This window comes from Myxocyprinus asiaticus, chromosome 35, assembly GCF_019703515.2.
Source record: "Myxocyprinus asiaticus isolate MX2 ecotype Aquarium Trade chromosome 35, UBuf_Myxa_2, whole genome shotgun sequence".
In the NCBI taxonomy this organism is placed as follows: domain Eukaryota; kingdom Metazoa; phylum Chordata; class Actinopteri; order Cypriniformes; family Catostomidae; genus Myxocyprinus; species Myxocyprinus asiaticus.
Window position 1 is genome coordinate 19,145,322 of NC_059378.1, and position 144,179 is coordinate 19,289,500.

General features: G+C 39.5%; 3 protein-coding genes across 8 annotated transcripts; all 3 read left to right on the forward strand.

Moving 5' to 3' along the window:
• The first annotated feature begins 1,684 nt into the window (after nt 1-1,684).
• On the forward strand, nt 1,685-77,042 carry LOC127426562 (paralemmin-1-like). 3 transcript variants are annotated; one of them, XM_051673452.1, is made up of 9 exons: nt 1,685-2,036; nt 38,424-38,469; nt 40,452-40,532; nt 61,963-62,090; nt 63,151-63,256; nt 64,109-64,130; nt 64,786-64,851; nt 69,164-69,295; nt 73,144-77,042. In XM_051673452.1, exons 1-9 carry the CDS (start codon nt 2,032-2,034, stop codon nt 73,725-73,727), a joined length of 1,170 nt encoding a protein of 389 aa, XP_051529412.1. In that variant the 5' UTR covers nt 1,685-2,031; the 3' UTR covers nt 73,728-77,042. The 3 variants fall into 3 exon arrangements, with proteins under 3 accessions (XP_051529412.1, XP_051529413.1, XP_051529414.1); XM_051673453.1 differs by lacking the exon at nt 69,164-69,295 and having other exon boundaries at nt 1,686-2,036; XM_051673454.1 differs by lacking the exons at nt 64,786-64,851; nt 69,164-69,295 and having other exon boundaries at nt 1,689-2,036.
• A 10,378-nt stretch (nt 77,043-87,420) lies between these two features.
• LOC127426554 (mitotic interactor and substrate of PLK1-like) lies at nt 87,421-108,460 on the forward strand. 2 transcript variants are annotated; one of them, XM_051673433.1, is made up of 6 exons: nt 87,421-87,572; nt 87,784-87,945; nt 95,461-97,810; nt 98,523-98,764; nt 107,306-107,344; nt 107,439-108,460. In XM_051673433.1, the coding sequence occupies exons 2-6, from the start codon at nt 87,886-87,888 to the stop codon at nt 107,526-107,528; spliced, it is 2,781 nt and encodes a 926-aa protein (XP_051529393.1). In that variant the 5' UTR covers nt 87,421-87,572; nt 87,784-87,885; the 3' UTR covers nt 107,529-108,460. The 2 variants fall into 2 exon arrangements, with proteins under 2 accessions (XP_051529393.1, XP_051529394.1); XM_051673434.1 differs by lacking the exons at nt 87,421-87,572; nt 87,784-87,945 and adding an exon at nt 93,138-93,299.
• A 14,352-nt stretch (nt 108,461-122,812) lies between these two features.
• On the forward strand, nt 122,813-140,928 carry LOC127426560 (polypyrimidine tract-binding protein 1-like). Of its 3 annotated transcripts, XM_051673446.1 has the most exons (16): nt 122,813-122,896; nt 123,474-123,524; nt 125,343-125,373; nt 130,826-130,886; nt 130,974-131,146; nt 131,683-131,829; nt 132,435-132,590; nt 132,698-132,808; nt 132,938-133,112; nt 133,198-133,278; nt 133,387-133,532; nt 136,328-136,361; nt 137,229-137,321; nt 138,357-138,573; nt 138,666-138,743; nt 138,854-140,928. In XM_051673446.1, exons 1-16 carry the CDS (start codon nt 122,889-122,891, stop codon nt 138,984-138,986), a joined length of 1,695 nt encoding a protein of 564 aa, XP_051529406.1. In that variant the 5' UTR covers nt 122,813-122,888; the 3' UTR covers nt 138,987-140,928. The 3 variants fall into 3 exon arrangements, with proteins under 3 accessions (XP_051529406.1, XP_051529407.1, XP_051529408.1); XM_051673447.1 differs by lacking the exon at nt 123,474-123,524 and having other exon boundaries at nt 122,832-122,896; XM_051673448.1 differs by lacking the exons at nt 123,474-123,524; nt 125,343-125,373 and having other exon boundaries at nt 122,861-122,896.
• Nucleotides 140,929-144,179: the final 3,251 nt, after the last annotated feature.

Here is a 144,179-nt window from a genome sequence, read left to right on the forward strand (position 1 = left end):
CTCTGTGCCATGTCACAGCCACGTCCTGGCCCACCTCTGCTCCACGGTCCAGGTCTGCCTCTGCTCCACGGTCCAGTGCCAAGTCGAGTATGGCCAAGTCAGAATCCTGCCGTACCATGTTACCATGTCATGCCATGTAACCATGTCAAGTCACCACGCCCCCCCCCCACCCCCCAGCTCCCTCTTGAACTCTGTGTTTTTGTTTTGGGGCATCGGGAGCCGCCCATAGTGGGGGGAATATATCACGTCTAGATGTGTTTTTGTTCATGTTTTGTGTTAATGTCTTTTATTTTGAAAAGTAGTTCCATGTCATGTTATTTCCTGTTTCCCTGCCATGTTATGTGATTCTCTGTTTCCATGGCAAGTCATGTGATCATCCTGTTTCCCTCATGTTCATTGTGTCTGTTTCCCATTGGTTCATAGTCTTTTTATTGGTTCTATCATGTCATTGGTTTATGCTTATTGTCTTGTTATCTTGTTTAGAGTTCTGTTTGTTCATTGGTTTATGTTTCCCATGTCCATGTATTTATACCCTCATGTTTGCCATGGTCCTTTGTCAGGTATTGTGTTTATGTAATGTTATTTGGAATTCAAGTCAAGTTATGTCAAGTCTAGTTTTGGGTTTTCACGCTTCATGTAAATAAACTGCACCTGTCATTGCCAGCATCACAATAATCCAATATTAGTATATTAGTTTTTACTCGCAGCACAAATGTTAAAATTGTTTTTTTTTTTTTTTTATTCATAATATTTTAAGTTATGAAAAGGGGCCATGACCCATAAATTAATGGATACATTCTGTAAAAATCGGATGACATATGGGACAAGTTTACCCTCGGGGGCTTCTTGCCCCAGGTGTCATATGATTTTTACAGAATGTATACATTTATTTATTCGTACGTTTTTTTTTTGTTTTTTTTTATGTATGTAATGTAAAATAATAAATCAAATATTCTATGTAGCCTAATTATGTATTTTTTCACAATTTAGTTGAATACCTGAATAATGACCGACAAATCAAATAACAAAAAATTAGTCAAAGAGATTTATCTGAAAGGTAAACTTATTATATTAATTTTATACTGTACAGGCCTATGAATATATGCATATTTAGATGCCCATATTTTTAATTGAAGGGATGTCATAATAGTAATACTATTAATTCAGATTGAATTCAACACAATCAGCCTATAGGTTATAATTAATAGTGAAGATGTTTGAAATTTACATCTAATGCATGAAATTATTTAACAATAATAATAATAATACAAAAAAAAAAAAAAAAAAAGCAGTCTGAAAATATAAAAATTAAAATATTCTCTGCTATTCTTACTTTTTACAATACATTCTCCTCCCTGCTCAGTAGGTGGCAATATGCACATGGATTGCCAAAAACAAAAGAAGAAGAATGTGAAATTAAAAGTGGAGATTTATAGTAAAAAGGACGTGCGCTACCCAGGCCGCTTTCGTGGCTGCGCGCTGTCTCTGTGTTTATATCTGCGCCTCCTGCTGAACGCATTTAGATGCACTCTACAATATGGAATCGCCTTTCTGTGGACTCGTTGTATCCTGTACATACATGAGATGGCGACAAATCACCCCTTTCATCATCAGACTTGGCCCAATCGCGTATAAACACAAAACAGCATCATTCTGCGCGCATATGCAAAACTGTGCAAGCTCAAAAACGGAGTATAAATTGTGGTGTATCTTTCGAGCTTTTTGACGCCGACCTGGACTGTATTTAACGCCTAAGGTCTGCGGTTGTCTCATAATAAGGCAGAGAGAGAGAGAGAGAGAGAGAGAGAGAGAGAGAGAGAGAGAGAGAGAGAGAGAGAGAGAGAGAGAGCGCTTTCCCGCACAGCAGAATCAGGGGAGGGACGCCAACAGCAGCAGCTCCCGGTCTCACTGAACACACACAGGGAGAGGACATAGGACTGAAACTGGTGGCGCTGCGCATTTGTTAAAAATAAATAAAAACTCATCAAGGACAATAAACTCGAAATTTGAGGGAAACAGCATTTGGGCACTATGGAGTAAGTATTTAAACTATTTGTCATTTAACGCCAGCGCAGGCTAGTGTACAGCTGGCCCTTATAATGAGTGAACGGAGCCACACCTGCAAACGGATCCCAAGCTCTGCTCTTCTGTTATTGCAGTTACATAGACCTTTGCTTTGGTTGCGCTGTTTACAATATGGCATATTTTTAAGGGTTCGTTTGAAAAAGGTTGCATTTTTTATGAAAAATAATAATAAGAAGAAGAATATGAAAAGAGTTTGTGTAGGCTGTTTAAATGTGTTGGGATATAGAGAGTTAAGTGTATAGATCACTATAATCAGACTATTGATGGGCAGTCGGAAACGCGCTTGGCCTATAAATGAGCAACATATAAAAGTTTTCTTTCCGTTTGTCCACCAGAGCTTGGGCCGATTTGATCATCTCATTACGAAGCTAGCCTATTATTTATCATCCAATGATTTCTCTTAATTTTGCAAATCTTGATCATTATACACATTGCTGTTGGTCTATAGCTATATTTTAGGCCTTATTTTGGTGTATTTTTGCGGGGGTGCGTGTAATTTCTAAGGTACAGCAAATAACGGTATCATCCAGCGGTGAGCAGCATCCACCTCACATGCGCTCAATACCCCCCATGCTGACAGAAATAGGTTTCTCCTTTGTGGCTTTGACTCTAAGTGCAGTTGTTTGCAAGTCTAAATATAAAGAAGCCTTTCCCATTATTAATCTTTGAGCTGAGGTTTGATGTTCAGTAAACGCAAATTGCACGTGTTGTAGTAGGCTATATTTTCACAGTACTTGCAATGCAATACTCTACTGATATTCCTCAAACTTTATTTTTTTGTCTTCTATTTTCTCGTATTCTACTTTACAATCGGTGCACAATTTCATTTACGCAGAATCAAAGGCGTAACCCTTACCTAAATCTTTAAAACTCTTCTTTTGCTGCCTTGCAAGCTCTTGAATTTCCTTCTGGAAATCTAGTTTATAACAACATTTAAATGCATTGTGTATTAATTTGAAATTTGCAAAATTTGGACCAGGTAACACTTTACAATAATGTTCTATTTGTTAACATTAGTTAACAACATTAGTTAACATAACAATGCACAATAATTTTACTGCATTTATTAATCTGGGTTAATGTTAATTTTAACATATAGTAATACGTTTTGAAAATCAAAAGATGTATATGTTAATGCACTATGAACTAACATGAACTAACAATGAACAATTGTATTTTTATTAACCAACATTAACAAAGATAAATAAATGGTGTAAAAATATATTGTTTATGGTTGGGTTATGATTCTTAATGTATTAACTAATGTTAACAAATGGAACCTTATTGTAAATTGTTACCGTAGACCCTTTTGAAACTACATACTGTATTTGTTGCACTTACATGTAAGAAATTATGAGATAGTTGGATGAGAACTTTGGCTGTGACAAGGAGGAGAGATGCATCATGGGTAGGGCCTTAGTTAGAAGAGCAGAGACAACTGTTGGCAGACTTAATTACTATAATGTACTACATCTCAAAGACAGACAGACAGAGAGAGAGAGAGAGAGAGAGAGAGAGATGAGGGATGGACTGAGAGTTGCTCCTGGAATCTGAATGAAAGGCCCTGCCCATATCAGATGACACATGCCTCTCCATTAGTGACTCACAGGGGTCTGTCTGAAATCCCATAAATGACCACTCCATTCAGGGGAGGATGAAATTAGCCACTGTTTTATTTGCACAATGAAAATAACCTCCCTGGAACATGATTTGGGCAGCTTTAAGCTCTAAAATATGTGGTTATACTTTTATGGATAAACCAATTGTTTTGGGTTTCTTTTTTGAGTTTTAAGGGTGAAATGTATAATTTTATTTGTGTTAAAATATCTTGTCCTATCCCAGGTAATATGCAGAGACAAATATAATTAAGCCATTCATAGACTGATTTCCCCAAAAGTTAAAAAACATGATGGCTCTGTGGCACTATTAAAACAATACTCTGTTTGTTTGAGCATCCCAACCAGCCTGACACAGCAACACTTACTCAACCAATGGCATGAGTTTGAGGCAGGACTATCTATTTTTTGACCAATTGCAGACAGAGGAAGTAATTAAGGAACGCAACAGTGCCTGCCCACTTTTTCAGCCGTCTTACTTCCGGAAGTATTTTTTCCATTCATTTTTTTCCAAAGGGTTTACATTAAATCCTTCATTAAAGGGTTCTTAGCCATTAACCAAACCAACCATCTCCGAAGTTAATCACAACATTACAAACATATTTAAAACAAAAAAAATATTTAAGAAATCAAACAAAAAGACAAAAAACTGATGGGTTCAGCAGAAGCATATACCATCCATCAGCAACCTCGGAGCTCACGGTATAATTGTCTAAATGAATGGGATTTTTACTTCTGGAACCAGACTGTTGTGCTTTATTGTTGTATTTCATTTGGTGACACTAGTGATGCAGAAATTACATAATTTACCTTTAACTAACCAGTTTTTATTTTTAATGAGTATGATAAAGCTGTGCATTTGTGTACATTTTCACTTTCATTTTACTGTTAATGTGAGCCAAGTTGGAGTATTATTGTCACCATCCTTCCATGAGAATGCTGGAATAGCAACCTAGGGTTGATGGGTACATCACTTCCTGAGGATGTTGCTTTGAAACTCAGCATGTGTACTGTTTCCCCTCTGTCGCCCTTTCTTCTTGCTTATGAAGTACTGATTTATGCCACATGTGCTTAGGAATGCAGGTAAGCTTTAAAGGATTCGTCAGACTGAGTGTCTGAGCTCTAATGAAGAGCCTGAAACAGCTTGGTCAGGGTTCCTCAAAGACAGAAGACAAAAGAAAGTGGAGAGAACTAATGCAAATCAAAAAGCAAAGCTAGGACCCTTCCCACCTAAAGATCCATACATTAAAATGAATGTATCCTCTACTCTTCACTTCCTGTCGTTTAGTTATTTGCAAACAGTGTGAAAGGAGTTTGGCTGCATCATGTGGCAAGGAACACAAAACTCCATAAGATGTTGGTTAATGGAGAAATCAGGCTCACTGTGGGGGCCAGTTCCCCTCTGGCTAAACAACATGAATATAATGCCAATATTAGTTATTTGTGTGCAGTGCAAGTCATGGTTTTAAATTTGTAAATTAAGTAAGAGTTAAGATCCAGTGTTTTTTTTTAAATAAAAGAAAATATTTTTTTATGAACTTTAAGATTGATGACTAATATCTTTGAAGTCCATCCTGGATTAACTGCAGAAGTTCACATAGATGCATTGTCCTTTGTTAGTTGGCTGATGAAGGCTTTTGTTGGCAAATAAATGATAGTCTATGTATTCCATTTCAAGAGTGTAGTCCATCAATAGACAAAGGTGATGCAGGCAGAGATAAATGATGAGGTGCATCGCAGTTCAACCTGCAGAGCATTTCGGTGAGGTTTGGTGGGGTCCATCCTAAGTCCAAGATTCAGACAGTGGCATATGAAGTATCCGATGTCTTACAGTTGGAGTTGGCATCAGTTCATCCTCTGAAGTCAAAAGACTGAAGTGATGTCTGGCTAGCACCGGCTGTAGTTTGTTGTCATTTCTCAGCGACACGTAGCAGTGGAGTCCCACAACAAGCTGGAACGGAGCTGGATCTGGCAGGCTCTGGTAACCTCGGGATATGAAACAAATAGAATAATATTAGCGTATATGCCATGACATTTTATACAGAGTTATAGATCATGATGGATGTTTCTGGTTCTGGCAGACCTAACTAAAGCAGCCTAATTGTAGTTGATGGATAAATTAGGTGTATGCCTGGCTAAATAGATGAGTCTTTAGTCTAGACTTAAACTGAGTGAGTGTGTAGGCATCCCGAACAGCGCTAGGGAGACTATTTCTGTAGTTTAGGAGCCAAATATGAAAAGGATCTACCTCCTTTTGTGGATTTTGATATTCTTGGAATTATTAACAAGCCAGAATTTTATGATCACAATGAACGTGACGGAATAGAGCGTTTCAGAAGGTCACTTAAGTACTGTGGAGCTAGACCATTCAAAGCTTTATATATAGTTAACAGAATTTTAAAATGTATACAAAATTTAACAGGTAGTCAATGTAATGATGATAAAACTGGGCTATATGATCATATTTCTTGGTTCTAGTCAGCACTCTGGCAGCTGTATTTTGAACCAATTGAAGTTTATTTATTGAACTTGCTAGATATCCTTTCAGTAATGCATTACAATAATCTAGTCTTGAGGTCATGAACAAATGAATAAATTTTTCGGCATCAGCAACAGAGAGCATGTGTCGTAATTTAGCAATGTTACTCAGGTGGAAGAATGCTGTTGTACAAACATTGGAATTTTGATTTTCAAAGGACAGATTGGTATCAAATATAACACCTAAGTTCTTTGCAGAAGAAGACGACGTAACAGTACATTCATCGAGAGTCAAATTATATTTTAGCGTCATATTTTTAGAGGTTTTTGGTCCAATCATTAGTACCTCTGTTTTTTTTTTTTTTTTTGTATGTATAAGGAGAAAAGCAGGAGCCCTAAAACTGATCCCTGTGGCACTCCATACTTAACTTTTGTTTGATTTGACAATTCCTCGTTTACACTTACAAAGTGGTAGCAGTCTGATAAACAGGACCTAAACCATGCTAATGCAAGTCCACTTATGCCAACATAATTCTCCAGCCTATTCAAGAGAATGTTGCGATCTATCGTGTTAAAGTCAGCACTAAGATCTAAAAGCACTAGAAGAGAAATGCAGCCGCAATCAGATGAGAAGAGCAAGTCATTTGTAACTGATAAGTGCAGTCTCTGTACTGTGATGGGGCCTAAATCCTGACTGAAATTGTTCATATATTCCATTTCTCTGCAGAAATGAACATAGTTGGGAGGACACTACCTTTTCTAGTATTTTCGACATAAATGGTAGATTTGAAATCGTCTGTAATTAGCCAATTCTCTAGCATCAAGCTGTGGCTTCTTAATAAGCGGTTTGATAACTGCCATTTTAAAGTTTCTTGAGACATGTCCTAAGGATAGCGAGGAGTTAATAATATTAAGAAGAGGTTCTGAAATTACTGGGAATAACTCTTTTAAGAGATTAGTTGTATTGGATATAACATACATGCTGTGGCTTTTAATTTTTTGATAAGTCTTGTTATAGGTCTCTTCATGACCTATGACAGTGAAGGACTGAAGTTGCTCATGTGCAAAATTATGAGACACCGTTTTCTGAGGTGCTGTGACAGTTGATTGCATAGTTCCAATTTTATTTCTGATTATTTCAATTTTATCAGTAAAGAAATTCATGAAGTCATTACTATTGTGCTGCGACGGAATATCTGGTTCAGTCGATGCTTTATTCCTAACCAATTTAGCCACAGTACTGAATAAACACCTAGGATTGTTGTGGTTATTTTCTATGAGTTTGCTAAAATATGCTGACCTATATGCTGTAGCTACAGACACTATCTTTCCATGCACCGCGAAATACATCTAATTTTGTATTGTTCCACTTGCGCTCCATTTTCCAAGCTGCTCTCTTGAGAGCATGAGTATGATCATTGTCCCATGGTGCGAGGCTTTTTTCTTTAATTTTCTTTAATCGAAGGGTCAACACTTTCAAGGGTGCTAGAGAAGACTGTATTTATATTTTCTGTTATTTCATCAAGTTCTTCTAGGCTTTTTGGCTTACTGAGTATGTGAGACAATTCTGGAAGATTATTTGTGAAGCTATCTTTAGTGGTTGAAAGAATAGTTCTACCTGAACGATAGCATGGTGTAGATTGAGTGACATTAGCTGATCGCAACAAACAAGAGACAAGGTAATGATCTGAGATGTCATCGCTCTGCGGTAGAATTTCTATAGTATCAACATCAACTCCATATGACAGAATTAAATCTAGCGTATGATTATGGCGATGAGTTGGTCCTGTCACATTTTGTCTGACTCCAAGGGAGTTGAAAATATCAATAAATGCTAATCCCAGTGTGTCATTTTCATTATCTCTGTGAATGTTGAAGTCACCAACAATTAAAGCTCTATCTACATTAACTACTAGATCAGATAGAAAATCTGCAAATTCACCAAGAAAACCAGAGTAAGGCCCAGGCGTTTGGATTAACCAGTGTGTCTGCTTCCTGACCTGGGCCCCAGTTAGTCAAATACTATGTCATTATTAAGACTATGAGCCAAATTACTAGAGAGGGGAGTTCGGCTCTCTTTAGCAGGTCAGGTCTACCCCAAAAACTCTTCCATTTGTCTGTAAATCCTGTGCTATTCTCCAGACACCACTCAGACAACCAGCCATTCAGTGACACAAATCTACTATAAACGAGCAGGGAGGGGGCCCGAGCATATTTGCAAGTTCACACACCTCTTTAACATAATCTCCAGTGATCTCCGACTGGCGAAGCCAGACAACATTAGTGCCGACATGAATAATAATTTTAGAAAATCTACGTTTAGCATTAGCCAGCACTTGTAAATTTGATTTGATGTCAGATGCTCTGGCACCCGAAATGCATTTAACAATAGTGGCTGGAGTCTCTATTTCCACGTTCTTTACAACAGAATCACCAATTATTAGGGCTCTTTAAACATGATTCTCAGTGGATGCATCACTGAATGGGAGAATTGATTGGAAACCCTAACAGGAACAGGAGAGTGGTGTTGCTTTGCTGAGCGAGTATGCCACCGAGAAGTCACCCAATCACCCTGCTGCGGGGGTTCTAGAGCTGGAACCAAAGTGTGTGTGTTGGTTTCTGTACTTCCCGTATCCGAAACAGTATCTACCGGCTTTTCTTTCTCACTGACCTCCACTAGAGTTTGGATGCGTGTCTCTAGCTCATTAACCTTCTCCATCAGCCTGACTAATTCCTTACATTTATCACATGCGAATCCCTCACTGCTGATGGAAGAAGCTATAGTAAACATGTGGCATGTGATGCAGGAAGAAATAACATGAGTAGATGCCATGACTTACCGCAATTGTTTGTTGTTGTTGTTATGGTTGTTCTTGAGCGGCGAGGATTTGAGATCGATGTGGTTCCTAATCAGCAGATGATTGAGGTTGATGCAATAATCCATGTAAAACACAGTGAAGAAAATGAATGCACGCAGTCGAGATGTGAGATGTAGCAAGTGAAAAAAAATGGAAAAAAGAAAAGAAAAAACGAGGGAAATGGGTGCATGCGGTATAACACACACAGATGAAACAGTAGAAAAGCATAAAAACCTGAAGCACGTGGTAAAATGGCATAGGATAAAACTATGAATGTATAAGAATAAGAATAAGAATAAGCAATGCTAAGCAGGCTAGCAAGCTACAAACACTCGTGCAGCATGCCATCAGCAAAAGAAAAAAGCAGTGAGAAGTTCAGGTGTAAATCCAAGGGGACATGTGCGTTTCCTTGGGCAGAAAAGTGTCTAGTCTGGATATCAGACTGAACGTAAACCATACATAATCACCACGGAAATATTTAATTTCCAGATTTGTAGGATTTTAAACAAAGCTAATATGATAACATGAAGCTAAATTTCCCACTGCCACAATGTGGGTGTAAAAACATAAGACTGCAATAAAAATAATACTGCAAGATATTAACAATGAACTAACACTGTTTTTAATATATTCATTTTTATTTTATTTTTTTAAGAAAGAAAACTCTAGAAAGAACTAATTCAAATAATCCAGTCATAGTATGTTGGGGATTTCCCCGCTTTAGCTGAACATCTGTACAATTAATTTACTAAAGTGTTAATTACCTCACTGAAGGAGTCGCGTGGCACCATGCGAGGTTTGGACGTGTGAACGGCGAGCTCTGCACACTTTGCTAGTTTTTAAAACTTTTTGTGTCATAAACCAGTGAGATTCGAAACAACCTGTTCCTTATCTGTTCTAGGAAGACAATATGTCAAAGAATTCAAAATCCTCGGGCTCTGGAGACATTAAAAGACACTTTTATGTGCTCAAGCTGAAGCCCCTGAGCAACAAGCTGCAAGCCTGGGACTCAATTTGGTCAGTGAGGTGAAAGAGATTCAGCTTCAACTGTTGAACATGACGTCGATGCTGACGAAGGTCGTTGCTGACTTGGAGGATCTTGCTGTGATACGTCGACCGATCACTGCCATGGAGACAAAATTCACTGAGTTGGTTAAAAGAGTGACAGATGTTGAGAAACTAATCGATTATCTGGAGTCATCAGAGAGGGAATTAGTTGCTAACCCTCTAGTGACCAAGGTAGACATGGAGTGTGTCTGGGAAAAGTTGGAAGACCTTGAGAATCGTAACCAGCGAAACAACGTCAGAATTGTTGGAATTCCTGAGGACGAAGAAGGCCGAGATATGGTGAAATTCCTAGACAAGCTGTTCCCGAGTCTGCTCGACATAACAGGCCATAAGGAAAATCGAGCAAGCTCACAGAGTTCCGGCTCGGAGATCCGCGGGGGGAGACAGGCCTGATCAATTCTGGCCAAATTTCTGAGATCATCCGATAAAGATCTCGTGTTACACAAGGCGAGGAGTAAAGGAAGGCTTTCTTGGAAGAACCACAGCATTTTCTTGTTCCCAGACTTTGTGAATTCGACAAGAGAGAAACGTGATTGATTCAAGGAATGCAAGAAACTCTTACATCAATGGAAGGTCGCTTTTGCACTGATGTTCCCAGCCAAATTGAGAATAGATACTAAGGATGGCCGCAAAATATTTAAATGCTCACAGCAAGCGATGACCTTCATAAAGTCAATGGAATGAGTAAGTCTTTGTGTGATACTCTCGATGCAGCCGAGTGGGCCTGACTCACTGAACATTCACTTGACCGTCCAAGGAAACTGGGTGCCTTTTTTTGTTTCTTTTTGTGTTGGTTCCGCCTAGCAGCTGGACTTTGTTTTGTGGAGTAACACTCCTTCGGGACAGTATGTGGATGAATCTGTACATTCCTTGTGCTTATGACTCCTATTGGATGGAGTTTGTTTTGTGGAATATTTCTTGCAAAACATTGGAGTAATTAGGTCATCTGCTGCACTCATGTAACAACAGGCTCACTGAACATTCGTTTGACTGCCCGAGGAAACTGAACGGCTTTTTTTTTTTGTGCTGGTTCCGCTAGTGGCTGGAGCTTGTTTTGTGGAGGAACACACCTTCAGGACAGTTATATGGATGAATCTACACGTTCTTTGTGTTTATTCCGCCTATTGGCTGGAGTTTGTTTTATAGATTATTTTCTGTTGTGTAATTCTATCTCACAAAATTTGTATAGAAGCACCAGACTTGAGCAATCCGACGGCAAAGTTGTGGAAGGGGCTCTCATAGGCACACATGGACTGTTTGAGTTTAGAGGGATGGACGTCAGTTGGCACTGTTGTGCACGGTGTTAATGCGCATGTTTTTTTTTTGTTTTTTTTTCTGGGGGATGTTCGGGGGTTGATTGTTGCACCAATGATGAAATGTGGTCTTTAGAATTTAATTTTTGACATACAATCTATTTTTTCTAATATGTCAAAATGTCTGATGTTTTTATGAGTGGATTGTCTCTCTCCACATCGAATGTGAATGGGCTGGGGCACCCCATAAAAAGAAGGAAGGTTATGTTGGGCCTCATGTATTCAGATAGAAGACAAAAGCAGGCCTAACACAGTCGTAAAAACCTAACTCAAGCCCCCACATTCCAAGTCGTAAATTATACTGATAAAAATCGCGCCAAAATCAAACAAAGGGAGTCCAAAACCGACTACAAATCCCATGAAGCCTTGCTCACCAAAGGATCGAACTCTCAACTCCTATTGGATGAGATACACAACAGAACGTCCCTCAAACATGACATCATCAGGAGTTGAAATACCTCTGAAATGCTTCCGGGATTTGCTTCCAGCAACTTTGTTCATCCTGTTTAGACGCAGTTCATCGCTGCTCTTAGGTGCAACCTCGTGGCACAAGGAAGTAACGTCCGACTTGAAACTGTGGCCATACAATCTCCATCTCGCTGGACGAGTTGAGATTACTCTGTGTTCAACCAAACACTCTAACGGATCCGAAGGAGACCGCTGAGCAATTCGCATCTTCATCCGTTTGCCTACAGAAGTGAAGAGATTAAAGATTTCTCTTCCATCTTCAATCAAGTCGACATTTCTGAGTTCTCCGCCAGCCCACCAAGAATCACAGCCGTACCGCCTGCCGACAGAGCGAGGAAACGGCCTCCCGTCATCACCCGAGTCTCAAGGAACCGGGTCAGAGATAAAGGATGGATGAAAACATATTCTACCTGTGTCCTCATGCGATTCAAGTAAGAGGTTTACGTCTGGGCAGAGATAGAATATTATAGTGTGTTATTCTTGTGTTTCAAGGTTTTTGCTTGTACAGTTTACGGACCGCCATGTCCGCTCATTATTAATACTCAGGGTATTAATTATCACAAATTTGTTTTGCTGTATTGTGGTCCAACCAAATTGGACTGTTGTGCAATTTCACCATCACGGGTGAGACAGGTAAACTGAGTTCATCCATTAAAGAGTCAAAGAACACGGGACTGTTTACGAGCCATCCACCGCGTCTCTGAGCGATGAACTAACAGCTACTTTCTTTCCCAGGATCGCGAAATCGGCTTTAGGGCCATCCCTTCTCTCTTGCTCGTACTAACCACACACACACACGCACGCGACCCCTCACAAACATTCTGGCACACATTTTTGGCTCCTAGATAGCTTAATGCTAAAGCCCAGCTTTGTCCCTAAGCTATCGTACAAGCGAATACACGCGGTAACTGGTAGACGCCACTGACTGGTTTCTCTCCGCCCCCATTCGCGGTCATATTCCCTGGCCGGAAGTCTCGCGTGACATACTCTCCACGAGAGTCACGTCCGCCATTTTGTGCGCGTCCCTCCTTACACACACACACACACACACACTGTCACACACACACCTTATGTGTTATAGGATTATTTTTATTTCCATATCTAATCATATCACTGTTTAGTTTGTAGTTGTAAGTCGGAAGTTTATTGACTGCATTGTATCAATTATTAATTGATATTACTGCATAAATAAACTTTGTTTATATTACAAAGAGAAGTGTTTTGGTTTGTTTTGCATACACCTGTGTCATGCTGACGGGATGTCAGTGCTCGGATTGAAACCTTCATTCATTGTTTTTTTCCCGAAAATCGATACTCTTCGGATTTCGATTTTCCTAAGAAAACAATCTAATATTGAGACTGTTTTACTATCTGGCTATTAGTCCCTGATTCCAGGGTGGTGCCCCGTCAATGTTAATCCTTATTAATATTCTACTGATTTTTGATAATTGATAATTATCTTTGATGATTGTTGAATTTGAATGATCAATAAGCTAGTGTTAATTTTAATTAATGTTTCATTGATGTTAACAATTAACGATTATCTTTGATAATTGTTGATTTAAAGGATTAAAAAAGCTAACATTGATTCTCATCAATGTTCTATTGATTTTAATAATTAATAATTATCTTTGATAATTATTAATTATTGCTAATAACCAAACCTGCTCCTAAACGTAGCACACTACATTTACTGGAGCCCCATATGAGGTTTAATGAGTTAGATTCAATTAATTAATTTAAATATTAATTAATAACTAAAGAAATAATTATTAATTATTTCTTATAGTAACACTGATCTAAACAACCAATAAAGCCCTACAGTTATTTCTTTTCTTAAACATAAGAAATATGATATAGTGTTTCTTCAAGAAACGCATCTTTCCCAGAAGGAAGTTGAAAAATTTGGGAAGATATGGGGTGGACATGTTTTCTTTAGTTCCTGCTCAAGTAAGAGCAGGGGAGTCATTACACTGATAAAGAAGCATCTACAATTCAAATGTCTCAAACAGATTAAAGATAAATTAGGAAGAGTCATTATTGTTTTAGCAGAAATTCAGGGGCAAAGTTGATTTTGGCTAATATTTACGCACCTAATGCTGATGATCAGGGCATTTTCGTTGATCTTGGAGGGATGTTGCAAGCTGCGGGCACCCCTCACGATATAATATTGGGAGGAGACTTTAATCTATTGATGGACACAGTCCTTGATCATAGTGAAGCAAAAGTGTGTAAGCCCCCTAGAGCAACAGTGACGCTTCACAAGATGTGTAAAAATCTTGGTCTTACAGATATTTGGAGACTTTTGAACCCATCTGGTAGGGACTATACATTTTTTCATCAGTCCATAAGATTTATTCTAGAATATAATTATATATATATATATATATATATATCTAAGTCCCTCATTTCATCTGTTGTTGATTGCTCAGTTGGAAACATCTTAGTCTCAGATCACACCCTGGTGAGTTTAGAGGTATTGCCACATACGGAGAAAAAGAAATCATATAGTTGGCGCTTTCATGTGTCCCTTTTGCAAAAAATCATCAATTTCAACAAATGTTAATCAGAATCAGAATCAGAATGAGCTTTATTACCAAGTATGCTTACACATACAAGGAATTTGTCTTGGTGACAGGAGCTTCCTGTACAAAACAATATAAAAACAGCAACAAGACTTTTAAAAAATAATTAAAATTGAATAAAAAATAGATAAATATTGAAAATAAAAAAGTATATATTGAATACACAATAGACTTTATATATATATATATATATATATATACACACACACACACATACATACACATATACATACGTATACATACACACACACACACACACACACACACACACATATATATATATATATATATATATATATACATATACATACATACATACACACACATACACATATGTAGTGCAAATCTAAATACAAATCGGTTATGTACAGTGCAAGGGAATGTAATGGCAGAAGAGGTAGGATGTGTTGGATAATATAAAAAGACTAAGCTGTGTATTGCACATTAATTATTGCTCAAAGGGGCAGTTTTAACTGTTCATGAGATGGATAGCCTGGGGGAAAAAACTGTTCCTGTTCCTGACGGTTCTGGTGCTCAGAGCTCTGAAGCATTGGCCAGAAGGCAACAGTTCAAAAAGGTAGTGGGCAGGGTGAGTGGGGTCCAGAGTGATTTTTCCAGCCTTTTTCCTCATTCTGGAAGTGTATAGTTCTTGAAGGGGGGGGGCAACCAATAATCCTCCAAACTGTCCTTTGTAGTCTTCTGATGTCTGATTTCATAGCTGAACCAAACCAGACAGTTATTGAAGTGCAGAGGACAGACTCAATGACCGCTGAGTAGAACTGTATCAGCAGCGCTTGTGGCAGGTTGAACTTCCTCAAATTGCGAAGGAAGTACAACCTCTGCTGGGCCTTTTTCACAAAGTCAATGTGGTTCTCCCACTTCAGGTCCTGTGAGATGGTAGTGTCCAGGAACCTGAATGACTCCACTGCTGCCACAGTGCTGTTTAGAATGGTGAGGGGGGACAGTGTTGGGGTGTTCCTCCTAAAGTCCACTATCATCTCCACTGTTTTGAGCGTGTTCAGCTCCAGGTTATTTTGACTGCACCAGACAGCCAGCTGTATAACCTCCCTTCTGTATGCAGACTCATCATCATCTCGGATGAGGCCGATGACCGTGGTGTCATCTGCAAACTTCAGGAGCTTGACAGAGTGGTCCTTGGCGATGCAGTCGTTGGTGTAGAGGGAGAAGAGTAGTGGGGAGAGCACACATCCCTGGGGGGCACCAGTGCTGATTTTACAGGTGCTGGAAGTGAATTTCCCCTGTCTCACAAGCTGCTGCCTGTCTGTCAGAAAGCTGGTAATCCACTGACAGATAGATGTGGGAACAGAGAGTTGGTGTAATTTAGTCCGGAGAATAGCTGGGATAATGGTGTTGAAAGCCGAACTGAAGTCCAGAAAAAGGATCCTTGCATATGTTCCTGGTCTGTCCAGATGTTGCAGGATATGATGCAATCCCATGTTGACTGCATCATCCACAGACCTGTTTGCTCGATAAGCAAATTGAAGGGGATCTAGAAAGGGTCCAGTGATGTCCTTCAGATGAGTCTCTCAAATGACTTCATGACCACAGACGTCAGGGCGACATGTCTGTAGTCATTAAGTCCTGTGATTTTTGGTTTCTTTGGGATGGGGATAATAGTAGAACATTTGAAGCAGCATGGGACTTCACACTGCTCCAGTGATCTATTGAAGATCTGTGTGAAGATGGGGGCCAGCTGGTTAGCACAGGATCTAAGACATGCAGGTGAAACGCCATCTGGACCCTGTGCTTTCCTTATCCATTGTTTTTGAAAGACACGGCTCACATCATCTTCACAGATCTTAAGTGCAGGTTGAGTAGCAGGAGGGGGAGGAGGGGGGTTGTAGGAGGTGTTGGTGTTTGTGTGAAGTGAAGGTCGGAGTGGGTGTGGGGTGAGAGATTGGGCCTTTCAAATCTGCAATAGAACACATTCAGGTCATCAGCCAGTTGTTGGTTCCCTACAGGGTTGGGGTAGGAGTCCTGTAATTCGTAAGTTGTTTCATACCACTCCACACTGATGCAGGTTCGTTAGTTGAAAACTTGTTTTTCAGCTTCTCAGAGTATCTTCTTTTAGCAACTCAGATTCCCTTATTCAGTGTGTTCCTGGCCTGATTGTACAAGACTTTATCCCCAACTCTGTAAGCATCCTCTTTGGCCTGACAAAGCTGCCTGAGTTCCGCTGTAAACCATGGTTTGTCATTGTTAAATGTTAAATAAGTCCTAGTAGGAATGCACATATCCTCACAGAAACTGATATATGATGTAACAGTATCTGTGAGCTCATCCAGGTCTGTGGCTGCAGCCTCAAAAACACTCCAATCAGTGCAGTCAAAGCAGGCTTGTAGTTCCAGCTCTGCTTCGTTAGTCCATCTCTTTACAGTCCTTAATACAGGTTTAGCAGATTTTAATTTCTGTCTGTAGGTTGGAAGAAGATGAACCAGACAGTGATCAGAGAGTCCCAAAGCTGCTCTAGGGACAGAGCGATATGCATCCTTTATTGTTGTGCAGCAGTGATCCAGTATATTTCTGTATCTGGTTAGGCATGTAATGTGCTGTTTGTATTTGGGCACGTGTGAGGTTTGCTTTGTTAAAATCCCCAAGAATAATAATAACTGAGTCCGGGTATTGTTGTTCTGTGTCTGTGATTTGATCAGCCAGCTGTTGCAGCGCGGCATTCAAACACGTGTTTGCCGCGATATATACACTCACCAGAATAAACGAGGAAAACTCCCGCGGTGAGTAGAAAGGCTTACAGTTAATAAAGAGCACTTCCAAATTAGGACAGCACATCTTCTTTAACATTGTTACATCTGTACACCAACTTTCATTGATGTAAAAGCATGTTCCACCGCCTCTCGTTTTCCCCGTTAACTCCGCGATGCGATCTGCTCTGAACAGCTGAAAGCCCGGCAGATGTAATGCACTGTCCGGAATGGCTTCACTCAGCCAGGTTTCTGTGAAGCACAAGACAGCAGAGGTTGAATATTCCTTATTTGTGCGGGTGAGGAGATGTAGTTCTCTGTAGTAAAACTAACTGGAAAAAGATTACTTAACACAGGACAAACAAACAAAAACAACAAAACAATAGAAGCTCTCCACACCGAGGCGGGTATCAGTGTCGCCATCATGATGTATCATGATGGCCAAAATCAATGTTTACATGGAGATCAACTGGTCCTCAGTGTCCTCTGTGGGCATGGCTTGGGAAGCACTTAAGGCAGTTCTTAGGGGTCGGATCATACAGTATGCCTCATTCATCAAAAAATCCAAAGCACGAGAACTCGTGGAGTCGGAAGGGAATATTAAAAGTCCCGAGGCAGAGCTGAAGCGCCAAATGTTGTCTGATGGCCTCAGAGAGTTGACTCGATTGAAATACAGATATAACACTATTTTGTCACTGAAGGTGGAGTTTTGGCTATTCAGGGCAAGACAGTCATACTTCGGGGGACAAAGCAGGAAAACATCTGGCTAGATATATAAAGCAGAGAGAGTTTTTTTCTACCATTCCCTCAGTGAAATCTGCTGGTGGTGAAATTTCTACCTCGGCCATTGATATTAGTAATGCTTTTAAAGAATTCTATCTTGGTCTCCATAGTTCCACATCTTCGTCTACTGATGAAGATATTAGAAACTTTGTGGAACTATTAGAACTCCCTAAACTGACAACAGAGCAAAAAAATGTTCTTGATTCTGAGATAACATTGGAGGAGCTTGGTAAGGTAATTAAGGCCTTGCCCACAGGCAAGGCTCCGGGGCCAGATGGCTTTACCGCTGAGTTTTTTAGATCTTATGCTACAGAATTGGCTCCACTTTTGCTAGAAGTTTATATGGATTCATTAAAGAATGGAAAGCTTCCACCATCCATGACACAAGCCCAAAAGGACAAAGATCAAAGCAAGTGTAAGAGTTACCGTTCAATTTCCCTGATCCAGCTAGACATAAAAATATTGTCAAAAAATCTGGCTAACCGATTAAGTAAAGTTGTGACACCTCTTATACATATAGATCAGGTAGGGTTTATTTGGGGCTGCAGCTCTTCTGATAACATTAGGCATTTCATCAATATCATGTGGTCGGTGGCGAATGATCTGACTCCGGTCACTGCCATCTCACTTGATGCCGAAAAGGCTTTTGATATGGTAGAATGGGATTATCTTTTTAAGACTTTGGAAATATACAGGTTTGGGAATACTTTTATTGGATGGATTAAGTTACTTTATAGACACCTGGTTGTGGCGGTATAAACAAATGGATTATTTTACTCTGGATAGGGGCACCCGGCAGGGTTGCCCTCTTTCCCCATTATTGTTCTGTCTTGCCCTGGAACCATTAGCAGCCACGATAAGAAGGGAAGATGATTTTCCAGGGGTGGTGGAAGGAGGTGTGGTGCTTGCTTTACACAGATGATATTTTATTATTCATCTCTGACCTCATTAGGTCTATGCCTTGCCTCCACAGAATTATTAATTCCTTTTCTAAGTTTTCAAGATACAGAGTCAATTGGTCTAAATCCGAAGCTTTGGCTCTGACAGCGTACTGCCCAGTAATGGCTTTCCAGCCGGGTGCCTTCCAGTAGCCCAAACAAAGCATTAAGTATTTGGGCATTTTATTCCCAGCAAATTTGTCTGATTTAGTTAGAGTTAATTTTGATCCCTTAATAAAAAGGTTTTTGAGTGATGTGGGCAGGTGGGCTTCATTACATTTATCTATGATTGGGAAGGTTAATGTTATTAAAATGAATTGTATTCCAAAATTTAACTACCTGCTACAATCTCTCCATGTAGATGTCCCCCTCTCTTATTTCAAGCAATTTGATAGCATAGCGAAGTCCTTCATTTGGAATTATAAGCATCCTAGATTACATTTTAATAAGTTACATAAGACGATTGACAAAGGTGGGCTAGGCCTACCCAATATATTGTTTTATTATTATGCATTCGGTCTCAGACATTTGGCTTATTGGTAGCTTCCACCTGAGAGAGCCCCTCCCTGGTTTTGTATTGAACAGGAAGTTCTTGCCCCTATTTTGCCATTGCAAAGCCTTTCTATCAAACTAATCGGAGAAGTTAAGTTACACCCCGTTGTCTCGCATTTGCACTCGGTATGGACAAAGGTGTCCAGAGTGTTTAATTCGGACATTTATTTAAATGTTGGCTTAAGCATATGGCTGAACCCTAAATTATGTATTAATAAGTCCCCTTTCTGCTGGTCAGAGTGGATTGTGAGGGGGATTACTACACTTGGTAACCTATATGAGAGTGGAGTGTTGAGATCTTTTGAAAATTTGGTTCAACATTTTGGGATTCCCAGATCTCAGTTCCATAGTTATTTACAGCTGCGCCACCTGCTCTCTATTGTTTTTGAGAGTAGCATACACCCCCCTAAAGCGGCAGATACCCTGGGAGATACCTTTTGGAAAAGGTCATGAGGCATCAGTGTATTACTTCCTGCTAATTCAGAGTCTGGGGGACAGAGCTTTAACTTCTATCAAGAGATTATGGGAGTTAGATTTAAACTTGGTATTGGAGGAAGGAGTGTGGGCTAGGATTCTAAAAAATGTCAAGTCTGTATCTAGAGATGCAAGGGTTCGCCTTATGCAATTCAAGATTTTACATCGATTCTTTTAGACCCCCTCTAGATTGTATAAGCTTGGTCTTAAAGACACACCCACCTGCTGGCGATGCCAATCAGAAGATGGAGACACAACCCATGTTTTTTTGGGGGTGTGTTAAGATCCAAGAATTTTGATTGAAGGTTGAGAGTTTTATATGTGACGTTTTGGGCATTCAAAGTTCATTTTGCCCCAGACTCTGAATTTCAGGCGATGGGGTGGTCATCAATATAGGGAATAAATATAAAAAAATTGTGTCCTAACCAGTTTTATGATCACCAGACAAGTGATTTTAAGGGGTTGGAAGTCGGCTGGAGCACCCCAATTTCAGGAGTGGTGTTCGAAGATGGGGAGGCTGGCGGCTTTCGAAGAAGGGTCATATAGAAGACTGGGGAATTTGGATATGTTTGTTGGGAAATGGGGCAGATATTTGGCGTTCTTGGAGGGTTCTCGGGGTGGAACAGTGGAGAGACAGGGATATTTATTAATGTGTGTGATTATTATGTTTTTTTTTTCTTTTTCTTTTTCTTTTGTATGTACTTATGTGTGACCACAGGGGTGTTTGTTGAGGGTCAGTGTGGGGTTGGGGATGGAGAGTGGGAGGGGTGGTTGTGGGAGTTAAATGTTGATTCTGTGTATTTATGTTATGCTTTTCTGTGTTCGATGTAGGAATCAATAAAAATGTTTTCAAATCAAATCACTTTATTGTCACACAGCCATATACACAAGTGCAATGGTGTGTGAAATTCTTGGGTGCAGTTCCGATCAACATAGCAGTCGTGACAGTGATGAGACAGTACCAATTTACAATAACATCAAATTAACACAGCACAATTTAAACATCTGATATACACATAATTACACTCAACAATATACAAATAATAACATACACTGTACAGTATACAATACGCACTATATAGATACACATTATTCAATAAAAATAAAAAATAAAAATATATAAAAAAGTATATATAGTATATATAGAATGTACAGTATTGTACTGTATTGACATTCAGGCTGTCGGTTGATAGTCAGTTGTTAAGAGAGAATATAATATAATAATAATATAATTTATGACAGTCCGGTGTGAGATATAAGAGTAAGGGTAATAAAGTGCAGTGCTGATGTATTTGATCGTGGGAGATCAAGAGTTGATTCTGATTGAGTCTGATTGCTTGGGGAAAGAAGCTATCATGGAGTCAGCTGGTGCGGGTCCTGATGCTGCGATGTGATGGTAGCAGTGAGAACAGCCCATGGCTCGGGTGGCTGGAGTCTCTGATGATCCTCCGAGCTTTTTTCACACACCACCTTGTATATATTTCCTGGAGGGAGGGAAGCTCACCTCCGATGATGTGTCTGGCAGTTCACACCACCCTTTGCAGTGCTTTGCGGTTGTGGGCGGTGCTATTGCCGTACCAGGCGGAGATGCAGCCAGTCAGGATGCTCTCTACAGTGCAGGTGTAGAACCGTGTGAGGATGTGGCGGTTCATTCCAAACTTCCTCAGCCATCTTAGGAAGAAGAGGCGCTGATGAGCCTTCTTCACAACGACTTCAGTGTGGATGGACCATGTGAGTTCCTCAGTGATGTGGACACCCAGGAACTTGAAGCTGCTGACTCGCTCCACTGGTGCTCCATTGATGGTGATGGGACTGTGTTCTCTGTCTTTTCTTCTGAAGTCCACCACAAGCTCCTTTGTCTTACTGACGTTGAGGGAGAGGTTGTGCTCCTGACACCAGTGTGTCAGAGTGTGCACCTCCTTTCTGTAGGCTGTTTCATCATTGTCAGTGATCAGACCTACCACCGTCGTGTCATCAGCAAACTTAATGATGGCATTGGAGCTATGTGTTGCCACACAGTCATGTGTGTACAGGGAATAAAGGAGTGGGCTGAGAACACAGCCCTGTGGGGCTCCAGTGTTGAGGGTCAGTGATGAGGAGATGTTGCTGCCTATTCTAACCACCTGGCGTCTGTTTGACAGGAAGTCCAGGATCCAGCTGCACAGCGAGCTGTTTAAGCCCAGAGCCTGGAGTTTCTTTTTGTCATTTTGCACTTTATGGTCAACTAAAATATGTTATTTTTGTCAACTAAAATTATATGCCATTTTAATCCAAGTACAATTGACCAAATTTAATGAATGACATAATAAAATACTGTCAAAATTTACAGGACAATTTCATTAAAAGATAAAAATGATGACTAAAACAAAAGATAATATAACTATACATTTTTTTTTAATTTAAAATAAATTACATCCTGGTCCCTATATATGGCTTTGGTCCCTTCTCTAATGTAAGCTTCTCTTTTGGATATTTTTGCTGGTTTAATCGTCCGCCAGATGAAAATTGTAAGTATGATTAGAAAAGCAATAGCACATCTCTCCACAACAATCTACATGATTTGAGGTATCAATCATTTACATTTATGCATTTGGCAGACACTTTTATCCAAAGCAACTTACAGTGCACTTATTACAGGGATAATCCCCCTGGATCAACCTGGAGTTAAGTGTCTTGCTCAAGAACACAATGGTGGTGGCTGTGGGGATCGAACCAGCAACCTTCCGATTACCAGTTACGTGCTTTAGCCCACTATGCCACCACCATAATCATGTCCATAGCACAAATGTTGTGGGACAGGTAACACGCCAAAGTTTAATATTTAGGGTTAGAGGTTTTAAAAAGGTAAATGCTATTTGCACCCCGGTGCGGATAGTCCCAGATACTATTTGCACAACCAATTAAATACTAACAGTAAAGGGACATCACTGCAGTGTGTTTATTGTGTTTATATAAAGTCCTACAGACACACTACACCAACCCCTAACCCTTAACCTGACCCTAACCTTCTTTACAAAAATTAACCATGGGTTAACTACAGTAACCATAGTATCACCATGGTATTTTGTAGTAAAATCATAGTAACCACAAAATTAAACATGGTTACTGTATTAACACAATATTACTGTAGTAACGCCATTGTTAAGTGCATCAAATCTATGGTTTACGAAAAAAAACAAAAAACAAATAACATGGCTACTACAATATTACTTTAGTAAAACTACATTTATATTAATTTTTATGTATGTGGCGGGGTGAGCTTGGAACAGACACAGTGGGTGTGGCGTTAAGCCTCATAGAGGCGTTTATTAGAAATAATAATAAACATAAAATGTAAAAAATGTGAATATAGTGTCCAAGGAGGAAAGTGTCCAAAAGACTGTGGCGAGCAGGGCGGGGCCAAGCGGCGTCTGGGCAGAGCGAGGCCGGGAATATGAGTAATGAATGAGTGCCACCTGTGTGCCACAATGGTCTCGTGTTCCAGTGAGGGGCGGCGGGAGTATTTGAGGAGAGGAGACAGCGGCAGACGAGAGAGAGAGAGACACACGAAGCTGTCTGTCTGTGTGTCAGTGTCGTTAGTGTAATGCTAAAAAGCAATATGTGTTGGAGCTGCTGAAAAGCAGCTGTGTTGTAGTGTTTAATGTCCACTGAAAAGTGTCACATTAAAGTGTCTTATGTGTTTGTCAAGCCAGTCCCAGCTTCCTCCTTGCCCATCTTGTGAACTTTATTACAAAGACCAAAGAGGAATCTGGCATCCTCATGGTGAAAGGGGGTGTCATTGTAGTATGAGGAGTGTGAGGATCCAGGGCATGGACGGGGTACGGCGGCTGCACGTGCTCCCCTCCATGGTCCGTGGCATGAGGGGCGGCAGCTCTGTTGGTGGCCTGTCTTCCCTGGCGCCACAGGTAGAGTGAGGGCAAGGCGGCCTGGCATCCATCCCCGTTGGATGCTACACATGCTCCAACTTGAATTAGATGTGACGCCGGGGGTGCGGGTCTGGCGCGCATTTAACTCGTCGCATCTAACTCCATCCAGTTCAGGTGTGCCTCATCATCCACTGCCCCAATGAGGCTTATTAATTACGTGCATGTTCTCCTGCCCAACTCCTGTCATGGGCCTGGCTGAAGGATGGCCCTAAGAGGCGGAGCGACAATGACGACAGGGAGGGGCGGGTCGTTCCACCACAATGAATGATTATAAGTAGTATAAAAAATATTAAGAGAGAAGACAGGAAACGCACAATGTCGAAAAGGCACAGTCTCACCGATGTTACGCCACTGAAGCGACACGTACAACACAGTTTGTCGTAAATTTCTATGTTTCCAGTAGACTATTGGGGTGCAGCGGAGCAGGTGTGCTGTGAAGCAGGTGTTATTTACACCTAGGTGCAAATAGTCACTCCATTCTAAAAAATAGCAATAGTAATAGGGGTGCTTGTTAAGGCAATATAATTACATATTTCATATAATGTTAAGTTCTTCAAGTCTATGTGACTCATAGACTTGAGAACACATTGAAGCTTAGGTTAATTGCATAAAGAACTTTCATGGCAGAATCTGTCCTCCCATTGCTCAGCTGTGTCTGTGACCCTCTATCCAGACATGATTAATCTGCTGTGACGATTCTATTTGTTAGACTGTTGGACGCCACGATCTATAGTGTTGAGCCCAAAGGTATGAACAGATTTACACTATAAATCAGAGTCTATATAATCTGGGCCCATGCCTCAGGCCAAGCATGTAATTTCCTTAGCAGCAAGACCTGCTAGTCCACTGACTTGGCTCAAAATACATCACTACTCACCTGCGGCAGCCTGGGACAGATGATTCTAAGAAAGGTCTTCTCTTCTCCTCTCCTCCCACAAGCAGCAGAAGAAAGGTTTAAACCAATAATCTCTGTGTACTGAACTACTCAGCCTTGACATTTACGTGTGCTTTACTAAGTTATGGTTATTAGTTTTGTAATTTCATTATAGGAGTATGGGTCATTAGACTGATTTGAGTATTTCTGCTATGGATGTATACCAGGAAGAAAGAAAGACAGAAAGAGAGATAAGATTTCTTGTTAAGGCATTTGAACACCATTTGTGCTACAGATATGAGTGATACCTCAAATCATGCAAATAAGGCCAATCGTCCAGGTCATACCTAGGGACTAGGAATTAATAAAGACTTGGGCATGGGTTCTAGCAACCACCTAGAACAATCTAGCAACCTCTCAACAAACTCTCAGGTTCCTTATTCATTTCTGGGTGTCATTTGAAGCTTACTTTTGAGACTCTTTTTTAATGTCGATCAGATTTAGAAGTGAGTACCGACAGGAAGTAGGTGACACTTTTCTCCAAGTAGAAAACACCTTAGTCTAAATTTGATATGGATAGTACTCTTAATGTGTCTCTGTTTGGGGGACACTCCTGATGTCATGGGTCTTAAAGCTGCTGTCTGTGGCTTATGTTTTTTCACTGCAGGAGGAACATTTTCCTGACTTGATCTAACCACTTAAACTGTTAGAAAACTGTGTTCAAACTGTGTTAGCCGAGATGAAGCGTGAAGCATATTGAGTGGAAAAACATCTGTTTTAGTTCTCTAGCATGGCTGATGTGATTTCTGTAGGATGAAGGAGATGCTTGGAATTCCTTCTTTTCCCTAGGCTGTTTTTAAACAAGTGGTGAATGTCAAATTTGCAAAAGACGTGATTAACCACAAAAAGAACCTGAAATAGCAGAGGAAACAATAAAGTACTTCACTGTAAAAATGTCCATAATTTAAACAGTAAAACACTGTAAAAATGCTACAGTAAAAAAACTTTAATTGGTTAAGGTGTAGCTACCTTAAAATATATGGTAAAAAATGATAATATATTTAAACGGACAATACAAATAAAAAATGCAGTAAAAATGACCTTTTTTAGATGTAAAAAGTATGATTTTACCATATAATTAACAATAAAAATGTATATTATGTTAACAAGAAAGAACATGTACTTTTTAACGGTAATTTATTGTTAAAATTATGGTAAAAAACAATAATTGGGCGTTCCCAGAATTCCCTGCGTGACAGGGCTCCAGACTAAAAAGATTACTGAAAACTGAAACATTAAGGAGCCAAATGGCTGTTATTAGTCACCAAATCACAGAATTGCTTGATTTAGATTGCTGTTCAGAAACAAGATAGAAAGCATAATACAGCTGATAACACATTAATCGGAGGTTTAATAAATGGTATACAGTATATAGTTGAGAAGATAAGTTTGCATATCCTTTTGTCTTATAAATGTTCACACCCCTTTCATAATTGATACAAATATAAGAGATAAAAGATTTTTTTATTTAGTACTGCTCTTCAGAATCTACATTACAGATAATTACATAAAATATAGTATGCATATAGTAGTTTGTTGTCTTCTTGAGCATCAATGAATGTTTGCACCTTGTGTAATAGTTGTGAACAAGTCCCTCAATTGCCCTTAGTGTCAAAAGCTTGATCTCATATATATATATATATATATATATATATATATATATATATGATACAAGACTTTTAATTATAAAGGAGGCCGAAATACACATGGGACTCTTATTTTGAAATGTTAGCACTCTCAGTTGTGAGCTCACTGACAGCTGATTCGCTGAGAAAGCTCCTTGAGCTAACCTGAGCTCCTGAGTTCAAACCCTCAGTTCTATTCAGGTGATTCATGAAAAAGATCCGGTTCAAAAGAGTCATTTGGTCACGACTTTCTAGTGCTGGGTTTGTTGTGCGTGCGGTGCAGCGAGCTCGTCAAAAACAGAATGGGTGAAAAGAAGCTCGAGACACACAGGTTGTGCGCGCTCTATAGATGTATTCAATAACTCACAAGATGATATCTGATGAAACCGCATATGAACGCACACAACCCGACTGTTGCCAATGGAGACTAGATTTTAAATTATAGTTGCAATAAATTATTTTTGATCGCATTTGCGACCATTTTAGTCGCAGTCTGGAGCCCTGTGTGACCCATCACATTTCATTATATTTGATGGGAATAGTTATGTTTCTTCTTATTTTTAATATCTCTTATTTACATTGGGGTCTTCTGTTATATTTGATGTTTAGTTACTGTTTATTGCATTATTTTAATTTCACTTGTGTTACTCTGATGGTGTTTAGAGTTTGTGTCTCTATATGTTTATTGGTCATTGCTCTTGGAAAAGCTTCTGTTGATGTACTTCATGTCATCATGTGCCTTTCTGTAATTATTACGGTGAGTAACAATATATTATAGAGTGAAAAGCAGATTTTTACAGTTTGAGAAGGTTACAGTATTAAGTTTATATCATTTAATATTATAAACGGTAATGCACCATAAAATACACAGGCATCAAAATTACATTCCGTAAAGCCCGAAGCGTGGTTACCGAATTTTTTATGGTGAATTTCTGTCAACTACAGCTACCAGCTTTTTTACCTTTTACTGTAAATTTTTTTACAAAGTTGTATGGTGCAGAATCTATCAGAATAGTCAGAAGCTTCATATTGTTGCCGGCCAAGAGTACCAAACTCAGATGTTATGGTGTAGGACTAGAACGATCTGACCCGATTTAACAATCGGAACACAATCTGAAGGATTTTTTATATTTACATTTATGTATTTGGTAGACACTTTTATCTGAAGCGACTTACAGTGCATTCAAGGTATACATGTTTTTAGTACTGTATGTGTGTTTCCTGAAAATTGAACCCATGAACTTGGCATCGCTAGCTTCATGCTTTATTATTTGAGCTACAGGAATGAGAGAAATTGTTTCCTGGAGACAGATTAGACCTGATCAAGCACATTCAATGGTGAGTCACTATTGACAGAATAATTTTAGACCAAGACTTTGGAAAAAATTTACCAAACTGCCCTTTTTTTCTCCTACATTTGCAAGAGCACTGTACACTATTCATTTGAAGGATCTTACAAGGCTCAGTACTTTCTGGCATAAGATCAAATGAATTTTCTTTAGGCATACAATTATTAAACCTCTTTGCAAAACTTTTAAAGCAATTACAGCCTATAGTGGCCTCAAAAATTATTTTAGCACTTAAGCCACACGTAATAATGTTGCATTAGATTACAAAATATCAAAACTAAGTGCCAGTTGTTTAAAGAAAGATAGCACAAGCACTCTTTTCAAACAAAACATTTCACAAAAAGAAGTTTTCAGGTCGTAAGTGATAAAACAGTAGAAGTCAAAATGATGACAAAAAGTACTGTATCAGGACAAGCAGCATAGCTAGAAACCTTTGGGAGGCTGGGCCAAGAGAACTTATCGATTTGCTATCTGTACATTTTTTACTTATTTACATTTTTTTTTATTTTTTTTTTTACATTTTTTAATGTTTAGCTAATCATTTCCAGGGGTGTATTTGGGACATTTAGCTACTAAGGGTTTAAGTATATTCAGACATTTCTTTATTTTGCATGCATAAAATATGGAATGATATGAGGCCTTGAGGCTGAGAACAGATATTTATTATTATATGAGGATTCGGGGGATTTACCCTAACAGAATGGACATTTTAACCATAGAATGGACCAATTTTGGTATTATTCCCAGCACAATTTGCTGCCGTGTATTTGGGCGGATGAAAATGATGGATAAAAATGACGGAAATGGGTATTGTTTGGATTGTATTGGGATCTGACTTCATACATCCAATAAAATGACCTTGAGACCAGTTGGTTAAAAGTTCGTTCTGAAAAAAGGTCTAGTTTCATTTGTCTCCAGGTGCCACTTGGTTTTATTTTTGTTATCTTCTGCCTCTAATATTATAAAATGTATATATTATCAAGTGTGGCTTATGTACCACACACACACACACACACACACACACACACACACACCACTACATGTCATCACATTCAAAATTTGAAACACTTTTTCCACTGAGCAATGTCTCTGTATCAATCATTGATTCACTTTATGCTGCAGAACATATTTGACAAATCTGTGTCATGCATTGATATGCTCTTACATTATAATACATGACAACTTGGACATGCTGTTGACAGCTTAAAGCGTTAGGCTAGTAAAAGGAAATCTAATGGGCTGACGTATGAGTTCTGCTGACTGGATCCGCTCTGAGATACTGCTGTTGTTTGTGCTAGCAGTGGCTGATAAGCATGTGATGGAGAGAAAAATTTGCCAGACATATGACCCTCATTTTGCAGATGACTGAGCCTTAACCACACAGCATCTGCAGCTGTATAAAGCCTTTAAAAAGAGAGAATGAAATCATCATTGTGAGGTGCTGACTGTCCTGTGAGCATTGCAATATTATGTAATTTTATGCTTGATAATGCTGACCCAATAACCTTGAATCTAGAGCTGCAACAGAAGAAATTATGCACTTAAACGATGACAAATGAGATGTAGACAAAATTGCTAAAATCAAGCAAACATTTATTTTATGCAAAAAAAAAATATCGCTGCCCCCTTCCGCATATCGCGGAGCTGTTTTGTGGTGCTTTCTGCATAACATGGCGGCCCATGTGGCCCCATTTCATGGCCGGCTCACTGGGAAAAGTCCCGGTTCTCCCATTGGCCAGTTCCTTTGAATAACTTAAAAAAACAAAACAAGTGGACTTTTTATCTGACCTTTTACTCATCTGAGGCATCGCCACTTCGATGTTCGAGGGCGAAATCCAAACTGCATTTTTGCTCTCTTAAGGGCACTGCTGCGGGATGGGGAGGCCCTGTTTTAAACGAAAGTGAGAAAATAAATATTTTCCCCAAGGGCCCATACACAAGACTGTTAGCGAATTGTACATTCATACAGTAATGCAATGTTCCTTTCAGAGTTCCCACTTAAAGGGTTCAGCACTTCGGACTAAGTGGGGCATAGGGAAGATCACTTTCAATTGGAATTGGCCCCAATCTGCTGTAGCACGCACTGTTAAAGGCACCTATGCCTAATTTTCTTTCATTCTTCCACAATTTACAAAGAAATCTTATAATAACACATTATTACGGTTATTGTGTGATTATTAAGAGATTTTAATTTAGTTTTATCTAATGATTTTATTTTTATTATTAAAAATTCTCCCCTTTTTCTGGATGACCAGAAAGGCACATTTACATTTAGCCGACGCTTTTATCCAATGCGACTTAAAAATGAGGGACATAGCAAGAAATTTGTCATACAGAAGTAAAAAATATCTTCAGTATCGCACTGTCAAGTTCTAGACAGAGGGGCCATCAGGCTGAGCTACATATCATCTGCGTATCACTCTGTCTTAATTATCGGTCAGAGTGATATAGTGTAGAACAAGAAGAGGAGAGGTCCAAGCACTGATCCCTGAGGAACACCAATGGTCAGCTGGTGTGACTTAGACACCTCTCCTCTCCAGGTGATCTTGAAGGATCTGCCTGTGAGGTATGACTCAAACCATTCAAGCGCAGTTCTTGTGATACACAGATCAGAGAGTGTGGACAGGAGAATCTTGTGGTTCATTGTGTCAAAAGCAGCAGACAAGTCAAGGAGGATGAGGACAGATGATTTGGAGTTAGCTCCTGACAAGATGGCAGTCTCCATCGATTGTCCTTGTCTTAGGCCAGACGTCTGTCAAGTAGGTTGTTCTGTAAAAGAAAAGCAGGTGGTTAAATACAACCCTCTCAAGAGTTTTAGCTAGGAAAGGTAGGAGAGAGACCTGTCTGTAGCTATTGACTACTTTGAGTTTACTCAAGCCTGCTTGAATGTGTTGGGAAACATTCCAGTTGTAAGTGATGAGTTGATGATGTGTGTGCGTGATACTTGCTCTGGTCAGCAGGGTCTTTTGACTTACGCCACTACCTCTCTGCAGCCCTGATCTCAGTGCAGTGTTCACAAAGTTTCTCTGACAGCCAGGGGCTAGAGGATGTGGCATGTGCTGGCCTGGAGGTGAGAGGACAGAAACTTTTAAGACAAGAAGCTAATGTTGAGAAAGGAGAATTTGTAGTTTCATTTACATCAAGTGAAGAAAAGTGTTAGTGGAGTGAAGTGATGCAGAGACCATAGAAGAGAAGAGAATGGGGGATAGACAGCAGAGGTTAAGGTGGAAGGAAACCATAGGTGGAGTGAGAGGTAAGGAAGAAGGGAGAGTGACAGAGAACTGGATTAAGTGGTCAGAGATAGTAGAGGAGTGACAAGAGGATTACTGGAGATACAATTACGGGTAAGGATAAGATCAAGCTGTTTTCCTGCTCAGTGTGTTGCAGGAGTATGCAATATTGTGAGGTCAAAAAAGCTAGAAAGTCAGCCACTTGAGGTTTGTCAAGATCCCCAAGGACCACCAGTGGAGTGCCATCCTAATGGAATGAGGACAGAAATACATCTAACTCGTCAATGAAGTTGCCTAGTTGACCTGGAGGAAAATAGATGACCAAAAAGTGAATGTTATCAGGATTAGTGGCAGTAATGACATGATATTTGAAAGAAGTATTATTGTGAGAGTGAATTTTCATGATTTGAAAATCAGTTCCCCCAGCCCGCCTAGACAGACAAGTGTGGGTGAAAGTGAAGTCGGTAGAGAGAGCTTAGGGAGTTGCAGTGTTGTCTGTGCCGATCCATGTCTCAGTCAGAGCCCCCTTTAGATTTGTGAATGAAAGGGGCAGTGGCTCAGTGGCCCTGCTGCCCCCCTTCTGTGCATGCCACTGAGCATGATCACAGAGGAAGTCGACATGTTGCTACCGAACGTTCAAGTACCCTGACATCAACCCCATTCTGCCGAGTTACTGAACAGCACCATCTCCCATCAGACATACTGTATTTGCATCAATTCAAATGTGTTTACCTTTTCCTGATACGCTACTGATTGTATCAAAAGCCTCAGAGACACAGGAGAAACTTGGGTTCTGGTTCCGTGTGAGAACCAGGAAGGAATCTTATTCACATAATTAAAGATGACCGCAATTCAGAGGTTGCATTATCCCTCTATTGCATTTTTACTCCACTGACGTTTAAGCCCAAAGTATACTTCGATTTTGATGCAAACGCTTAGCGCCAGCATACAGTCGAATGCAAGCATGTCAAAGTATACTTAATTTGACTGTGCGAGCATACATAGTCAATTGGTGCATGTGCTCTACAACTGCTATGAAATACTGGTGTATTTCTCCTGAGTAGTTTAGACACATAAAGATATCTTTACAGTCCTTTAGACTCGTTATACAAATACAGGTATCTCCTGACCTCCTCACGCATGCGTTCTTGACGTGCACATTCAATGTTGTTATTTGTTCTAAAGTTTGATGGCGATTACATCTTCTTCTAGCGCTTCTTCGTGACAGCAACTTTAGGTGCAGTAATGGCTTCAGGTTTAGGTTTGGGCTAGGGTGTATGGTTAATACAATATTAGTAAAATATGCATTCCACTATATTTTGTTTGAATTGAGTCAGAGCTCTTACACCAAAATTCACAGAATAATTCCATATCTTGATTAAAATGAGTCATTTTCATATTTTATTGAGTTGTAAGACAACAGTTGATTAGGCTCAATAATAGACTATAATTTTTAGAATTTAAATAGTGGACACCGTGGCTGAGATGCATAGTGTATAGTAGAGCTATAAATAAGATGCAGCTTACACACGTGGACTATCATGTGCTTTAATTATTTGTTTTCTCTGTTATTACTATCGTTTATCAGCATGGCTTGCGTATTTAAAGATATTTAGGGAGGGCCGCTCGTAATAGGCACAGCATAATACAGTAAATGGACAAATATATTTCTTCACATAGCATCTATGTAATAATATTACAATGGTTTGATAGTGAGCTAACATGTAGTTTTAGATAAATACCGGCAAAACTATGTGCACATTAACTGCATGCATTTTAATTAACCTCTAGCGACAGTTTTGTTTTAAGATAAAATATCATTTAATGTTAGAAATTTAGGTGTACCAACAATCATAACTCATATAAGAATTAAATCTTACTATTATTGTGAGGTGAAAATAAGGAACCCCCGCTGACAGTGTCACTCAGTAGCTGTCTGTAAATTCCTTTAGAAAACAGGGTGCATTGGCCGTGTTTTGAATTTTCTGACATAAAAAATCTAATTTGGATTATTTATAAAAACTGGGACACATAATGGACAATGTTGCGTTGTGTAACCGCAATTAAAATAAATAAATAAATAAATAAAAACATCTATTTTTATGTTTCTAGTATTCTAGTTTTAATGAGACACCAGGGGACCCCAGGTTGAATTTTTTTGGCCTTTAGGGTACAGGACCCCCCCCAGCCCCCCCTTAATTTGAACACTGACTAATTATATAGAGTAGGATGATTTACATCAAAGTGTTTGTAATTTCGTGATTTAAAAATGCACGAATATTAAATATTTTTATGTGCAAATAAATCTGTTCATTTGTTTTGCTTAATGCTGGAGTGGGTTATGGGGTTGCTGGAGGACTGCAGTGTTTGTGCTGTGTCAGTCTGTCTGGATGTGGAGGTGAATTCTGCTGAGAAAGCAGGTCTGATTTGTGCAAAAGGCATGCGCTTTTGCATCTAAAAACACATGCAACTGCTGTATAAATGATGCAATGTGTCCACATCAAGACCTTGTGCAATACTAATTCATTTTATTCAACTAGATTTTTTTTTTAATTTCTGAAGAAAATTTTAGAGATGCTTGCCCTTGCAAAACTTTCCACCACAATTCAAGGGTGCTGTGGGTGGTTACCAGGACATTGCTATGCGGTTACTAAAGTGTTAAACACAAAGCTACGCAATTTCCAGGGTATTCTGTGTTGTTTCAATAGGTGGTTGGTCAAAAAAGCTCACCTCCAAATCTGTGTAACATTCTGGTCCTTTAAATTGATAATGCCCCAAAAAAGAAAAATCTCTCATCCTTTTCTCACTCTAATGCTATCCCAGCTGTGTATGAATTCTTTCCTCTGTAGAACACAAACAAAGATTTTTAGAAAAATATCTCAGCACTGTTGGTCCTCACAATGCAATTAATATCAATTACAGTAATTACTGTAAATATACACTTTCACTTCCACATTCAGCCACCTACTGGTTAGGGCTGATCAAAGGTGGAGATTTATAGTAAAAAATGACTTAAATACTGATGTGTTTCACACACTCACCTATCATATTGCTTCTGAAGACATGGATTTAACAACTGTGGTCATATGGATTACCTTTATGCTGCCTTTATGTCCTTTTTGGACCTTCAGAGTTCTTTTTACGATTCACTTGCATTGTGAGGACCAACAGAGCTGAAATAATCTTCTAAAACTCTTAGTTTATGTTCTGCAGAAGAAAGATTCATACACATCTGGGATGGCATGAGGGTGAATAAATGATGAGAAATGTTTAATTTTTGGGTGAACTATCCCTTTAATATGAATCAGTTCTCTCCTTCAGTGTAAGTCTATGAGATCCATTTTGACAGTTTCATCATCTGCTTGGCAAACATTGCTTAGAAAAGTTGAAGCTCACTCCTCCTCAACCGTACTTAAGGTACCATTCATCAGGCACCAAGTTCAATACTTGTAGTTAAGGGATTTAAAAAAAGCCTTAACAAATACCACTAATTATTATGATGGTTTGGACCATAATCTAGATATACTGTAAATTCACTATACAGAGCAAATGGACTTATGAGTGAGAAAAAAAAAAAAAATGTTTAAATATCATAATCATTTTTAACAAATCATTTTTGATGTCAGAATTATGACATCAGCTTTCAAACAGTAATATTTCACTTCCTTAGACTCCTAGTGCTGCTGTATTGTGTGCCAATTTCTACATCATACACTAACTACATTCTCTGCCTCTCTCTCTCTCTCTTTCTCTCTCAGCTGCCATGTCACTCATCTGACAGGCTGTTTGTACAGGTGGCATGTTTTACTCGTGTGGGGGTCGGGACGACTGTGAGTTGTCTTTTAGAGTACCGGCGTTGGAGAACAGCCTTCGCATTCTTCTTTTCCCTAACGGCATATCACCTCAGCTTTCATACCCTCCCGTTAGGGGCCGACACCATAGTTGCATTCTGCAGCAGACAGGGCTAACAGCAGGGGTCCCATCTTACTGTCTGGAAGACCTTTAGGGCTGGGCCATTAGCTGATGAAGCAAGGAAGTGTGTATATGTGTTCACAAGAATTGAGTGTGAGTGTGTTGAATTTGGATGTTCTTGATCAGAAAACATATTTCATTTGTCATTAGGGAAAACTTTCACACTGGCAATTGTGAAACCTTCACAACTACAGCAATCTTTCACTCACAGCCATAGAGGCTGTGGTCAACATAAAATTACACATTTCTTCAGCTGTTTTATGCACTTCGTGGAATCAGTTGCACAAACTGAATGAGGAAGTTTGGCAGTGTCAGTCCAGAGCTGAATATTTTCTTGTCTTGCTCAATCAAAGTCAACATGATGGAATTCTCAGAAAGCACCTAATTTTTTCAAAGGTTTCCCATCTTTCTTTGTGGAAAAGTACCATATTAACCTGTATCTTGGCAGTCATTGAGACATGTAACAGAGTGCAGACCACAGTTCTGTCTATGTCTATGGCCATATTTCTAAACTTTTTCAGATTATAAGAAAATAGTGAGATGTCATTGTACTAATAAAAAATACTTGAGTCAAGTTAATGATGCTGCCTTCAAGTCCCCCTGTGAAGTTCCTAATTATTCATTTGAAAAATCGTAAATGTCCATATGTTTGTTCAAGTGATTTTGGTCAAAATGAAATAGACAAGCTGGTTTATTATTTCTTTTCTTTCTTATGTCCTGACAAAGACAACAAAATGAAGTGCAAAAGATACACATTAGTGCTGACTTGAGCTCGACCGATATGGGATTTTTGAGACCGATACCGATTTCAGAGAGGGAAAATTCACTGATTACCGATATGGTGGCCAATATAGTTAATTTTTGAGCTGGAATGAAAACAGACCTTTTCTATGTGGCTTTTTCACTGATTTTGCACCGATATGACTATGCAAAGGTACTCAGAAGGCTGCTTTCTTAAATATTTTTATCAAAGAATATTTGACATTATAATTATACATTGTCAACAAATTCTAGAAATGAACACTGAGAAAATAAAGTATAAATAAAAATACAATAAACATCAGTATTGTATGTTTAGTATAAGTCAATTGCTGACCATTTAAATATAGAATGTGTATAAATAGCTAAATAAACATCAGTACTGTTAGTTGTAACGATGTGCACTGGTAATGATGAAGACGATGACGTAAAGAGAACCCAAGTGCAGTTTATTTACAAGGTGCAGTATCCAAACGTGAGTATAAAACAAAACATAAACATAAACGACTTGACTTGACTATGAGGCACAAAACACATCCACATTCAACAATACTTGACAATGGACTATGGAAAACATGAGGGTTAAATACATGACATGGGAGAACATAAACCAATGAACAAACAGAACTCTAAACAAGATAATTAAACAAATTACATTAGTATCAGTCAAATGCTGACCATTAAAATAAAGAATAAACTAAATAAAATAAATAGCTAAATAAACATCAGTACTGTTTAGTATCGGTCAAATGCTGACCATTAAAATAAAGAATAAATTAAATTAAATTAAATAGCTAAATAAACATCAGTACTGTTCAGTATCAGTCAAATGCTGACCATTAAGATAAAGAATAGATAAAAATAAAATAAATAGCTAAATAAACATCAGTAGTGTTTAGTATCAGTCAAATGCTGACTATATTAATACTGCCGAGTCAAGAGATAAATGGCGGCGTTACACCGTATTCTGCTATACAAGTTCAGGGGAAACTTTCAACGGTGGAAAACCAGACTTTTAAATATTACATTTTGTAAATGCAATGACTGGAATTGTTCGGTTGAAGGGGGTACTAAACTGTGAATCCTGAACAAAACAGTTTGGTGAATACATGTTTACACATTAGCTTCCACTCAGTTGACAACAATGAAAGTAGCTACGTGATTAGCTAGTTAGCAATAAGCTTGTTGTCACGGAGAGTAAAAGACAGACATTGTTTATTTTACTTTCCAGCATTGTGTCTCACCAACTAGGTAATAACATAGTGTAAAATCAACACTCAACAGACACAATCCACCACCGCACCGTTGTCTGCTGAGCTGCAAAAAGATGCTCTGATATTTACCTTTCAATCTACTACATTACAGACTGCACTGACAAACTATAGCTGGCTATCATAGAAAACAATAGCAAAGATAAACATGAGTGACATGGTTGTCAGGGACAGGGTTAACGTTATATTGAAAAGGGAAAATGATGGGGTCATTGTTTATTAACTTTCCAGTATGTATTTTACAAGCTAGTTAGCAACTTACCGTGAAGACACACAGCTTAACTCCGCCCTGTTTGCAGAGCCACCGTCAGTTCAGAGTCAGCTCTGTAAACAGTGGAGTCGGAGCAAACTCTGTTGTACAAACTACGCTATGACACTAATTCTAAAGCATTGTTTTCTGCATTATATGTTCTGAAAAAAAGTTTTCATACTGGTGCATATCGGTAAACATATACGCCGATACTGATATATCGGTGAAAGGCTAATATAATATTGGCCGACAGATATATCGGTCGGGCACTAGTGCGGACTTCAAGTAAAATGTCGGAATTCCGAGTTCAGAGCACATGAATGACCAAGCAAAGTTGTATTTACCAGTTGGAAACTCTGAATTTCTGGAAACCGAATTGCCGACTTGTGATGTTAGAAGACACATGCCGACCTGAAAGATGAGGAAAGCAATAATTTTGCTTAATTATTTCAACTGCAGTGCTTTATTTCAATAATATTTGTTATAAACAGTATAAGAGGCCTTTAAGTAAGCTAATGTAAAGCTTGAGAGTCACACTTCATGGTTTGTTTAATGCAACTTTTTTTAAATATTATGCATTAATAAATCGTATTGGTCCTGTAAAAGTGGTGCAGATATATTCACTTATGCTTAAACACCGGTACAACAGAAAAAAGAGCTTTTGCAGTTGTTCATTGCATACTTCTTTTCATTTGAATGTGTGACATGTCATAATAATGAATGCCCAACTTGGACATATAGGTGCATAAAAGCAGCATAAGTGTAGAACATTTTGGTGCTGCCACAGAGAATGATAGGAAAGGTAATTTTGGTTGTTAAAGCCTGTTACCTCATAAACCGGGTGATTGAGTTGGAATTTCTGTCAAGCTATGATTCCATGATGATCCAAATACGATTTATGATGATCAATACAAATAGGCTCAAAGGGGGCTCAAAGAAAAGCTGGTAATTTGCATTATTGTGGTTCCATTCATGTAATCTCATCTCGTAAATACCATCATTCTGAGATGACTTCAAGGCAGCATTAGTAACTATGTAATTTTACAGTCCTCTCAGTTCACAGAAATAGCTAAGGAAGTCCAGAAGCCAGAGCAAGAAACAAATCTTTCCTCTGTTTGATTGTTCTATCTGCAACCCTTATATATTCTCTCTCGTTTTCTATCTCGCAGGATGTCAGAACCATTCTCACAGCAGGAGCGGCTCCAGGCTATTGCAGTAAGTCAGATTCTTACACCACATGTTCCACTGGCACTCCTAAACCCACCTACTCAACCCATTTCACAAATCACAAACTGGGTCAGGGATTTTTACAAATTCATCCAAACTCAAAAGCGTTTGATTTGTCAGTTTGTGTCTGAAAGTGTTGGTCTAAGATACTAAAGTTGAAAAAGAATCAAGCACAGATATTTTTAAAGATTTTCATTGTTAGAATACCTTATATCCACTTTAATATGCAGACACAACTATAAGTAAGCTATTTAGATTGATCACGTATATCTGTATTTTCACTGTTCTAACCATTAATAAACACAATTGACAAATATGGGGAATCCTTTGAACTAGATTAATGTGTGTTAACATTTTCTGGCTTTTCAACATCCTTGTTCATAAACATGCATACAGTCACATTTCAACTTCTGAATCTGGTGCTTTGTATTGGCAAAGGATTTTGGCCCTTTGATGCCATATTTTATGTTACCACGCTCCCCAACAAAACTAATACTCTCACTCATAAACAACCCAGCCTTAAGTGTTTGCACAGCTTTATCCAGTCTTGTAGTCTGTGTAACATACCTCATTTCAGTCTGTTAATCTACAGAATGCACCCTTTTTTAGCCATCACACACATGGGTACATCATGCAATGAGGTACACAATTCACACACAATCACACATGTACTCTCGTTCATGGATTGTTACCTCGCTCGCCGATTAACGAACATATGCTTCTCAGCTCATTTTCTCTCACATGTGAATTTTGTTAGCACTTATTATCACAACATAGAAACTGAACACAAGTGAGTTTGTCTCTTGAGAGTTGATTCCCAACAAAAAATATACATAAGAATGTCTGGTGATTTCATGAAATGTCATCATTGATTAAAGTGTCTGCATGTTAAAGGGATAGTTCTCTCATCATTTACTCACCCTCATGCCATCCCAGACATATATGACTTTTTTCTACTGCAGAACACAAACAAAGATTTTTAGAAGAATATCTAAGCTCTGTAGCTTCATTCAATGCAAGTGAATGGTGACCAGACCTTTCAAGCCCCACAAATCACATATAGGCAGCCTAAAAGTAATTAATACGACTCCAGAGGTTTAATATATGTATTCTGAAGCGATGCAGTCAGTTTGGGTGAGAAACAGATCAATATTTCATTCCTTTTTTACTATAAATCTCCACTTTAACTTTTACTTTCAGAATGTGAAAGTCAAGGTGAAAGTGGAGATTTAAAGAAAAATGTACTTAAATATTCATCTGTTTCTCACCCACACCTATTACATAGCTTCTGAAGACATAGATTTTACCACTGGATTCATATGAATTACTTTTATGCTGCCTTTATGTGATTTTTGGAGCTTGAAAGGTCTGGCCACCATTCACTTGCATTATATGAAGCTCCAGAGCTGAAATATATATATATTTTTAATCTGCATTTGTGTTCTGCAGAAGTAAGAAAGTCATACACATCTGGGATGGCATGAGGGTGAGTAGATGATTTATTTTTGGGTGAATTATCCCTTTAATGTCAGTGTTAAAGGGATAGTTCAACCAAAAATGAAAATCCTGTTATCATTTGCTCACCCTTCTAAACCTGCATTACTTTTGTTACAAACCCGTATTAGTTTTTTTCTTCCATGGAACACAAAATGAGATGTTTGGCAGAATGACTAGGTCATGATATTAGGCAGCCTCAGTCACCATTTACTTTGGATCTACAGAAAAAGATGCAATGAAAGTGAATGGTGACTGAGGCTAACATACTCCTTTTGCATTCCACAGAAGAAATAAAGTCATACAGGTTTGGAACATTGTGAGGCTGAGTAAATGATGACAGAATTATAATTTTCGGGTGAAACCCTAAATGAAAATGGCAACTAATTTTAGGAACCTTGTGCTTTGTGGGACCTTTCAGAATGAAATGTAAATGTTATAAAATCTGAGCTGCAAACATATTTTTTTTTTCTCAGGAAAAGAGGAAAAGACAGACAGAAATTGAGAATAAGAAGAGACAACTAGAGGATGACAGACGACAGCTCCAGCATCTCAAGGTAAGACACAAACATCATAGGGTCTAATGATTTGGCATAACTGCAGTTTATTTCCTCATTTGAATTTCAGCATTTGAAAAATCATAAATGTCCCACTACTTCACTCATTATAATATCTGTATAGTGTACAGGAGCCATGTTAAGTTCAAAGCCATGCTTGTGCAGTATGGAAAATGTAAGTGTAAAATAAAATGAAAATGAAATAATTATGTCCATTTTTTGTTAACTAAGCAATAAAGTCACAAATATTACAGTCTCAGATTTTCAATAAATGGGACATTATTAGGCAAATTCATTAAGTGTCATACTTTCGCTATTAGATTCAGTCCCTGACATGTAAATTAAGTTTAATAATTGGGTGCTGTGCAATGATATACTCGGTAGCTAAGTACACAGGTGTTTCATGTCATAGCTGTTACTACATTGTGCATTTTAGCAGAGCTGAAATGCTTTATTGATCAATCAGCATCCAGGACTGGAATTATCTGTTCTATAATGAGTGTTTAGTTAGTTGTGAGCTTTGAGTTTTTGCCAGTAAAGTGGTCTGTTCTCTTGGCGGTGAGCCTCTAAATGTCAGTTGAGTAACTCAATTAAGTAATGAACGTTTTCTGAGATTGTGGGTTTTTGGATTGTTTCTGTATAACACTGTTGTGTTGACCGGACCTTTGTGACTTGAAGGCTTTTGGACACCTCTGTATGAAAGGATGCGGTTTTGGCCAAGAACACCATTCAGACACAAGAAGGAGAATCTGCCATGGGGGGTTGATAGGACATCCTGTTTGTGTGAAGAAGGAAAAGCTTCACTCTGCTAAATATATGCTGTATTGTCTCTGTGGCCCCCAGGTCAGGTGTTCATGATTGTGAATGACCCCCCTTAGAACAGAGATAACATTCTAATCTCTCTAGCTATGTTCAAAATTGCACACTAGCATACTAGCAACAATGTGTCTGCAGTATTTATACTTTACATTGTATGTATTTCTTTGCTGTATAAAATGTGCTGTAAAGAACAGAGCACAAAGCGTGGAGCACCACAATATAATGTGCTTGACCTTCCATTTCCAATATGACACAGTAACCAGAAGTAAAATCAATTGTGATTTTTTTATTTTTTTATTTTTTTACATCTACTTCTGCTAAAAGCTTGGACATTTTTACACAAAAATTAAATAAAAAACGCAAAATAAACTTTTCTGTTTCTGGGTTGATAACTGGATGGCACTCTTTAAATTAAACATGCAATGTATTGAAGTCATGCGACAACGTCGCTTCTGTTCAAAACTGTTTGCAAAACAGTTTGTCTGATTCAAAATAATTTTTCTAAAGATTCGATTATTCCTTCATGAATCTTACATTACTACCAAAAATCGAGAGTTCATGGCAAATTTTCTGCAAACTTGATGCAAATTCGCCACTGATTATTTTCACATGCAAATGAGCTTTGCGGGAAACGTGCAGCAAATTGTCCATTGTTGCCAAAGTTATGCAGCAGGTTCACCACTACTGGTAAAGAGCTACATACATCTGGCAAAAATTTGAGTTGAATCACAAGCTCATTTGCATTTAATAATGAGTGGCAAATTTGTGGCTAGTTTGCGGCTAGTTTGCCAGAACTCCAAAAAAAATTGTAAGGGAAGCATGCTTATATTTGCAGCTGTGTTAGTATCAAAATATTGAAAGGCAGACACGTACATTCAACGCAACCTTCATTGATTCATTTCCACAAAACAAAAAACATTAGCCATTAAAAAAAATATATTTGTGAAGTGAAATATGTTTGAATCTTCAAAAAAGATAAGTAACAAAACATCAGGGGCTTGAACCCCCAAAACCCCAATCTTGCAACACCACTGGCAGTTATTACATGGTTTTGAAACAATGAGCCTTGGTGCTCACATGGGAGACAGGTTTGAAACTGGATTTCATCATGTCCCAGTCCCATTGGCAATCTCCCTCTGCCCAAATAATTTTTGTCTTCTCTGTACTGCCTTTATCAATAAAACAATGTGGTCTTGTAAATATTGTGAAAGTTGAAATTGGCTGGGATTTTTCTGCCTTTGGGCTCCTAAACTTTACAGAGCAGCTGTGGCTGCGAGAGACTTTGCTGTGTTGGCCAGAGATAAGATCCAAAAACTCTCCTCATTAGCAGTTTCTATGGAGCTCTCATTCAGAGTCAGCAAAATGCAGAGAGGGAGAGAGAAAGAATGAGAGAGCGAGAGAGAGAGAGAGAGAGAGAGAGAGAGAGATGAATGGTCAGTGAATAGTGGGCCGTATATCTCTAAAGTATGGAGGGGCCTCTGACAGTCCTGAAAACATATGCTCTCTGATATAAGAGCAAGTTTTTGTCCATTTAAGATAAGTGCCATAGTGTTCTGCTGAAATACAGAACAATTCAAACCACATGAGGGTCGAGTTTTAGGCCTCTTGCCAATTCTTGCTAAAGTTTATATATGATATATATATTAGACTTCAGGATTCATTTATTCACTTTCTGTCAGAATGTGTACACTACACTGAAGTGTTTTTGCTCCAAAACTTGCCTTGTTTTGATTAGCTCATCAGTTTGTCTAGACTGATTAAAGGATGCATGACATCCCTGTGATCAGAACAGGATGCTAATAATGCTGATTGGTTAAATGTGGTTTGATTAGTGGGATGGGTTATAACATGATTTTGATCCCAAAGGCACAAAATAGGCTATGTTCGGAATAGCATAGTACCATTCTTGCATACTCTAGCATGATTGTTTCTGCAGTATAGTATGTATACTGTGCACAGTACGCAATTTACCTGTATGCATGAAATACCTGCATGACCTATACTACATTTTCCAAGACAGAGCACACTGTATGTAATACTGTATACTGCAATGCACTCAACTTGACCTTTAATTTCTAGTGTAACTAAAAGGCTTGGGTTTGATGCCTTCTTCACACATCCATAATCAGAAGGTTTTCCCGATGATTATCGATATATATTTTTTCCGATATAAATAAGGCTGCCTGTTGCACAATATTCTTTGTCTTTTCAAGCATATTTCTCAACATAACTTTGGTAAAGTGTGAGCAGCAGGGAAAATTAATGGAGTTAGCACACCAGTCGACATGGTGCGTTTTAAAATTCTAAACCATTATGTTTTTGTACAATATGCGCACCGCCACTGACAGATGATGAGCTATGACTGTGGAGGCTGCACATTCTGCAGTGCTACTGAATGCAACTTGCTTATTTTTCCATTAAATTCAACCCAAATCAATATCAAAGAACAAAGATTATTTACTCTAGCCATCACTGGATGACATTGTGTATATGTATCTTTCATATAGCCTACACAGTGTATTTTCAGTTACAAGTATGTATTTTTGTGGTTTGACAGCTTGAATGAAACCTCAAGGCTACACACAGATACATTTCTTAATAAATGTATTTTCTAATCGTTCAGTTTGCGCAGTTACAACAGTTTCATAGACTTACCTGCAAACTCATCAACGTCACTTTGTTTTTTATTTATTTATTTATTTTTATCCCCTTTTCTCCATAATTTCGGATGCCCAATTCCCACTACTTAGTAGGTCCTCGTGATGTTGCAGTTACTCACCTCAATCCGGGTGGCAGAGGCCAAGTCTCAGTTGCCTCCACTTCTGAGACAGTCATTCCGAGCCTCTTATCATGTGGCTCGTTGTGCATGACACCACGGAGACTCCCAGCATGTGAAGGCTCATGCTACCATCTGCGATCCATGCACAACTTACCACGCACCCCATTGAGAGCGAGAACCACTAATCGCGACCACAAGGAGGTTACCCCATGTGACTCTACCTTTCCTAGCAACCGGGCCATATTGGTTGCTTAGGAGACCTGGCTGGAGTCACTCAGCACACCCTGGATTCGAACTCGCTACTCCAGGGGTGGTAGTCAGCCCCAACGTTACTTTGTTCATTTTTTAAAAAGTACAAAAACCTCTGTAACTTTTGTGTGTATAGTTATCCACCACAACCTAGTTTGGACTGCAACTGTGCCTCTCCTACTGTCGACCGGCTTCAATAAATGTTATATCTCTCCCTTGTGGTTTCCCAAAGCTATTATATCTTTTTTAAATGTTGGCTAATGTTAATATATCGATGCCTCAAAAAAACAGCATATCAATAAAATAACGTGCTGATCAATAATTGATATATCAGTATTTTATAACATCCCTAGTAACTGATGAACCAGAAGTTATAGCAGCCACACTTTTTTTAAAATCTTTTTCTTGACTCATTATTTGATTAGACTGACAAAAGTTAAGACATTTTTACACAAACTTGGTCTGAAACCATATTTATACCATACCATGTTTGCCAACAATACAATATTTATTTCCAAGATGATTACTTCATTCCATTCGCTTAGCTATACGTGCAACGTGATGAGGTCATGTGACTGCAGTGTAGCGAACAACTGTTTGAACTGGTTTTCGTTGCATATATTGCATACTGTTTCACATACTATTTACAAATAGTAGTATACAGTCTATACTGTACAGTATGCAGAAATCAGTATGCTACTGTAGTATTTAATTCCAAACACATTCAAAGACTTGTAAAGACTAGACTTTAAGGGGCAACAAAAGTCTTTTTTTGTATCTGTAGCGCAAAAAGCTGGATCCATTTTACTTTGTAATACAATGGCTCAGCCACGGGGAGCTTCTAATCTTTGTCCTCTATTTTTTATTGCATTGTGTCAGTGGGGATGTGTGTGTGGTCAGTACACTCTCATACAGTAGGTCTCCAGGGAGTGGGAGGTGGCAGTTCAGGCAAACGTGAAAAAGGAGATGAAAGAAAACAAAGAAACGAAAGACAGCGAGGTGCAGAATGACTGAGAATGAAATAGGGAAGGCAAGAATTACCTGTCACTCAAAGGATGATTGGGTTACTCTTAGTGATTTGATTATTTATATAAAAAAAGATAGCATCTGTTGTTGCAAAGTAGCCTTCATTTTACTGGAAAGACCATGAAAGTGGTATGCGTGAATCCAAATCAAAATGTAAATGCTGTATTAGCACAGAAAGATATTTGATTTCTAAAGGAAGAATATGGCCATCTTCAAAGGCTTGTTCAGTACCTAAGAAGGGCAGGAAAGCCATCAAATCATACAACTCTCTTCCATAATTCTCAGTCTTTCGGTGTGCACTAAAAACATTTCTGAGTGTGTTTTTTGTGTGCACTTGCTGGAGTAAATTTAAAATATCTACAGTTATAAATATATTATACATATAGTATATATATCTACATTTTATTGAATGATCTGAACAACAGGTTTTCCTGCCACTAATGCATATAATCTAATTTTCATTACTGTAATGAAATAAAATAAAATAAATCATAAATAAATAAATATTATTATATTTTATTTATATTATAAATAAGTATTTATACTATATTGTATTTATACTATCTATGCTTTAATTTTTTGCATCTTAGAATTACTTTGTATTTAGAATATTGCATGAATAAATGGTAATTTTTGTCATAACCTCCTTACTTCCTATTACTCTGCTAAGCTATGTATGTTATATGCAGTACATTTTGATTAATATGAAAGGTTTGTCAGTCTTTGTTTCTATTTCTCCCCTTTTTCTTTGTGATTTGTCTGTTGCATATTGTGGTGTTTTGTATTGTCACTTGTCCTTTTGAAATTGTGAAATAAAAAAAAAATATAAAATTATATTAAATAAATAAATTCAAGTATTTATATACTGTGGTACTGACTCTAATTCATACTGATTAATATTGTTTTTACAATAATTTTACAAAAGTTGTATTAAATATATATATATATATTTAATAATTTTATGAGAGTCACCATTGAGGATAATAAGAATTACAAATCTCCTCAAAAATAAAATGTCTGGGTTTATGAAAATACAAATAAGCATTAAAATAATCCTAAAAATAAGCATTTTCATTATGCAAACATAATTTGTTATTTTTTTATTTTAGGGTGAAATGTGCCGGACAAGTTTTTGTGAGACTCAAAAAGAAAAAAGAATCAGTTATGACTGTGTCATTGATTAATGAGTATATTCATTTTGTATATTAGTATTAAAAATGTGGTGACACTTTACAATAAGATTCCATTTGTTAAAATTATGTACATTTAGCATGAACTAACAATGAATGATAATTTTAAAGCCTTTATTAATCTTGGTTAATGTAAATTTCAACATATAGTAATATATTTTTAAAATCAAAAGTTGAAACAGATGAGTGTGATGAGGGCAGTGCATCATGGGATGTGTAGTCTAAGAGAAACAACTTCAACGTAAGTCTCAATAGGTGTCAAACTAAAAGTACAAACATAAAGGGAAGGTGATGGGATGATGGAGCTTTGACAGTATTATTGTTGTTGTTATTGTTATTGTTGTTGAGTCTATTGTTCATTTATGTTATTATGTCTTTGCACAGCGTCCTTGTCACGATGACGCAGAGAATGACAGAGACTCAGGACCCAAGCGCAGAGTTAAAAAAAAAAATAAAAATTTTAAAAACACAAAAGGGGGAAAAAACAAACATGAACTACCCTGTAGGGGAAAAAGGTAATCCAGGCTGGGGAAACAGGATGGACCGGACCGAATCGGGAACCAGAAATAAACGGGACAGACATAAACGACCAACACACATGACTGACTGGATAACACAAGACAAACTGGCACTGGACAGCACACACGAGGACACTAAAATAAGGAGAGAAATCAAACAGGTTAACGGGACAGGTGAGGAGAATGAACTAATACTCAAACAAGGAGGCAGCGTTTGACGCAAAACAGAGAGACATGAGGCAAATCAGAAACAAAACAAAGCCACGTGCTCTCACAAGACAACAAAACACCCGAATGGCATGAGCGCACATCGCAAAATAAGAAGGCAATATACGCTCATGCCAACCAACAGACAAGACAAGAAAATACGTAGCAATGCCAAACAAAGCGATGCCATGCATTCCCTCACTAAACAAAGGCTGAGCGTACATCGCGAGGCAAACGCCACGCGATGCACGCAACAGGTGACAAAAACAACACAGGACACCTGTGCGAGAGTTCTGTCACACACAAACCCGAAACCTCCGACCGAAGTGACCAAACCTCAGCACAACGTAAAAACAGCTCACGACGCGGGTGTGCAGCCCAAAGCAAGCAGACGCACGTCCATGGTCAAGAGAGACAGACAGATTATTGATGCGAGTGCATCCTGCCAAGGTGACAAGCACAATGCATTCACGCCAATACAAGACAAGACATGGAACATGAGTGTCTGGATCCCGACACCAAAACCAAAACTGAACCAGACAGAAGGGTCAGGATCCAGACACCATGCTCCGGACATGAGACACAAGACTGACCAAAGAGCGCACAGCAGAGAAATACAAACCTGAAGCCGTGCGCTCAAACAAAGACAGACAGAACATGGAGCATGAGTGTCTGGATCCCAACACAGATCGAAACCAAACCATACAGGAAGTCCAGACACCATGCTCCGGATGTGAAACAAGACAGACCGAAGAGCACACGGCAGGGAAATCAACCGAAACCGTGCACTCACACAAAGACAGACTATGGTGCCACGGTCCTGTCACACAAAAACCCAGACTGACAGAGTGACAGGACCGTGACATTATCCCCCCAAAAGGAACATCAAACAATAGACAAGAGAAACAGAACGAGTACTAACACAACAGAAAACACAGCAGAAAGGGAGGGAAGGGAGGGAAACCTGGGAGGGAGTTTAAGGAAAGGGGCAGGGTCTGCTGGCCTGGGGGACAGCCTCAGGGCAGAGGCGGGATCCGGCAGGGGTCAGGAGGAAACGGCTCAAGGGGCAGAGCTGTGGAAGGCTCGGAGGACGGAGACATGGAAGACTTGGAAGGTGGAGCCGTGGAAGGCCTGGAAGGCAGAGCCATGGAAGGCTTGGAAGGTGGAGACATGGCAGGCATGGGTGCTGGCTCATTGACTGTGGAAGGCATGGGTGCTGGCCGAGGCAGGGGAATGGCCTCTGTGGCCGTGAATGCTGGCAGCGACAGGTGAACAGCCTCCATGACTGGGAGCGCTGGCAGCGACAACTGGGGAACGGCCTCTGTGGCCATGAGCAATGGCAGAGACTGGGGAACGGCCTCTGTGGCCACGAGCAATGGCAGGGACTGGGGAATGGCCTCCGTGGCCTTGAGCACTGGCCTCCGTGGCCTTGAGCACTGGCAGAGTCTGGGGAGCGACCTTCATGGCTGTGAGCACCAGCAGAGACTGGGGAGCAGCCTCCGTGGCCGTGAGCACTGGCAGGGACTGGGGAGCAGCCTCCGTGGCCTTGAGCACCAGCAGAGACTGGGGAACGGTCTCCGTGGCCGTGGGCACCTGCAGAGACTGGAGAACGGTTTCCGTGGCCGTGGGCACCGGCAGAGACTGGGGAATGGCCTTTGTGGCTGGGAGCACCAGCAGAGACTGGGGAATGGCCTTCATGTCCGGGAGCATCAGCAGTGACTGGGAATGGCCTTCGTGGCCGTGAGCACTGGCAGGGACTGGGGAACGGCCTCCGTGGCCTTGAGAACTAGCAGAGACTGGGGAACGGCCTCCGTGGCCGTGGGCAACGGCAGAGACTGGGGAATGGCCTTTGTGGCCATGAGCACCGGTAGAGACTGGGAATGGCCTTCGTGGCCAGGAGAACTGACATGGACAACGGCCTCCATGGCTGTGAGCACTAGCAGAGACTGGGGAACGGCCTCCATGGCCGTGAGTACCGGCAGAGACTGGGGAATGGCCTCCGTGGTGGTGAAAACTGGCAGTGGCAGGTAAAATGCCTCCATGGCCAGGAGCACTTGCAGCGACAACTGGGGAATGGCCTCCATGGCTGTGAGCACTGGCAGGGACTGGAGAATGGCCTCCATGGCCTTGAGCACTGGCAGAGACTGGGGAATGGCCTCCATAGCCGTGAACACCAGCAGAGACTAGGGAACAGCCTTCGTGGCCGTGAGCACCGGCAGAGACTGGGGAATGGCCTTCATGGCTGTGAGCACTGGCAGAGACTGAGGAGCGGCCTCCAAGGGCGTGAGCAACGGCAGAGACTGGGGAATGGCCTTCATGGCCTGGAGAACTGACATGGACAACGGCCTCCATGGCCATGAGCAGTAGCAGAGACTGGGGAATGACCTCCGCGGCCGTGAGCACTGGCAGAGACTGGGGAATGGCCTCTGTGGTGGTGAAAACTGGCAGCGGCAGGTATACAGCCTCCGTGGCCGGGAGCGCTCGCAGCGACAACTGGGGAATGGCCTCCATGGCTGTGAGCACTGACAGGGACTGGGGAACGGCCTCCATGGCCTTGAGCACTGGCAGAGACTGGGGAATGGCCTCCATAGCCATGAACAGCAGCAGAGACTGGGGAATGGCCTTCGTGGCCATGAGCACTGGCAGAGACTGGGGAATGGCCTCCGTGGCCGTGAGCACCGGCAGAGACTGGGGAATGGCCTTCGTGGCCATGAGCACCGGTAGAGATTGGGGAATGGCCTTCATAGCCAGGAGAACTGACATGGACAACGGCCTCCATGGCCATGAGCACTGGCAGAGACTGGGGAACGGCCTCTATGGTCATGGGCACTGGCAGTGACAAGGGAATGACCTCCTTGGTCATGAGCACAGGCAGTGACAGGGGAACAAACTCCGTGTTTGTGAGCACAGGCAGTGACAGGGGAATGACCTCCGTGGTCGTGGGCACCGGCAGTGACAGGGAAACAGCCTCCATGTCTTTGAGCACAGGCAGTGACAGGGGAACGACCTCCATGGTCGTGGCACTGGCAGTGACAGGGGAATGACCTCCTTGGCTGTGAGCACTGGCAGTGACAGGGAAACAGCCTCCATGTCTTTGAGCACAGGCAGTGACAGGGGAATGACCTCCATGGTCGTGGGCACTGGCAGTGACAGGGGAATGACCTCCTTGGTTGTGAGAACTAGCAGTGGCTGGGGAATGGCCTCTGTGGCCATGGATGCTGACAGCGACTGAGGAGTAGGTGCCCTTCTCTGCGTACGGGTCAGGGGACGGCTGGGGACTTGGCAGTCTAAGGCTGGGACGGTGGGATGCCCAGTGTGGGAGAGTTGCCTGTATTGAGGTGTAATCCACTCCTTCCGGTGATGGATGTATCCCACAAATTTTCAGAAGGAGAGGGTCCCCAGCCCTTCCATCTCCCATGTGCCAAGAGGATCCTTAAGGCATCCGTTGAACAGATCCTTAAGTTCGGCCTCTGTGCAACCCAACTCGTCTGCCACAATCAAGAACTCGCAAGCGAAATCTCTAACATCACACTCTTCTTCCCGGAGAAAGCGGAGTTGGGCAATCTGGACCAACCGCTGGCTACAGGTGTCCTTGTGAGAGGGAGGGGGGTAAAGAAAAATGCCCATAATGGCCTCTGCTGGGTCCTAGTATGGCCATTTTGTAATGTCAAGATGATGCAGAGAATGACAGAGGCTCAGGACCCAAGTGCAGAGTTGAAAAAACAAGGAACTTATTTATACAAAAATAAATAAAAAACAAGCCAAAACTCCTAAAAGGGGGAAAAAACAAACATAAACTACCCCATAGGGGGAAAAGGTAATACAGGCTGGGGCAGAGGTAGGAATGAGGGAAACAGGACCGAGCGGACAGAATCAGGAACCAGGAATAAACAGGACCAAAATAAACGACCAACATACAAGACCGACTGGAAACACACAAGACTGACTGGATAACACAGGACGAACTGGCACTGGACAGCATACATGAGGAGACTAAAATAGGGAGAGAACCCAAACAGGTTAACAGGGGACAGGTGAGGCGAATGAACTAATAATTAAACAAGGAGGCGGGGTATGACGCAAGACAGAGAGATACGAGGCAAAGCAGAAACAAAACAAAGACACATGCTCTTACAAAACAACAAAACACCCGAATGACAAGTGCGCACATCCCAAGACAAGAAGGCAATATACGCTCATGCCAACCGACAGACAAGACGAAAGAATGCGTAGCAACACCAAGCAAAGCGATGTCACGCATTCCCACACTAAACAAAGCCTGAGCATACATCGCGAGGCAAACGCTACATGATGCACGCAACAGGTGACAAAAACAAGAAATCTGTATTACACTGTTTACCTTAACCCTTAACCTGAACCCTAACCCTACCCCTAAACCTATCGTCATGGTTACTGGTGTAACCTCCGTTCCCTGATGGAGGGAACGAGACGTTGGTGTCGATGTAGTGACACTAGGGGTCACACTTGGGAGCCCGAGACACCTCTGGTCTTTGATAAAAGGCCAATGAAAATTGGCGAGTGGTATTTGCATGCCACTCCCCCGAACATATGGGTATAAAAGGAGCTGGTATGCAACCACTCATTCAGGTTTTACGCTGAGGAGCCGATATAAGGTCCGGCCATTTCAGCGGGTAGTTCAGCGTTGTGGCAGGAGGGACCAACGTCTCGTTCCCTCCATCAGGGAACGGAGGTTACACCAGTAACCATGACGTTCCCTATCTGTCACTCACTCGACGTTGGTGTCGATGTAGTGACACTAGGGGTCCCTATACAAAACGCCACAAGGCTGAACTGTGTTACGTGAACTGGCGGTGTGTGGTGGGCAGACTTGCTGTGTGCCTCATAGCCAGCACACCAGGTCAACACGTAACCTCCCCCAACACAGTTATGAGTGTCGAACGGCCCTTTTTGGGGACAAGTCGACTACCCAGAGATAGAGACAGGCTTAACCCAGTCGTGGCCTCTTTCCCCTTCTCTTTTTCCACTCCCTAAAAAAGAAGGGGGATTATCCGACTGGGCCGCCAGGTCTAGTCGGGGGGTGTCCCTCCCAAGGGGAGGACACCGCGGAGACCACACCTCGCCCCAAGAGAGGGGGGATATTTAAGTGGAAGAATACATCACATGGTCTTTCCAACCATGTGGAGAGCCTTCAAGGTAGATCCTGCCCAATGGGGGAGGAGTTACTACAACATGGAGACTGAGGGGCTCTGCCCAAGGAAGACGCAGTTTGCCAGTAGGGAAACGAACTAGCGGAAGATATAGATCGCATGGGGTTAGCCTTACAGGGAACCGCCACATGCGGAGCACCTACCCCAGAACCGGGCTCTTAGTCAGCACGTGTACTGGGCCGGCAGCGAGTCTCTCCGAAAACTCGACTGCCACAGGGCTCGGAGGAAGTCAACCAGGGAACAACTTTCGTGAACACTACTGGGAATTAACAGCACACGTCTTCAGCTCAAAAGGAGGTGGAAGGCGCTATGTGCAAGCGATACACCCGGCCGGCTATCCCGGGCTTATCCGCTTGTGTTGCGTGCCACTACCTGGGACGAAACCGGTTCCACCCGGAGGTTGTAGAACCTTGCAAAGGTCTTGGGTGTTGCCCAGCCCGCTGCTCTGCAATGTCTGTTAGAGAGGTACCTCTGGCCAGGGCCCAAGAAGCCACTACACCACGGGTAGAATGGGCTCGTAGCCCTACCGGGGGCGGCATGTTTTGGGCGAGACATGCCATAGTTATGGCGTCAATGAGCCAGTGGGCGATCCTCTGCTTGGAGACAGCGCTTCCTTTCCGCTGTGCACCAAAGCAGACAAAGAGCTGCTCAGAGATTCTAAAGCTCTGCGTGCGATCCAAATAGATGCGTAAAGCGCGCACCGGACACAGCAACGACAGGGCTAGGTCTGCCTCCTCCTGGGGCAGCGCTTGCAGGTTCACCACCTGGTCCCTAAAAGGAGTGGTGGGAACCTTGGGCACATAGCCCGGTCGGGGGTCTCAGGATCACGTGAGAATAGCCCGGACCGAACTCCAGGCACGTTTCGCTGACAGAGAACGCTTGCAGGTCACCTACCCTCTTGATGGAAGTGAGCGCAGTCAGGAGGGCAGTCTTCAAGGAGAGTGCCTTAAGCCCGGCTGACTGCAAAACTCAAAGGGGGCTCTCTGTAGACCCTGAAAAACTACAGAGGTCCGATGAGGGAACAAGGCGTGGCCTGGAGGGATTCAGCCTCCTGGCGCCTCTTAGGAACCTGATGATCAGATCATGCTTCCCTAAGGACTTACCGTCGACTGCGTCATGGTGTGCTGCAATGGCAGCAACGTACACCTTCAAGGTGGAAGGGGACAGCCTCCCTTCCAACCTCTCTTGCAGGAAGGAAAGCACTGATCTGACTGCGCACCTCTGGGGGTCTTCCTTATGGGAAGAACACCACTTAGCGAACAGACACCACTTAAAGGCATACAGGCGCCTCGTAGAGGGAGCCCTAGCCTGAGTGAACGTGTCTACCACCGCAGGTGGGAGACAGCTTAGGTCTTCCGCGTCCCGTCCAGGGGCCAGACATGGAGATTCCAGAGGTCTGGGCGCGGGTGCCTGATGGTGCCCCTTCCCTGAGAAAGAAGGGCCTTTCTCAGGGGAATTTGCCCGGGGGGAGCTGTCACGAGGAGCGTGAGGTCTGAGCACCACGTCTGGGCGGGCCAGTAGGGTGCTTACCAGGACGACCTTCTCCTCGTCCTCCCTGACCTTGCACAGGGTCTGTGCGAGCAGGCTCACTGGGGAAAACGCATATTTGCGAATGCCAGGGGACCAGCTGTGTGCCAGCGCGTCTATGCCGAGGAGACAGGGACAGGCCGAAAGGGAGGACTTGTACCGATACGCCTGACCCTTGAACGCAAACCGCAGGAAGGGTCTGTGTCGAGGAAGGATCGAGACGTGAAAGTACGCATCCTTCGGGTCTACCGCCGCGAACCAATCTTGATGCCGGACGCTCGCTAGAATGCGTCTTTGCGTCAGCATCTTGAACGGGAGTCTGTGTAAGGCCCGGTTCAGTACTCGCAGGTCCAAGATTGGCCGCAACCCACCGCCTTTTTTCGGTACAATGAAGTAGGGGCTGTAAAACCCCTTCTTCATCTCGGCTGGAGGGACAGGTTCTATCGCGTCCTTCCGTAGGAGGGTAGCGATCTCCGCGCAAGGTAGCAGCGTTTCCATCTTTCACCAAGGTGAAGTGGACACCGCTGGACCTGGGCGGATGCCCAGCGAAGTGAATCGTGCAGCCGAGTCGGACGGTCCGGACCAGCCCTCGCAACGGACTGGAAAGCGCAAGCCATGCGTCCGAGTTCCGCGCAAGGGGGACCAAAGGGACAACGTCATCGGATGTACCGGCGGGTGGGGCCTCGCGGCGGGGCGGAGCTTGAGGTGCCACACCACATCGTGGCCGTGCTGAGTCCAAGGACATCGAAGCACTTACCTGGCTCCTTGTGACCACCCCCGGAACAGCCTGGGACGGGGGAGGAAGAGGCCTGTCCTCATGACCCGTGGAGACTGTCACATCGGGGGCGGATTTGTGCCACAGCTGGGCGCTCAGGGCGGGAGACCGCCGCTGGAGCGCCAACCTGCCAAATGGAGTGGTGGACGGTGGTCGTGATGCCAGCCGTACACACCGAATATGTGACCCAGGGAACAAGGAAACCACTCTTGCGGAGCTCTTGAGTACTGCAGCCACTTGGGCACGCAGCGCAATTAAATGCAAAAGGTAACAAAAAGAAGATCTGCTTACCAGCTCCAGAGCAGCGGGTTTCGTTGTCCCTGGGTCGCCCGTCTCAGGGGCGCTTCAAAGACCTCCGTGGGTTCTTCGGTGCCGGCTGTGAGACGGGTGGTGTCGGCTTCCTGCGGTGGGCTCCACGCCGGGGCCGGGCCGGAGGAGCGGGCTGCGGCGGAGCCGGTGCAGTCACCGCAGGGGGACGCCCTCGGCGATGAGTAGATGGGGGGATCTTGAGTCACGCCGGGGCAGGACAAGCCGGCTAGCATCCATCTACTGCTCTACCATCGAGAACTGCTGGGCAAAGTCCTCGATGGTGTCGCCGAATAGGTCCGCCTGGAAAATGGGGGCAGCAAGGAATCGTGTCCTGTCGGCCTCACCCATCTCGACCAGGTTGAGCCAAAGGTGGCGCTCCTGGACCACTAGTGTGGCCATCGTCCGCCCGGGAGACTGCGCCGTGACCTCCGTCGCTCGGAGAGCGAGGTCGGTCGCCGAGCGCAGTTCCTGCATCAATCCCGGGGCGGAACTACCCTCGTGCAGTTCCTTTAGCGCCTTGGCGGACTTGCAGGAGAGCCATGGCGTGCAGGGCGGAGGCGGCTTGTCCAGCAGCGCCGTAGGCTTTGACCGTTAGAGACGACGTAAACCTACAGGCCTTGGACGGGGGCTTTGGGCACCCACGCCAGGTGGCGGCGCTCTGCGGGCATAGGTGCACCGCGAGCACCTTTATCCACCGGGGGATTGCCGAATAACCCTTGGCCGCCCCACCATCGAGGGTAGTGAGAGCGGGGAAGCTGAAAAGATCGGGACCGGGCAGTAAAAGGTGCCTCCCGCGACCTTGTCAGCTCTTCATGCACTTCCGGGAAGAAAGGAACGGGGCGGGGCGTGGCTTTGAGCGGCGCCGCGAGCCCAGGAACCAATCACAGAGCCGCGAGGGTTCAGAGAAGGGCGGTGAAATCCACTCTAACCGACGCTCGCGGCTGTCCGGGAAAGCATGTCGTCATCTCCGCGTCAGCCTGTGACTGGGCGATCGACCCCGAAGGGAGGAGCCCAGCCGAGGCTTCCGACTGGACGAGCCCGCTCTCCGATGCTGCACTCGAGAGCTCATCACTTTCGCGGGCTCCGAATAAGAGGTCGAACTCACCGTGAGACGAGCCGGCGGACTCACCCGGAAGCCCGATCGGGGCAGACGAGCGTGCTGGGGAATGGGAGGTCCGTGGGGGGATACCCGGCGGAGGCGGTCCCATTGGGGTCCCCAAATCGCCCCCAGTGCTAGCCGCGCTGGCCTCAAACCCGTGGGTAAAAGGACCGAGGCGGGAGCCTCTGGGGTGGCTCGCTTCCTTACGAAGGCGAGCCGCGACCGCAACGTTGCCATGGACACATTCTCGCAATGAGAATGTGACCATCCACGAACGCTGTCTCCGCGTGAGCAGTGCCCAGACACAAAAGACAGTGATCGTGACCGTTAGAAGGCGAGAGATAACGAGCACAACCAGGAATAACACACAATCGGAAAAGCATCTTTAAAAAGACGCGTCTTTAAAAAGACGTTCCGTGTGTGCGCTCTTTTAGAGAAATATATACTCTTTTAGAGGGGAAAATGCTCTTTCAGAAAATATACTCTCTAGTTTTTCTGCCGAAGCGCCCAGGGGCATTCTCTGCAGTGCACCAGTGCAGAGGAGGGAGAAGCCGCTGAAATGCGCCATCAGATCCAGCAGGTGAATGAACAGTAGTATTCAGCTCATTGAGCATGACCGTTCGGCTCCGAAGAGAAAATCTGAATGAGTGGTTGCATACCAGCTCCTTTTATACCCGTATGTTCAGGGGAGTGGCATGCAAATACCACTCGCCAATTTTCATTGGCCTTTTATCAAAGACCAGAGGTGTCTCGGGCTCCCAAGAGTGACCCCTAGTGTCACTACATCGACACCAACGTCGAGTGAGTGACAGATAGGGAACTTGTACTTTTACTTAATTACATTTCCAAAGACAAATTTGTACTTTTTTACTCCTTACGATTTTATTTAAACTTGAAAAGTGCTCATTACATTTTTGAAGATCATTTTCTTTCATCTTAGTGGACTGAAGCCACCTTTTCACTGCATCCTACTGAGGTCAGTCATTATAAATGCAGTGTCGCACGGCTGCTGTGTGGAGTTCCGACCATCTGCAGAGGTGGAATTTTGGATCTGATATGAGTTTCGGATACGTTGAAATATTTGTGCGACTAGACTGTATGTGACCGCCTGACTGAATGTGATGTATTCACAAAACCAACAACATTACTAACTTTCTTCAAAGCTTATTTAGATTGTTATTTATTTATTTTTTTATTTTTTTATCTTTCTCTATGCCTTAAGGGGCTGAGTGCTTTGACATCACATTGTGGGTGCTTTCTCCCATTCAACAAATACTGTGTGACTGTCGCAACATTTTTGTGTAACCCAGGCTCATGGAATTTATGTGAACATTGATTTGCAATTCAAAATTTATGTGGTGTGTATCACGTTTGGCTGCAGGTTTACAGTGAAATGGTTTACAGTGAAATGTCCAGCTGGGGGTGCTAAAAGCGAGTGAAATGTTCTCCCAAACAGATTTTTAAGGTTAATGTTCTATCAAGAGTTACATAAACAAAACCGACCATTCTACCCTAAACCTAAAACCTAAGACAGTAAAAAGGGGACTTAACAAACCAGTCAAATTTAATAATATCCTCTCTCACACAATCTCCTCTCTTGATTTCATAGCAAGGAAAAAAAGTTACTTTAAATTTTTTTTTTTTTAATATTAAGAACAATTGAATGTGAATACTTTTTTTACTTTCATTCAAATTTGTTTTTGACTAGATACTTGGACTTTTAATTGAGTACAATTTTCACTCAGAATCCATACTTTCACTTAAGTATAATTTCTGAGTACTTTTTACACCCCTGCACATAAGTATGAGAGAATTTTCATTTTAGGGTGAACTATTCCTTTAATAACAGTGTCACAGTGCAATATCACTCTCTAGATAACTGAAAGTGCATGCAAGTCTGAAAGAACCTTTATACTGTCTTAACTCAAATAAACACCTGATTTTCTCTAAGCCCGTATAAACAGTGGCTCATATATGATTAGGAATTACACGTAATATTGGCAAAACATAATTTTGTTTTTATTAAAATCAGCAGTATGCTCACATGAAGTGATCTTTTATTGAGTATGTGTGGTAATGAGCTACCGTTAAAGGTTTGTATATCTCTATTGCTGTCCCACCTGGTAAATCTTCAGCACCCTGTAGTTTAGAGTAAAAGTGCTCAGCTACAATCTCTTAATGGCTGCTGGTAATGGGATGGGCACAAGGTAGTCCATATACAGTTGAAGTCAGAAGTTTACATACACCTTAGCCAAATACATTTAAACTCAGTTTTTCACAATTCCTGACATTTAATTGTAGAAAACATTCCCTGTCTTAGGTCAGTTAGGATCACTACTTTATTTTAAGAATGTGAAATATCAGAATAATAGTAGAGAAAATTATTTATTTCAGCTTTTATTTCTTTCAAATTTCTGACCCAGTGGGTCAGAAGTTTACATACGCTTTGTTAGTATTTAGTAGCATTGCCTTTAAATTGTTTAACTTGGGTCAAACATTCTGGGTAGCCTTCCACAAGCTTCTCACAATAAGTGGAATTTTGGCCCATTCCTCCAGACAGAACTGGTGTAACTGAGTCAGGTTTGTAGGCCTCCTTGCTCGCACACGCTTTTTCAGTTCTGCCCACAAATTTTCTATCGGATTGAGGTCAGGGCTTTGTGATGGCCACTCCAATACCTTGACTTTATTGTCCTTAAGCCATTTTGCCACAATTTTGGAGGTATGCTTGGTGTCATTGTCCTTTTGGAAGACCCATTTGTGACCGAGCTTTAACTTCCTGGCTGATGTCTTGAGATGGTGCTTCAATATATTCACATAAGTTCCCTTCCTCATAATGCCATCTATTTTGTGAAGTGCACCAGTCCCTCCAGCAGCAAAGCACCCCCACAACATGATGCTGCCACCCCCATGCTTCACGGTTGGGATGGTGTTCTTCGGCTTGCAAGCCTCACCCTTTTTCCTCCAAACATAATGTTGGTCATTTTGGCCAAACAGTTCAACTTCTGTTTCATTAGAACAGAGGACATTTCAACAAAAAGTAAGATCTTTGTCCCCATGTACACTTGAAAACTGTAGTCTGTTTTTTTATGGCAGTTTTGGAGCAGTGGCTTCTTCCTTGCTGACCAGCATTTCAGGTTATGTCGATATAGGACTCGTTTTACTGTGGATATATATACTTGTCTACCTGTTTCCTCCAGCATCTTCACAAGGTCCTTTGCTGTTGTTCTGTGATTGATTTGCACTTTTTGCACCAAACTACGTTCATCTCTAAGAGACAGAATGCGTCTCCTTCCTAAGCGGTATGATGGCTGCGTGGTCCCATGGTGTTTATACTTGCATACTATTGTTTGTACAGATGAACGTGGTACCTTCAGGCATTTGGAAATTGCTCCCAAGGATGAACCAGACTTGAGGAGGTCCACAATTGTTTTCTGAGGTCTTGGCTGGTTTCTTTTGATTTTCCCATGATGTCAAGCAAAGAGGCACTAAGTTTGATGGTAGGCCTTAAAATACATCCACAGGTACACCTCCAATTCAGTACACCTCCTATCAGAAGCTAATTGTCTAAAGGCTTGACTTAATTTTCTGGAATTTTCCAAGCTGCTTAAAGGCACAGTTAACTTGGAAACAATCTGTCTGTAAACAATTGTTGGAAAAATTACTCGTTTTGCACAAAGTAGATGTCCTAAACGACTTGCCAAAACTATAGTTTGCTAATTTTAAATCTGTGGAGTGGTTAAAAAATGAGTTTTAATGACTTTAATGACATTTACAACCTAAGTGTATGTAAACTTCTGACTTCAATTGTACAAGCACACATCTTGTATGGTATGTGGATAGCAAACTAATTTTCATGTCGCAAAGATTTGAATGCTACCAATAAGCAAACATTAGCCACTAAGAGACAGAGGAAGAGGGTATGATCAGTTTCAGAGAATAAATCAGAGCAGTGTCAAGGCAACTTAGCGCTATGCCTGTTCAACACTTAGATTTTAATGCAAATCATCTGAATAATTCAGGCATAGGAAGGGCTGTGCAGTATTTGGTTAGTAAAGATCTATTCTCTCATAGGAGATCTCCACAGGCTGGAGATAACAAAATATGAAGATCTTTTGGGAGGCATGATTCACTATGACACACTGATGTATGGTTCACTTTGAGTGAGGCAATGATGCTAAATTGTATAAATGTCTATCATGTTCCTAATGATGTTAGCTAATATGTATGACATCTTTATTTTATGAGCTAATTTATTAGATGTATTTGGAATGAAAAATTTGTGAACTATATAGTGCACATACATTAAAATTGTATGTAAAACAGTATAAAATATGCAACTATACATGTTTCAAACAGTGTTTGACATTGTTGTCAGATGACTTCACTATGTTGTTTTCACTGTTTAATTAGGCAAGTGGTAAAAAAAAAATTCCTCTTGCCAAATAAATGTTTATTTTGCTTTTTTTTTTTTATGTTGAAAATCATTGATGTTGGTCAATATTGGAAAGGGTTGTATTGTAGGATGTAGCACATTTTGGCAAATATAGTAGGTATTCCATGCATACAGAAAATGTGCATACTGTGCACAGCTTTCATATTGTATACTGCTAAAATAGTATAAGTCAGGGGTCTGCAACCTTTTTGACATGGAGTGCCATTTTTTATTTTCCTGGTAAATGGCTGTGCCAACACCACCATTTTTCTAATTTAATCGTTTATTTTTCATTTCAAATGATATTATCAGCATAACAGTTTAAGTAAAAATTTGTGCAGAACCTGATGATTATGATATAATCATGATCCTGCATGTGAATTTTCACAAAGCATCTTTTGAAAGTTCTTTAATGAAAGAAAACCTGTCCTTTTGTACAAAATGATTTAACAGTTAATGTCACAACACAAATTTTCTTATTTGATTACTGATCACGAAATTGTGTGGAATCTTAAATATTTCTTATATTATGAATGTATATTTTTCAAAAACACAGAGGGGTAATCATAGCACGCAAGCAACAGTGAGAGAGAAGCAGGCTATTTTATATTAAGTTTTCGCACCTGCATTCCAGTCTACATCTTGATGTTATCCTTCCTCATGATCACACAGCGTGTTTTCATCAGCTGAATGGGAGACTAAACCCTATTAAAGTGTGACGAGACTCACGCTGCGTGTGCAAGCCATTCGCGCATCATAAGCCGATCAACTATTTAGCCCTTTTCGGTGAATCGCACCTGCAAAATCCTATAACTTTATTTCCAGGTTTAATTTAGATTTTGAATAGACTCCTCACAATGTGGGTTTATGTTTTCTCTTTTAATTGTTTAATGTAATTTTGAGTGTAATGTAAAAGTTATCCGTGCAGACTGACCGCAGCAAAGCGGCCGCGTTTACTCATACGATTATCCGGAAATAAAGCTCTGCCGGCTCGTGATGCGCGAATTGCTTGCACGTGCTGCATGAGTCTGTTGGGTATACTGCAGACTCGCCACATTTTAACTTTTTGTTTAGTCTCCCATTCAGCTCATGAAAACATGCTGTGTGATTATGAGGAAGGATTACATCAAGATGTAGATTGGAATGCAGGTGCAAAATTATATAAATAAAATAGTCTACTCCTCTCACGCCGTTGCTGGCGTGCCAGTGATTACACCTCCGTGTGCCAACCATAGGTTGCCGACCCCTGGTATAAGTAATAAGGTGGTATGCTATTCCAAACATTCTCTCATATTTATTTTATTTTTTAAGTCAAAGGCACTGAGGGAAAGATGGCTACTAGACGGTGCGCCCTCTGCAGGACCGGAAGAAGACGAGACCAAGAAACAGCTTCATGAGGATGAAGCCAAGACCAGAGGCCTTGAGGAGACTATTCTCAGGTAAGACAGTCACTTTGCTGGGTTTAAGAGCTATGTATAACTATTTAAACAGTCCATCAGCTCCTGTTATGCTCTTGACCACAAATTTATCAAACGATTTTATACATTTATAATGCAATCTCCAGCAACATAGTGAACTAAAGTCATTCATTTTCAATGAGAGTTGGCAATTTCCAGCAACATGAGCGACAGTGACCATTGTGATGCAATGCGGGCAGGTCGAGCGATGCAAAGATGAGAAAACTTGAGGGACAGTTCACCCCAAAATTAAAATTCCTTGTCAAAATAGAATGACATGTTATTTTTACCGGCATTACATACCATTTGTGATCTGATTTCCAAAAGCTATGGACAGCTGCGCAGCCCACCAATTCCATTTGGTTATTCAGCGGCAGCATCACAGCAGTGCAATGCATAAAATCATGCAGATATGTGTCAGGAGCTTCAGTTAGTGTTCACATCAACCATCAGAATGGGGAAAAAATGTGATCGCAGTGATTTTGACCGTGACATGATTGTTGGTGCCAGACGGGCTGGTTTGTGTATTTCTGTAACTGCTGATCTCCTGGGATTTTCACACACAACAAGAGAGAGTTTACTCAGAATGGTGCCAAAAACAAAAAACATCCAGTTAGTGGCAGTTCTGAAGACAGAAATGCCTTGTTGATGAGAGAGGTCAAACGGAGAATGGCCAGGCTGGTTCGAGCTGACAGAAAGGCTACGGTAACTCAGATAACCACTCTGTACAATTGTAGTGATCAGAATAGCATCTCAGAATGTACAACATGTCGAACCTTGAGGCAGATGGGCTACAACAGCAGAAGACCACGTCAGGCACTTTATTAGGACTATAATGTTCAGTGAGTGTATATCTGCTCTGTTGAAATCTGAAATGATCTCATCATTTGGCAACACACTGCTGAGGGCAGAAAATGCAATAAAAATAGCATTTCTTGTTATAAACTAAGTTACGACTCTTTTTGGTGCAGTAAACTTTAATAACCTCATAAGTGGATCTCAGGGAAAAAAATTAATCTCCCTGCCATTCTCTCAACCACAGACTGGAAAGAGAGCTGGAAGAACTGGAGACAGGTGTGTCTGCAACATCCACCCAAGAAAACCTTTCAGACACAGCACAGGAAGTCAACACCATCATAGTAGAAAAGGTGAAATTTGCACTTTGACACATTTAGCAGCAATCCTTCCAACACGCACACACAAACTTCACACCAGGCTGAGCAGCAGGGGATCCAGAGGCTGCTATTAAACCCTTTAGCGCATGGCACAATGGGGGGCAGTCTTATGTCTGGCTACACAAAGGCCATCTTGATTAAGGGAAGCAATGGATCTCATCGTAACAGTGCAGATTGCCTTGGAGAGCTGAAATCAGTCTCACTTAAGCAGCATGTACTAAACAATTGGGACTGACAGACTTTTGCCTTTACTGAATTCGTTACTGTGCCACTTTCTGAGCGGATTCCATAGCGACGTCAAAGACTAAAGACGCTGCCTCAACACTAATTATTTTCTGTGTTGGTCAATATCCAGCTTCACTAAAGTACATTGTTTGTCACTGTCCATTGGCTGCAGACCTATAGTGCTTCAAAGTTCTGCAGAGGGGGTTGTGTAATCAGGATTACTGGTCAAGCCACGTTTATTTGAATTATACAGTATATTCCATAAAAGTACTGCATCAGTGATGTTATGCAAATGTAATGTTTATCTTTATGGACTAAATTTCACAAATGTCTGGAGTCTTTCTACAGGCACATTCAATGTCTGTGAAAGCAGTACTTTTTTAGTCATAAAGGTATTATTACATTGTTATTTCACCATAGAAAAGCCATTCCCTTCTTAATACAAACATATAGCTTGGATGAATCGGTTAAAATACGAATAACTATTTTTTCCCTCTCTATATTCCATTCTATCCCCTTCTCTTTCTTCCTCTCTTTGTCAATCTCTCTCTCTCTCTCTCTCACTCTCTCTCTCTCTCTCTCTCTCTCTCCTTTTTGCAGGTTGTGACAGACTCTGTGAAAGGTAAAATCCTTATCTCTGACAGCAAAAACGCCTACAATATTAGGAGTCTTTTAACAAGCAACATTTTGTCACTAGTATTTTCCTTCTGTCTATAATTCCATGTTATTTAGTCAATTTATTTGTATTTTACTATTTGACCCATCAGGTTCATGGCAGATCAAGAGCACTTGAATGACAAATCTATTTATGTACTCCTCATATTAACTGGATTTGGTTGTAGTCTCTGGCTTGACTTATCAATCTTTTTTTTTAGTGTTTCAGCAGTGGCCATCTGGAGTTACTGTAGGCAGCAAACAAGTTTTTTTCTGCTTTCAGTTCCAAGCTTAGATCTGCAGAGCTTCCACTGTTATGATTTAACTGTCTGGGGTCTTTCTCGTTTTTATTTTAACAAGGTTAAGATAAATCTCAACAGCATTTAACAACTTACAATGCAAAAATATGTTCAGATCAGGTAGATCCTTGCATAAATTTTGCAGTTATCATATGATATATCCATTGGGACGGTGGGCGTTGTAGTCAGTCTTGTGTGTAGTACTTTCTCCTTCCCATCTTCCCTCTCTCTTGTTTCTCTCTTCCTCTCTTTTGCTTCTTATACGTCTTTATCATTCTTTGTCCTTCTCTCTTCTATATAATCTCATTTCATGACCCTCATTAGAGGTCAAAGTTCACGTCAGCCCTCGTTTGGAGAAATCTGGAGGTGACTTTGACATGATGAGAGCAGGTGAGTGCCAGTCCAGCTTTGACTCAGGCAGAGATCATACACCCTTCATGCTATTTGTACCCCTAAACTTGACAGTCTGAATTGTATATTGTTAGTTAACATCTTTAAAATTAATTTTATTTGATTTAGCAGTTAAAATGCTTACTGGTTGCATCGTTTCTTGGAATTCTGAAAGATTGCTGAGAATGATTGCTTCTTCACAAAAATAATTTTGAAGTTTGTTTTTAAATTGTAATACTTAGCAAATTGGACACTGTCTGGTTGTCAAACATTAGTGGAACATGTCCATTTGATGAACTACACCTGTGGTTACTTAGATAGGGCATTTGAGTGAACTTCAGGGGAACTCATTTCCTACATTCACTAAAAATGTGTATGGAACCAGTTGGTTAAAAGTGCAAAAAAGAAAATCAAAGTTGGTTCACAGAAAAGGTCTATCATGGTTTGCAGATGCCAGTTGGTTTGATATTTGTTATCTAATGCATAGACATTTAAACATTTTGAAGTCCAACCGTAAGTGTCCAAATACGTTCATGGCCACTACAGCTACCCTGGGGAATAGAGCAAGAGATTAGAACATTTTACATTTTGCTTGTCTATGGCTATGTACCACTTTACAGGTGCATCTCAATAAATTAGAATGTCGTGGAAAAGTTCATTTATTTCAGTAATTCAACTCAAATTGTGAAACTCGTGTATTAAATAAATTCAGTGCACACAGACTGATGTAGTTGAAGTCTTTGGTTCTTTTAATTGTGATGATTTTGGCTCACATTTAACAAAAACCCACCAATTCACTATCTCAAAAAATTAGAATATGGTGACATGCCAATCAGCTAATCAACTCAAAACACCTGCAAAGGTTTCCTGAGCCTTCAAAATGATCTCTCAGTTTGGGTCACTAGGCTACACAATCATGGGGAAGACTGCTGATCTGACAGTTGTCCAGAAGACAATCATTGACACCCTTCACAAGGAGGGTAAGCCACAAACATTCATTGCCAAAGAAGCTGGCTGTTCACAGAGTGCTGTATCCAAGCATGTTAACAGAAAGTTGAGTGGAAGAAAAAAGTGTGGAAGAAAAAGATGCACAACCAACCGAGAGAACCGCAGCCTTATGATTGTCAAGCAAAATCGATTCAAGAATTTGGGTGAACTTCACAAGGAATGGACTGAGGCTGGGGTCAAGGCATCAAGAGCCACCACACACAGACATGTCAAGGAATTTGGCTACAGTTGTCGTATTCCTCTTGTTAAGCCACTCCTGAACCACAGACAACATCAGAGGCGTCTTACCTGGGCTAAGGAGAAGAAGAACTGGACTGTTGCCCAGTGTTCCAAAGTCCTCTTTTCAGATGAGAGCAGGTTTTGTATTTCATTTGGAAACCAAGGTCCTAGAGTCTGGAGGAAGGGTGGAGAAGCTCATAGCCCAAGTTGCTTGAAGTCCAGTGTTAAGTTTCCACAGTCTGTGATGATTTGGGGTGCAATGTCATCTGCTGGTGTTGGTCCATTGTGTTTTTTGAAAACCAAAGTCACTGCACCCGTTTACAAAGAAATTTTGGAGCACTTCATGCTTCCTTCTGCTGACCAGCTTTTTAAAGATGCTGATTTCATTTTCCAGCAGGATTTGGCACTTGCCCACACTGCCAAAAGCACCAAAAGTTGGTTAAATGACCATGGTGTTGGTGTGCTTGACTGGCCAGCAAACTCACCAGACCTGAACCCCATAGAGAATCTATGGGGTATTGGCAAGAAGGAAAATGAGAAACAAGAGACCAAAAAATGCAGATGAGCTGAAGGCCACTGTCAAAGAAACCTGGGCTTCCATACCACCTCAGCAGTGCCACAAACTGATCACCTCCATGCCACACCGAATTGAGGCAGTAATTAAAGCAAAAGGAGCCCCTACCAAGTATTGAGTACATATACAGTAAATGAACATACTTTCCAGAAGGCCAACAATTCACTAAAAATGTTTTTTTTTATTGGTCTTATGATGTATTCTAATTTTTTGAGATAGTGAATTGGTGGGTTTTTGTTAAATGTGAGCCAAAATCATCACAATTAAAAGAACCAAAGACTTAAACTACTTCAGTCTGTGTGCACTGAATTTATTTAATACACGAGTTTCACAATTTGAGTTGAATTACTGAAATAAATGAACTTTTCCACGACATTCTAATTTATTGAGATGCACCTGTAGATATCCTATTCAGAGTCTTTTAGAGAGATTTTTAAGAACACCTTCCTTCTCCAATTCACACATTTCATTGAATCATCCTCATTACAGAAAACTCTTGAAAGATCTTAAAGGGATAGTTCACTCAAAAATGAAAATTCTAAAAGAATATCTCAGCTCTATAGGTCCACACTATTCAAGTGAATGGGTACCAACATCTTTAAGCTCCAAAATGCACATAAAGGCAGCATTAAAGTAATAATAATAATAATAATAATAATAATAATAATAATTTAATCCATATCATTAGAAGCGAAATGATAGGTGTGGGTAAGAGACAGATTAATATTTAAGTCCTTTTTAAATATAAATTCTCCTCCATGGCTAGTAGGTGGCGATATGCACGAAGAATGCATAAAAAGAAGACAGTGAAAGTGCAGATTGATAGTAAAAAATGACTAAAATAATGATCTGTTTGTCCCCCACACCTATCATATCGCTTCTGAAGATATGATTTTAATCACTGGAGTCTTCTGGATTACTTTTATACTGCCTTTATGTCTGTTTGGAGCTTCAACATTTTGGTACCCATTCACTTGCATTGTGAGGACCTACAGAGCTGAGATATTCTTCTAAAAATCTTTGTTTGTGTTCAGCAGAAGAAAGAAAGTCATACACATCTGGGATGGCATGAGTAAATGATGAGAGAATTTTCATTTTTGGGTGAATTATCCCTTTAAAACCTAAAGACCTACACGAAAAAACTCCACTCTGTAGATAAATACATGTGCAGAAAATGTATTTCCAGTTTTTTGAGGGCGTGTTTCGTAACGAACAGGTGTAACTGTGGGCCCCTTCAATTTGCAAGGGAGGGTGTGTGTGTGTTCTGTACTGATTTATAGAACTGGATTTCTACATCACAAGTTTTGTAAATAAAATCTTCTAGATTTCAAACCCACAAGTCAGTGTGTTAAAATGTTCTGTTACTAATACTATTCTGAATTAATCTAATTTTGTCTTCTAATTCTCTCTGTTTTCCCAGTTAATGTGTGTTTCCATGTGTGTGTGTCTTTATGTGTGGCTGGCATATACACCAGATCACCCCTCACTCATATATCAAGTTGAAAAGCAGAGTAACATCTAATAGAATTGGTTATTTTTAGAAATGATACTGATGGCTCATTCAGATAATATCAGGTTGCCATGGCAGCACTGCCTCTTGCAAAGATACTATGGCTTTTATTCATGTTTTCATGATATAATTAATAATGCAAAAAATCTAATTATAAAACAGGTTCTAAAGAATTCTAAAATAATAATGGTGCTGATTTTGATCTACAAAAGCATAAATTATGCAGTGCCAGTAGAGTTCACATTAAAAATCTGGGATTACATGAAAATAAACAAAGTTTTAAGATTTTGAAAAATTTAGAACAAAGAAACGTTATTACGTAAAACAAATAAGAAATATATAAGATTCTTACCACTATTAAAATAAAATAAAATTGTGACATTGACCATGTGAACTCCTTTGTGCAAAAGGACAGATTTTCTTGCTTACATTGAAGCACACAAGATGCTCTGTGGAACATTCTCAAGTCATACTGGATAACATGGATCATTAGGTTTTACACAAACTTGTGGGATCCATGCCAGCTCAAAAGAAAACTGTCTTTACCTTTTCACTTAAATTGTTAACCTGATCATATAATTTGTAATAAAATAAAAAAATATTATAAAAATATAAAAAGTAATGGCAAAAAGATTTTTGAACGGCACTGTATGTCTACAAATTTTCAGCTTTTGGATATGTTGTACATTATTCCATGACCAATTTCCATAAACATTTTAAGATTTTTATCATACATCACACCAGAACTCAAGCAGCACCATGTGGAAAGCTGTCTGTTTTTCCATTTGTGATTATCACAGTCAGTAATAATGTAAATTGTAGCTAACAGTACAGAGATGTTTTTGAAGATATAAAGCAAGCGCTGTGACTGTGTGTGTGTGCATGCGTGCGTGCGTGTGTGTGTGTGTGCGTGTGTGTGTGTGAGAGAGAGAGTTTAGTTGTTGTGAGAGTGACAGCACACCATTGCAGGATAATAATGTGTTCTTTCATTGGCACCGCAGCGATGTACTCCGTAGAGATCACAGTTGAAAAGGACCTGGTGACGGGCAAGACCAAAGTCCTGTCAACTAACACTCTGCTCCCCAAAGACTTCTCACAACAGGGGGTCAAGGTCTATGAGGATGAACAGAAAGGTGGCTGGCGATAGACCAGGCGCACATTGCTTTGCCAGATATGCCTGCTTTACGAGAAGTGTACAACTTTACATCAAAAACATGATGACTGATGAGAATATGACAGCTTGTTGATTTTGTCTTTTTATTTATGAAAGAATGGTAAATATATACATTAAAAAATAAATAAATAAAAAAACTGCTATAGTTTGGAAAACCCTGAACAAACCTGCCCAACTTACAGGTAAATAGTTATGCCTGTTTCACATCGCCCTTCTAAGCAGTGCATACACGAAGCTGCAGCAGCAGGCTTGTGATGAGCTTTCACATTGACCACATTTTTTTCTGCTTAACAGAGCTTAAGCTCTTTACAGAAAATAAAGTTATTTCTGGGTTTCTGGCTATATTTTAATATTTTCTTATATAATAATATATAGTAAAGGCCATATGTTATAAAATGATTGGCCATTGAGAATTATTACTTAATTACTTAATATAAGTTGATCATCGTGAAATCTAATTTACATGAGGAGAGACATCACATTACATCACTGAAAAAAATACTTTTGTGGTGAAGTAAATATAGCAGAAAAGATTAAGTACTTTCTACATAGAATAAGTTAAAGCGTGAACTTAAAATATTAGGTAAATTCTACATTCAAACATGTAACAATGAATGCTCTACCTAGTAAATATTATTTATGATTGTTTGTTATTTTTGAAAGTAACAATCAAGTAAACGCACACCTTAGGTTTGTTATTTTTACCATGTGTCAACGTATCAATATTAAAGTAGGAAAATTGTCATATTTATTTGCTAATTTAAGTAAATTTTACTTAACTTTTTGAAGCTGGTGTCCTCAGCATGCACTGGACTTGAATAATTAATGAGCTTGCATGGTTTCACTGTTTGCAAGTTTATTTACACAATTTTTATTGTTTATTTTGTTGTTACATTTGGGAAATTCTTGTTTTGTGCAGTCTAACCTACATTTTCTACTCAGAATTAACCATTCATGATCAAAAAAAATTATCTGTTGAGTGTTGTGAATTCTACAATTTTACTGAACAAAGTGTTTTTGTGTACCTGTCACCAAGTGTGGAACTAAAATAGCAAAAATAGGCTTAGTGCCGAAACTGTCATCTCACTTTCATAACTGTGACACTCGGACTATGCCTAGTATGACTGCTGTAAACTGTTAATGTTGTCGCTGATAAAAATATGCGCTGCCTACGCACTGCTTTCACACGCGGTGTGAAACCGGCCTTAAGCTAAAGTTTTATTAGCTTGCTAATCTATTCTTGTCAGTTATAAAATACACTGGTCACTTCTCGTAAAGAAAAAAGTTCACCCTAGCATGGCTTTAGATGCAGGGTTACCAGAAACTCTCATTTGACCACCCTGCACCTGACATTGAATTGAGCCTGTGTCAAGCTATAAACTCTTCAACTCAGTGGGCTACTAGTTTTGAGCATGCTGCTGTTAAGCTGTTTTAGCAGCCCCTACCTCTGCTTTTCACAATTCCCAGTTATAATGTGCTATTACACAATTAAACTGATAATTGTAGCACATATTAAATATATTCTACAAAGGTCTACAGATGATTAATACTTGTAATACTAAAACTTGTGTCACTAATACCTGCCACCTATTTGTAATGCAGCTAACCTGCTAATGCTAACATCAGTGGGCACCATGCTTGCTTTCTGCTCTGTTTGCTTAGCTTGCCATACTTCCCCAGTGTTTGATCCCTTTTCCGTCAAGTGGGCACTTCTAGCAAGTGAAGTGCACTTGACAAACAACCCTCAAAGACTTCACAGTGCTAATGGTAGTCACTAAATGTGCACAGTATGCTTTCCATGCTTTTTGTCAATGGGTAGTTTTACTAGCCGTCTTTTTTACTTCAGTCACTATTATTAACCTTTCCTCGCAAAAAAGGTTTATTTGTGGCAAACCTGCAGTTAATATGTGGCAAACTTGCGGCAATGTTCTCAACACTATATTTTTAAGACCTTGTTTACACCTGGTATTAAGATGCGTTTTGGGTGATCCGATCACAAGTGATCAATGCTAAATACAGCTGTAAACTGTGTCCGAAATGTTTTGTGATCGGATCACAAAAAATATTACATTCGAGCACAAGATACATAGTTTCCCATGATTGTAACTGCTGTGTAAATACATTTATCTCAAATGAAGTGATTCACAGAACAATCTGAAATTGACTATTAAAATCAAAGGATTAAAAAACTTAAAAGTACCCAAAAAATAATAATTTTCAGTAATAAAAGAAGTACAAAATACAAAGAACAATTATAGACCCATATATGGAAGCAAGCCTAGTTAAAATCATTCATATACTACATTGTTGTTACAGGAAATCAATATGTTGCATTTTAATTTCTGCAAGAGGCATAATGTTATCATCTTGAAAATATGGTTAATTTGCATTTAATTTCCAATTTTGTGCCAAATGTATTAATCTTTGTCAATCTAAATCAAATAATGGGTTAAGAAGAAGATTAAAAATATATATATTTTTAGTTATAACAATTAAAAAAGCCATTATGAACATTCACAGACAACCCTGCTTTGTCAGCCTGATCTTACATAAAATTGTATGTGCCGATTTTTCTTTAGCCGAAATCGGTATACGTTGACTGAATTTGAAAACACTGCCTTTAGAAAGTGTTTCAGAGCATATAAACAAGTGTGACATCCATTTATATCCAGGAGAGGTCACCAGAAGCCAGTTGTAAAAATAATTTATTTCAGCTGAACACGATGTAAAACAGTGATGAGAAATGCTTATTTTATTTAATCTACCCCCCAACCAAAACCCAAATATAACCCTAACCATTAGTAGAGACTAAATGCAATATTAGGGATAAAAATGCAACCTCCTTATCACTCTCGTGATTGTTTATACAAACATGATTACTTCCTCGTTTGAATGGGGATTGAATTGTTGTCTCCCATGCAACTGATGCAACGCACTAACAGTCGTGCCATGAGGGAAAGTAATTGTTATTGAGCCTTTCCAAATATGTCCAATGGGAGATAGGGCATGTCAGTGAGTCGGCATAATGTTGCCGATTCTAGGGTACCGGAACTTTTGGAAACAGCATGCCGACTTCCCGTGTGATCATGTTGGCTTGTTAGCTACCATTATTACCATCTCCACTATTAACATTTAAGTGAGTCTAAACAACCAGCTAGCTATTTGTCAGCCAATTTCATGAACTTCGCACTACCTTGATGTCTTTAAATTAGATGTGGAGTTGGATTTTCTTTATGGAAGGCAGTTTGCGGTCAATTACAATATCTCGTCCACTGTCCAGTCAGAAAATTGCTGCCTGTACCTCCGAAAAGCCCCTATAGTTTCAAAGGCCTGATCACTATACACTTGCATTGTATGGGCCTACAGAGCTGAGATATTCTTCTAAAAATCTTCGTTTGTGTTCAGTAGAAGAAAGAAAGCCATACACATTTGGGATGACATGAGAATAAGTAAATAATGAGAGAATTTTCATTTTTGGGTGAACTGTCCCTTTAATCAGGTTTATCTAACTTGCTTAGCAAGTTTCTCTTTATGTTGCTCCACCATGACGGTATTGACCTAAAAGACATTTAACCACAGAAGAAGACATTTTACTCTTGAGTCCACTATAAAGCCCCTTGCAGCAACGCTGATAATGGAACGCACACTAGCATTGTATTATGAATTGCAATATAACATGTTTCGAAATGCAGCAATGCATAAAACATAGCTAGAAGTGCTTGCATTCACATACTTGTGTAGAGAATGTTTCAGGCCTTCGAGTGATTCTATCTTGATTATCTTTGTCTTCTCTTTTCCTTTATCTAGTGGTTCATGAGGTGCGCACTGTGGATGGGGCAGTAACCAATGGTGTTCACCAGCTCAGCTCTTCAGAGGTGGATGAGCTCCTCCACAAAGCTGATGAGGTGACGATGAGTAAGAGCAGCAAGACCACGCCCCGCCTGGAGAGAGGGAAAGCTGAGGAAACTGAGAGGATGGAGAAGGTGGAAAAAGACATAGTCCCAGCCGCAGCTGGCTCCCCTTCCTTAAAGGAGATCACCGGTGTAGAGGCAAAACCTGCAGCCCCTCAGACAGAAGTGGGCGGGGCCAGTGCAGAGAATCCGGTAACCATGGTTTTCATGGGCTACCAGAGTGTGGAGGATGAGGATGAGACAAAGAAGGTTTTGGGAATGGAGAGTACAACTGTGAAGGCAGAGGTGGTGGTAATCGAGGATGGAGATGCCAAAAACACCGCCACTGATACCAAAGAGGAGCTGGCACCCCCTAATGGCAGTCCAGCAGAGCCACCGAAAGCTGAAGAGGTAGCAGGCGTGTCAGGGCAGCCAGAAGACGGCAATGCTGAGGTCAAGAGCAAGGAGAAACAACCCTGCAAATGCTGCACTATTATGTGAACCCAACACACCCTTCCAAACATGAACTTGATGATGAAATACAAAAACATATAGAGAGAACAATAGCAAGGCAGAGAATAATAAACGTTCAGTGTCTTTTGATAGAAAGCTGTTGTTTCCTTATTGATTTTTAGCTTTTTTATATTTTCCGTATTACTTTTATCTTTCCCCTTGATACTATCTAAACTCATTTCAGTTTCTTGTATTTTTTCTGGATTTATTGTGGCTGATATGAATCATGTCACATTAGTGGCACCGTAGCCACACTCCTCTGAGAAAAATCTAAAAATTAAAGACCTTTTCCTGCTACCCTTTAACTTAACTAAAATGATCAACGTCCAACAAGTCCCTTTATTCAGCATTTACTTCACATATTATAATTTTTATTTTTTATTTTTACATTTCTATATGGAGGACTCAAATATCTCTATATAACTTATGTATATTAACCATTTATTTTTGAAAAACTATTTAATTTATTTTGAGTTAACTTGTTAAAAACCCAGAATTTTTGCAAAAGCATGATATGTTGCATGATCTACACAAGTATTTTCAGTTTCTCAAGAAAAGAAAACATTGAAGATTAACCCCAACATTATGCATTGTGCTCTATTTATTACTCAATAAGCTATTACTTTGTTCTGGTTTTCCAAAGCTAGGAATAAAATGTGTGGGATTTTCAGAGCACACTTTGCATTTGCTTAGATTTGATTGAAAAGTTTTAAACGAGTCCATCGTACAGGTGTTGTAAATGTGTGTGCTTCTGTGTTTGTTCCACAAATTGTTCCACAAATTACTTTTTACTTCTAATGTGGACATGAGAAAGGTTTTACGAGTGCTTTCTTTGACCAGAATGCCCCCATTTTTTTCTACTATCCCCAACCCCCCTCTCTCTCTCTCTCTCTCACACACACACACACACACTCACACACATAAACACCATGTAGTCATACACACCCTGTTTTGTTTCCTCTTGAAAGGAAAATCAATTTTCCTTTGCTCTGCCATGAGTCAAGTAGATTGCGCTCTTTCATTTTGAAATGTAGGACAGGTGAGCTGAGGAGATCTCAGTAAGCTCTGATGTTTTGCTTTTTGGTAGTCATTCTCAGCCAAGTTGGTCCAGCAAAGAGCTTGTGTGTTTGTAATTGCATCTGGGTGTAAATGGCTAAGGGCGCCTACACATTAAGAGTTTACTCTGTCTCAGAGATTGCTGCAAATCCATTGATTTCAATGGGTATGGTAAATTGCAAGGACAGAGAGGAAAAACACACACATCCTTTGAGCAATGTGAATTTCAGACAGATGGGTCCAGTTTCAGACAGACACCCAATTCACTGTATTTCCACTTTATTTCAAACTTACCCGGCTCTTTTAACACCCTCAAATTTATCTTATGTATTTCTAGCAGTCAAATGCTCCGTCAAGAGTTTTCTTTAGTGTGTAAGTGACCTAAAACACTTTTTATCATATATTAGTCCCACCTGAAGTGCTCTATTTGTTGGAAGTAGAGATGCAGAGAAGAGAGCGAGTTGTTTTCTCAGTTACTTTCTCTTTACTGTATGATATAAACATGCATTGGATCATTTTTAGTCTTCTCATGATTATACCTGAAATGATATCTCTAATCTTTGTATCTCAAGAATATTTCTAGTACTTAAACAGCCCTGCACATGATCTGACATTCAGCGGTGTTTAAGTATCAAGTTGGTTGTGTCTAGGATGGGATTTAGATCATCTGTTTGTCCACACTGCCATCAGCCCCCCTCTAAAACAGGGTGAATGACAGCTCATTCTTAACAAGTGACTTCACTGAAAAACGGCAGTCAATCCTATACAAAATCCCTCATGTGTCAGAATAAGCAAAGCTCTAAATTCCTGAGACAGAATGGACAGTAAGGACAATATCCACCTTTCCTTGGTTGTTTGGCATCAAGTAAATGGCTGGAAGTGTGGCAGGGTACCGGAAACATTTAAATAGGTTATTATCCCAAATATTCCATCACAGATGGAAATGCAAATACATTAGATTACACTGGGGAGTGTGTTAATGAATTTTAAACCCTTTTTGCACCTTACTTATAAATTACTTGCTTCATCAATTTTTGGGGAATTAAATGTAGTGCTTAATTCACTGGCACTGCTAGCTGGTGCAGGGGTATTCTAGATGGAGTGTGTGTGTGTTTTTGTATTTTCAAGAGTGTCTGCGTGGTTGCATTCATGATTTATGTCTGTTCATATGTGTCATATATCTCTCATTAGTTGTAATGATGTCTGTTTTACTGCCCTAACATTGAAGATGAGCACTGTGGAGATCGGTGTGTGTGTAATGGTTGAAACCCCAGACTTGAGGAGCCAAAAGAAATCAGCATGAATGCAGTTAGTAAACTCTTTTTTTTAATTTTTTTTTTATTTGTCGTAAGTTTCATCATGTTCACACATTTGCATACACACACACACACACACACACACACACACACACACACACACACACACACACACACACACACACACACACACACACACACACACACACGAGAATATGGACACTTTTACTGAGTGCACAGCAGTTGACTTGTGTAGCTCAACTGGTAGAACATGGCACTAGCAATGCCATGGTTATGGGTTTCAATCCCAGGGAACACACAAACTGATAAAATGCATACCGTGAATGAACTGTAAATCGCTTTAAATAAAAGCATCTGCTAAATGCAAAAGTTTTCCCACAATGTTCAACTGATAAAATATAAAGGCAACCAAACACTGGTTCCAGAACAGTGCTTCTGGACCATCTCCATTAATGCCCTATCTTTGCGTCACTGTGAGTTTCATTGTTACACCTTTGCCGCACAACTTACTGTCAGTACTAACATTCCAGTTCTGACTAATTTTTCACCCCTGAATGCCTTGTCATCCGGCCATGGCCCTGGCGTATCTCTTTTGTACAGATGCATGCTTTTATAGGTACATAAATAACAATTCTACATATACATATTCATTTCAATGTTAGATAATGTCCCTGTGCTTGAACCCCTAACCATTGCTGACAAGCTACTATAATGATAAAGTTCAAAGGCATGATAGCAGAGAAAATTTAGGACCATCTAACCTGGTTCTAATGAGCAATGAGAAATAATGGGCAGCCCAGACAGGGTCTATTTCTACCTGTCCAAACGGCCATCTCTTGTTGGTTACAATGAATGTGTGTGTATGTGCTCTTACTGCCACTGTTGTCTGTACGTTGTGAAGGTCTACTTTATCAACCTGAAAGAGCTGTAGATAGAGTTGGAACGAGATATTAAAATGTGACGTGCTTTACCATTGCCTCGGTCTTGTCTTCTTTTTAACAGGAATATAATGCGCAAATATAATAGGGTATGCACAAATCTGAAATATTGACATTTAAACACATAATATATAATAAAAACTTGATTTAGCTGTGTGAAACTGTGTCTTAACCAGACGTGACCGCAACAAAAGCGACAGGACATTGACATTACTTGGATTCCAATTCGCTGCCATGCTAGGTAGCCTCGTCCACAGTGAAATCTCTTTGGTCAGAAATTCTACTATACATAAGTGTATGTTAAAGATCAGATATGTTCTAACTGGCTGCAATTGTGTGCACACCATTTTCACTTAAAGAATTAGTTCATCCAAAAATGAAAATTCTCTCATCATTTACTCACCCTCATGCCATCCGAGATGTGTATGACTTTCTCTCTCCTGCTGAACACAAACGAAGATTTTTAGAAGAATATTTCAGCTCTGTAGGTCCATACAATGCAAGTAAATGGTGACCAGGTCTTTGAAACTCCAAAAAGGAAATAAAGTCAGCATAAACATAATCCATCAGACTCCAGTGGCTTTATCAATGTCTTCTGAAGCGATCCAGTTGGTTTTGGGTGAGAACAGACCAAAATAGAACTCCTTTTTCACAGTACATCTTGACAGCAGTCTCCTTGGCGATCATGATTTCAAGCTCAATTACGTTTCCTATAGCACCATCTAGTGCTTTGTGCATGCCCAAGCACTAGGAAGTGTAATCGAGCTTCAAATTATGATCATGCCAAGAGACTGCAATGGCAAGATGTACAGTGAAAAAGGAGTTACATTTTTATCTGTTCTGACCCAAAACCAACTGGATCGCTTCAGAAGATATTGATAAAACCACTGAAGTCATATGGATTAATTTTGTGCTGACTTCATCTCCTTTTTGGGGCTTCAAAGGCCTGGTCACTGTTCACCTACAGAGCTGAAATATTCTTCTAAAAATCTTTGTTTATGTTCTGCAGAAGAAAGGAAGAATACACATCACAGTTGCCGTGAGGGCTGGGCTGTATCAAGGAATTCTGGGATCCATGAAGGTATATTGGTCTGGGCCCCTTTCATAAAAAAATAGTTTAAAATTTGTTGTGCACGCCTCTGGACCCTTGAATAATTACCACCTTTCACCCCATTCACTAAGGCCCTGCATGAGGGTGAGTAAATAAGAGAATTGTCATATTTGTGTGAACTATCCTTTTAACTGTTGGAAAAAAAATGTCAGACAACATTTTCTCCGGAAACTAATTAAGACATGCTGTGAATCTATGACATTTCAAATATAAGGTCAGAAACATACTCAACACAGTGACGCAGATGCAAATGCCTGGCCAACACGGTGCAGGCGTGCAGTCCAGTTGTCTGTGTGATATTATTCTGCTAACTAGCTTTAAACAAGTTTGTAATGTCTAGCTTGCCTCGGGAGTTGTTGGCCTAAAAGAGAATAGAGAAAACTGAACACAGAACACAACAGTTTACATTTTAGCTCCTAATATAGAGCACAAAAGTTGGGTTCCGGAAGTAAAAATCCCATAATTTTTTCCTGTAAAGGTGGCCTGGATGCAGCATCATTCAAACGAAATAGTTTTTAGTTACATTGTAGTCGTTGTAGAACTTCACTTACAGTTAGCCATGATTATTTTAATTCATGAGTGAAAGTGTCCAATATCAGGGCGGTTTCTGAGATTACACTCAAGTACACTCTTGAGAGAAATGGTTCTAAATAGTACCAAATAAGAGTTCTTTGGCTTGTAACAATAGCAGAACCCTTTTTAGTGCTAAATAGAACATTTTTTTAAAGGTTCCATAAAGAACCTTCCTTTGAAAGTGCTATTTAGAACCTCAATAGTGCTATAAAGAACCTTTTTGATGCAGAGAGGGTTTTTTTCTCTAGATATCTGCTCCTATAAAATGTATAGCCTAAATTATGGGTTTGCATTAAATATAACCAAACAAACAAACAACAAATAAAAGCAAGACGTGTGTCAATTAAGAACTTTTATTTTCTATTTAATTGAAAAATTATATAAAAAATAACAATCCTTTTACAGCAATCATTAGTTGAAAAGATTAATATATTATTGTGAATAAATAATTAAAAATGCATAAATCACTCATGTTAACATATACATCAAAAATACATAACGTGAAAGAGTCAATAAATGCATATGCAAATGAAATAGCAGACCCCTACATTGCTCCACACATTAAGGCTGGGACAGAAATTTGAATATATATATAACTTTATATAGAGAGTATTTTTCTTCCATACTGACAACCAATCCTTCAAGGAAGAACAATGTCCCATGAAAACACAAAGTAGATGTAATGAAGGCTAAACTAATGGCTTCACTAAAATATCTGCACAAACCTCTATGATGTCTTCACCTTTGTATTTTGGTGTACTTGAGTGGCAGCCCCACTCTGCAGGTAAAGAGGTTGTGGGGTCCAACAGCATCTGTCTGAACAGACATACACAATTAGGTTCAGATTAAGTGTTTTAGTATGTGAACAATGTAAGTGAGCCCTTCACAATGTGAAAAATAAAAAGTGTGATAGGTTTTTATTTTATTTATTTATTTTGTGACTGGACAAAATGTTTATGCATAAACCCAAGTAAATAACTGAAACATTCCAAAATTCTATTTGATCACAAATTCAGTCTTTATCACTCACATGCTTAGTGGAGAAGCGGAGAGAAGTATCCTCACCAAACACAGCTGGAAGACATAGTGTAGCTGCATTTTAACTGTAAACGTATGACACAAAGAAATTACATTGTATAAATTAATTACAGTGTATAAATTAATGGCAAAAATAGATATAAAAAAGAGAGATAAAAGTACTTATAACTCACATAATCTGATAGCTTTTAGGCAGGCATATGCTGTTATCAGTGCAGACAATGAATCATACACCAGGTGGGATGGATACCTGAAATCATAATAAAAATCCAAAATGACAGCTCACCTCTTGAGTTGGTCACTTGCATTTTCTGGTAGAGATCTATAAAATAAAAAAAGACAATCTTATGGCTAGGAAACCACCAGTTACAGAAAGTTTTACTTTGTAATGTTTCAGATTTAAAGAGCTTAATATGAACTTTTTGCAAAAACTTACCCATTCACTGTACTGCCTTTATCAAGCAGTGACAAAACCTGTTGTCTGATAACAGGCATAGTTTCATTCGTTCTGTGATTATTATTTAGGTTATCATAAGCACTATAGTTGGCCCATCAGTCTCATGCCCTGCGGAGAGAGAAAAACAGATGTCATAAGCTCTTGGTTCTATCTTCATGAATTCTCATCAAGATTATTAAATATATATTTAAAAAAAAAAAAATTAATGCATGTTTTATTTGGACTATGTGGCTGCATTTGTAAATCTAATGGTTGAGTAAAATAATTTATGATTATTCAATGCGTAGGATAATGTTGCAACGAGAAAAATAATTTTGCGCAATTAGTCACGCTAATGATTAAAATAGTAACAGCTTGTGGAAAGTTCCGCCATACAGTTTATTGTATATTCTTCTAGGATGTTTATTACGTGAAACGAAGAGTTACAGCCATAGTGGTAACAAACGTGGTATAAATCATGACTTCAAATTTGGCCTACTTCTTAAAAAAAATTTTGCTCCCAAACAACACATTTACGATAAACTGTAAACTTTAAATTCGCCTTGGTTTCACTTTCAAATACTACGAGTGAAGTGAAAGAAAAATAAGCAAACTCTCACTCCCATTCAGTGGCGTATCCAGGACATATTTCCTGGGGTGGCCAAGATGTGGCACAGACCTAGTGTGGGGTGGCGATACCGGGAGAACCTTTATGAATGGCACATGATCAAAATGTGTAAATATTGCATTGCTTTGCTTCAACATCTACACATGTAGAATAAATAATTCTTAAACTCATGTTAGCATTCACTGAATTGTTTGTATTCAATATCAGACTGTTGTTTTGACATTTGACAGTTTTCTATTCCTGTTCTATTTCAACCTATTACAGTTTCTGGGAATCTCTGGTTATTTTAACAAAACATCCATTTTTAAATCAGTAATTGTTTAGGAAAAGTCAGTTACACATTTTTAAGAGCTATTCTCATTGTAGAGAATTAATCTGCGTATAACATCAGGTATAGTGTATAATCATAAAAAGATACAAGTCCAGGTTGTACTCAATTGATTGAGGCGCAATTCAATCAATCATTCAATCAATTATTCATTCATTTATTAGCTATAACTGCACTGTCCAGCAGAAATATTGTTAAATTGGGTACAAATCAGTGTGTGAAATTGGCTACGAGGGCTTATAGGTGTCTGTCTGGAAACCCTAAAATTGCAGATTGAGCTCTGAATACAGTACAAAACAAACCTCTATTTACAGTGTCTACTCAGGTTTATTTTCCACATGTTCTGATATCTTCAATTACTTTGAATATTACCAAATAAAATAGTTAGTCAAATCATTTGCGGCATTTAAGTGCAATTTGCCCTGCCTCTGCATATTTAAAATGTCAAATAAGGTATAAAAACTTTGAAGATTTTATTGGTCTGACTGACCAATAATACACATTAAGAGCTCATAAATAACTCATGTAAAGATTTAATGTACAGTCACAGCACAAACACACAGGTTAGCCATATATATAACTTTAGCTATTGAACATATACATCTGTAAAACGCTTTACACACCTCCGTCATTAAATCAGAAAACATGGCATTTCATATTTCATGTCAATATAAAGATAACATACTGAATGTGGTGTAGGGTCTAGCTTACTCTTTAGCTACTGTAACAATGAAAAAATGTTTTCACATTCACATGGAAATTCGGGATAAATTAAACGTTAGATTAGATGAACATACCTCTCAAATAACAGCTTTCTTTTTGACCACAAATCGACGTCGTCAACTCATTGGAAGTTGGAGGTAGACGCTAGCTTGTGTCAGCTTTGTGCTTCTGACCGACCATTATACTCCAGACCTGGCGCCCGCTGCCCGCAACCTGCAGCACCTGCCTGGCCACCCGCGGCCTGCCCCTCCCCCCACTGATCAAAGATCAGCTCACACAGCTTCAGTCCCACCACTACTATAATGGTCAGAAATATAAAACTGACCCTGGGTCAGTGTGGCTCTAAATCAACAAATGACCTGAGATGTCATCTTTGATTGACAGGTGTTTCTATTGGTTCTTCGTTCTTGTGTTGATGAACATGATGAACTACCAGTCAGTTCTGGGGTGGCCACAGGGTGGCCAATGAGATTTCAGGGATGGCCCAGGCCACCACAGGCCACCCCCTAAAATCGCCACTGCTCCCATTTAACTGAGCTCATGTGATTTCTTGTCCCTGAAAACTTTCCTGCTAAAACTACTAATGGTTAAAATGTTTCAGCGATATATTTATATATATAAAATATGTATGTATATGTATAGCAAATTAACAATGTGTAAATATTTGTATGAACATAAAAAGATTCAACAACTAAGACATAAACTGAACAAGTTTCACAGACATGTGACTAACAGAAGTGGAATAATGTGTCCCTGAACAAAGGGGGGGTCAAAATCAAAAGTAACAGTCAGTATCTGGTGTGGCCACCAGCTGCATTAAGTACTGCAGTGCATCTCCTCCTCATGGACTGCACCAGATTTGCCAGTTCTTGCTGTGAGACGTTACCCCACACTTCCACCAAGGCACTTGCAAGTTCCCAGACATTTCTGGGGGGAATGGCCCTAGCCCTCACCCTCTGATCCAACAGGTTCCACACATGCTCAGTGGGATTGAGATCTGGGCTCTTTGCTGGCCATGGCAGAACACTGACATTCCTGTCTTGCAGGAAATCATGCACAGAACGAGCAGTATGACTGGTGGCATTGTCATGCTGGAGGGTCATGTCAGGATGAGCCTGCAGGAAGGGTACCACATGAGGGAGGAGGATGTCTTCCCTGTAAAGCACAGCACTGAGATTGCCTGCAGTGACAACAAGCTCAGTCCGATGATGCTGTGACACACCACCCCAGACCATGACGGACCTTCCACCTCCAAATTGATCCTGCTCCAGAGTACTGGCCTTGGTGTAATGCTCATTCCTTCGACGATAAACGCGAGTCCAACCACCACCCCTGGTGAGACAAAACCACAACTGTCTTAGGCATCTCACAGTACGGACATTGCAATTTATTGCCCTGGCCACATTTGCAATCCTCATGCCTCCATGCCTAAGGCATGTTCACGCAGATGAGCAGGGACCCTGGGCATCTTTCTTTTGGTGTTTTTCAGAGTTAGTAGAAAGGTCTCTTTAGTGTCCTAAGTTTTTGTAACTGTGACCTTAATTGCCTACTGTCTGTAAGCTGTTAGTGTCTTAATGACCGTTCTACAGGTGCATGTTCATTAATTGTTTATGGTTCATTGAACAAGCATGGAAAACATTGTTTAAACCCTTTACAATAAAGATCTGTAAAGTTATTTGGATTTTTAAAAAATTATCTTTAAAATACAGTGTCCTGAAAAAGGGACGTTTCTTTTTTTGCTGAGTTTATATATATATATTTATATGTTGCTGAAACATTTTAACCATTAGTAGTTTTAGCAGGAAAGTTTTCAGTTTTCAGTATTTCATCAATTAACATCCTCAGAGTTCATTGTCTGTCTTTAAAGGTTAGGTAACCTTATAAGAGCTGTTTTATTCTACATGGAGAGGGTCCCCTCCTGGGGGCTCCTATGTTATAATCATATGACCAGCCAAATACTACACTCAAAGATGGTTCTTCATAGGTTCTTTACTGACCTTAATAGTTCTATCTAGAACCATATCTTCCTGAAGAACCCTTTTGTGCTAAAACTGGATGTGTGTGTGTGTGTGTGTGTGTGTGTGTGTGTGTGTGTGTGTGTGTATATATATATATATATATATATATATATATATATATATATATATATATATATATATATATATATATATATATATATATATGTCAAGTGTACCTGTGTTGACACTGTCTGTGTAGCTGTCGGTTGAGCTGCCAGGACTCCAATGCTGTCTGTCAACCAATGACATGGTGGCTTTGAAATAATTTATTGACAGTTATATTCAAAAACCAAAAGGGTGGGAATAAAGAACCGCTAATGCACAATGCAAAGAACTCTTTCAGCACAAAAGGGTTCTTCAGGAAGATATGGTTTTAGATAGAACTATTAAGGTCAGCAAAGAACCTTTGAAGAACCATCTTTTTTTTAGAGTGTAGTACTATGATTGTAACATAGTAGCCCCTATGAGGGGACCCTCTCCATGTAGAATAAAACAGCTCTTATAAGGTTACCTAACCTTTAAAGACAGACTATGAACTCTGAGGATGTTAATTGATGAAATATGCTTCAGTTTAAATCGTGTTTAATAGTGGAATTCTGGTAAAGAGCTATACTACTCATGATCCTGAAGAGACACGCTCCATCAATTAGAGAATCGCGGACCACCAAACATGCCAAACAAGTGCTGCAGCGATTGCCCACTCCTATAACACACAGTTGAGTCCTCTGCCTACACTCTCAAACTACTCATATATTTGTAAATATCTGAATATTTTGCAATAAACGTAAAAAATATTAATTGTTTCTATACTTATCAATAACTTTAAATCAATAGCTTATGTTTTTTCCGTCATTTTTAATTAGATTATGTAATACGCAATGATTTTAAATTAGACTTTTAAGATATGCCCTCATGAAAGACAGTAAATACACAGTCTTGTACCTTTGTCTTATTGTCCGATGTTCAAATTATTGTTTTGCTACAAATCAAAGTTTGTAATGTTGTGATTCACCTTGAAGTTGGTTGGTTTGGGTCATGGCTTAGCACTCTTTCATGAAGGATTTTATGAAATTCCTAATGAAGAAATGTATGGGAATAATACTTCAGGAACCAAGACAGCTAAACATGGGTGGGCACTGATGCGCTCTATAGCGCCCCTTGTGGCGATGCTGAGAATGCAACATGTACTTAGTTGCGTTGACACGATATGGAATGCTACTACGTGTTAAATCAAGCTTCAAGTACTAGTGTTTACGGTCTTGCATAGAGTATGTTTCATGCCATAGTCAAAATATTGAGGCATTTGTGGAGGAAAGAGTGGAGAGATAATAAATGATAACTAATGCATTTACTAATGTTAACAAATGGAAACTTATTGTAAATTGTTACCGATTGTTAATTAAAAAAAAAATAAGTTTTTTTTTTATAATTAAAGGTACAAACTTGTGACAGGCCTAGTAATGAGACCTGAGAAACACCACTGCTGCCGTCAGGGCAACCCGTGGGTTTGTGGGACCCTAGGCGAAATTATGAAAATGGGGCCCCCGGTGTGAAAATTGTCATAACTTTAAAACATCCTAGAACCACTGCAAACGTGATGAGCAGATTTATTTTAATAGAAAGCACTCAAAAAGAAGCACTATACTGTATAGCTAGGTAGATGACAAATAACGTGTCCAATAGTTGTTGCTGTTTTTTTTCGGTTAAAATACATGCATGCATAAGGGAATATGTGTATTTTAGGTGCTATGACGACTCCCAATTTTATCACCTTATTTTGATCATCTTTCAATCTTTTTCTAGAAGTACAAATAAAACAGTGTCTCAATTAATATGAGGTCATGGAAAAGGCAAGTATGATAATTACTGGGTAACATTTTACAATAAGGTTTGTATTAGGTATCATTAACAATGTATTCTCCAATTCAATTTTCCAGCATTTATTAATCTTGGCTAATGTCATTTTAAAAAAATACAATTGTTTATTGTTTGTTCATGTTAGTTCATATTGTATTAACTAATGTTAACTTATACGATTTTTAATGTTAAAAATGGACTAGTATATGTAGAAATGAACATTAACTAAGATTAAGTATTGTTCATTGTTAGTTCATGTTAACTAATGTAGTTAACTAATGTTTACAAATACAACCATAAGTGTTAAAGTTACACAAAATAAGAGAATGCTGTTTAAAATAGTTTTAATAGTGTAGGACACTGCTGACAATGCTTGAAATTCCATTTCAGCTACCCACATATGTGTACACGTTAATTTAGAGCAGCAAAATCAATGAAAACAAGTTGGCCGGAATGTGTGCAGAAGTGAATAGAAGTTAAAACATCAGGGAAAATCAGGTCACTACAGCAATACAATTTTAAATAGGGCCTATAACACAACACCTCAAAATATACATTTGTAAACAAATGTAAAGAATAAACACATACCTCTTAGAGAGCAGAGATCTTTGCAGATAGGAAGGTTTGGTTATTTTCCAGATTAATTGCTCATATGTTCACTCTATGAATTTTTTGCATCTTTATATCGACAGTGTCTGAATTCCTTCCCCAGTAAATTATTCTTGAGAAAACGTGAAAAGCCGTAATAATTTGACAAGCACTGTTTCTGCTATCCTTTACACAAAATAAGCCTCAAACAGCCACAAAGCAATATTTTTCTAAACGTATTTCCTGCGTTTCTGACAGGCTTGCACATTATTCAGCAAGGTGTGCAATCTGTGTCTAATAATACTGTGAAAAGAAGCCATGATCCATTTCCCAGCAATGCTTTGCGTTATGAATAAATTATGCAGAGTTTTTATTCTTGCCGATTTTAGATATACTGCTGTTATTTTATTTGTTGTAACTTTCAGTTATTTGTCTTTTAGTGATTATTCAGAGCTCATTTTATACTTAATATGTTGTTTTTAGTTTTCACCATCATTGTGATTTGTATGTTCAATGATCAGGTCCATGAATGTTGCACACTCTTCTGTGTGTGTATGATAGAAACCATTGGACTGACAAATAAAAGTCATTAACGTTTCTTAATATAATGACTTGTTTATTTACTTTGCATGTGTTTGCACCTTCACGCCCCCTCAGGCACGTAGGGGCCCTAGGTGGTCGCCTGTTTCGCCCGTAGGATGAGCTGGCCCTGTCTGCCATTTAGAACTAATCTGAGAGCCATTGTGGTATTGTCACTGCCATTGTAAATGACTAAATGAGCAGGCTACAGTGCAACTATGGGGTGCATTATGGGATAGTAAAGGGCCATTCTTAGCTTTTGTCCTGAAATTGCTGATGGTAGCAGCATTACAGCATTGTATCCCTGCCCTCAGCACACTAACACACCTACACATTCATGCACTAAAACTTTGGCTTGAACAAAACATGAGTCACCACAGATACACTTTAGGCTTTTGCCTCTTAAGCTGAAACCTCTTGAACCACATGTTCAGGCCTTGAACTGTAAATAACACACACAGCCATATTGGAGGTGGAGCTTAAACAGAGCAACTGAGCCCAAAACACAACTTTTATGGGTGGTAGGTCAGGACTTAGTGTCAGGTCTGGCTGATATGGGCTGAATCAGGCTGTCACCTGCTGCAGTACTGATGAGGTGGGCTGGGCCCAACTTTCACTGTACATTTCATCGCTTTTAGATACAATCCAATCCTCTCTCCTTGCATGCGGGTTCTGAGGATGAGGTGAGTCCCTAAAAAATATCTGACTTTGAGTTTCAAACTAATCAAAGTAATATTTGATACTGTATTTTAGCAATATCTGATAATATGCCTCTATTATTTAGTTGTTTAGTAATCTAATTAAATTATTGATTGTGCACATGTGATAATATTACTTTATTATGGTACATTCATTTCACTCTTTCCTTTTTAATTGACACTTCCTCTTCCTCAGATTGGATAGAACTGATTGCTTGCTAATGTCGTCCTGTGAAACTCAAACAAACAGGCAAGCAGTCCTGCAGCATTAACCAGCTCAGACGCACACAGTGCAAGCATGTTCAGGTACACTCCTCCATGGCAGGTGCTGTGCAACAGCATGGATCATGATTTTAAGGTAAGATTACCTGTACAAATACACACTCTGAGCACTTTATTAGGAACACTATGGTCCTAAAAAAGTGCCCGACATGGTCTTCTGCTGTTTTAGCCCATCCGCTTCAAGGTTTGACGTGTTGTGCATTCTGAGATGCTATTCTGCTCACTACAATTGTACAGAATGGTTATCTGAGTTACCGTAGCCTTTCTGTCAACTCGAACCAGTCTGGAATTTCTCCGTTGACCTCTCTCATCAACGAGGCATTTAGGTCCGCAGAACTGCCATTCACTGGATGGTTTTGGCACTATTCTGAGTAAACTCTAGAGACTGTTGTGCGTGAAAATCCCAGGAGATCAGGGTAGGGTTGCACCAGCTGTGCGTAAGGTCTCACGTAAGTTGGGACGTAAAGTTCACACCAAGGGGTTAGTAACTACTAGTTAATTTGTAACTAAGTCAGTGCTTAATTTGGTTGCACCACCTGTTCTTAAGGCAAGACTTAGCTAGTAGGTTGTAAGCTCTATGTAAAGTAATGCGTAGTCACATAATATGACGTTTACCTGTATTGATCCAATAAGCATCCTTCAACTTTCTGCACAGATGTGTTAAAAAGCTGTGAATTTCAGTTTGATCTTGTTGCGGTTGATGTTCAAACCTTATTTATTAATGTAACTGTCAGCTGTAATAAATTATATCCCCATTAAAATATGATACGTAATAAAAGTAGATTCAATAAATAGTATATTTGCCATATGTATATATATATATATATATATATATATATATATATATATATATATATATATATATATATATAGGATTTGTATCTAAAATAAATAAGGGGTGGTAAATATATACTGATACAACAGGCTGGAAAAACAGACATTTATTCATTTTAATATCCTATATACACTACGGGTCAAAAGTTTTGAAACACACTCATTCTTTATTATAATTTTTTTCTTCACATTTTAGAATAATAGTAAAATCATCAAAACTATGGAATAACATAAATGGAACTATGGGAATTATGTTGTGACTAAACAAAATCCAAAATAAATCAAATCTGTGTTATATTTTAGCATCTTCAAAGTGGCCACACTTTGCCTAGATTTTGCAGACATGTACTCTTGACATTTTCTCAACCAACTTCTTGAGGTGTCACCCTGGGATGCTTTTTAAACAGTATTGAAGGAGTTCCCATCTATGTTGGGCACTTATTGGATGCTTTTCTTAATTATTTGGTCCAAGTCATCAATTTCAAAAACATTTTTTTTATTATTATTAAATTTTAGTTTTATAATGAAATAAATTAATATGGTTGCACAATTATATTTTTGTCTACAAAACAAATTTCAAATATTTAAGCATACACCTTCAGATCAAAAGATTTTTAAGATCATGAGAAACATTTCAGTCAAGTGTTTCAAAAGTTTTGACCGGTAGTGTTTTTTGTATGTGTTGAAACTTGACCCCAGAAAGTGCACCGTTAGATCGGTTTCATGCTGAAGAGCTGCCAAGAAGTAATTTTTACATGTTCTCTCGTAAATGTAAATGAGTGTAAATGTCAATATCATAATACATGTTGAAAGGATTGAAGCCTGTCATGCATTACATGAGCTTATTGATGTCATTAAATATCAGTCTGCTTTTTTTATTCCAATCGTTACTCCTGGTCGATGGCTTCTGTAAATATTTAGTTTATACATAGGGTTATGTTCTACCTAAGTTTAATGGCTCAATGCTCAAATTTAGTAGTGCAGAAATTGTGACTTAGTGCCCATTTATGCCACAACTAGGCTAAGTTGTAATTTACGTATACAGTGCATCCGGAAAGTATTCACAGCGCTTCACTTTTTCCACATTTTGTTATGTTACAGCCTTATTCCAAAATGGATTAAATATATTATTTTCCTCAATTCTACAAACAATACCCCATAATGACAACGTGAAAGAAGTTTGTTTGAAATCTTTGCAAATTTATTAAAAATAAAAAACGATGTACATCACATGTACATAAGTATTCACAGCCTTTGCTCAATACTTTGTTGAAGCACCTTTGGCACCAATTACAGCCTCAAGTCTTTTTGAGTATGATGCTACAAGCTTGGCACACCCATTTTTGGGCAGTTTCTCCCATTCTTGGACCTCTCAAGCTCCATCAGGTTGGATGGGGAGCGTCAGTGCACAGCCATTTTCAGATCTCTCCAGAGATGTTCAATCGGGTTCAAGTCTGGGCTCTGGCTGGGCCACTCAAGGACATTCACAGAGTTGTCCCGTAGCCACTCCTTTGTTAAACCTGGCTGTGTGCTTAGGGTCGTTGTCCTGTTGGAAGATGAACCGTCACCCCAGTCTGAGGTCCAGAGCGCTCTGGAGCAGGTTTTCATCAAGGATGTTTCTGTACATTGCTGCATTCATCTTTCCCTCAATCCTGACTAGTGTCCTAGTTCCTGCCGTTGAAAAACATCCCAGAGCATGATGCTGCCACCATCATGCTTCACTGTAGGGATGGTATTGGCCAGGTGATGATTGGTGCCTGGTTTCCTCCAGACATGATGCTTGCCATTCAGGCCAAAGAGTTCGATCTTTGTTTCTCATGGTCTGAGAGTCTTTCGGGTGCCTTTTGGCAAACTCCAGGCGGGCTGTCATGTGCTTTTTACTGAGGAGTGGCTTCCGTCTGGCTATTCTACCATACAGGCCTGATTGGTGGAGTGCTGCAGAGATAGTTGTTCTTCTGGAAGATTCTCCTCTCTCCACAGAGAAATGCTGGAGCTCTGTCAGAGTGACCATCGGGTTTTTGGTCACCTCCCTGACTAAGGCCCTTCTCCCCCGATCGCTCAGTTTGGCCGGGCGGCCAGCTCTAGGAAGAGTCCTGGTGGTTCCAAACTTCTTCCATTTATGGATGATAGAGGCCACTGTGCTCATTGGGTCCTTCAGTGCTGCAGAAATTTTTCTGTACCCTTCCCCAGATTTGTGCCTCGACACGATCCTGTCTCAGAGGTCTACAGACAATTCCTTGGACTTCATGGCTTGGTTTGTGCTCTGACATGCACTGTTAACTGTGGGACCTTATATAGACAGGTGTGTGCCTTTCCAACTCATGTCCAATCAACTGAATTTACCACAGGTGGACTCCAATCAAGTTGTAGAAACATCACAAGGATGATCAGTGGAAACAGGATGCACCTGAGCTCAATTTTGAGTGTCATGGCAAAGGCTGTGAATACTTACGTACATGTGATTTTTTTTTGTTTTTTTTTGTTTGTTTTTTTTAATAAATTTGCAAAGATTTCAAACAAACTTCTTTCATGTTGTCATTATGGGGTATTGTTTGTAGAATTTTGAGGAAAATAATGAATTTAATCCATTTTGGAATAAGGCTGTAACATAACAAAATGTGGAAAAAGTGAAGCGCCGTGAATATTTTCTGGATGCACTGTAGATGGTGCAACCGGCCCCAGCAGTTAAAGAAATCAAACCAGCCCGATGGCACCAACAATCATGCCAAGGTCGAAATCACTGAGATCACATTTTTTCTCCATTCAGATGGATGCATTGCATTGCTGCCACACAACTGGCTGATTACATAATCACATGAATAAGTAGTAAATAAGAGTACAGATTTTCCTAATAAAGTGCTCAGTGAGTGTACATACTCAAACTGATTGCATGTTATGACTGCAAAAATAATTATTTTAATCTAATGTAAAGACCAAACCGTCATTTGGATGGATGCTCGTGAAAACATACAATTCTGCAGAATCTAAAAAAAGACAGAAACAGCAAATGCTGTGTCAAAGTTTTTTTTAACAGTCTCATGACAACTCGTTATAATAAACAGATGGCAAAATTGTAAGATATTGTACGACTTGGCTCACACAAAGAAGTACAACTTTTACACCAACCAGTCAACAAACAGAATTTCAAACTGATACAGTACAGGCATCAAATTTTACCTAGCCTCCTATCCAACACTTTATTTTAAGGAAGGAAACTTTTGTGGAAAAAATGTGGTTACTCATTCCATATTTATTTATACAATACAAATGACTGATTTATGTCACTAACCTCAAATACGCTGCCTTGTTTCGTTTTCTTTGTGGTACACAAAGTTATTTTCCTATTAAAATCATGGTTAGGTTTAGGGTTTGGGTAAGGAGTTAGACTTTATGATTAGGTTTAGGATTGAGTTTGGTATTAAACTTAAGATAAATCAAAATATCATTGTTTGTTGGTTTGGATTCTTTTTTCTTTTCTCTATGGTAGTAAAAGAGTTAACTTGTATGATTTCTTACGATTTCCCAAGATTTCACCGTCTTATTTTAATATTAGGACTTGTCATGAGACCTGGTTGTTTTTTGTTTTTTTTATAGTTTATGTCCACTAGATGTCAGGATTGGTATTTTTTTTTTTTTTTATTTCAGAAACTTCTGTGCACAAAGGTGGATGGACTCTCTGTCAAAGTGTTTTGTAGATGATGAGTTAAACAGTTACTATGGGTGATTGTAGAAAAGAGTTTTGAGAAGGCTCGGCTGTAATCTAATAAAGTGGTATCACATTCTTTACTTTTATTGAGCTACTCTGACCTCAGAAATTCTTCATCAGCTCATTGCACTTCTCAAATCACATGTTGAGTTTAAACTTTAATTCTAGGTGCACTGTTATAATCCTCACTTCAATGAATGTTGTTTGGACAATAAGATAATCTCTCAAAGAAAAATCAGAGCATCATGTCTGCAGGCAACATAAGATTTTTATTGCATTTAGTTAAATGTTGATGCACACAATTAAAAACTTTTTGAGTTTATCCAGGCCCTTTACAAGATCTCTTGTTTTAATTCTGAGTAGAAATGTTTCAGTAATTAACTTTGCCAAGTGCTTATTCTTTCAAAACTGGATTTGATGGTATATGAGGGTGTGTATACATATTTTAATCCAAGCCTCAGTTGCCCTTTCTTTGTTTTGTTTTTTTGTTTGTTTTTTTCATCCTTGATCTATCAGTCTTTTGCACTCCTGCAGGCTCGCTGTGGGGTGTGTCTATGCATGCATACGTGTGTGACAGGGGAGTTAAACTGCGAAAGGAGGAGGCGGGAACCGGACCAACTATTGAAGTAATATGTAACGAAAACTTAAACACACACACACGGCAGCTGCGTGTGGCGCTCTCTCTCGAACTGCCGCATCTGGCTCGTCTTTATCCCTCTCCTCGGCTGATTAGCCCGATTGGGGTCCGGGCGTGCGCACTCACTGCCCGGCCACACCCTCCTCCCCGTCACAACGTGATACTAGCTGAACTTTGAAAAGTTAGTGCAGTAAACACAGTACTGACTTCATACACAACGCTACAGTCTCTGCTCCAATACTGGTGTCTGAGGGTGAGTGTTTGGTCATTTATTTTCAGCTGAAGATACACTTGAAAATCTTGTTCAATTAGAATAAATATAGAATAAATCGCTCATGTTATTTGTTAATTTGGAAAGATTTAAGATAATATCAGAACTAAGAAAATATCAAACTTCGTATTATAATAATAGAAATGCTTTTATAGCAGAATTGTTTTCTCTTTGAAGACTTTTTTTTTAGTGTCACTGATGCTAAAGGTTGTGTCAGGTTGAATATAACTTTTAATTGTCTTATGATTATTATTTTATGGAGCAATTTTGTTGCATCTGTCAGAAAGAAAGTGAAAGAAAGAGGGAAAAAAATAAACAAGAGGGAATATGGTTTTACATTATTGTGCTTAGTCCGTTTTTTCAAGTTTACTACATTAGAGGGAGTATCTAACATAAAACTGGCCAAAGTCGTCATACTTCATTAAAGCTGTAGTAGTGTTTTTGGGAGACCCTGTTAACAGTCTGAGCCAATCAGCATAGGCAGAGCAGCAGTTTCCAAGAAACTGGCCTGCTGTGACTTTATCAGGGGTTCACAGTTCACCATGTCACACATGGACACCGAATGACAGTAAGCCTATGAGCAAAACTCCCTCACAACTACGTAAACTTGCTCAAAGGGGTTGACAGTCATATGTACTTGATGCGGTATCAAGCCCAGTGAAAGGATTTTTTTGTTTTGTTTTGTTTTTTCTACAGTGATAAATTAATTTTAAAATGGGAGTTTCGACTCTCTCTTTGAATAGGAGGTGAGTGGCAGCTATTTAAAGCTGTCTATTCATCATTTGAAGAAAGGCTTTGGCTCTTCAAATATTTGTTATTCATTTTTTCTATCTATCTATATATCTATCTATCTATCTATATATATTAATCGGTCATCAGAAAAGTTATTCAACCTTAATGTAACTGAAAACAGAATTTGTTTTAGTAGAATAGTAAGTCTATGATGCTACAAAAATGTACCATAGTTTTCTAATAGCATGCAAATATTTATTATGGAGGACATTGTCGTTTCATCCTAATTAATCTATTATTGACAATTTATTTTATTACAATTCTATCAGTTGACTTTGTTATTATTTTACAGAACAAATATAATTGTTTGCTTTTTAAAAACCATAATTTCACTGATCTAACATTAAAATGGTAAAGAGCTCAATCCGGGTGGCAGAGGACAAGTCTCAGCTGCCTCCGCTTCTGAGACAGTCAATCCGCGCATCTTATCACGTGGCTCATTGTGCATGACACCGCGGAGACTCCCAGCATGTGGAGGCTCATGCTACTCTCTGCGATCCACACACAACTTACCACATGCCCCATTGAGAGTGAGAACCACTAATCATGACCATGAGGAGGTTACCCCATGTGACTCTACCCTTCCTAGCAACCGGGCCAATTTTGGTTGCTTAGGAGAGCTGGCTGGAGTCACTCAGCACACCTTGGATTCTAACTTGCAACTCCAGGGTTGTAGTCAGCATCAATACGTGCTGAGCTACCCAGGCCCCCAGTAAAGATAGTTTTTATGTAAATACCATAGTTACTACAGTGCAACTGTGGTAACTTGGAATTAGCCACCCCTCTCATCAACAAAAATAAATAACAATTAGTATTTATTGTATTAGAATTAATGAATTAATGAATTGACAGAATTATCTTAATCTTTTTAAACTGTCTGAAGGATATCCCATATTAACTCATTGACATCAACTGTTGTAACTATGGTATTTTGGTGAAAACTATGGTTACCATAGTAAATATCTGTAAAGCAACGAGGGGTGATTCATCTGTAGTTTCTATGGTCATTTTAAAAATTCCATGGTTAAAATAAGGTTACTCTATCAGAGTTAAGGACAGGATGATCAGTCAAGAATGTTTTGTCTGTAATTACCTGTAGTTTTATATTTTTGGCTATTTAAAACAAAGATAATTAAAAAAATGTGATAGATGTTATTTATATAATACGTTTTAAAGGTGTTCTGCCTAGCCTTTGATGCTCAGAAATGTAAAACCTTGTATGTTATATACTGAAAAATTTTAATTGGCTTCACTAAGGCATTACACACACTGTAAATGTTGAAAATGTAATATTCTGCACATGGTCCTGTAGAAAATCTGTTTATTTTCTCTCTCTGCCCACCCCCCCCAGAGGCAGGAGCACACTGTGATCTATTTCCATCATTCTCTGAGACCTCCAGTCCCCAGGCCTGCCCAGAACCATTCATCACCCAGAGTCCCAATGACCAGCAAGCAAAAGCGCTGGGTGATAAAGCCCTTCTCCCCTAAGCTAGAGCAGTCAGATTTGCGCTCCATACTGAGCCCTACTGGCCAACCAAAATCACCAGAGGACACATGGAGCAGCAGTCGAGACAGTGACTCTCTCAGTTTCAGGTTCGACAGTATATCAGTAACAGGTATGCAGCCCACTGTTATGGTCTCATCAGGGAGTGGTGAAAGCACTCCAGATGTGGTGGTTCAGGCCCGGCAGGTAGCAGTGTCTGAGGATGGAAGTGAAAATGAGGACTGGAGGCCCAGCAGCCCCAGCAATCTCAGTAGCCCTGGAACCCCAAGCAGCACAGGCTCTCATGTTGGGTTCTATTCCTTTGTAGATGACCCAACCAGCCCAGAGGCAGGGATGAATGAGGCCTACATGGTATCTCCTGAGAGACTGGCCAAACTGAACACCTTGAAGGAGAAAAATTCCTTTAAGCTGCAAACGTACGCAGAGGAAACAAGACCTGGAAGACTGTTTCAAGAAGCTAATGGAGATGCCCCTTACATAGTTGAAGATGCCTTCACAGTGCATAAAGTTGAGGAGGAAAATCCAGACAGAATGGAGATAATTCGGAGTCAGGCTCCAAGGAAAAACCCTGCCCTCAAAGAACAGTGGAGTGCCTTAGAAAATCTGGACCTTAGTTACACTCCCCAAAGACTCATGGATGGGTTTAGTCTATGTTACAATCCTGCAAGTTCAAATGCTCAACAGGTCAGTGCTGAGCCTGGTGCCATAGACAATGAGCAAATTGACTTTAAAGCTGCACGTAAGCAGTTTCTAATGATGGAACAGTCAAAGCAGAACCCCTTCCTACAGAGTCCACAGCCGCTCCCTTACTCCCCCAAACTGAGAGGAAGAACTCTATCCCCAATGGCCAGCATCTTCACACCCAAACAACTAAGTAAAGAGGACAGCCCTAGGGAGAATCAAATCCCACTGAGAACACAACAAGAGGCAGAAAAACCAACTGTAATTATGACTGAGTATCCAGAAGATGGAGTTCAGAGTGGTGCCATAGATGATGCTGACACTGGCCTTGGTGACCGAAATGGAGGTTACGCCAGTGATGGGAGCATTTCAAATGATCCGACCATTTCAGATATGGGAAGTAGCTTGTCAGTGCCTAATGCAGGGGAGACTCCCATTGAAAGGGAAATCAGAATTGCACAAGAACGAGAAGAAAGCCTACGACGATTAAGGGGTATCTTGCACAAAGATCATTCTGAGATAGTGGAGATCAAGACCAAGCCAATTCTGTCACAGTCATCTCCACAGTTGAAGCCTCCAAAAACCAAAGAAACAAACAGGGTGAGTTTCCTCATTCAGAGAGAGCTTGACCTTGAGAAACGACGACAGAGCCAAAAGGTTTCAAGCCTTCATAACCAAGAGACTCAAGGTGAAGCACAAGACAAGCTGATTACATCGGAGTCACAACCAGAAGTTCCAATCACATCTTTAAGGACAAGTCCCAGAGAGAGTCCCACAAATGATCTACAGCAAAGAGATGTCTCTGTGGTGGACCTATGGACTGCAGAGAAACCTGTACTAATAGATGAAGTTGACCTCCCTGAGTCAGAGGAAGTTCTTTCACCTTGCTGCCCCCATCGACATCCAGATGAATCTATGTTTCAGAGAAACTACAAAGAGAGCAGCACAACTGAAAACCAAGATGTAAAAGTCCATATTACTGCAAATCCTGATGAAAATATCCATTCTAAAGTAAGGGTTTTTAAAGAAAATGTTTTTGAGACACAAAATAGTTATCTAAGAACAAATAAAGTGCCATCCTGGATTGTGCAAAATGGCAACAGCATGTCTGGGAAGGACAGATTATCCTCCCCACTGGAACCCAAAAAAACTTTTTATACCCCTACTTGGAGGTCTCGCCTTGAATGCACCAGTTGGAGTCCCCAAATGCAGAATGCCCCAGACAGCATCCGCCAAGAAATCGAACAAGACCTTAGGCGAGAACAGGAGCTCCAGGAGCTGAGAGATTCAAGTAGCCAGTCGTTCTCAGTACCCATCTCAGCACCCATGACTCCAGTGCTAACTTCTGTCAAATCCAGGTCCCTACCACCCACTAGTGAGGAAACGCTTTCCTCAACACAAACTTCACAGAAGTACATGATGAAAGTAGATTCTGTACTTCCAGAAAAAAAGAAGACTGATTATAGTTATTCCTGTAATCTGGACACTTCCACGGTCTCCCAGATATCCATGGCAGGTATAAATATTCTCATTACACTTAAAACATCATGTAGTTAAACATAGCAAACAAGCAAGGGGGGCCTGCACACAGGCTGTTGCCAGAAAACTGTCTTTCATTCTTTATAGTGTATTGGGAACATGCATTTCATAACTTTCTTGTGTTCACAGATAACTGGTTAACTTTTGTGTTAAATGTTTATGGATATCAGCAGCACCAAGGAATGAGAAAGAATTGCCAACTTAATTAGTTTCTGAACTTTGTCCATGACATGGCATTCTGCTTCACTGAAGAATGATTAATCATTTACTATATGGACGTAAAAGCACATTTAAAGTTAAAGATTGCATTTAAGACAATCAAATGCATGCATGTTATGTTTGGTTTTCAAATATAATTCTTGCTGGTGATCCAATATCAGTGTACATATAAACTGAGAATTCATGTCAGGTCACAGTGCACAATATCAGTGCAGTTAACCTTAGTAAAGTTAAAGCTATAGTTCAACAGACAAATAGTGTGCTCAGATATACTTTGTAAAAAACATGAAACAGTATTCTGATGTGGTGTTTACACTACAGGTATCACAAGTCTACAAGCTCCATGTTTACTTGTCAAGTATTAATTGAACATAATTCATTGCATAACACAAAGTGCAGCAAAATTGTTTTATGACTGGCAGAAGTGAATGAATCATAATCTCTTTGTTTTATACTGTTTATCTCTCCAGATAAAAGTCCACCATTGTTCTCATCACGGCTCAGTTCCAGACTACCCTCGGTGTCCATAATGACACCCCAGCCATGGGGCAGCTCAAAGCCCATGCCCCCTACTCCTTCCTGTGTAACCCCCATCAAGCCCTTAAGCCCACTTGCTGAAGTGCCCTCGCCTCTCTCTCAGAAAGGTTTGACAGAGACATTGATGAAAGATTTTGAAGACAGACGGGTCAAACTGAAACTAGAGGAAAGCGCAGTGAGTGAACTAAATCTATTTCAAATTTAACCCCATGTTTCTCTTAGAAGTTTGAAATAATGATACTCTTAAAGCTGAAGTGTGTAAATTCTGCTGCACAAGCGTTACCAAATGGAATCACAAAAATAATCACTGTTTTCAAAAAGTTTTCCTGAACACTCTCCTCATCTTCCATTCGTCAAACAAACAGGTAGTCCCGCCCAAAATTCACACCATTGGTTGAGCTAATGTTGCGGTGTCAAGCCGATCGGCAAACTAAAACAGACAGAGCAACGTTTTCATAGTGCTACTTGGCCACATTGTTTACACTTCTGAGGGAAATCAACCTTAGAATGTCTTGCTAAAAGCTCTCTCAAAGTTGGAATTAGAGAAAGTATTATAATATAAAAAAATTATACACTTCAGCTTTAAGCATAGGCACTATAAATAGCACTTAGAAGATTATTTAAAGTTCCCTATCGATTCAGTTCACTCGACATTGCTGTAAGCACTATGGGGAAGTCCTTCTAGATGACGTTGTTGAAACCCTTATTCAATCATGCCAATCTTCTGATTGGCAATGGTGCTGAGCCCTGCCCCTTTAGGCACGCAGTTGGCTTATCTAAGTGGGCACTCAGTCACCATTCTTTCATAATTTTCTTCCTTCAAGACTACGAACTTCATTTTCGTCTTGGAACCTTTCTGCTTCGCCATCGATATACACTAACAGCGGTGTTGGGCCTCATGTATTCAGATAGAAGACAAAGGCAGGCCTAACACAGTCGTAAAAACCTAATTCAAGCCCCCACATACCAAGTCGTAATTCTTACTGATAAAAATCGCGCCAAAATCAAACAAAGGGAGTCCAAAACAGACTACGAATCCCATGAAGCCTTGCTCAGTAAAGGATCAAACTCTCAACTCCTATTGGATGAGGCACACAACAGAACGTCCCTCAAACCATGACATCATCAGGAGTAGAAATACCTCTGAAATGCTTCTGGGATTTGCTTCCAGCAACTTTGCTTGCAATGGGTAGATGCAGCTCATCGCTGCTCTCAGGTGCAGTCTCGTGGCACAAGGAAGTAACGTCCGACTTGAAACTGTGGCCATACAATCTCCATCTCGCTGGACGAGTTGAGATTACTCTGTGTTCAATCGAACACTCTAACGGATCCAAAGGAGACTGCCGAGCAATCCGCATCTTCATCCGTTTGCCTGCAGAAGTGAAGAGATTAAAGATTTCTCTTCCATCTTCAATCAAGTCGACATTTCTGATTTCTCCGCCTGCCCGCCGAGAATCAGCAGCCGTGCCCACCGACAGAGCGAGGAAGCGGCCTCCCCTCATCACCCGAGCCTCGAGGAACCGAGTCTGAGTTAAAGGATGGATGGACACACATTCTGCATCCTCATATGATTCAAGTAAGAGGTTTACGTCTGGGCAGAGATAGAATAACACACTATAATATTCTTGTGTTTCAAGGTTTTTGCTTGTACAGTTTACGGACCGCCATGCCCGCTCATTATTAATACTCAGGGTATTAATTATCACAAATTTGTTTTGCTGTATTGTGGTCCAATCAAATTGGACTGTTGTGCATTTTCGCCATCGCGGGTGAGACCGGCAAACTGAGTTTATCCATTAAAGAGTCAAAGAACGTGGGACTTTTACGAGCCATCCACAGCGTCTCTGAGCGATAAACTAACAGCTGCTTTCTCTCCCACGATCGCGAAATCGGCTTTAGGGCCGTCACTTTATTCTCTCTCTCTTGTACTAACCACACACACACACAAACACACACACACGCGACCCCTCACAAACATTCTGGCACACATTTTTGGTTTGTAGATAGCTTCGTGCTAAAGCTCAGCTTTGTCCCTATGCTATCATACAAGCGGATACACGCGGTAACTGGTAGACGCCATTGACTGGTTTCTCTCCGCCCACATTCGCGGCTATATTCCCTGGCTGGAAGTCTCGCGTGACATACTCCCCACGAGAGTCAAGTTCGCCATTTTGTGCGCATCCCTCCTTACACACACACACACACACACACACACACACACACACCCTCATGTGTTATAGGATTATTTTGATTTCCATATCTAATCATATCACTGTTTAGTTTGTAGTTGTAAGTCGGAAGTTTATTGACTGCATTGTATTATTAATTGATATTACTGTATAAATAAACTTTGTTTATATTACAAAGAGAAGTGTTTTGGTTTGTTTTGCATACGCCTGTGTCATGCTGACGGGATATCAGTGCTCGGATTCCAGCCTTCATTCATTGTTTTTTTTTCCTGAAAATCGATATTCTTCGGATGTCGATTTTCCTAAGAAAACAATCTAATATTGAGACTGTTATACTATCTGGTTATTAGTCCCTGATTCCAGGGTGGTGCCCCGTCAATGTTAATCCTTATTAATATTCTGTTGATTTTAGATAATTGATCATTATCTTTGATGATTGTTGAATTTGAATGATCAATAAGCTAGTATTAATTTAATGTTTCATCGATGTTAACAATTAACGATTATCTTTGATAATTGTTGATTTTAAAGGATTAAAAAAGCTAACATTGATTCTCATCAGTGTTCTATTGATTTTAATAATTAATAATTATCTTTAATGATTAATTATTGCTAATAACCAAACCCGCTCCTAAACGTAGCACACTACATTTACTGGAGTTATGAGGTTTTTACCTCATTATGAGGTTTTAATGAGTTAGATTCAATTAATTAATTTAAATATTAATTAATAACTAAATAAATAATTACCAATTATTTCTGATAGTAACACTGATCTAAACAACCAGTAAAGCCCTACAGCGGACAGAACTTCTCAGCGAGACGCGAACAGAACAACTTGTCGCCTGTGCTCAGCACCTGCACCAAGAGGCTTTCCGCTGCTTCCCACAGTGCTCTGGCTGGAGTTACTGTATCCTGTTTATATATATATATATATAATATTAACTAAAGAGCCGCTTGCATGATACTTGTCTTTTTATGTTGTTCTGCAAGTGCTTCCTATATGAACGGCACATCCCACCATCTGATGAGCACGAGAGCCCGCCCACGCAAAGGCAACTCTCATGGATACAGACTGCCCTCACTGTGAGGGCATGAATCTCTGGACATTGCACTCTAGGATCAACCTCGTTCTGAGGGAAGATCCAGCCTCTCGTGCCCTCCCAACAGCCTCTTCTGTGTTGAGTCCTGAGGGACCCCATGAGGCGGCATGGCAGTAAGGTTGAGCTGGAAGAATTAGAGGAGGATCTTGTGCCGGCGCAAGCCTTGCGAACCTCCGGAACTTCCGATCTAACGTCCTCGCCTGTGTAATATACGCTTGATGAGCTCCGGCCCTCTATTGGAGCGCACAGCCTCATTACATTTGGCACCTTTTTGACGATGGGGATGATGCTGTGTCACTCGCAGCTTCAGGCAAGTTGTTCATGGAGGATGTTGCTGCCTCTTCCCCCCCAGCAAGGGTGAAGAACGTGCACACTCCACGGAAAAGGAGCTTCTTTGCATTCTTGAGAGAGCGGTTGAAGAGCTCGATCTTGAGTGGTTCCCTCCAGAAGAGCCAGAAAAGCCTCACCTGGATTAATGGTTTTTGCAAACCGGCATCGTCAGCAGACCACGGTCCGGAGGAGTGCACCATTCTTCCCCGAGGTCCACGCAGAGCTCACAAAGACTTGGCATGTGCCCTAATTTTCACACACTCATGTCGGAGATGCTGGCGTCCTCACTAAAGTAGAGCACGCCGAGGGAAAAAGGCTACTCAAACCTTCCCCCAGTGGAACAGGCGGTTGCAGCTCACCTCTGCCAAAATACTGCCATGGGATGGAAATCCTGCCTTGCCCACCCCTCCACCGCTACAGATTTGGCACTGCGGGCCATGAAAGCTACCGCTCAGGCCATCGGCAAAGCGATGAGCAGCCTGGTGGTTCTGGACCGGCATATTTGGCTAACTCTCACAGAGATACGTGAGGCAGAGAAAGCCACCCTCCTCGACACCCTGGTGTTGCCCAACGGTCTCTTTGGCAACGCCGTGGAAGGCTTTTTAGAGTGCTTCATCGTGGCACAAAAGCAGTCTCAAGCGATTTAAACATTTTCTGCCAAAGAGAAGTAGCACTTTCCCTTTCCTGGCACGCTCCCGATATAATTCCAGACAGCACCCGACAAAGAATCCATTTCTCGTTGCCCCAGAGCAGCCGAAAGCTACCGCTGAGCCGTCTGTGAAGCTACGCAAACCGTGGCCCAAGTGTAAGCACCCGCTGCCTCAGTGCGAAAAATGCACCAATGGAAAAACTCCAGCTGGGCAGAAGGAACATTCCTGACATGCCCAGCCCCATGAAGAGGAGCCCAGATCTCGCCATTATTCACAGGCCAAAGCCGAAGAAGGCTTGATTCCAGGCACACAGTGTTTCTCCCCACTTCCCCATTACTGTTCATCGGGAATGGGACATTGTTCTGTGTGTATTACTCAAACAGAGGTTGTTCTCACAGAAGAGAAAAGTGCCTATTGTACAAACACAGGACGCTCACACAATCTCAGAAAAATGGCCATTTCCTCTTCACATATCATACAACCTACATACTATGCTCAACTGCTTCCCTATGGTGAGCGGCACTCTATCTCCTATAGCGAGCGAATCAATAAGCCCGCTGTGCTTGGCGAGCCCTCACGGGCGTGTCAGACTGGTGTTAAAAATGATCGAGCACGGTTATACAATTCAGTCAGCCACCTCGCTTCACTGGCATTTTGCAATCTATGGTCTGACCACAGGATGCGGCAGTGTTGCGCACGGAGATTCACAATCTCCCCATCAAAAACGCAATAGAGACTGTCCCGGACTGCGACACACAAAGCGGGGCTTACAGCCGTTATTTTCTCATTCTGAAGAAAGATGGCAGGCTTAGGCCCATTCTAGATCTGAGACTCTTGAATCACACGGTCGCGAACCGCCCATTCAGAATGATATCTCAGAAAAAGACCTTATCGCACAGCCATCCTCAGGACTGGTTTGCATCGATAGATCTGAAGGATGCGTAATTTCATGTTCCAATTGCACCACGTCACAGGCGGTTTTTGAGATTCACATTCGAGGGGACGACGTATCAATTCAGAGTCTTTCCTTTCGGTCGGTCTCTGGCTCCCCGCACACTTACGAAGTGTATTGATGCGGCACTCACCCCAGTGAAAATGAATGGTGTGTGTGTGTGTGTTTTGAATTACCTTGACCATTGGCTATTACTAGCCCAATCAGAGGCACTACTGAACGCACACAGAGACTTGCTGCTTTGCCATCTGAAAAATCTGGGTCTGAATGTCAACTGGGCGAAAAGCACACTTTCCCCCAGCCAGCAAATCTCCTTTTTAGCAGTTTGTCTCGACTCTGTGAGCATGCGTGCACACCTCACGAACAAGCACGTACAGACCGTTTTTAGGTGTTTGTCTCGGTTCAGACTGGGGAAAACATTGCCACTGAATTCATTTCAGAGAATGCTTTATGGCTGCAGCATCCGCCATCATACTGTTAGGTCTATTACACATGAGACCTCTCCGGTACTGGCTCAAGCGGCACATTCCACATCGCGCCTGGAGCCTCGGGCGCATGTGCACTGTGGTGACTCGTTGCTCTAGCACCATGGACTGCACCGGCCTTCTACCAACAGGATGTTATGCTGGGTCAAATTTTCAGAATAAAAGTGGTGACCACAGATGTATCCAACACCGGTTTGAGTGTGGTGTGCGATGGACACCTGACTTTCGGCACATGAACAGGTGCGAAACAGCTGTGGCACATCAACCACCTTGAACTACTGGCTTTCTTTCTAGCTTTGAGAGCTTTTCATTCTGACATTGTGAACCACCACATAATGATTCATTCGGACAGCACAACAGTTGTGGCGTACATAAATGGAGTGGGTGTCATCTCCTCATTGCGTGCGACACATGGCCACACCGGGCCATCTAAATTTCGGAGCAGATCTGTTGTCACGCCAGGGAGTATTATCAGGGGAATGGAGACCTTTATCCTCAAACAGTGATGAGGATTTGGGAAATATTCGGCAAAGTGGAAGTCGACCTATTCGCCTGTGGAGAACGCCCACTGTCCCCTTTGGTTCTCCATGTCCTAAGCCCAGCTGGGCGTGGACACGCTGGCTCACAAATGGCTGGCGAAACGCAAGTATGCATTTCCCCTGGTGCGCCTCCTTCATTTTGTTATCAGCAAAGTCCGAGAGGACATGGGGAAATGGCCCAATCAGTCCTGGTTTCTGAAGATGTTAGAAATACTAGACAGCTCTCCGTGGGAAATACTGCTGAGGAGAGACCTTCTCTCTCAAGCACAAGGCACGATTTGGCATCCCCAGCCACAGCTGTGAAACCTGCATGTGTGGCCCCTGAACGGAGCACATCGGACAAGCCAGAATTGGCTCAGTTGGAGATGAATACCATTTTACAGGCTAGAGCACAGTCCACGAGACGCCTCTATGCACTTAAATGGCACGTGTTTGCAAATTGGTGCTATTCACATTGCAAAAAGATGGTGAATTGCCCTATAGCTGAGATTTTGACATTCCTTTAAGAGTGGCTGGATGCTGGTCTTACCCTATCAATGCTCAAGGTTTATGTGGAGACTATCTCAGCATTACCACGCCCTGGAGGCAGGCTCTTCGACAGGCAGACATAATCTAGTCATAAAGTTCCTTTAGGGGAGCGAGGCGTTTGAACCCCCCTCACCCTGCTATGGTGCTGACTTGGGACTTGAATCTGGTGCTGAAGGCACTCAAAAATTCCCTGTTCGAGCCACTGAAATCTGTTGAGCAGTGGGTGCTTTCCTTAAAGACTGCACTCCTATTGGCTTTGGCCTCATTTAAACAGGTGGGTGACATGCAAGTGCTGTTGACTGACAGCTTATGCCTGGAGTTTGGTCCAGATCTGTCAAAAGCCATCATTAAACCTAAAACCTAAAAAAGGCTACGTGCCTAAGGCTAGGTTTTATCAACGCGCTTCAGGGCTCAGGTGGTTCATTTACAAGCCTTCTTTCCCCCACCATTTAATTCAGATGAAGAGCAATCTATGCATATGTTATGCCCGGTGAGGGCATTGCATACATATGTTGAGTGCACCCATCTGTTTAGGCTGTCGGATCAGCTTTTTATTTGTTATGGAGGATGCACAAAAGGAATGTCCATCTTCAAACAAAGGCTCTCTCGCTGGATCGTTGATATGATCGCCCTCGCTTATGAATCACAGGGCGAGAACTGCCCTATTGGTGTCAAAGCACATTCAACCAGAGGCATGGCCTCTTCATGGGCATGGACAAATGGTGTGTCCTTACTGGACATTTGTTTGGCAGCAGGATGGTCCTCACAAAACACATTTGCGAGGTTTTATAACCTTTTCACAAGTCCTCTCTGTATAGAGTGCTTCTTACTTTCAAGCGGGTGAGCCCAAGCCCTTTTTACGGGTGGGATACTGACTATAGTCAACACAGCCACCTAATTATATGCTGTTGAACTGCTTCTTTTAAAGTCATAAGCACTCCCATAAGAAATAAAACCTACTTTCCCAACCTTGTTGTGAGAGGGTTAATAATCCATACTACAGTATATGGTTCATATAGATCCCAGACTACATTAGTTTCCATCTGGCATCCGCCATGTGGGACTATTCATATATACTTTAATATGACTTAAGTCATCGGCCTGTGACTCATTATGAATATCTCTGTAAGACTTCTCAGTGGAAGGAGGAGGTGAGAAGCAGATTTCCTGGTTCAGGTAAGCGTTTTATTCTCCTTACTACAGCAAATACACAAGTTCAGGGCTCTTGCACTGTTCAGTGATTAACTCTAAAAATATACAAACTACTTCACAAAAATATACTCTTGAAATAATAAACTCATGGCTTCACAATTGGCTCTCTGGTGCCCAGGCTCTCTCTCTCGTCTATCTGCTGTGTGGCTCTATTTATGTCGCTCTCCCCGTGCTCACTGAAATTAGAGACAGGTGTTAGACATAATTTAACTCGGATGTAAGCGCCCTTACCGCTTTCTCTCTCTTCGGAGAGATGCTTGACCATGCCCCCGCCGCCACAATTTCTATTTAGTGTTATAACTCTGGGAGTGTAATGTCATGTGGTGCAGCATGATGCATTCCCCATAGTGCTTACGACAGTGTCGAGTGAACTGAATCGATAGGGAACATCTCCGTTTAAACATGTAACCACATGAAGAAATGGTGACTGAGCACCTGCTTATACAGGCCAACTGTGTACCTAAAGGGGCGGGGCTCAGACACCACTGCCAATCAGAAGATTGGCATGATTGAATAAGGGTTTCAACAAGGTCGTCTAGAAAGACTTCCCCATAGTGCTTGCGGCAATGTCTCGTTCCCTTCATCTCAGGGAACCGAGGTTACATGTGTAACCGGAGACGATTTATGTCATAATGTTATCACATGTATGTAGGGAGACTACATACTAGAAATTCTGTACTGACAGATTTTTTCTCTTTGTAATTCATTCATTCTTCATTGTTTCACAGTACGCTGGGATCCAACCCATTGATGATATAAATAACGAGGTGAGATATTGTTTTCCTCTAGTTCTAGTGCCCTCTATTGGATCTTGGAACAGTTCCAGTTTTATCATGCTGTGTTACTGTTGCTTCACAACAGGTCGTAGAAGCCACCCGTGTAATAAGGCATAAAAACCAGCGAGCCCTGCAGTGGGAGGCTGGCATGTACACCAACCAAGAGAGCAAATGAATTGGCACCAAGATGACTGGATTCACACAATGCTCATCCAGCACCGCTGATGAAATCATTGTGACAAGATCGACTTGATGGGCTGGTTTAAATTTCATATTGTACTTACAGGCACACCACTCTTTAGGCCATCTCACTCTATGAATAAAGCAAAAGCCAAAGAAACATTCATGAACATGGAACATTGTTTCCATCTTTCTCACAGTTTAGATGGCTGCTCAGAAATGACTGGTGTGATGAAACTAGGTATGGATAGCATCTTGCCTGCTTGGGGTGAATTGTATGCATTTGCTTCTGTAGGGAAGCTCTGGTAGTCTGTCAAAGACATACAAAAACTTAAACTTCCTTTATAAATTTCTCTGCCCAGTGCTAACATTTAAAATACAATCTCAGTTAAAATGAGAATGAAAGGAAATAAACACATCATTTATTCTTAAAACACACACACAGATACACAAAAATACATATTATGGTAGTTTTTAAATCAATATAAATCTGTCACTTGAAAATAAAATATTAATTTGTACTGCAGATTATTAGTTACTGACCTCCAAATCCCCAGAGCTAAATGGACAGGCCAGCCTGTTTTTTTTATTTTTTAAGTGGAGTCACAGAGCTTGTTCATCTGTATTGATCTCAGTGTATCGAAGTAGATTTTTTTCCCCTTCATGACTAACACGAAAAAATATCAATAGAAGAACACTTACGATTCAGTGAAGTTGTGACTTTTACAGTATTGAAAATTTGATGTCAGGTATTTATCTTGAAAAATTACTAAAAGATAAAGTTATGTCACCACCACTCACAAGATTTTTTTTTTATACTATGGGTTAAATTACCTTCTATGTATCAAAATTTTGGTATGTTATCCAAAAATGCAACTTGTACACTAATTAATGTCATTAAAGGGCTTATAAAAGGTTTGATATTAATTGATTATTAATTAATAATAGTGGAAATTAATATCTGATTTGATTTAGACAAATTATTTTACAGTTTTTTAGATTATATGATTTGTTGGTTAAAATAGGCCTACAAAATTATCGTATACCTTTTTAAGCAGCAAAGATTATGTGCAATACAATTATTTCACAAGTACTTTATGTTCTCTGATGTTCTGATTCCAATACTTTTTCTTCTAAACCCATTATGTACACGACAATGACACAACAGCGCCCTCTAGAGAATAAACACCATGAACACATGGTATACGCAGTGCTATATAGTTTACTTGTTTTTCACAAAACATTTGTTTGGTAATTCATTGCCAGAACATTTATTAATTATTCAAATATTAGATATCCACCCGCAACCTATTGTAGCTAACTATCTGAAATTTGCACACACACAAAAAAAGAGAGATTTTGGATTTTGATTTAAAGGAATCAAATTTCCTTTCACCTTTTGATATATAAGAGGACATTGTACTATAAAAACATACTATAAGTTTCAGAACTGAAAACTTCCTCCTTAATAGAAAAAGAGCATTTATTTAAACCAAGCTGTAACAATGGCTCATTTGGAATTTGTGGAACTTGTGATGTCACAAGGACCAAATACATCTGTATATGCAACCCTATTTTTCTGTCATTGCACCCTTGGCCCCGCCCACTAGTGCTCAGTCTGTCACACAGTTGAAGAGAGATGCGGTCTGTCATTGGAGATTCATCCAAACTGGACTTACACAGGACATCTTCATGTGCCTATCTGGATTTAAATTTAAATAGGTTTTTCTACATAAACATTCACAGACAGACGTCTTTGACCATTTTATACATATCTCGGGCTGCTTTTAAAAGATGCGGTGTCAAGTTACAACTCTGAAGAGGAGAAGCTCATATCATTCAGCTGCTGCCTTGCGTTCTTTCGCCTATCTGCGCTATTTTTAGTTGTTGGTGTATGAAAACATGATGGAATGATACTGGTCATTATACGATTCAAGCTATGCAAATGAATTGTTATTAAAGGATGGAGCAGTTAAAAACACTAGGACATGGTAACAAAAACCATGAGTAAACTGTTTCATTCATGTCATGTCATGACTGTGTGATAGTTTATGGTGCTGACATCCTGTTTACACTGGGTGTGTCAACACAAACTTTCTAAACCATTTATTTGTGTTGTTGGCAGAAGAAAAAGCGCCACCGCATGCAGAACAAAATGGAACAGGACATCTGTTTACTGTCGGAGCAATGTGCTATGGTAGATAGCATTATTGATCTTAATGGGTTCTATTGCTTTTGACATGACTCTCGCATTCGGTGTAGACAGGGTGTGAGTGTTAACAGTTGTGCTTGAAGTGAACAGCTTAATATATTTGGATGCAACCTGAAATTTAGTTTTATAATGTTGTTGAGCTGGGGCTGCACGATGTTAGCCAATCATAACAGTAGGTGTTCACGTTGAAGTTTTAAGGAGGCGCTTAGGCCAAAACTGAGCGTTTCAGACAGAGTGCCAAAAACAGGGTGGAAAATTATCATATATTACTAAATTATGTTTAAGTTTTAATGATAAAAAAAAAAAAAAAAAAAACTTTACTAACATTGTTAGTGGACCTCAGGGAAGATAATAATAATAAAAAAAAGAGCATTTCATGACCCCTTTAAATAAATGCCACATATGCAAGAAATGACACAAAACCCCTATTATCTGGTGCTGTTTTGTGCAGTAAGAGGTGAAAATAATAATAATAATAATTTTCTGCCAAGAAAGGTTACATTTATATAAGGGGTATCTCATTCTCATCACCAGTCTCATGGTAAACACAGCTCTCTTTGCTAAGATTTACAAGAAGTAACAAATCTCCTTTAAAAATCATTTTTCAATCCTGCTACAGATAGTTTTCAATGCCAAGTGGGGCTTTCCACACTTTTACTGTTATTTAAAATAAATTTTCTGTGGATACAGTCCAGTGGGTATGTGTAAAGGATTTTTTTCCATATTTATAAATTCACATTCATATTAGCCTGTACTAGCTTTTGAATGCATAAGTGTATATACATTTTATTTTGTGTATAATCAAGTTAGATCAGTGGTTCTCAACCTGGGGGGTCGGGACCCCCTAGGTGGCCTCAGCACACTTCCAGTGAGGCCTAAAGAGCTCTTAAAATTATTTAAAATAAGATAGATTATTATAATTTTTATACAATTATTATAATTAAATTGACTGAAAATGCAAAAAAGAAAAAAAATAACTCCCTTTAATAGCTTAATTTTTATGAAGAACATACAGTTCTAGACATTTCTGGAATCAAAATGTATCATGATTAATTGTTTTAATCTATTTATGCTAGAAGTTTCTTACATTAAAAAACATTGAAAAACAAGCACTGTCATCATTACAGTAGAAGTATCTGAGGAAATATCTTATAATAATCTAACTATTCAACCAATCTCATATATATATATATATATATATATATATATATATATATATATATATATATATATAATCTTATAATATGAATATCGAATAGCCTACATTGGGGGCCTTCAAATATTTTCTCAGACAATGGGGGGCCTTGGAGTCAAAAAGGTAGAGAACTACTGAGTTTGATGACATCTTTCATTTATTAATATTAATTTTAATCTAAGGTTTGGATTAATTTAAAGATTTCACCCCTGTGAAGACAACATAGTTGAGCTTATATTGGTGACAACAGCATAATTTAGCTTGTATGTGTTTAAACTTTTTTATTTGTGTGTAATTTTTTACACCAGTAAGAATAGTTTCGTAAATAGCTTTTCATAGCGTTTCATAGTCTTACTACTACATAGCCATAACAATAACAATTACATATTCTATAATACATTTTAATTACATATATTTGGAATAAATATTTTTCCCCCTTATATAATAATTAACATTTCAAACATTTACCTATACAGAAATTGATATTAGGATTCTATGAAGGTAACATTAATTAATTAAATTAAAGGTGCTCCTAAAGACGTGAATTTTAATTTTGCAATATATGTAGGAAATCATGACCACTCACATTAAAATGAAGACTCCAGTCATATCAGTAACATTATAAAAGCTGTTTTATTCTACATGGAGAGGGTCCGCACATGGGGGCTGCCATGTCCAGCCGAATACTACTCACTTAATCTCAGTAACTGTCCTGTTATTTGACACTTTCACTCACTGATTAAAATAATCATGGCTGACTGAGAATACTTCATTTCTACAATGGCATCTGAAACTGAAAACTATTGATTTTAAATTATTCTGCATCCAAGTCGCTGTCAGTGTAAGTCCAAGATGACACAAAGACAAAAGTTACTGAGTGCACCTTTAATGAATTGCGTACAGTACAACATATAAAACACAGGTAACAACCTGTCCCGACCTGAAATTTCTTAAATACCCTTACCCTGAGAGCACAGTTCAACCTTTCGGTTTAAATAAACCTTCAAAATATATTATCTTGCTTTAATGTAAAAGTGAGGTTCTGTGTTCTTTTGATCACCTATTTTTTATTACAATAATCTAATGACATTGGGATTTTGTTCAGAGAATGGAATTCCTTTTTAAAAAAATTACGATTCCTAGTTTTCAATTAGGAGTTCAAAACCAACATACAAAACCACTGCTAAATAAAACAATTAATTGGTGCAATTGGACTTTTGACTCAGTACCTTATAGTTACTGAATTATTTCCTCTTGTCACAACTTGCATCAGTCTCCCCTATATTTAGATCTGGTACCTTTAGGATATGTGGTATTGTCATTCAGCTTTAAAAATAAAATCATATAAATTGACTAAAAGGTCCCAGACCCTCCAAAAGTCTAAAATTCAGAGTACAAAAGCAATGTAGATTACATATGGGCCTATTTGTCTTAATACTGTTTATTATCAGTCTTAAAGGTGGAAATAAATCGCAACCTCAAAACACAAGCTCACTGTCTGCCAGTCAAATGGGGACCATTCTGACTTTAGTGGAGCTAGTGGTTATCATCAATAAACTGGGCACTTCCTTCTTTGAGATGGCCTTCACACAGACTGTGTACAACCACTCGATGGAGACAACAGCTGGAGACAGTGATCGTGCACAAGCATTATCATCATGCTTTCTTCTTATTCAAAGTGTTTTAACCTCTGTGGCAGCCATATTGTCCATTCAACCCCTGAGCCGTATTGCTGACCGCCATGGCCCTGAAGTCTTCCTGGTTGCCTCTCAAATGGGTTCTGTCCTGGGCATGTCATCTTCATGTACATTAAGGTTCCTTTGGAGTTTCTGTACTTGGGTTTTTTTTGCTTCATGGTCTGAGTGGAGGTGGGCCAATGTTTTGGGCCGGAGTGGCTGCTCTGGTGGCACTAATCTCAGAGCAGGGCACATGTACTCTTAAACTGAACATTGTGGAATTTTGTTTTGGTGTTGCTAGGGTCGTGGGAGGTCTCCGGTCTGGATGTCTATACCAGGTTGGACCATCAGTTCTTCTTGTGACAGCAGTTGTGGTCAGTGTGTTGGCATTACTGTACACTGTGTTTCTCCTCTCTGACTCGAGATGCTCCGATACTGAAAGTGAATCATTGCTGCCACAATCTGAGAGTGTGAACGAAATGGACAGAGTCTCCGTTGGTATGCTGATGGTTGCCACGATGGTATTTATGGTGGACATGGTTGGGGCAGAAAACGTGCTCCAGCTGTATGTACTGAAGCCTCCACTGAGCTGAGACTCAGTGTGGGCAGGATATGGCAGGGCTGCCACCAGTGCCATGTACCTCAGTAGCTTCCTAGGGGTCCTGAACATGTTTAGTGTTATGGGGAACACAGTGCTCACTCTTCTGGGCATTGTGTCAGATTGCACCGGAATGGCTATAATGGCATTTGCCATAGAAAGCTGGGTCTATTCCTGGGTGAGTTTGTCTGAATAGAATGATGTTTTTGAGGTCATTAAAGAGGTAATTTAAAGGTGCTCTATGTTATTTTTAAATGCAATGCATAAAATGTCACTACTATCTGACAGATATTACAGAAATAGGTGTCCTCAGAACTCTAACCTATGCTCTGTAAACAGCAAACATACAGTAAGTCTGGAGGCTGGGCCTCACTCTTTAAAGGGATATTTCACCCAAAAATGAAAATTCTCTCATCATTTACTCACCCTCATGCCATCCCATATGTGAATGACTTTCTTTCTTTTTCTGAACACAACCAAAGATTTTTAGAAGAATATCTCAGTTCTGTAGTTCCACACAATGCAAGTGAATGGTGGCCAGAACTTTAAAGGTCCAAAAAGCACATAAATACAGCATACAAATAATCAATTTGAATCCAGTGGCTAAATACAGTACATCTTCAGAAGGGATATAATATATTTAAGTCCTTTTTAACTATAAATCTCCACTTTCACTTCAGCATTCTTCTTCTTTAGTTTTTGGCGATTCACATTCTTTGTGCATATCGCCACCTACTGGGCAGGGAGGAGAATTTATAGTAAAAAAGAATTTATAGTAAAAAAGGACTTAATCTGGGGAATATATAGATATATACTGAAAAAAGATGCAACAAATTCACATAGAGTGAAAATATGAGCAATTAATCTGCAAAATATCTGCAAAGATCTACACTTTAAGAGGTATGTTTATTTTGTTTTACATATATTTATATTTGTTTATATTTGTATATGTACATATTCTGGCCAACTTTGTTTTCATTTATTTATTTATTTATTTTTTAAATAAACATTTACACATAGTTATGCGAATAATTGACATGAAATTGTAAGTATCCTGCTGTGTGATGCTTTCTTCATATAACTATTTTAAACATTTTATGATCTAGTATTGCTATATATACATATATAATATATTATTATTATACTTGTTGTTTCCACAACCTCATATGAACTAAGATTACATAATATTATTATTATTATAGTTTATTTGCACTTCTAAAAGGTGATTAAGACCTTTAAAATCTTTGAAGAAATGCTGACTTGTCACAACACCTAAAATACACACTGTCCCTTGTACTTTCATGTACATTTTAACCTAACAACTGTATGTTGGGAAAAAAAGTTTTCGGACATGTTATTTGTCTGATCTATAAAGTGCTTATTTTAGTGCTTTCTTTATATAATCCACTCATCACATTTACAGTGGTTTTACATTTTAAAATTATGCAAATGTTTGCACTGTGGGGCCTGTTGTCATGACTAACAGTCAATAGAAATTTCTTTTTTTTTTCCAACACAAATATTTGAGCAGGTGTGTTATGGTGTGGTGTGTTGCGGGCCAGGTTTGGTGGGCTGCTCTGGGCCAGAATGTCCAGGGCCACTTTTTATTCCTAGTCCGCCCCTGGATGGAGGCCGTTTAATTAAGTGGATCCTAGCAATATGTTTAAAATTACTTACAGTACTTTTAATCTTTCAGAAAAAGAATATCCTTCAGTTTTATCAGCAGGGAGTGGTGAAAAATCAATACACAATCAGTATAAACTCACAAAAATGTATATAAAATATTACTGTAAATATACTGCATATTAGATATTTTATCTGAAGTCTAAAACATGAAAAAACTCTAAATAAATGATGGTAGTATAGGTAATGTAATAACAATAATGTCAACAGGCTCAATTAAGGCTCATACAAGCTTGCATAACTATGCAGAAAGAAAAATAAATTTGAAAAAAATAAATAAACAATGAATAAATGAATGATCCTTACAGACAAGAGGTCTTCCACCTGTAATATCCAAAAACGTCCACATGGTGTCACTTCATCTGAAACAAGATCAAGCTTCTCACAATGGACTCATCTATTTAAAGGGGGTCATGACATGCCTTTATTATAATTATTTGAATATGTTCCTTGAGGTTCACTTATAATATAATTAAAGTTTTATGAACAGAAAACATATATTTGTAATACATGATCATTTTACACCCTCATTCTGACCCTCTGTAAGAAACGCTCAGTTTTGGTACTGCTTCTCCTTTAAGACTGGACAGTAAATGCCCACTGTTATGATTGGCTCTTTGCTCTTGACTGACCTGCTCTCTCTTCTTGCCATCACACTGCTCACCACTACTGGGCGGGCTATAGAAAAGATTAAAGGTAAATTAGCCGTTGATGTGTTGGTGTGGAGGCGGTCAGATGCAAATGACTATCACTGTTATAGCTGTTTTATAAACAAAATGTATGAGATTTGTGTCAAACTATCTTTAGGTCATGGTTTATATTTTCATTATTATTATTATGTTTATATTTACAATTGTATTTATGATCTAATTTATACTGGAATTTTTCCACCTGTTGTCTTATGGGGCTTTTCCACTGCACAGTACGGCTCGACTCGACTCGACTCGCTTTTTGGGGGTTTTCCACTGCGGATAGTACCTGGTACCTGGTACTTTTTTAATACCACCTCGGTCGAGGTTCCAAGTGAGCCGAGCCGATACTAAATGTGACGACAAAACCCTGCAGATCACTGATTGGTCAGAGAGAATCTATAAGCTAGATGGCAGGTTAGCTTACGCTCGTGCGTTGTCTTTGAGCTAACACAGTGATGTCCTCGTCTGCGCTTTGGTGTATGATTTCCCAAACTCTCCTGTTTTTTTAGCTGTATTTTGTCTTGCTGCCGTCAGCCTCTTTTGAAACAAAGTTTGTTGTCTTGCTGGGAAAAACAGCCACATGCCGAGAATCAAGAACACCATTCCTTCGATATCCTCCATTGCTCCTTTGTTGTGTGTTTGTGTCGCATTTAAGATCATGTCACAGTAGTAGAGGCGGCGCAACTATGACGATCAGCCTATAATCCCACCCACGTTGAGGCTGCACTAAACTGCAGTGGAAAAGCAAGCTTAGAAAAGTCGAGTTGAGTCGAACCGTAACGTGCAGTGGAAAAGTGCCATTAGAGTGATTTTCAAGAGAGTAAAATGTTTGAATTTGGTATGATTTTTTTGACCACTTCGTTATTTTGAATATATTTTCGTTTTGCTTGTAATTTACTTGGAATTTAGAGATATTTTTAGTTAAAATGTTTTGTGTTTCAGTAAATTAATTACATTTTTCAAAATCGACTGGTAGAAGTGAAGTGCGTTCTGATACAATCACTGTTAATACAAGCCATGATTTGTGTGTCAGTAGATGAAAATAATGAATAATACTTACATTCTCTATCATTTAATGGAGTGTAAATACAAATCCTGCCGAGAACCACATTTTCCATGCGTATAAAAGGAGCGTGCCACTGTCATAGAAATATGCCAGACATTCAAGGTTAGTTAATGCACAAAAGAACATAAGTCCATATTTCTATTTTTATAATTCATTTCATACAGTCCATTTTCACTACCAACTTCTTATGAATGTGCTATCTTTGTTATATCACTGGTGCTTGACAGGGAATGGACTATAATAGGACGCAGACGGTGCCAGAGAATAACATCAGAATTAAATTGCACTTGACCCAGCCCATTAGTGTGTTGCAGGTAATTTCGCCAAACCAACTTGCACCTGGACTTAGCGAAGGCTTGCACAAAAATACCAAAACTTTATGGCCATGCCCATTGACTTTGCATGTATGACTTATGACATAGCGCTGTGCTGAGCACTAGTGCTCTGAAAATAGGGTCCCTTAAGTCACCAAATATTTATTAGTCACATTTCAGAAAAACTTATTGTTAGGGTTAATTCTCTAACACTGACAGCTGTATAATTTGCTTGTTTAAAGCCTGACCGATTGTTCAGTCTCTGCTCTGGCCTATTATTTACCTGGCCAGATCATATGATACATTTTGTTGGGTATCTTGGAGACAATGAGTCTCAGTTTCTGTTGCTGCCCCCAATCTATTATTTATCTTTAAGCAGGTGTGTCTCCCAAGGCACAGGGAAAAAGTAATTTCCTGAGTGTCGCAAACAGGTAATTATTGATGATGATGATACCTGATTCCAAAGCTCTCCTTGTCTGATCATCCTTCTGAACAAGATGTCTTAAGCTTGAAAACCTTTTAGGGTTACTGACAGATGGTCTATTACTATGATTTTTTATAAAAGAAAACATGCAAGAATACATTTATTGTTACTTTACTCACTATATAAAGTACTTCATACACTATTTAGGTCATTCCATTTCAATTGGATACTAAATATTTGACCAAACCAAAAATCATTTGTATTTTCCTGGTTTGAGTTGGTCAATGAAAACAGAGTAAAAATTAGTTAAAAACTCCCCTCAGCAAGGTGGTCACAAGAGACCAGACACCAGAGGCTCTCAGACATGAAGGAGATCATGGAGCATTTGAATGCAGAGTGGCCTAAATATAACTGTCAGCAATCCAACTAAAATAAGGCTCTGATCTGGAGACTGTGCCTCAGGGGTGTAAAGTAATTGAGTAAAAATACTTAGTATAAAACTTAAGTATTATTTTTTTGGGATTTGTACTTTACTCGAGTACAGTTTAAACGGAATACTTATACTTTTACTTAATTACATTTCCAAAGAATTTTTTTTTTTTTTTTTTACTCCTTAGAATTTTATTTAAACTTGAAAAGTATTCATTACATTTTTACAGATCATTTTCTTTCATCTTATTTGACTTTTCACTGCATCCGACTGAGGTCAGTCATTATAAATGCAGTGTCGCATGGCGGCTGTGTGGAATTCTGACCATCTGCAGAGGCAGAATTTCAGATCTGATTTGAGTTTCGGATACGTTGATATATTTGTGCAACTAGACTGTATGTGACCGCCCGACTGAATGTGATGTATTCATTCAAAACTATGGGCACGTAGTGAGAAACACTGATGGTTTTTGTCCTAAACTTTATTCTAAACACCTGCCACTTCTAGAGATTGGACAGTTTTGAAGTCAAGAATGATCATTCACATTGCAAATATACAACTCTGGAACAAATTAAGAGACCACTGCAAAATTATCAGTTTCTCTGGATTTACTATTTATAGGTATGTGTTTGAGTATTTGTTTTTATTCTATAAAGTACTGACAACATTTCTCTCAAATTCCAAATAAAAATATTGTCATTTAGAGCATTTATTTGCAGAAAATGACAACTGGTTAAAACAACAAAAAAGATGCAGTGTTTTCAGACCTTGAATAATGCAAAGAAAACAAGTTTAACAACACAATACTAATGTTTTAACTTAGGAAGAGATCAGAAATCAATATTTGGTGGAATACCCCTGATTTTCAAAAACCATTGTTTTTACATTCTCTTCATGTGTTTCAGGTGCCGCTGGCATGCAGCCACCAGCATTTCCATGGGAACCCCGATTGCTAATCATACCAACTTTCAGCTGGCGAGCGGCACCTGATTGTTGTTTGTTTTCTGCCTATATTTAACCCACTCTGTTTCGTGTTCATTGCTAGATTGTTGTGTGTGTTTAGTTACTCACCACTCTCTCTCTGCCCTAGTCGGTCCTGTTGCGTGTTTTCTGTATTGGTTACCAGTCTTTGCCGTAGTGCCCGGATTGTGGTTACCTTCCTGTTGGTTGCATCACTCGCCTTGACGCTTCACCTGAGTATTCCTCATGGGTTATCCCTCTACATTGGATAGGCTCTTCACACTACCACGACACACACAAACCTACGAACACACTATCCTCCAGAGGATTCCTCGTGGATCTACACTCCACACTACCACAACGCACACAAGCCTACAAACACACTCCATCTCCATGCAGTCGGTGCTGGGTCCCCCATCACACTTCGCCAGCTCTGCTGTATGATATTTAATAAAATCTGTTACTTTGCCCTCCGCACTTGGATCTCTGGTCTCATCCTTGACATTCATGCATCTTGGCATACTCTCGTCCAGCCTTTCACGTTGCTGTTGGGTGAATTTAAGCCACTCCTGATGCAAAAATTCAAACAGCTCGGCTTTGTTTGATGGCTTGTGGCCATCCATCTTGTTCTTTATCACATTCCAGAGGTATTCAATGGGGTTCAGGTCTGGAGAATGGGCTGGCCATGACAGGGTTTTGCACCCCCAGATCATCACTGATCCTCCACCAAATTTCACAGTGGGTGTGAGACACTGTGGCTTGAAGGCCTCTCCAGGTCTCCATCTAACCATTAGACGACCAGGTGGAGGATCGGTGATGATCTGGGGATGCTTCAGCAAGGTTGGAATCGAGCAGATTCGTCTTCGGGAAGGACGAATGAATCAAGCCATGTACAAGGTTATCCTGGAAGAAAACTTGCTTCCTTCTGCTCTGACAGTGTTCTCAAACACTTTTTCCAGCATGACAATGCTCCATGCCACACAGCCAGGTCAATCAAGGTGTGAATGGAGGACCACTGGATCAAGACCCTGTCATGGCCAGACTTGCACCCCCAGATCATCACTGATCCTCCACCACACTGATCCTCCTCCACCCCATTGAAAACCTTTGGAATATGATCAAGATGAAGATGGATGGCAATAAGCTGCTTGAATTTTTGCACCAGGAGTGGCATAAAGTCACCCAAAAGCAATGTGAAAGACTGGTAGAGAGCATGCCAAGATGCATGAAAGCTGTAATAGAAAATCAGGGTCATTCCACCAAATATTGATTTCTGAACTCTTCCTAAGTTAAAACATTAGTATTGTGTTGTTTAAAAATGAATATAAACTTGTTTTCTTTGGATTATTTGAGGTCTGAAAACACTGCATCTTTTAAATTATTTTGACCAGTTGTCATTTTCTACAAATAAATGCTCTAAATTACAATATTTTTATTTGGAATTTGGGAGAAATGTTGTCAGTACTTTATAGAATAAAACAAAAATGTTTATTTTACTCATACACATACCTATAAATAGTAAATCCAGAAAAACTGATAATTTTGCAGTAATCTAATTTTTTTCCAGAGCTCTATATATAGACGTATATATAAAACAAAAGGCTTTTGTAATTAAATATGTACATGCCATTTATTTCTACCCTTGCCTTCATATTTAAATCATATCTATGAATTTCTACTCCCTATTTGCTGAATTGCTCACCAGCAAGGTTTGGTAGGAAACCTCAAAATACAATTAACAAAACCAACAACATTACTAACTTTCTTCAAATCTTATTTTTATTTTTTTATTATCTTTCTCTGTCTCAAGGGGCTGAATGCTCTGACATCGCAATTTGTGGGTGCTTTCTCCCATGCAACAAACACTGATTGACTATAGCAATGTTTTTGTGAATATTAAATTATGTGGTTCATTACACTCAGATCAGTTCCGAAGTGAAATGTCCACTGTGTGGCACTAAAAGCGAGTGAAATGTTCTTCCAAACAGATGAGGTTTTTAAGGTTAATGTTCTATCAAGATTTACATCAACAAAACCGACCTCTCTACACTAAACCTTACCTAATGGCACTTTTCCACTGCACGTTACGGTTCGACTCGACTCTGCTCACTTTACTTTTCTGAGCTTGCTTTTCCACTGCAGTTTAGTGCCGCCTCAACGTGGGTGGGATTATAGGCTGATCGTCATAGTTGCGCCGCCTCTACTGCCGTGACACCATCTTAAATGCGACACAAACATTACTGACCATAAACAATAACACGACCGCTAGCTGTTAGCTACTAGCTCATTGTGCTGCATAAAGCAGTTGTTGCATGATTATTTTACCCAAGTGTAACAGTTAAATTGGCCTGGTTGTTTTAGGAGCAAGCTTTCCAGTAGCTGGTCAACTAAGTAAAGTGAAGCTTTCAAGCAGAATATAGAGTTAACATAACAAAACGTACCATCCTCCATCGTGGACTCCAACAACGCCGTGGCCGAGTCCAGGGCACTCTCCCTCCCATTGCTTGCCGGTCTATTGCCATAGAAAACATCCATTTGGTCGAACCACTTCCACTTGCTTCTGCTTGAACCACTCCGGCTGTTGTGGTCCTTGATGGTTCAGTAGTCACTTTTACGTTTTTTTAACTTTTTCCTACACTGTTCGTAGGTCCGGTGGTAGCCGCTTGCGGCCAACAGCTGAGACACTTCCTGAAAGACTTTTTCGTTTCATGTCGTTTCGTTCGTCGCTAACGAGAGGAACGTCTGCACCTCGTTTATTGACCACGGCCATTTCTTTTTACAATTTGAAAGTCACGTGAACAAATGATACTGCTATCGCTGTTGCTAACTTTAAAACTAGCGGGCTGATGTCCCGTGTCGCAAATCCAGTGACGCTGGTAGTGACGATTCTCTCTGACCAATCAGTGATCTGCAGAGTTTTGATGTCACATTTAGTATCGGCTCGGCTCACTTGGAACCTCGACCGAGGTGGTACTAAAAAAAGTACCAGGTACCAGGTACTATCCACAGTGGAAAACCCCCAAAAAGTGAGCAGAGTCGAGTCGAGCTGTACCGTGCAGTGGAAAAGCCCCATTAGACAGTAAAAAGGGGACTTAACAAACCAATCAAATTTAACAAAACCCTCTCTCACACAATCTTCTCTCTTGATTTCATAGCAACATTTTTTAATCCTTAAATTCAGTTTAATGTGAATACTTTTTTACTTTCACTCAAGTTTGTTTTTGGCTAGATACTTGGACATTTAACTGAGTAAAATGTTCACTCAGTATCCATACTTTCAATGAAGTATAATTTCTGAGTACTTTTTACACCTCTGCTGTGCCTACACCACAGTCAAAGGACTGAAGAGTTCTTTTGTTTGAAAATGCTCTTGAAGTTCATCCTTACCATAAAGGCTTACTTAGGCCTGTAATCTGTGAAACTGCAATAAGCCTAAATGTATTGCACTAACATCTTTTTACATGTTGTAGAAAGGCAGTAGCCTAATCAAGTCAGTCATCAGTCATAATGGATTTCTGCAAGACTAACTACCTGAAATATTAATGTGTGACCAGCTATATCAGCTTTCATTCTGCTGTTGTTATGTCCATGGTCTAACCATCGAGGACATCATCTCCTTGGACTCTGTAGACACTCTTGATTCAGGACAATGTAAGAATGGCTGACTACCACATTGGGTTCAAATAATTAGTGGGACCTACAATGTATTTTATCAAATAAAGTTATTAAAACACTGACAAATTAACACATTAAACCAATTAAATGAACAAAAAGTTCATGTTTCATAAGTTCATAAGCGCTGTATGGTACAATTTTCAAAGAATAATTCTACTCGCAGATTCATGTACTTCCTTTCTTCAGAACAATACTACGATGACGAACACACAATTCTCCCTCCTCATTAGTACCCGCCCTTCGTTTTCAACTCGTCTTATCCAATCACAAGCCACCTCGTATCTCAGACTCCCACTGTTTTCTACAGTTGACCAATCACTGAGCACATCGCTGAGGCTCCGCTCAACGAACTCCGCCATTTTGTCGCGCTTTAAGAAAACTCAGCTAAGCATCAAAGTTGCGGATCAGAGCTGCTGTTCCTCGGTGTGCAATGGACGGGTAAGTGATGCTACATTATTATGAATGGAAAATAAGTTAGACTGTTGTGGCGATATGCATCCCTCACAACCACACGAATAAAACTTTAGGTTTAACAACTGTAATGCATGTTTTTGTTGGATTGGTCAGCGCCAGCCAGTGTTTTCATCACGAGTTACGATTAAATAAACAAGTAGTTTTCACGGATACGGGCTGTTTTGTTTGGCACGTTTTAATTTGTGTATTTCTCCAACTTTGACTGTTTGTTTATAGTTTGATGCATGCATTGGTGTCCGTGTTTTTGTTAAAAAATAAATAAAATTAAAAAAAAGATTTCACGTTTCCCCCAACTACTAAGAATTCAACCTAGATGACTTGTTGCATCATGTACGCGATTATTAAATGTAAAGAGATATAAACAAAGTAAACAGCAACTTTCTTTGAAACATATTAATAGGTGAGACAAGCATCGAAAAAGATGCAAACTAACATTATTCTGTCTAATAGGCAATTTAGTAAATAATAATAATTACATATATATGAGATTGGTTGAATAGTTAGATTATGTGATGGCATTGACATCTTTTTCCCTGTGCAGCCGCCTAGAGACTGAATTGTTTCCTATGGGATCAAGTTACGCAGAATTAGAGTAAGTCCATCTGAAATTTTACAGTTGGGTAAAATTTCTATTATGGGTGAATTTATACATTTCTACTTAAGTGTCTTGCTTTTCTTCTGTGACCTCACCATAGATTACTAGAAATATTAGAGAAATATTAGCATACTGTCTCTTAGCACACCCCATGGGAACCATTCAGTCAAAATATAAAAATTACTAGTTGTTGTGACTGTAAAACAGTAATTTTATTTCATTTTAATTGTATTTTTCATTAATCATTGCAGTTTTTCGTTTTTTATAAAAATGATTGCAAATATCGCTGTTGCATCCGACAAGTTGACATAAAGTATTGTTATCATGGTAAAAGTCTGTTTGATGAACCAGGCAGACACACTGTAATGTGATACACAGAAACGAAGGGAGTTTAACCACCTCAGGTATTGCGAAAATCTGACCCCTGTCTTTAAGTCCCCCCTTGTTTGAGCTCTATTTGAATTCAGTTTTTTCCCCTCTTGGGGAAAATGTAACATGACGTGGTATTGCCACTGTTAGCTATTCATTGTTTTACACTTAAAGCTTCTTTTAAACACTAAAGATGTGTTCATATTAGTACTTTTAAGATAATCTGAGCCAGAGAAAAGATTATGGCATTGCAGTTACTGTGAGTTCATGTGAAACAGGATGTGGGGGTTAATCGTCAACCATTGACTGACCCAAAATACCACTCATATTTCTTGCTCTAAGGGAGATCTGTGGGAACAAACTAGATAATGCAGTCTAGGTTCAGTCTACTCTGTGATTATTCCTTTAATGGGAAAAAACATATCAGTATGAGCCAAATTAAATATTCAACCCATTAGCACCAGTTAAATGGGTAGTATGTCAAGGTTTATATTTAGGTAAAGGATGATCATTTTAATTTTTAATTGGCATGAGACAGAAAAGGTACAGATTGTATTCTGAAATTGCAAAGGTATGTTGTTTGCATGAAAGGCTTTGTTTCTTTTCATTTCGTTAGGCCTATATTAAAACTGAAGTATGTGATTTCTGTGACATTAGTGGCTACCGAATGGAATTGCAAAAATAAACAACGTTTTCAAAACCGCTGGATTTTCCTATGGGTTTTTATAATGGGATTTTTGAACTTATGAGAAAAAGAAGGTCTGTGGTAAACATTAGATGGACGTTTTGTTCTAAAACATAAATTACACACTTTCATACCTCAAACGTGAATTTTGAAGACGTATTGAATTGCATACTTTAAAAAAAAAAAAAAACGAATGGTGGCTTCAAAATTCATGTTTGGGGTATGAAATAGTGTAATTTATGTTGTAGAACAAAACATCCACATTTCGTCAAATGATGTTTACCACAGACCTTATTTTACACACAAGTTCAAAAACCCCATTAGGGAACTCATGGCGAATTCTCTTCCGGATTCATCTACAAATTGATGTCATGGCTGAACAGCTCTATTTGCCATTGGTCAAATAGTGATAGTCCCACCCCCAGCTCACGCCATTGGTTGAGTAGTGTTGTTGGGGTGGGTCACTCTAAAAAAAGACAGGGTTTTTTTGTAGCGTCACAGAGTTGCTATAAAAAAGTTTTCGGAAAAAATAATTAACCTACAAATGGCTAACTTATAGTTGTTTCTGCATTTTTAGCTGGTATAGGAGAAAGTATTTTAACACAGAAAAAGTAACATCAGCTTTAAACAAATGCAAAATCTTGGAATGGTGAAGGTTTTAAAAGTCCCTGCTCTTCTTTCCAATTTCTACTTTATGCTGTGTATTTTGTTTGTGCTTCCAACTTCTGATTTTTTTTTTCCTTCTCTGTGTTCCTTTACAGCGTTGTTCACGATATTGCAGTTGGTACAAAGGTAAGAATGTTACTTTAAGAAGTCTTTAGACTAATCTACTAAAGGCCAAATTATACTTTGGTTTTTCCGCATTACTGATCTGCACGGCCCAGATTTAATCCAAGCGGACAGCCCTTCTCTGCATTGAATGCGTTCTTATTCGATAGCAGTCTAAAGAGTATTCTTTTAAAGGCAGTGCGGTCGACCGGGCGCCAGAAACGAAGTATACACGGGCCTTAACTTGCTGTACAACTGACTGCACAGCTTGGCTTGGTTAAGTAAATGAAATCTCTTCCTTTTCTTGTTTGTGTGCAATGGCTCTCTGTGTTGAGAGAATTCACAAGGCCTTTGTTATATTTCCACACCTTGTGTTATCTCTTTACATATATGATACTTCCTGGTGATGGGTGAATCATTTAAAAGGAAATAAAGGATTTGCAAGAACATGCACTTTTAACAATGTCATTGCACAGTGTGCTTTCTCAGCTTTTATATGAACATTATTGTTTTGCCTGAAAGGCATCCGAAATGCCTGATATCATTGAGTTTCTAAACAATATATGGTTCATAATAATTTCTGTTGATCGTGCCGGTTCAGCCTTCACAAGGCCACAATTTGAACATTCCTGCTCGTTCTCTCATTAAAGATTATTTCCTGTGGTATGTGGGTAGTGAGGAGGGACCCGCAGGATGTAGAACAAAAGGCTGATTCATGAGGTTCATTTAGGTTACTAGCTTGCATGTTTCAGGTCGTGCTGTAACATATGTAGCTAACATAAAACCTGCATTTAGCTATCTGAGTGTTACGATAGTACAGCGAAGGTCCCGTTTTCAAAGTTCAATGCTAATTAAAGAGGTTGGAACTGAACATTTATACAAGAGAGGTTTCATAGTCTCTGAAAATGGTTGTAAGTGACTTTCCTTTGTTCTCTTATTCCATGGCCATTTTTTTTTTTTCATAGAGCATTTGCAAGGTTTCAGTGCTATGCCTAAGGATACAGAATATTCAAACTTCATTTTATCTTCCTGGATTTGTTTGGTTCATTAATAGAATGCTACGATATTAGCTTGGTAACGTCAGCAGAAAGAACAGTTGTTGTTTTTTAGGTAAAATTATTTATATTTTTCTAAATAATGTGCACTGAAGACCAAAGCATTTATTTAAAGAAGTATCTTGGGTCAATTTTGATTTTATGTTGTCTTAACTTAGTCATTGGTTTTTCTGGTGTTTTAGATGAGCTTTAAATTGATGTGCTTGTAATGTGAACAGAAAACACAGGTGACAAGCATTCTGTTCTTTTATTGAAATTTCTACCTTGGCTAAATGAGTGGACCCATTTCAGAGACATTCCTCAGAGATTGGTTTTGGCTGTTGATATGACCAGATGAATGAAGTCTATTCATCAAATGCAAATATGTTTGCCTCATCACTCAGCACACACATGTAGCTCTTGTGTTTGTTCAGCAGTGCTGATCACAGGGAAGATGGCTGGGGGAGGTGCTAATGGGTCACACGGGGTTTGCTTGATGCTATCAGTCTTTCTCGCTTTCAGTATCTTGTAAGCTTTGTTTGCCACAGATGCTGATTAAGGCAAGTTGACCATACCATCTACTCCCAACATGTTACAATGAACTAATAACACATTTTGACACATTGAATAGTCAGGTTGCACAACCAGGTAGTTATTTGTATAGTCTGTACATTGACCGTTACCGTTCAGTGGTTCCTATTCTTGAATGAGTCAACGTAAAACTGAGGTTTGGACCTATGCTTATAACCTGTATGGTAAGTGTGGTAAACGGCACTAGCCTGAACAGGAATTGTGGGTGAAAGACACACCTGGGCGTATAATGATAATGGGTCCTGTGTATTCAGTTCTGGGTTGGGTTTCAGTTACCTGCAGCACAGACACAAAGTCTCCATGGTGATTGCATTACAATCAGAGCTGCCGGGGTAATGGCCCATTTTTCTTGTTAAGGCTTTCGCCCCTCCTCCTACTCTTCACAACTTTTCTAATCGATTTAACCCAGTATCCCATCTTGCCACACCCAATAAAACTTAAAGGGATAGTTCACCCAAAAATTCATCATTCACTCATTTACTCACACTCATGTCATCCCAGATCTCACCCACACCTATCATATCACTTTTGAAGATATGGATTTAACCACTGGAGTCTTACAAATTACTTTTCTGCTGCTTTTATCTGCTTTTTTGACCTTTAGATTTCTAGCCAGCATTCACTTGCACTGTTAATTATTGTGTGCGTTCACAGGGCAGCCCATATGTGCTTGTGTAAGTGCCGGTACGATGTCCTGTCAAGTTGTTTCTGAGATCATGTTTAGCTTGTTTTGTAGTAACCCTTAAAATGTTTGTTTCTTCAGAGAATAGCCTAGCTTAGTGTGTTAAGATGTCTTACCAGATGCCTGTTGTGAAGGCACCCCCTGGTGGATTACATGTGGTTCTCATTGAGTTGTTTAGCCAAAGAATTTTAATATATGGTGGGCAGGCCTGTGTGTGGTTACGTGGGCTCAGGAGGTTCTGCGGAATATGCTGATTTTACTCTAGTTCCAGTCTTACGGCAAAAGCAGGCAATCAGAGCATAGTTTGTCTTTATGCATCCAACTTCCTTCGTTACATGCTTTAACCATATTGTGCTGTTTGGATTCTCTGAACTAAAAAAAAAAAAAAAAAAAAGGCAATTTAAAACAAAACTACATTTTGATTGTCTAAACAAAATTAAACAGGCTATTATTACCTCGTCATTTGACATGTGTCATCTTGGCTTAAAGGAATATTCCGGGTTCAGTGCAAGTTAAGCATTACATCGTCGTGGCAACAAAGTTGTAAAATTGGCTATAACTTTACACAGAAAAGGTTAGTAAGTGATTTTATCATACTAAAATCATGTTAACACCCTTATGTCTTGTGGCTATGTTTTCACCATTCACTTCCATTGCTAGTGCCTCACTGTAACCCAGATTTTTTTCTTTTTTTTCTTTTTTTTTTATATAAAGGAGGAGCAAGTCAAAATAAATGTTTGTGTTAATACAATGCCATAAATGCTGTCGATTGAGCTTAACTTGTATTGGACTCGGAATATTTCTTTAAGATGCTCTGTGATATTAAAGGTGCTGTAAGCAACTTTAGCCGTTCTACTTCCACGAGACAGTGCTGTTGGATTAGCCACGCCCCCTCTTTCCAAAACCCGCACTCTAAAGATACCAAATGAGCTTTACTGAGACCGACATCATGCAGAAATGGTTGTTAAAAACAAGCGCAGCAAAATAGTGCCCTCAACTGATAACTGTTATGAACAACATGGCTTAAAAATGGCAGTAAGTCTCTATAATTTGCTGCAACTACAAAACTATGAGAACGTGCAAAATGACTGACAGGTCAAAAGCGTCATTGTCCACGGACACATTTTTGTTTGCCGTTTACAGAGTCTAGTGCTGTCACAGAGACAGGTTAGATATCTAACAACACTTATTTCAGTAATATCTTTCAGGGAGTAGGACAATTTTTTGCATACCTTTCCATGAAAAAAATCGCTTGCAGCACCTTTAAGCAAATATGCTACATCATTTTTTTACCATTGAAGTCAGCTTATTTAGGCGATCATAGTACATAATACAGCGTGAAGCAAAAATGTGGTTAAATGTAGTTTCTACAAGCACCACAGAAAAATTAGAGGACTCAAGAGTTAAACAAACAAAAAAAAAAAAAACTAACACTTTATAATAAGGTTTTATTTGTTAAAAATAGGTATCATGAACTAACTATGAACAATAGTATTTCAAAGCATTTATTAATCATGGTTAGTTAGTCAATCTTGTTGAATTTATAAAACAAAACATAACACTTGAAATAAAAATAACATGGATAAAAAAATTTTTTTTCTAATTAATCACAATCGTTATTTGAAGGATCTCGAAATCCATTCTTAAAATCCCGAGATCGATCTTTTAAAATGCAATGTTAAGCACTGAGATCCTTTCACTGTGTGTTGAGTTTGGTTTGGCTCATTCTGTGTAATGTTCGTCCAAAGACAATATCCACACAATCCATTTGACATTGATAATGTCTCTTTTAAAATCCTTTCCCTTCTTTACAGTTAATTGTTGGTCAGAAAAAGAAAAAAAAGAAACATTTCATTATAATAAAAAAGCTGTGCCACTCCACGCTTATTCATATTTGCTTGATCAAAACACGGAACTCGTGGTTTTCTTAAAGATTTAGCATTTGATCCACAAATCCAGATATCAGTGTAAATACTTGTAAGTAGTACTAATTGTGCATGTAAACAATAAACATGCAGGCCTAACGATATAGTTTGGCCTACATGTTTATTGTTTAAATTAATATACTGTCTACCAAAATAATTAAAAACTAATGATAAAATTTTTTTTTTTAAATGAAGATTTCTCTTAGAGAAGATCACCTGTCCTGTATAATTGTATAAAAAAACAGCTTTAGTCTGTTCTAATTGCGAATTTCACGGCTCTTTTGGCCTGGTTTTGCTTTTAGTTGTTGTGGAATAAATGTCATAAGATTTTTCTACTGTATAAAAATTTGATTCCTTAATATGTATTTAAATTATATTTAGCCTTTAGTACACATCTTTGGTTTTGTGTTGATGAAGGGGTACTCAATATTTACTGATGGTGCTGTGGGGGTATTTACGGCAAAAAAGGTTGGAAAAACACTGCTGCAAAAGTATTGTTCACTGTTAGTTTATGTGAACTAATGTTAACGAGTACAGCCTTAATGTAAAGTGTTACTAAAAAAAAAAAAAATGAAAAAAAGAGCAGTTAAAGAGAAAAATACAATGTATAAAGACGTATATCATAAAAGTAGGCTAGTTAAGGCAAATAATATACAGTATATAAACTATGAATATGGTACATTTCCAGAGGTGTAGTTATATTCACATTGTCGTCTTTCACATGAACATGCTTTCTTAATAGAGGAAAGTATGTAATAGAGGAAAGGCTAGATTCAGTCTGGCCACTTATTCCTCTTAATAGGCGACCCGCAAATGTAACACCAGCCCTCTCCCCACAGTCTACTGAGATCTCTTGTTTCCTCATGGGATTCTGGTGAGGGTGGAGGGTGTCTTTAGTGGCTGATCTATGACCCCACCCGCCCCTAAGGCTGTACTGTTTGCACAAGAAGGCTGGAAGTTGTCACATTGTCCATTTCCTGCATTCAGTTTTTGCTGTTTTAAACTTGTCCTTATTTGGACATCATGCTATATTTCTTTGTGCCTCTTCTTGTTGGCAATCAGGATAAAATTAGGATAGTATTTAAATCTGTTTGTGTTCATATCTGAGTATTAAGAATTTGTTCACTATCCATCTGCCAACCAGTTACAAATAACTTTGCAAACCTAAGAACCGACAATATAAACAAAGTAAAAAATAAAATGGTACTGGGCACATTTTGATCTAGAGCTTTTCTTTTTTCCAGAGAGGATCTGACGAGCTGTTCTCCTGTGTTTCCAGCGGCCCCTATATCATGAGCTCAGCAGGTATATGCTCTTTACACTTTGTTGCCCTTATTAGATGTTTAGAGTTTTGTCCCAGCAATGTGGCCTGATCATCTGCTCTCCTCACAGCCATTGGCAACGACAGCAAGAAGTTCAAAGGGGACATCAGAAGTCCCAGCATTCCGTCCCGAGTTATACATGTCCGTAAGCTCCCCAATGACATCAACGAAGCTGAGGTCATCTCCCTGGGCCTTCCGTTCGGCAAAGTCACCAATCTGCTCATGCTGAAGGGAAAGAACCAGGTACTATTCCCTTTCCTCTCATAAAACTCAGCATTGGCTTGTAAACGTAAAATGATTGGAAATAACCCAGCCATCCGCTAAACACTCTAGGAGTTTGCATTTATGAAATCTTTAAAGCTCTGCCTGAAATATTAGCTGTTTTGTAATACTGAGTGAGGCGCCTGCATAGGCAACATCATAAGTGTGCTTATGATGAAAAGGCTATTCTGAACAGCAGGCAGCATAATCTTGCTACCTTGTTTTGGCCATAGTATTAAAATAGTTTAATCTAAGAAAAATGCACTACTTCACACAACATTTCTGTATTTCATGTATTATTTTGTGCTTATTAGAGTATCAAGGAACACTATTTGTGTGGCATACATGAGTGACAATTAACAAAGTTGCAAAGAGTGTTTCAATTCAATCATTTAGAAAGTTCAATTTCAGTTAAGAGGCCTTAGAAGGTAGCTGCCAATGTAGAGAGTAAACGGTGAGGCAGCTTACTAGGTTTCCTTAACTTAAGGCAAATTGCATGATCTGCATTTTTTGCTTAGGCATTCTTGGAAATGAACACAGAAGAGGCAGCACAGACGATGGTTACTTACTACTCCTCCGTAACGCCAGTCATCAGAAATCATCCCATCTACATGCAGTACTCCAACCACAAAGAGCTGAAAACGGACAACTCCCCAAACCAAGTGGTATGTGCTTTTAAAAAAAAAAAAAAAGAGAGAGAGAGAGAAAAAGAGCCACTTTCTCTCCAGCACATATGTCATGTACACTGCTGTGTGTGCCTTTTCATTTTACATTACTGAAAGAGTGAATCATTTGTAAATAGTTTTTTACGTAAATAAAGACTGCAGAATTTCATAATGATCATTTATTTGGAGCAGCTGCTCACTTTTTGATTGAACGAATGGAGAATCTGGTTTGCTCTTTGCTGCGCATCTTATTTTCTTTGTGGCTGCATTTTCCACACCACACATTTTCCTTCACAACTCTCTAAACATAGTTTAAATGCTGCTAAAGTCCTTTAGCAGTGAATTCCACAGCTGCAGCCCATCAGTGCTCATTTGGAGGATTGTTTTAATTTGCTCTGTGTCGTTCTGTTTTGAGTAAACACAGAAATGTAGCTAATGACATTTACGTGATGTTTTGTTTAGAATGTTCCGCTGACAAATCACCTATCACTTGTTCAAACAGGCCTTTATAGGAATGTAATCAATCATTTACAATTTTTCCTTCTTGACACAAGCAGGAAAATGGCACCCTTCTTATAACCTCCTGTCTATTTCTGTGACTACAGAGGGCACAGGCAGCACTGCAGGCAGTGAATGCTGTCCAGACAGGTGGCATGTCCTTAGCTGGTGTTGACCCATCCGGTATGAGTGGTCCCAGCCCTGTCCTGAGGGTCATTGTTGAAAACCTCTTCTACCCAGTGACCCTTGATGTTCTTCACCAGGTATAAGCTTCCTCCAGTACTCCTGCTCTTGATACATTGAACTCTTGGCAGTGCATTAAGGATTATGGTTGTTTCATACTAAAGTATGTGGAATTGTTCCTCAACAGATCTTCTCCAAGTTTGGCACAGTGTTGAAGTTGATCACCTTCACCAAAAACAATCAGTTTCAAACTCTCCTTCAGTTTGCGGATGGTCTCACTGCACAGCATGCCAAGCTGGTGAGTGGCACCATCTATTAAGAGTAATTTTATGCTGGCTTACACAAACTAGACTCCTTCCTACCTATTTGTTTCCTTTGATTCACGCTGTCAAAGCTATTCAGGGAGCTCTCTTATTTTCTTCCTTAGGCCCTGGATGGACAAAACATCTACAATGGCTGCTGCACTCTGCGTATCAGTTTCTCCAAACTAACCAGCTTAAATGTAAAGTACAATAACGACAAAAGTCGTGACTACACACGGCCGGACCTGCCCACGGGGGACAGCCAGCCCTCTGTTGAGCATCACGCCATGGCTGCTTTTGGTAACTAACAAACACAGTCTGCCTATTTTAGCTGTAACTACTCAGAAAATGTATGAATGAACTTTCCTCACCTAATACTTTGCAGCTACTCCCGGGATCATCTCTGCTGCACCATATCCGGGAGCTCACGCTTTTCCACCAGCTTTTGCTATCCAGCAGGCTGCAGGTACAGCATTATGCTGCTCACATCTGTAAACGACATCTTGTCTATTGCATATATTTTTTAATTCTTATGTACTTTGATGTGCAACACAAAAATGACTCTTTCTTTTAGGGTACACCCTGTCTGGGGTTCCAGGAGCCCTGGCCTCATTAGCCATCCCTGGAGCAGCAGCGGCCGCTGCAGCTGCCAGCAGACTGGGCTTCCCTGCCTTCCCTGGCAGCCACTGCGTCATGCTGGTCAGCAACCTGAACCCTGAGGTTAGCACTTCTCACATCTTATCCATCTCTGATGCACTAAGAAGTTGTCGGTGTCTACCTATACATCTAGGATAAAGGGGGTTTTGGAGTTGGCTGATGTTTTTTATTTTTTTATGGGAGAAGTCAATATTGTGCCGTTAGGTCCTTCAAAGGGCATGTCCTGTTAAAGACATATTACAGGTATTACACTCGGCTAACAGGAATTTTTTTTACAAAACTATCCTTGATTTACATCTACACTTCCTGTGCCAAGGATTATACATTTTAGTTTTTAAATGTATTGTTTTCTTGCATATTTCCAGTGTTTTCCCTATAATTTTTTTTTAGCAGCGGTGCTATTGTACGCACGTCCACGAGCCCACAATGCCGGACCCATATTGAAGTGTTTAGGTGCAGGAATAGCTTAAAACAACCCTAGAATCATTATAGATGGGTTATTCGTGTTCGCCTTGTCATGTGTGTGTCTATTTACTGGGAGCTTTTGACACTTGAAGGGCTCTGGAATAGCTGTCAAATAACAAAATGCCTCAACGCAGAAAATTATGTGCAATATTTGTATTAAATGCAAACAGATAATATAAACCACAGGCGATTTCAATCTTTGGGGGGACTTAGCCCTCAATGACACTATAAGATGGGCAAATGTAATGTATTCCACTCTGTTGCATAACTGGTGTTGTGTTTTTTATTAATTTTTTTAATTTGTATTGTTTTTGCATGATTTAAGCTAGCCAGTTAATATTCATTCAGAATATTGTTGTTTCTATAAAAAAAATAAAAAAAACATTTATAACGTTATGAACCAAATTGCTTAGAATACAGACAAACCATGTATTATTGTAACTGTCCATTTATTGGCAGTAGTTTTAATATCCTAATCATTCCTTTTTGTTCTCCATTTATTAACAAATTTAAAATTACTTTTAAACTAACTTCTATAGTTTAAAGTTATGTCAAACCCCACAGAAACCTATTTCCACAATAAATGTCACATTTATTTGGAGTAAATGAACTCTAGATGAAGTTTCTCTGTCTTTCAGCAGTGTTTAAACACCATAAGCGTTTTCCCCACAAATGACAACAAAGCATAGCTAACATTTTGTGAACTGCTGTGCATGAATATACGAAAAGACAACAATATTATCCTTAAAATAATAAGAAATTCAGTGACTATTGTAATGTCACCAGCTATTTTCTTTCCTTGTTGAACGAGATGTAAACTAACGACATACCACCTCCTCTCCTTCAGTCGGTCAACAGATCCTGATCCTCGCTTGTTCAGTGAAGTGAAGTATTGGATTAGTGGGTCAAATTAATGATATGCTCCTTTACAGCCTGCACTCGAATGCTATTCGCTCACGCTATAGTCAGTCTTTACAGGCACGAAAATACACCAAAGCAGTCTCATGCTTCAAACTAGAGCTCATTAGCTTCGAAAGGGAAAGAAATAGGAGTCAGTGTATGGATGTGAACAAGAATGATTCATTCACTTAAAATATTTGTTCAAAAAGACTGATTTGTTCACGAAAAAAACATAACTACTGCACACAGTGTAGACACGTGGTGCACCGCTGCTGAATGCATATAGGGGAAACACTGCTGTTTATAATGATCCAGAAGTGCTTAAAATTCATACATATAGTTTGTATCTTTGAGTTTGTGATTGTCATTCAGTAAATGAAGTGTGCAGGGCACAAAAGCCTGTTGCTTAGAGTTTCCATTAACAGAGGCTGTTTGTCTTTTAGCACAAGTGTCCTCACCCTTCTTCCAATACTCAGAGTTTTATTATTTCTTTCTCTAACATCCCCCGGTTTCACGTAAACATATGCCATTCAGTTGAGCTTTATTCTGTTTTCTTTTGTTGCTTCCATTTGAATATTTTGCTGCTTTACTTCATGTTTCACTCATCCTTTCAAAATATTATACAACAGTAAAATTGTGAAATTGTATTTTCTGAAGGTCTGTTGCGCTGAGGGTAAAAATAATAAATTTTTTCCCCTCAGTTAATTTCATGACTTTTATAACTGCCAATTATAAAGGAATAGTTAATCCAAAAATTACAATTCTATCATTTACACGCCATTATGTCGTTCTTTGTTTCTTCGATGGAACACAAAAGATGTGTAGCAGAATGTCCTGGCTGCTCTTTTCAATACAGTGAACCTTAAAAAAATCTAGCAGTTGAAGAATTTTTTTTTATTTTTTATTTTTTTTTACAGACCAATGGAAAATGCATTTACACATGTGTAGTATTGAACAGACTTATTAATGTTGAAAATTAATACATTATATGTTTACTACAGTAACTAATTGCTAGGATATTATTTTGCTGGTGAAGTTTCTTTTTGTTAACTTCAGCACTATATTTACTTTGTATTCTTTATGTATACTGACCTTGTTTTTTTTACCTCCCTTTTTTTTCTCCAATTTCTTTCCCTCCCCGTTCCCCATTCCTCTTTTTTTGTTTTTGAAACCCTGTTCTCCTTTGCCAACTGGCTGCACGCACCATATGTCTCTCCCTACTGATCTGGTCAAACAATTACACAATCCAACATCATCCCACAATCGCACACAAACATCAAATCAAACATACAAACATCTCTTCCTCTTCCCCCACCCCACTCCCTACCCTCTCTCTATGCTCAAACCATTAACCATCTTCATGATCCAACCATCGTTTTTTGCCATTTCCCGTGGAACTGCCTCGCTGCCTCGGATATGTTGAACCTCCACTCTGCCTCCGATCTTTACCTGTCTCTTCCTCCTCCGCTGCCCCCCTCTGCTGTCCTTTAAAGAGAGTTACGCCCCACTGCCTCTTTATTCTCTTCGGTATGTCATCCTTTAGCATCTTTATTTGTCACTCATTTGTTCTCTGTTTAATTTGTTTTGATTTCCTCACAAGGCATCGGTGAGGCCCAATTCTTTTGAGTGCCTTGCTTGTTTTCTGCAGTATTTGGTGTGTTGAGATGAAAACGTGTCATGAAAAACTGCAGCCTTTGCTTGAAAAAACAACATATCCTTGAAACATAGACGCAAGGCTACAGCTTTTTATGACCTAACAAAACAAATTGGCACCTTGTAAAATGCTGCATGCTTTTGAAAACTGTTCCTCTTTACCTTTATTGCATGTCTTTTGGAGAAAAGCTGTTTAAAATACTTGGTTAATAGTCAAGACTCCTGCTATTTTATAAGCTCATCCCTTTTTTGTTTTTTTGTTGGTCAAGCAACATTTTCATCCCCCTCTAAAACTTTCTTTCAATTCTTTTTATGATCTCAATCGATCAGGCTGCCCTAGATATTCTGTTTCCATACTCAAAAGATCTAATAAAAAATAAATATTCAAAATCCTTCTGAAACTCCCCTTTAACTCTACTCTTGACTAAGAATATATTTTCTGTGCAGTGCATAGTCTTTTCTTTAAAAAAAAATATTTTAACAAAAAACAGTTAGTGCAAGTTCCTGCATCCTTATAACATAATTGCCCCCCCCCCCCCCAAAAAAACAGACATTAGTTGCTATTAGGATTTTATAGTGGCACCTTTTGTAGTGTACTCTGAAAAGCATGTGATGGTGTGATTATAAAAGAGTATCTTGATTGTGAACTTAGTTTTTATAGCGCTCCAGCTAGTTTTGATAAGAGTGTGATTGATCATAACATGCTTCTTGTGTAGCTGACATGACCTTTCCTGTTTTTAGGTGTATATGGGGACGTAATGAGAGTGAAAATCATGTTCAACAAGAAGGAGAACGCTCTCATACAGATGTCTGATGGGACGCAGGCCCAGCTTGGTAAACAGCCTTAAAATGACAATTATATGCTTAGAATCTTAGGGTGCTTTCACACTAACACATTTGGTGTGCACCCGAGTTCGAATGATGTCAAAGTTTGGTTCATTTGGGTGGTGTGAATGCTGTTTTCTGAACTTGTTTACTCAGTCAGATAGACCCACCCCCAACTCACGCCATTGGTTGAGTAACGTTGTTGGGGCAGGTCTAAGCGAGTCCCTCAAAGCAAACACAGGAAGTTTTATAGCATAACACAGACATAGTGACTACATTTAAATGTACACGAGAAAGCGGTTTATTAAGAGAAAGCAGCATTCTGGTTTACATGCACTGTAAAAGCGGCATACTCTTTACTCCCATATACATGCAGCTTGGTCAGTAAGCATGTAATAATTATTGTGTAAATAAACATGGTATCCGAGGAGTTTTTTTATTCTCCATTGCTTCGCTTTATTTCCAGATATTCATGAGTTGTTGTTGTTGTATGCTTTCTTAACTTTGCATCGTGACCTGCAGCAGAATTGCACTGCAATAGTGTGGTTTCCCTCTTACTGTAAAACTCTGGGATTACCCCAGTGTACGAGAGCATATATGCGAACGTGAGGGGCCGTTGATATTTTACATTTGTGTATACATGGGTATAGTTTATAGTGTATGTGCTTTCCCCACTACTCTCCCCTCAAGAAATATTTAATTCTTTCCACTTTTTTAAATTGATGTTGGGCTGGGTGTTTACAGTTTTCGAGAAAATGCACCTATGAATGGCTTACTTATAGTTGTCTCTGCATATTAAGCTGGGATTGAAGAAAGTATTTTAACAGAAAAAGTTACATACTTCAGCTTTAGCATACTTTAAATTTACTTTGGGCCTTTCTAAAGCCACTCCCTATTTCAGTGTTAAGTATACTGCCTAGGGTATCAACCATAATGTACTGATTCATGTGATTTGGAACTAGTGAGTGAAATGAGATGCCCTTTATAGCTTCAATAAAGAGGTTTTCAGTGTATGTATATTTTTTTATATGCTTTATATTTCAGCGATGAGCCATCTGAATGGGCAGAAGTTATACGGCAGGCCCCTGCGTGTTACCCTGTCCAAACACACAGCTGTCCAGATGCCACGGGAAGGGCATGAGGACCAGGGTCTCACCAAAGACTACAGCAACTCTCCTCTCCATCGCTTCAAGAAACCAGGCTCCAAAAACTACTCTAACATCTTTCCTCCCTCCTCCACACTTCATTTGTCTAACATCCCGTGAGTGTTTACAAACCCCAGCTCCTTGTTTTATAAGCTTTTTATTATTCAAAAACTCATATCTCACCTCTAACTTTATACCTCCATTTAAGACCATCCGTTGTTGAGGATGAGCTCAAGATTCTCTTTGCTAGCAATGGTGCTCTGGTCAAGAACTTCAAGTTCTTTCAGTAAGTGTGTTTTCCTTCACCATTATCATACTGTTATAGACTTTCTTTAGTACTTTAGGTAAAGATTTTTGCAGAAATACTAACATGAATCCTAATCAATCAACTTCCAGGAAGGATCGCAAGATGGCCCTGATTCAGATGGGTTCAGTGGAGGAAGCAATCGAGTCTCTTATTCAGTTCCACAACCATGACCTCGGAGAGAACCACCATCTTAGGGTTTCCTTTTCGAAATCCACCATTTGAGAAAACTGGGGCTGGAGTGGCCAGTCACTTTTACACCTTAATGTGTCTTACCCACAAAGCTCACTTCCATCATTGCAATATTTTTATTTAAAAGGTATTTTAGTCAGTTTTAATATTTACATGTTTTAATATTTTACTTGAGGTTTTAGAACAGTTGTATTATTAGTCTATTTCACAAGTTCATTTGTTTTCATAACTGTAGGTGTCACTATCTTTTTATGTTTTCATTTTTCTTAAAGCCTTAAACTGATTTTATGTAGATGCAGAGGGAAACCACTATAGGCCTTTGATTCCGCAATGTACCATTTGTGCCTTACTGCTCCAAATTTCCAGAACCTCAATCAAACATCTGCCACTTATGTTGGCAAATCTGTAGTTTACAATCAATTTCGTGCCCTCAGGGCAAACATTCATGCTCCCAGGAGACATGGATAATTGCATCAGGCTGATGGTACAGGCCTTAAACTCTGCACATCTGCATAATGTATCTCCCAGTTGGGTTGTACTTTTCATATTCTCCAGCTTTAGCATTTATACTGTATCTTTAGACAGAGAATGTTTACAAGCATTACTTCAAATGTATGCAATCGTATGTGTATAAACCCAGTAGTGAAGTAATGCCTGGATTTGCATTGTTTTTAGACTGTGGGACATTGCATGTTGGTTTTGGTCATTGGATCATTAACCACTGTCTGTTTACTGTTTGTCCTGTTCTTTCTGTAGATGTTTAGCGTTGGGCTTTGTGTTATTTTTTGTGATATAGCAGATTATTTAAGCTATTCTACTTAAAAGCCCCATGTATTTTTTGTTTTCATGTTCCTGTGTGTACACTACAGCTTGAAACCAAAGCCTTTCCTCTGTTAAACTTCATAAGGGTAATCCTGTCACCTTTTAGTCTCAAATGACAAAAGGCATGTAAAAAAATTTTTTTTCTCAGTGCTAAAGAGTGGCATTGACACTCGGAGGGGCAATGTCGGTCTCTTGGCAGAGAACTGTCTGTGTGATTGTGCACATCACATTAGGATAAATGCTCATAAGTCTTAAATCAAACGTAATTGCCTTCTGTGACCTTTGTAAATAATAAGTTTTGGCCTTTATTGTCCCAAAAGTGAGAATTTGTTTTTGAAATCTGAAAAAGTGCCTTTTTAAATAAACAGTGTCCTGGCAGACTCTCTGCAGTCCATCCTCGAGACATTCTGCTGCAGCTTTTAAAATTTGTTTTATGAAAGGCCTGTTAGGGGCACGCATGAAATTATGGTCCAAATATGGCACTGATTTGGACCAGAGTATATACAAAAAACATGCCTATGATAAATGTGTTTATATCATACTCCTGGCAATGTGTCCATAGTTGAAAGGATCAAGTTATTTTTCCTTAATTTTTAATGTCTCACAAGGTTGTGTATGTCCCCCACCCCTCCCTCTCCTCTGTCCACCTAGTTTTTCTTATTTGTAGGGGACCAATTTAAAAACTAGGTTGAGAAACCTAAAAAAACAAAGGTGCTTTAAAAATCCAAATACTTATCCGTTTGTCACTTTAAAAATTAAAAAGTGACTAAAAAAGAAAAAAGCTGATCATCTTTTGAAAACATTTCATTCTTTACAGTGGCTGGATAAAGCCTCATGCATCCCTGCACAACATTTTAAAAAACCCTCAATTTACAACATCCGCCTTAGATTATGAAGTGTGTATTTCTTATAGTGAACATGGTGTAAATACTATTTTTGTATCACAATGTTAAAAGTTATTGGTTTTTATATCTGTGGGAACATGTATATTTTGATTACAGCTACGGACCATCAGCATGCATGAAGATAGTTCAAGAAGAAAATGGTTAAAATATGGATTACACTGCTTTGAGCGTCTTTATTTCGTACTTCATGACATTCCTAGTTGTACTTTTCTATGTATTTTGCCTTCAATAAATATTTGTTTACTCAAGTCTCTGCATGGAATACATGTGTCAGAAAACAAGGACCTGTTGTTTCTACTCCTTAGCATGTGACTATGTTAAACTCACATGATGACCCATGGGCTATAAAGATAGTTGGTGTACTCTATAAGGTAGTCTGAGATGATGAAAGTGAGAAATCTTTTAAAAATCTAGTTTAAAACTAATGTATCAAGTTCATTGCAAAGTAATATTTGTGTCAAAGTTGGTTTCAAAGATTTTTGAAAAATATAGCATTTTCCCAAAAACATAAATCAAGGTTAATATATATATATATAAATATACACACATGCACTGGGGGCCAAAAGTTTGGAATAATGTACAGATTTTGCTGTTTTGGAAGGAAATTGGTACTTTAATTCACCAAAGTGGCATTCAACTGATCACACAGTATAGTCAGGACATACTGATGTTAGAAACAGCACCATCACTACTTGAAAACAGTCATTTCTGATCAAATCTAGACAGGCCCCATTTCCAGCAGCCATCACTCCAACACCTTATCCTTGAGTAATCATTCTAAATTTGGCACTAGAAAATAACTTGCAATTATATCAAAAGGTGCTGAACGCTATTTGGTTCGTTAAATGAAGCTTAATATTGTCTTTGTGTTTGTTTTTGAGTTGCCACAGCATGCAATAGACTGGCATGTCTTAAGGTCAATATTAGGTCAAACATGGCAAAAAAAGAAACAGCTTTCTCTAGAAACTCATCAGTCAATCATTATTTTGAGGAATGACGGCTATACAATGCTTGAAATTGCCAAAAAAAAAAAAAACTGAAGATTTCATACAATGGTGTACACTACAGTCTTCAAAGACAAAGCACAACTGGCTCTAACAAGGACAGAAAGAGATTGGAAGGCCAGATGTACAACTAAACAAGAGGATAAGTACATCAGAGTCTCTAATTTGAGAAATAGACGCCTCACATGTCCTCAGCTGACGGCTTCATTGAATTCTACCCGCTCAACACCAGTTTCATGTACAACAACAAAGAAAAGACTCAGGGGTGCAGGCCTTATGGGAAGAATTGCAAAGAAAAAGCCACTTTTGAAACAGAAAAACAAAAAGAAAAGGTTAGAGTGGGCAAAGAAAAACAGACATTGGACAACAGATAACTGGAAAAGAGTGTTATGGATCTTAACCCCATTGAGCATTTATGGGATCAGCTAGACTGTAAGGTGCATGAGAAGTTCCCGACAAGACAGCCGCATCTATGGCAAGTGCTACAGGAAGCATGGGGGCGAAATGTCACCCGAGTATCTGGACAAACTGACAGCTAGAATGCCAAGGATCTGCAAAGCTGTCATTGCTGCACGTGGAGGATTTTTTGATGAAAACTCTTTGAAGTAGTTTAAGAAGTTCATAATAGTGTAATAGTAATTTTTCACATTATTAATGTCCTGACTATACATTGTGATCGGTTCAATGCCACTTTGATGAATAAAAGTACCAATTTCTTTCCATAAGAGCAAAATGTACATTATTCCAAGCTTTCGGCCCCCAGTGTATATATATTAAGCTTGATTTTTTATTTTTTGTTTGGTGGAAAATGCTATAAATGTTTTTAAAATATCAATACGTTTTCTCAGGCTTACTCCATTTGACCCAAACAAAATGCGATTATTCCTAACTACTTTTGCCAATTTTTAAAAAAAAATGTAAGCATTTCATTTTATAATTTAATATATATATATATATATATATATATATATATATATATTATTGTTATTAATTTACTGTCTCCAGATGGTCATACCACTTAGACATTTTTTACTTTAACCTCTAGAAAAGTGTTTTAATGACTTTAAACTTTAAACGGATGTAGGCATGGGCAGGGGTGGGTTGAGCCCACCCAAACTCGAGTCATGCCCAGCCAATCAAACATTTGGGAAACACGGTTTTAAGTAAAATATTTTTTTTTTTTCCCAATTTGTGCATTGGTTAAACACAATATGGGAGCAGGCTGTGTGTGAAAGTGGGCTGTAGATTGCCCAACCAATCACAACACAGCACCAGAAATGTGTAGTGTTTTTCTATTTTTGTCGTTGGCCGAAAGCAACGACACACTCAAGAAAGCGGCTGCTGCAAACCTGAGAGTCTGAGACGTCACACGAGCGAGATCGGTAATAATAGTTATTTTGGTGCATTGCATGTTTTTAATGCAATTATTATATAGTAGAGGTCTGTGTGATGGATTTTTCAGACCCGCTCCCGCAGGATTCTGTCCTGCTCTCGCAAAAAATTAAGTCATATTTTGTCCCACCTGCAAAAATTTTCAGCCCCGCTCCAGTAAGATTCTGTCCCACTCTGGAATCATAGGCTATTTTTTACAATTTCCAGCCGGAAAAAAAAAAAAAAAAAACATTTGAAAGAGAGAGAGAGAAAACACATTTTGTTAACACTAACATTGCCAAATATCTGATTGGCCTTTGGTTGGCCTTTCTTTAATAAAGTGTAAACATCCATAGCACTTTCTGCCACATGGAGCACAAGGAATAATTTGTATGAATTAGCCATCAACCATGCGCTTGTAAATATTTTATTTTTTTGATGCTCTTGCGCAATAGACGAATAACACGAATAACACACTGTGCCTTAAATACATTAAATCAATTTGAGGAACATATATTTTATTTTTTAGATATTTATATTTTGCAGGAGTTCTTTTTCCCACACCCATGCACACATCATCCCACCAGTACCTGCACTCAGCAATCAAAACTTGTCCTGCGCCCCACTCTATTGCGCCGGGTCCCGCATCCAATATTGGCTGATAGTACCATACGTGATCATGGCTGTATACAGTGTTTTGCGGGACACGTGCTTCTGTTTCCCCTGTTGCTAATTTGGTGTTAATGAGAAATGCTGTGTACTCATACATATTTTTATAGTGCTGTGATAGTTTGTTGTGTATTGTTTGTCACTGCTTTTTAAACTAATCTATTTTTGCATTGAAAATAACTTTTGGCGCTTACATAGCATAAGCCTACTTTCCATCCATCCATCTATCTTCCTGTATTCCCTAAATAAATTTACACATATATTTTCACTGGTAAAAAAATATTAATACCCTTTACTACCATAAAAAGGCCATAGGCCTACTCATTAACTAACACTGAAACTGAGAAAAATGGCTTGAATTATACTGATATGGATTTTGTAGTAAATGCATTTTCACACAACGGTTTCTTTGAATTTCAGCATACTCCTCTGTCACCAGACAGATCATAAGAGAC

Excerpts from the sequence above, each read along its gene's own strand:
- LOC127426554 (XM_051673433.1), top strand. The coding sequence starts at position 87,886 with ATGTTCAGGTACACTCCTCCATGGCAGGTGCTGTGCAACAGCATGGAT. Across the intron at positions 87,946-95,460 it reads GCATGGATCATGATTTTAAG|AGGCAGGAGCACACTGTGAT; the intron begins GTAAGATTACCT and ends CACCCCCCCCAG. Across the intron at positions 97,811-98,522 it reads CTCCCAGATATCCATGGCAG|ATAAAAGTCCACCATTGTTC; the intron begins GTATAAATATTC and ends TTATCTCTCCAG.
- LOC127426560 (XM_051673446.1), top strand. Across the intron at positions 131,147-131,682 it reads TGCTGAAGGGAAAGAACCAG|GCATTCTTGGAAATGAACAC; the intron begins GTACTATTCCCT and ends TTTTTTGCTTAG. Across the intron at positions 132,591-132,697 it reads CCCTTGATGTTCTTCACCAG|ATCTTCTCCAAGTTTGGCAC; the intron begins GTATAAGCTTCC and ends GTTCCTCAACAG.
- LOC127426562 (XM_051673452.1), top strand. Across the intron at positions 63,257-64,108 it reads ACACCATCATAGTAGAAAAG|GTTGTGACAGACTCTGTGAA; the intron begins GTGAAATTTGCA and ends TCCTTTTTGCAG. Across the intron at positions 69,296-73,143 it reads CTATGAGGATGAACAGAAAG|TGGTTCATGAGGTGCGCACT; the intron begins GTGGCTGGCGAT and ends TCCTTTATCTAG.